Source organism: Pleuronectes platessa, chromosome 23, assembly GCF_947347685.1.
Source record: "Pleuronectes platessa chromosome 23, fPlePla1.1, whole genome shotgun sequence".
NCBI lineage: Eukaryota > Metazoa > Chordata > Actinopteri > Pleuronectiformes > Pleuronectidae > Pleuronectes > Pleuronectes platessa.
The window spans coordinates 14,058,848-14,190,900 of record NC_070648.1 but is presented as its reverse complement, the minus strand read 5'-3'; the positions used below and the strand labels follow the sequence as shown (position 1 = coordinate 14,190,900).

Below are 132,053 nucleotides of genomic sequence, written 5' to 3'. Positions count from 1 at the left end.
GTGAATAGGGACCGGGTGAAACGGCTCTATGTTGCATGCGTTTTGTGCATCGATGGAAGGATAAACATGTCACTTCCTGCATCCGTCACGCGACATTGGACTAAAATCACTAATCACACATTATGGTCCCGCCATAAAGTGTAGACCACTTGATGAAAATTGAATGTAAATCGAATTAAAGTTGAAAAACAATGCTTACCTCCTTTGGCAGTGGGTGGTGCTATTGTATAAACAATGCAAAGTTAGAGACACTATACTATAACTACATACAGACTTATAGATATGTTCAGGTCAAAACACTCTTGTCTCTCTTCAGATCATAGATCTTTATGACCACTGACACTGCGACATTAAAGCCAACTGACATCAGTTGTGTTGTATGTTACAGTTCTGATCATGTTCTTATAGCTTCTCTGAGCTCATTGGAGCTATATATTGTAAAGCAGCCAGGAGCAGTACATGCATCAAAGGATAAAACATTTCACTTCCTGTCACCAGCAGGTGGTGTTGTGACGTTGCGTCAGTATCGACATATGGATCTGATGAGTGCGGGACTGTGAACTTGTGAAAGAGGTTTGAGGCCGATTGGATAATCGCAGAGGAGTTATAATAAATCCCAATTTTTTGGGCAATAATCAAACTTTGATGCCACGCTTTGACGTACGATAGAAAATATGACGTACAATAAAAAATGTTATATTTTTGAAACTCCATGGAGTTGACATGACCCTCACTGAATTTAAAGTTGATCTGATGAAAGCTCTGATATTATTGTTTTTACATTTGATGTGTTAGTGCTCTGCTATACAAACAGGATGTAGGTTCTCAAACACAATTTGCACTTATTGTTTTACATTTGTTGCTTTGCAAATCATGAGCTTTTAAATGTGATTATTACAGACAATTTGAGGACTTTGAGACTGAGAGCTATGTTTTGTCCCTTTATTGGATTCTCACTGCATATGCCCATGTTCATATACAATTATTCTGACTATGAATAAATAATAATGGCTGCAGCACACAATGTTGACACTTTGTGATTCAGTATGCAGGAACCTCATTACAAACCATGCTAACAGTACTCTAGTAATCAAAGCTCAAACTCTCCTTCCTATTATGGGCTTGACAGGTGTATCATTACCAGAAAAACGAAAAAGGCTTTAGGTGCAATTGGAAAAAACGACTTTATCGTTAAATTAACAATTTGAAAATAAAGTCACTAAATACATCAAATATATATGATTTAATGAAAATCTAATGTATTTATAGTTAGACCACCACATCCATACTGTAATATAATTTATATAATTAATTTACAAATTGATTATATAAATTAAATCATTTTACATTGACTTCTGTGCCATGAACATGTCTTCTGATCTGATATTGACCTCAACCATAAATAAATTGAAATAAATGTGTATATATACAGTAAATATATAAATGATAATGACTTGTGTCTGTGTGTGTGCGTGCTTGTGTGTATGCGTGTGTGTGTGTGTGTGTGTGTGTGTGTGTGTGTGTGCATGTGTGTGTGTGCGTGAGTGTGTGTGCGTGTCAGATGGGCGTGGTCAGTGTGATGGGTGGGCCCTCAGATGAGATGATAGTATTATTATTGTATTGTTGTCATAATTAATATATAGATTTGACCAAATGTAAAAAAGTTAAGAAACATTGTTTGTCTATGCTCTGCTGTGTTCGTATGAATAGTAGCAAACTAAATGAATCACACTGATTTGTTTCACTCCAACACTGTGTTAATTGATCAATGAATCCTGTATCTATATTCAGAAAGACAGAGGTAGATGTTACTGTACTAGTTATTTTTATTCAAAAAGTTTAACATATTTACAACACATCATTAGATCATTTCAAATATGTACAAAGGGGGACAGGGGAGGGGTTTGTTTTGAGGAGTAGAAAAAGGGTGAGGGCGGGGGCTTCTCCACCTCTTCTCTCTCCTCCAGCTCAACTCGGCCTCCTCCTTTCTGTAGCTCAGTCCCATAGTTGGAGTTGTCTCCTGCTGCAGTTTCGTCTCCTCTCGGCCCTGAAGCAAGCACCTTCTCCTTCTCTTTCTCCTTCTCCTTCTCTTTCTCTTTCTCGTTCTCGTTCTCGTTCTCGTTCTCCTTCTCCTTCTCCTTCTCCTTCTCTTTCTCTTTCTCCTTCTCCTTCTCCTTCTCCTTCTCCACCTCCATCTCACTGCTACATCCTGTATCAGGCTGGGGTGGCTCCTGGTGCAGCCTTGCTTCCATAAGCTTAACCTTGGCCTGACAGTCAGTGAGCTCAGCCAAGCAGTCAAGATAGGCCCTGAGGCGAGTGCGCCGTTTCTTGACCTCCTTTGTTATGACATCATCTTTTTCTTTCAGCTGGTTTTCCAGATGCTCCACCTTCTCCTTCGGAGCCTGGATCTCCTTCTCCTTCTCCTTCTCCTTCTCCTTCTCCGTCTCCGTCTCCGTCTCCGTCTCCGTCTCCTTCTCGGTCTCCTTCTCCTTCTCCTTCTCCTTCTCCTTCTCCACCGCCATCTTTCTGACATCATCTCTGTCTTGAAGCTGGTTTTCCAGCTGCCACACCTCATCCTTAAGAGCATTAATCTTCCTGAGGGCTGTGAGGAGTTCGTCATTGAGGATCTTCAGAATATCTGGTTTCTCCATGGTTTACAGCAGAGAGTAGATCTATCTTTTGATGAAGCTGTTGGAACAGTTGATGCACTATTTTCAGAAGAAGTTTCCGCTCTTGTCTGGATCTTGAAGTCAAATGGCTTTTGTCTGCAGGTGACAGGATGAAATAGTGTGTAAGATTTAGGTGAATTTGATCTATCAAACATTCAATATAAAACAATTGACACAGATAGACACACGCAGAGAGAAGGAGAGAGAGGGAGAGAGACAGACTGGCTGGTTTAAGCGAGCGAGCGAGAGAGAGAGAGAGAGAGAGAGAGAGAGAGAGAGAGAGAGAGAGAGAGAGAGAGAGAGAGAGAGAGAGAGAGAGAGAGAGAGAGAGAGAGAGAGAGAGAGAGAGAGAGAGAGAGAGAGAGAGAGAGAGAGAGAGAGAGAGAGAGACTCCCCTCCTGCTACGTGTGTATCTGGTTGCCATGGAAACTCAACTGAATGCACCTGTTCTCTCCTCACTGGGAAGAGAGAAATCTAAACTCTGAGTGCACCACTCAAACAACTATAATTCAGAAACTATAAGTCCTATCTGTGAAATAAAGACATCGTGAGAATTCCAAGACTTTGCCGGACACACAGATATATTTGAAATTTGTGAGAGTAAAAAAATGGGACCGTGTGAGCAAGTTATGCAAGTTGATGCTCCTTCCAGAAAAGTTTTCTCTGAAATAACATTAGACCCAATAGAGAGGTATTGTTTTTTTCCTTAAAGGAGCTACACACCTCAGGTAATGTGCTCCTAGCATTAACTTAAGCTTCCGTCAACTTGTTCTTCAACACATTCAAACTACACATTAACCCAAAAATCTTTTTGAAATAAAACTTCCCTCATCAATCACCATGGCACCAAGCCATTGTTAAACACCAAAGTTAATCTTCCCAATGTTACAAAAATCACATTCTTTGGTAGAATAAGATGTGAAATGTGAAAATATCCTGGTGCTACAGGTGTTTTGTCCACAATGCCTCGCTCTGCCTTGCCTCGGCGACCTAACGCTACTTAGCATTACGTTAACACATATCACTCATTAAGATAAGCAGCAGAAAACACAAAAGAAGCCAGCAACAATATTTTCACATTTGTCATAAAAGCAACAGAAAACAGCACATTATCAACATGTAACAGCAGAAGCTTCATATTATACAGTGGTTTAATTTCAAACTTGAATAATGAGCCTGAATTGTATTGGTTAGCCTGCTGGGTAAATACAGAGAGAGAGTGAGACATGACTTACCTCAGTCAATGTCAGAGTGCAATAGCAACTGTCTTAAACTTTAACAGTGTTTAAAGCAACCAACAGCCAATCAGAGGTCTCCTATCAAAATACCAACTTTGATGCTGTTCATCAAAGCATCAAAGGAGGTATTGAGAGAGTGTCCCTGTCAATCAAAAATAATCTTCTATTTCAAATCTTAGCATCTGGTTGCTATGGTGATAGAACCACCTACTGATGAGGAAGTCTTGCGATCATTTATTTCGGTAAATAAAAACAGGACGTTTCATTTTGGTTTCATTTTGGTGGACATTTAAATGCAAATTGCGTCATTCTTGCAGCATCTAATCTTTAATTTTTTAATGGCTCCTGTCTTATCACCTTCTTGTCTTAGTATTAATATATATATAATATATATATATATATATATTATATATATATATATATATTATATTATATTATATATTATATATATATACAATATACACTTACATATATGTTTATATACATATACATATGCATGTATACATACATACACAAACACATTGTGTGATGGTAGAAAATGTATTTTGTTTCATTTCATTCTCTATTGTTCATTTTGTCTTGTAACTCTTAGCCGCAGTATTTCATCACAAACGAACACGTGAACATTATACAACCCAGGATATTTCCAAACAAAATTCAGACTTAAATAGTTTAAATTTATTTTATCAAGAGGTTCATGTCACACTGTATGGAGAACATTTAAGAAAAGACGATTTTCTACAACCACAAATTCCATTGCACAAGTGTTTTGCAGCAGAAAATACCTTCATAGGTGTCTATGGATGAGAGTAATACAGCTCAGAGCTCAAACAAAACCTAAAGAATAACGGAGACGGATGACCAATTACAATACATATGACTAACTGGATATGAAATTACTTCTACAAGAGGATATGAGATTTTGATCATTTTGCGCAGCCCTAGTTTTCATTGAAATGCTTGTTCTCTCACATGAAAATACTTTGTTCTTTAAAATGCACAACAATGTTTGTCAGTAGGACTTCCTGATATCTTCCTCAACGATGAATGGACACACATTCTGTTCATCCACCGACTGCCCTACCTTACACACGGCATGAGAGTATGATTTTGAAGGTCAGAGTTCAAAAACATCTCAGAGTTAATTTTTACTGTTTTAGATTCTTACTACTGGAGATCCTTAACATCTTTCTGTCTAAAGTATATTTTAGGTCTATTTAAGAAGACGTGTACTGTTTGTAGTGATCTATTAATGCTATCAATGAGGCCTAACTGGTTTGACCGCTATAGGAATATAGCGAACCGCTTTTGGAATATTTGAACTTTATATGAACGGCATATCAACGACAATAAAGAACCAATGTCTGCTGCAGATGTTCTTTAGAAATTTGTATTATTGTACAAAGATAACAAGAACTGTAGGAGCAACCTTTTGTACTTCATTTCTTTGTCAACATAACACACCATTCATTATGTAAGATAACTTTTTTATGAGATCAAATTATGACCTGATGTTTTGACAGATTATTCTTCAGCGTGTCTTACAGTGCAGGGCTGTAATATTAATGTTGCTCTCGGTCCTGCACCTCACGTCACCTCTCTGTTCCTCTGGTAACTCAGACCAAATGCTTTCCTGAAAATCCATGTCATATTTATACTGTATTTTGGCAAACTGTGTGCACACAGCAGCACTGGATGATCTTGAGTCTTTACTTTGTTGCTCATACTGTGAGTTATATCAGTCATTATAAGAGTGAAGTCCTCGCAAAGAGATGTAATCCCTGACACAGCCAATATTTTCAACATTATTAGAAATAGCTCCGTTTGTTTAAACCCCCGCTTATCAAACAAAGTGGAAAAAACTATTCTTCTCCGCGGAGGTACTGCAGGGGGGTCGCGAAATGTTTGGTTGACTAGAATTTTTTTAATGTAAAAAAAAAAATAAAAAGATTTATTTTCTAACCAATTTTTTTTCACAAATTTAAATGTCTTTAAATACACATTAACATGCATCCGACATATTGAGAGGCTGATTTGACCCTCTGCCTGACAGCCTCTATCCGTCCAAGATTAGATAAGTTGTGCGCTACCCATCAGGGTCAGACATCTCACTGATGTGGGAGTATGTGTGTCATCCAGAGATGGCTTGAGGATTCACTATCTCTTCTACATGTATGTTTAAAATTAAAACATGAATCTGTGAATTACTTTAATAACTCAGTGTTGTATACAAGATGTATGTTTATAAATGGCAGTGGCATGGCCACCCTGTACCTAGCACATGTTTAAATTAAAAACATGACTATATGAGCCTGTGTTATATTTGAATAGCTTAGTATTGATTGCACAATAACAGGGTAGCTATGTTTATATATGGCACTAGGCCCAGCTTAATATAAAAGACAATTTTATACAATTTATATAGTAGGGGGTCCCTGCTCCATCTCTCCACCAGTTTTGGGGTCCTTGGCCTGAAAAACGTTGAAGACCCCTGCTCTAATGCAATAAAGAGAAGAACTGAAAATAAAATCGACTGGATTAAATTACTACCAAAGTAGCGGCTTCTAAAGGCATGCATATGTATTTATTTTACAGTAATGGTAAATGGTTCTGTATTTATATAGCGCTTTTCTAGTCTTGATGACCACTGAAAGCACTTTACATTACAGTGAACAGCCTACTTCAGTTAAATTGTTGTTTTCAATAAATTGCCTGCTCACAACTTTTGGTCTCTTGTTCCCATTTCTTCTTTTTGCATTTTAATGCTCTACTTAGAACCTTCCTAAGATCCAACAGTGCAAAATGCAAATTCATGCAATTTTTTAACTGGTCTTAAGATTTTGATCAGGAGTGTATATATGTAGAGTATTTCTTTCTTTTTCTCTCTTTCTACATTTCTTGTCTGTTTGTAGTACTTTTGTGTGTCTCTCTGTAGCCATTTTGTGCCACTTCAGACTTGTGTTGTGTCTCTTAGTCTTTTTTTTGTCTGTTTGCAGTGGATTTGTGTCAAATTGTATTTGTTTGGTTAATCTTTATAGTTAATTTAATTTTATTGGTAGTTGTTTGTTCTGCCTTAAAAGATATAAAACAAACACGACGATTTCCATGAATTTTATAACTTCAGACGACAAGAAATAGCAAATAATGATTCAAAGAGAGCAAACAACATGGAACCTCGAACAAACACAGGAGAAATGATACATGTAAAATGATTTAGAACAGTCAATTATATTAATGATTAGATAATAAGATATAACAAATACGATTCTTAGTTTCAAAATGTACTCAAAGGAGAGACGTTTAAATGTGCAATAGTATTGACATTGACAAATGTGACAACTGAAACAATAACATTCGTATTGGAAGCTATCAAATCTGCACCATCAGCAAATGTAGTCATCCTTAGAAATCCTAAACATCTCATTTAATTCAATTTAAAAAATATATCAGGCAAAACTATTTTGACATGTGACCATCAAAGCACATTGCAGCACTGACTGAGCTTTCTCATAGGTTTGACCCAATAGTTAATACTTTCTCTGGGCTTCAGAAGAGAGTTTCCCTTTAAGGGCCACAATAAGAATCCTTTTCCAACAGGTTGGACATCTCCATCCAGGACAGGTCCCACTGCACCTCCATCACATCCAACTTGGTGGCAGGAAGCACCACTGCTGGAACTTCCTGTTTGGAAACTGGCCAGAAGCTCCAAGTGCAGAACTTCTGGTACCTTCAAGAAAATACAGCAGGCAGTGAATCATTTACTCATGCAGTAGGAAGTCAAGACGGATGAAGATTTTATAAATACTAACCTGTAGTGACAAACGAGCCAAACAGTCAAAGGAATGACGATCAGAAGTAGAACCCCACATGAAGCAATGATCCATTTCCAGGAACCTGATCAAGACGACATAATACTTGTTTAAATAAATAAAACTGTTATAATAACAACAACAATTGGATTTCCAATCGACTTGGCGGACAGATGTAGTAAGTTTCAGGAAAGGGCCCACTGTATTTTGGTATTAAGCTGATCCAGTAATTTTTTATCTTTTTCTTTAACATTGTGCTTTTAAAACGTTTTCCCAGGGAATAATTCTTGGACCTTAATGAAAAAAATCTGCCGTATGTAGAGGACTGATATCTATGAGTCTGTGAAATTTGGTGCGGCTTGATTGTATTTAAGGGGACTGCTGGGCCTTGGTGAATATGCGCTCTACTGAGTCCCATTCTAGTTTCTTTCATCTCATTAGATCCTGAGGGATCTTCCTGATGAAATTAGACCTTGATGAAAAGACAGAGCAGGAGGAGAACCAGACAACCAAAAGGCTTCACTCAATAATGGAAAATGTGTGGATTAATATTGAGTATTTCCTCCAAAACAAGTAGATGTATATAAATAAGAAAAATACCAGTGGAGGCTGGAGTCTCCTCTGATGTGAATTTTCCTAAAAGAAACAACAGTTGATATGTGACACTGATCCACTTCTATAGAACACACAGCAGAGTGATGATGTTCAGCTGACCTCTGTCCGGTCTCACTGATAACCAGCTCTCTGGACTCTGCAGCTGTCTGTCGTGGGACGCACACCTGTAGAAGCCTTCATCTTCCCGTGTCACATTCTTAAGAGTCATCTTTATGACTCGGTCTGAAGCGGACGAACTGTTAGAGTCAATCAATGCTCCGTTTTTAAAGAGGCTGGTTTGTTTGTGTTTGCCGCTCTGATACTGACAACACAAGGTGACATCGTCAGCCGTAAACACAGGGGAGGCTTGGGTCTTCAGAATGATGTCGCCATCTGTGGGAGAAAAATAGAAGGCAAGATTGAACTCCTACTTCTTTTATGCTACCTTTGTATTCAATACAGTCCTATTTAATCATCAGTGCTACACAGAAGTCGGTGGTTTCTTCCTGAGTTTGTCCTGAAACTTCTCTGTTACACAAGACTCACAGCTTACTGTAATGTTGACTGCGTTGCTGCGGCCCCTGGCGCCCTCACACCAGTACACTCCACTGGTCCCACTGGCAGCAGTGAACACAAATGCTTCAGAATTGTAAGGGCTCATGCTGCTCCTGGCGGTGAATAGTGAATGGTGAGGTTTGAGGTCCCTGCTTTTAGGTCAGGAGTGAAATGCACCAGCTTCCACCCTGAGGAGTTAATCTGAGATGTGAGGCACTGCAGAGTGAAACACTCCCCACTGAACATCTGTCTGGTGTCAGGAGTCAGAGAGAGCGAGGGAGGGGGCAACTCTAGGACAGAGGTTGATAGAGAGAGAAAGAAAAGGGGAGAGAAGATGAGAGAAGCAACAGAAACAGTCTGAGTTGAGGCTTTTCAGACGTATCCTGGTTTGACGATTGGTCAATCTGTAATGGACATAACTGAAATAGCCACATATCTTGACAAAATGTCAGAAACAACACAAAAACAGAGATGTGTTTGGCATAGTCAGAAAGTTTGGACAACCAATCAGGGATGAGTAAAGTCATTTGAAAGCAATCCATCGATGTGTCTGCCATTGTTACCTCTGCCGAGGTCAAAGGTCATGTTTTCACCCCTGTCTGTTTGTTTGTAAGGAAAATAACACAAGAACAACCCAACAGACTTGCAGGGAACTTGGTGGAACAATTTGGTTTGAGTCATAGAAGAAACCATAATATTTGGATCTTCCTGTAACATTTTGAGATTCTACGTTTTTCAACACTTTCACCATTTTCCAAGTGAGCAATCTTGAAGAAAAAAGATCTGGCACATTTATGGAACTAATATCTATGAATGAGTGTAGCAGCTTGATTGAAATTAAGGGGACTGATGGGCCTTGGCGGAGGTGCGCTCCACCGAATGCCCTTCTAGTTTTAACAGTAAATCTCCTCTGTCTGTGAAACTTGTGCTCTCACTTAATGTGATTTGCCTTCAGCTGTGCCTACACTTCACTAACAATTATACATTTAGGAAACACCCTTCTCATGTGATAATCTGTCAAACCCAGTCAACAACTTTTAAAGGTAATGGTAGATGGCTCTCTGATTGGTTTATTGCATGTTATGCCCAAAACACACCTCTGAATAGTAAAGAAACTAAACAAATCTTGTGTCGAGTGCAGCAACATTTTGTAATAAATCAAGTAATACAGTGAGAGTTGTGTCTGTTTTTGGATTCAATGTTTGGCAAAAAAAATGTATGATTGATGAAGATATCCTATTGATAATTAATATACATTCTTTTTGACAGTTTTACATTTTAAGATTGACCTGTCCGGGGTGTACCCTCTCACCTAATGTCAGCTAGGGTTCGCTCCAGGGACCCTCAAAGGGGTTTTCAACATTTTATTGTTGCTAAACACAGTCAGTCATGAAGCCAAAATAAGCTTAAATGAATAAACACATTTAAAAAAAATCTTCTTACAGTTTTCTGATTAATTAGAAATAGTATAAACCATGTTTTTACCCATGATAGGGAGGAGTGACAGAGGCTGTTTTGAGGAAAATAAGAGCCTCTATGTGTCTCTGCATTAGTCAGTTTGAGAATACACAACCTCTGTACTCATCTGATTCGTCCTGTGCAAGGCAGAAACCTGATGCCGCGCTGCAGTGGCTGCAGTCGTAGCTGCTGCTCTCCTGACACTCCAAGCGAGACCGGCCGGGCCTTTAGCTCAACCTCAGTCCGGTTCTCCCGACACTCGGCTTGGCACCAGTACCTGTCGGCCTCCTCCCGTGTTACCGCGGTGATGAAGTAGCTGTCACCGGAGACCAGGTGCCTGGGGGTGAGAGCCCTGTGTGGTTTGGGGGGCTGAAGCCCCCCTAAAATGTTCTTCAGCCCCCCAAAATAATTATTGTGATTTTTTTTTCTTTTTTTTTTTTCTTTTTTAAAAAAAATTAAACTATTGTTTTACACATAGATAAGGTATTTATAACTCTAACATGCTACATATGTGAGTGCGTTTCTGTTTTTTTATGTTTTCTCCCCCTTCAAATTACAATCCAATAGCCTCTCATCATACTTAACGATAAAAGACCGGGCACTAGGACCTTGGGGAGTCTGCATCGCTGCTGCGCTGGCTTTCTCACTCTGCCATGGAGTTTAGCTCATAGTAAATGATGCACGGAGTGAAATTGTAAGTACAGGTAGTTACAGAATGTGGCTCTCTGTAGTTGTTAACGATTGTTACCTGCTTAAATTTAGGTTTACTTGAGGCAAATGAAAGGGAATATTGTAATGAGCTATGTTAACACTAAGCTAGCTAGCTAGCTATTTTGTTAGAAAATGTCTTCAGTGAGCAAGAGTGTGAACGAGCAAATTTGAAATGTAAGAAATAACTATCGACAGCTCTCTATTCTTTGCATTAATATCTATCTCTAGTATTTTAAACAATAATATCAGTGCCTATAGAATGTTGTTGTTTATAATCAGTTCATATTTGTGTTGTCAAATTTCACAACGACCCTGAAATTCTGTCTCTTCTGTTATCTTATACTGATGGAATGCAAGTAAAGATACAGAGAAAAATCACACACTTTCTGATTGAACCAATCTATGAACTGTATGAAACATGGATATCCGCAGCCCCAAATGAGCCCCCAAAAAATTGGCGTGCACTGTGCGCACAAACATTCAGCATCCTTAGGGGCTAAGCCCCCCCTTTCTTTCAATCCTAGAAACGCCCCTGGGCTTTTGCAAACCAGAAACAACAGTGACTAAGGGAAAGAGGAGATAGAAAGTGGAGCAGCTTGAGACAGATAGTCCATCTTCATTGCTTGCTACCTTAAGCTTAATTGTTTTACTTAGCAGGATTGAGGTTGTGTGTAGCGATGTTGCTTTAAACCTCTCCACTGTAATTATGTGTACGAGCACTGCTTTGGCAGCAAAGTTGATTTACTGTGTCCCAATGTTGGATCAAGCACAATCTGTGTTGTAGAAAGTACACCAATATTAAAGATCTAGTTATTCATGATACATAGTGTTAAAAAATTTGACAGGTGATACAACAACACAAGTGACCTTTAATTATCTAATTTCTAGAGACAGGGAGGTTGTTAATGCCAGAAACACTGGTAGGATGTCTAAATATTCTGAGGATTAACTGGATAGCCTTCATATTGGGTCAGTGTTATTTAAATACCTTCAAGATTAAACGTTCTGCTCAATATTAGGTTTCATTGAACGGTGTGCCCATGGCTTGACCAGAAAGATTGAAGTTTTAACTTCAGACAGGTAGTTGTTCCAAATTGTTATGCTGTCCAATCTTCACCAAACTTCACAAAACCGGATCCAGCGGATTTTGGTCCAAAGACCCTCAAGAGTGTGAGGAACAGATTCTGAATCAGATGCTCAATACAAACATAAGAAACGCCAAGAATGATTTATTTCTGGATTTAATTCTGTCATGTCTAAAAAAACAAATCTCTACAGGACTTCAACCATATCATGATTATATTATGAGATATTTTGTACTGAACCATGATATTATTTTATGATATCACTCTAAAGTAGGTCCAAGTGACCGAGTTAATCAGGGTAGGGGTGTGCTTGGTACAGTACCAGTAAGGGTTCACTCAGAGAGCCTCTATTCAGACAGTACAGACTCTGTGTCAGAGCCTCATGAAGGACCAGACTCCCACTCTCATCTGTATAACGCAGCTGAAAACCCACCACCTCCACTGGTTTCACTGTCAGGACAGCTGACACGTCAAACACATCAAATCCAGACAAGGGTCGCTGATCCAGGGTCAGTAGCCTCTCGCCCAGAGCGGGACTCTCCTGCAGGGCTCCTTGTGAGGCAGTGACACTGTGCAGGGTGACAGTCACGCTGACGGGACGGGGATGGAGGGTTTTTCTGAACAGAACTAGTTCTGCCCCGAGCATGGAAGGGCTCACACTGCTGACGTTGAACCAGATCCAGCCTGGAGGAGCCTCGTCTGGACCTGGGTGAGAAACGAGATTTCAAGAAAAGAGGAAAGGATAAGTTAAAGCTGATACAAAATTTCTGATAAATTCCACATGTTTTAGAAATTAATATCAGTTTACTTGTCATTAGGAGTATTGCTTAGCCTTGAAAATAGTTTTATAGAGTATTTTCTATGGCTTCTGCTCTGTTTAGTTTAACCTTCTAATTTTTACATCACAACTTATAACCTATAATCAGCTAACTAAACTATACTAAAATAGCCAGTGGGAGAGTTAATGTTAAACACATACACCGCTCCAAATGAAAGCTCATGCTGCTCTGTCTGCAGGCCATGTCACATGTTAGCAATATCAACTTTAACAGGTGAATAGTCAGTTTGTTAGAGGTTTTTACAAAGGCACTAAATGGGAAGAAACATAATAAAGTCACATTCACTTCTTGTAGGTCTATACTATACGACAACCGTGTGTTAAACTGGTGTGTATATAACCAGAGTGTCTAGAGTCAGTACACTGTTTGTTTCCATGTCCGACAGTGCAAGTGCATCTTGGATCTTGTGGCCAAACAGCAAATGCATCATTAGATAGGTTTCATAGTAGCAGTACTAATAGTAGTATTATGTTAAATTGATTTAGTTAGTTAGTAAATTTACTAAAATGAATTGAATTTTAAGTCCTTACCAGGAACATTCCGAAAGCTCTGTACCAGCATTCCGTCTGATCTCCCGAAGTCTTGAGCCTCCAGTGAGTCCAGATGCTGATAGACCCTCCTCATGTAGGGATGTGGTTTGGCCTGGTGGCTCGCAGACACTTTATTGATATGTAGCATTTCCAAAATGGCTTTGTTGAGCTCCTGATCATCCTCTGCCTCTCTGCGGAGACCCGTCAGCGACAAGCCTGTGGCCGGGCCCAGCAGGACGAAGACCAGTGTCACATGACAAAATCCCAGACCGACCTCTCGAAGCATTCTGGATGAATTTTGAGGTATTTCTAACCAGTCTGATGTGATCCTGTATCTGTGCCTCTCCTCTTGTCAGAGTGCTTGGAGGCTTCCAGCTTGTAGTGTAACCGTCTGTGCGCTAATCGGTGTGCAGGAACCACAGGGGCTGGCAGGACTTAGTGAAGCAGTCCCGTTCTGGAGCTGAGGAATGTTGCTTCTTTTTCACAAACACTCTGCCATGGACTCTAATGAGACACAGTCCTGCACAGCTCTGTACAGACAATCTGACTGGAGTAAAACATTTGACGCGAGTACATGTCTTAGGTACTAATAATTATTGGCAATGGTGGGAAAGTTATCAAAACGAAAAAAGTTACTATTATAAGAAAACTAGACTCATTCAGTAGTGCTCATACCTCCACCAAGGCCCAACAGTCTCCTCATGAAACTACATTAAAATTCACTAGATCGGGATTTTTTATTTGGATCCAATCAAATTAGACATCTAAATATCAGTCCCCTAACCATATCAGATTTTTTTATTTCACAATGAGATTGGTTCAAGATTTTGGATCCAGAAGGAATTGAACTCCGGCAACTTTCTCGTAAAAGTGCGACTTTATTCTTTTAAAATTCTAACTTATATCAAATAATATTACATGTTTCTTCTATACTGCAACTTTATTCTTGTGATATGACAACTTTACTCTTGAAATCTCAGAATGTATTATTTTCTCAGGCCTAACTTTAACGTTTGCTGGAAGGTCATTACCACTGATTTCACATCTAGAGATATTTTTTTACATTTGCACAAGTCCTACTCACACCGTGGACGTGCTGCTTTTGTTTCATTTTCAGAGGGTGAAAAATAACACAATGTCCATTTTCCCTGCTTGGGTCTTTTCCTTACATCGCTGCACTGTTAAGCCTTTTATCTCTTCCACTTTTGTACAATAATGACAAACCACTGAGGCGCTTTGGACAAGACTTTGATCTCAGAGCCTGGTGTTGTCTTTGGGTTTTTCTGCTCCGATTACTGATCCCAGCGCAGCTACAAGAGAGGGAAGGCGTCACCAGTGGGAAGGTTCTTCCTGCCCTCAGCCTTAGCCCTCCTTTTCTCCCTCTCCTTCCCCCCTCTACTCATCTCACCCTCTTTAGAGGTGGGGTTTGTCACTGAGGAGTGTGCTGCAGTCTGTCAGAGAGCTACTTGCTGTCGAAAGCAGAGCAGAGCAAGACACATAGTGGAGAAGAAGAAGTGCCAGATGTCAGCAGATCAGGTAAGGACATGTCTAAATCTATGTGGGGATCTATGCTGGGGAGCTTTGTTCTGCAGGAGCAGAATGTATGACTGCATTTGTCTTACTCCTAAGTATTTGTCTTTTACCAGGATCCAGACTGCACGTCTCACATTATGCAAACAAAGCCACATTTACAATGGGTTCAAAATTTGTCATCCAACTTATCCAGTATCATCAGTGATGGTTTATTTACGACTTAAAGAATTTAAAAACTGGAAAACATGCAGCTCTGTCTGTAACACTTCAGCACTGTCGCATGCAGGGACACTAGCAACTGCACTCTCACCCATTTATCACACACTCAGCTCTCACCTCTAACAGTTTGGCAGCTTTTTACCACTTTAAGACAAGATATCAAATCATATCGAATAGACTTTTTTGTCCCATGGGGAGATTTGTCTTGGGCCAAAGTGCTACAGCAGCTTCAGAGCAGTAGATTGTACAACAACAACAACAAAAAAACAATACACAATGATAGATCACGTAAGACCCAGAATAATAATGTAGAATAAATGTGAGTTCAATATTGCACCTGCCCTAAAAACACTTAAAATGATCAAACACGAAAAGGAGATGACGAGGTAAACAGGACGACAAACAAAAACAGGCATTAAAGGAACAAATGTGCCAGACAAAGTCCGAAGGATTTTGAGATACATGACAGAATCAACACGTCTCCTCCTTGAGTAGTGTGATGGACGTTGGGATGAATGAGAGCTTAAGGCGGTTGGTTTTGAAGTCAGTAGACTCTGTTGTACACTCTCTGGACTGGGCCACTGGACAGCGGCCAAATGTATTCAGCAGAGGGCCTTTCCCCCCGATGGCTTGTTTTTCTTTGAAAATTGCTGGCTGCTCAGGACCCTGTCATTATTAAGATTAGAAGAAGAAGCCGCTGCTGTGAATGACTGTGCGAGGCATTCCCAGCTGTGGAGCCAAGCCACTTGTTACATGACACATCCCTTTCCTCACAGCTGTGTGTTTTGTGACCATCACTAGTTGGTGGTTTGGGAGGGATTATTTATTGTGAGCATCGAACTATGAAATGCCGTTTTACCTAACAAGCTTTTATTCTTAACATATGCTTGTATCATCTTTTTCTCAGGGATAGTTCGGCTAAACCAGTACACGGACAAAAAGCACATGGTTTTTACTAGTATCCGAGCTGTACTGTATCCAAACGAATTCTGACATTGTACATTAAAAACGTTTAGGACTTTCATGACTCGTTTCCACATAGTTTTGTTTTAAGTTTGTATTCCATATAATATTTGCAATATCCCCCTGGTTTTCAATTATCCGCTGTCCAGTCTAATATAATATGAATCTGTCTTATGGACTATGGTCAGACAGAAAACAGTCGGTCACTGTAGGGAGAGAATGAGGCGGTGTGTAGATAGTCGTATGAAATATTTAGCTAAAAGGGGGGTTAGGGTTAGGGTTAAAGGGTATGAATGGGCTGGAGTGAGTTGGTAGCATTCCATCCAACACTGATGTTTGTTTAGGTTTGGATTAGGGAGTGCATGTACCACATGCTTATGGGAATGTAAATCTAGTCTGTCATTAGACCTGCCGGCGATGACACTCAGCAGATGCTGATCCCCCTCCTCAATGACATGTCAGTAGAGAAAACAGCTTTGTCCAGACATGTGGGCTTCATTCAACGTAATAGTGGTTGGTGGTCTTTGCTTGTAACCCACAGTAAACTTTACTTCCCTGGATGTATCTTGTCGACATAATATTGTGAAGTGACTGTAACATGAAGCTCAGCCCAAACAGGAAAAGGATCAGCTGCAAACAGAGACAGGACCCTCAGAGTGCTCCATGCAGCTTAACATTAGGACCTTTCCCAGCACTCCCACATCCCATCTGCAGCTTCCCCACTGGGACTCACATCAGTCAGAGGGCCATCTATAATCTTTCACAGGACTGATTACCGAGGCCTTTGGGCTGTTTCACTGAGAGTAAATATCAGTGTCATGCAGTGTGACACAATGTTGGATGGGATGTTATCTGCTAAAATGCGATCTACTCTCAGCTCTGGCATGCAGTGGGACTTTGCTCTACATCTCGACTCTCACAAAGCTGTGTGGGAATAGTATGTATGCCCTTGTGAAAGTGTTAATTCAGCAGAAATTCACACATTTATTGCATTGCCACTATACAAATGTCACGGTTTGTTGATTTTATTTTTTAGTCCTTTGTTTTGAACCATGGTCCAAGGAACCTTTCTAACCAAAATATAAAGTCTGCAGGTTAACTCAGTTAAAGCAAATACAGTTGTATCGGAATATGCAACTAACATGTCAGCTTTAACATCCTAATGAGGACGTAATTTGTCAGTTTTGTGATAACAGCTTGTTGCAAATAATTTCAGCCTTTCATGGACTATGACCTTCAACAGTCTCCCCTCCAGCTCGACCCATCAGATTGTACAGCGTTAATCCTGATCCTAAAATGTGAAAATTACCTAATTTAGATATTTGCTCGGACATACGAAAGCAGTACATTGCCAGCACTAGGTGAAGGGGGCTGTGGCCATTTGGAATCCTGTTTTTTACATTCAGCTCCTTGAACATGATCTTTTCAGCGCCCTCAACACAAGCATTGTTCATGGATGCAAGCTGTGACATGTTCCCCCCATGCAGAGGCTGATTATAAGGTGCTTTTCTGTTCAAGGTGCTTTCTGTGTGAGGTCTGAGGGTAGGTGTCCTAGACGAGTGTTGAAGGAATGTGGCAGGAGGACATCTGAGGCCTATTTTTAAAAACACAAAAAACAGCTCGAACCCACATCCTCGGTGAGGTCTCGGGCGAGAGAGGATGACATTGATCGCTGCTGATAAAGGAGTAATTGGTTCTTTGAGCCAAGGGGGAAGCAGAAAACTGAATTGAAAACAAATTGGTTGGGAAGTAAGGAAGATTGGGGCACTGTTATTGTTGTTATTCAGAAATGTAAGGTGCCCCTAGGTTATTTTAAAGAATGTTTGAAAGATGTTTTGATAGGAAGTTAGTCCCCAACTGCTCTGAATAATCGCGGTAAGACCACTCGTCCATGTTGGGGGTGACTTTAAATTCTAAGAAAATAAATGATTGTCACTACTCAAAGGACAGATAATAATGCACATACTTCCTGACAAGCTGTTGAACAAGTCATAAAGTTTATTAGAGATCTGGAACATGCGGGAGCTGGTTAAAAGTCTCAAATAGTCATGTTATTACAAAAACCATACACCTTCGGGTAGTTATCATAAACCAGCAGTGTTCTATTCCTTATTTTCTTAATTTTTCTACTGGTAGACATAATAGTCTTGTCTAATCATATCATTTCCTGTGGTGCCGGGTGTTTATATTATTACTATTATTAATATTATTATTTGGTAATATGATAGATAATTAATTTATGGAGGTTTGTTTTGAGACTTGTGGCTAATCTCGTTCTGATAAAAATCTCATGCCTGTGTGTTTTAACTACAGTTGTGACATGGTTAACCTGACTTAGCATAAAGACTGCACACAGGGGGAAACCGCCTGTCTGCCTCTGTCCAAAGTTAAAGGTCCAGTGTGTAAGATTTAGGTGAAATTTAGCAAATTAAATTAAATTGAACATAAAATAATCCTAGTGATGTTTTAATTAGTGTGTAATTATCTAAATTGTGCAAATTGTTATTTCTTTACCTTAAAATGAACCCTTTCCATTTAAATACTTCATATCTACATCGGGAGCGGGTCCCCTCTACGAAAGGTCGCCATGTTTTTTACTAAACACCTTTTTAGTTTTTATGACAACTGAAGGTTTCCACAGGTTGTCTGTCATGTTTGGAAGGGGCGGGTGTGGTGAGAGGAACCAGAATCCTTAATTCTACACACTGGACCTTTAATGTTGCCAATACAATCAACACATGCAGCTATAATTGCTTTTATAAAACAATGCTTTTGCTCCACTTTATAGTTTTTATTGTGTTACAGAAACCAGTGAGCAACACTACTAAAAATGTACCGTAATAGATATATATTTATGAAATGTAATGAACTGAAACCTTTTTCATTCCCTTACAGATCCTGACGGTTTATGTGGAAAAGTGAAAAAGCTGAATCATCATTCAATCAGAGGAAAATGTAGCTTCTTCTCGAGAGGAATAACTCACTTGTTCAACTTAAGTCTGTTTCTGAAAGCGATCCTGCTTTTGTTGGGAGTCGTTGAGGACCCCGCAGTGACTGACAGTGATGGCTTCACAGGGTCAAATACAGGCCTGGACGTTGCTCGCAGTGCTTCTGCTGGGAATGACCTCCTCTTCGCAGGGTTCCCTCGTGAAAGTCAACAAGCGTCTAAAGGTGAAACGGGGTCAGTCGGCCTACCTTGACGAGGGCGACCTGCAGTTCCATATTCCCCGTCGGAAGGATGCGTGCAAGGTGGAGCTGGTGTTCAACGAGCCCATAACTCAGCGAGTGGGAGAACTCATGCCTCAGGTAATGGAAAATCCTCTTCCAGATACAACCCCCTGTATGTTCCAGGCGATTTACTTGGTGTTGTAAAACAAGGTTGTGTAGCTTGAAGCCATGAATTACACTTCCACAGCACTGTTTGACAGCTAACATGTAGCCAACCATTTCATATATTATTGTGTTGTAATGATGACAAGGTCTCAGGCCTTTTTACACACTGCTTCAGAAAAGTTCCTTCCAAATCTATACTTTGCCATTTGGTTGTATTTTAAAAAATAATAAATAAATAAATTATTAATTAGAAAAACTGTTATTTTGATACAGTTTAAAAAAATAAATGTCTGGCTGATAGAGTTCCTTTTCAGTTATTTTGAGTCTTTTTGCAGTTTGTTTTTAGGATGTTGTAATGATCAGTTGTACCAGGAGACAGCAGCAGAATAAAACATGACTTTAGAGTTATAGAGACGTTGTCATAGTGAGACATAGTAACAGAGGTCTTTAATTAAGTTTTGTTGGATGAACAAAAATAGCTGTTTTTGTCAGAGATTTATTGAAAGGACCACTAGATTATAACGGTTCAAGTTAGCCGGTGTTAGCACACTTTATCTCGATATTAGTGTTTCACTACTTTTACTGAATGAACCCTACACCCCGTCCAGGAGTCTGTGATCCTTCGACCGGAATCTGGTCACTGTCCCCAACACCAGATCTTTTCAGCATAGTGTCCCTTACCCTCTGCAATGCCACATCCCTCTGGACATTCAGAAAATGACTAAAAACTCGTTTTTTTAGAACTGCATATGACTTGACGTAACACAATAAGTCCAAAAGGCCCATCTCACTTCTGTGCACGACCTTGTATTTGTCCTCTAACACGTCCTTGTCCTTTAAATGTGTAAAGTGTCCTTGGGCTTCTTGAAAGGTTCCATAAGAATTTAAGTTCTTATTATACAGTATGTAATATTCAGGGCAGATCTCGTACATACAATAGGCCTGACTCACTCTTTATAGTGGATCGTTAACATTTCTCCTTTTCTTTCCTCAGGTTTTTGATTGCCATTATCTGGCTGATGAGGTGAAGTATGTCCACAATGGATGCCCACTGTTAAAAGAGGACACTGTCAAGCTTCGACTGTACAGGTACGAAACCTGATGTTATTCCACTAGAGACACCGGCTGGGACACCTGACAACTCTTATTTATTCCAACCCATGGGTATTCAATACTCGGGTGTTCATCGTCTCAACTACACACCTGTTAACACACACACACAAAGATGAAAAGCCATGTGATGGTAAATATACTCTTTCCTTCTTCTTCTTCTTGATCACCCTGTATCTTTATGACCAGGTTCACAGAGACAGAGACACACATGGAGGTGTTTACTCTTCATGTGGACATTGTGGAACCTGAATGCAGCATTATAAAGCTTGGGCCTCATTCCTTGAAGGTGCCTGAATTCTACAGCCTCTCTGAAGAACTCGATGGCAACGCGCTGTCTTTCCACTACGAGCGGAGGTCTAGCCTGGAGTGTAGCATCCATCTGACCAGCCATGACACCCACCTGCCAGCCCATGGCCAGCTGGTCACTGGAGAGCCAGAGAAAGCCACCAAGAGAGGGGACGAGCCAGAGAGTTTCATCCCCTTACGTCAGCAACTAGGTAATCAATGAAAATGCATGATGGTAAATCCACGATCCCCAGTTTATGCACGAGTGAAAAGGAAACATTCCACCAATACAAAATATGTTTGTATTAAACTGCCAGCAGCTTGTAGAGACGAGACTAAAAAACTCTCTATTTAAATACAGACCATAGTTAAAGCTTGAACAGATTGATGTCTGACCTTATCTCTGTATGTTTTTTTTATTATTCAGATAATAAAGCCAGAGCGACGTGTAAAACCGAGGACTGCCTAAAGGGTCTGAAGCTAGTTAAGATGACCAAAATTCCCTGTGATGACTTCCTGTTAATGGGACTTCGGTATCAGCACAGAGATCCTCCATCTCCAGATATAGATTATATTACTATTCGACTGGACCTCAAGGACTCCAGGAGTGGCAGCATATACAAGGTAATTTGGCTCCTCTACTGCCTGGCGCCAACTCAGTGACTTGAAATGTATAAAGTTTCAAGTTGGGAAACAAACAAAGGGTCATTTGATGTACTGCTAATGAGTACAAGTAGCTTTGGCATGAAAAATATATCGAATGACTGCACAGAGTATAAGATTTCACATGTCAGTAAGTGCAAGAAAGTTTAAGACAGGCTACATTAGTAAACTTGCTATGACAGTCTTTTGATTTTTTTTGGTTATTATTTTTTGTGATTTTTTTGTGGCATTACATAAATTCCACATGGTCAATGTGTTGAAAAACAGAATATATAGTTTGAAGTATCATGTTTTGTGGTTTATTTCTCTTTACACGCTGGAGTAGTCTGAACAGATCTGGATTCCAGTGCGGATAGTTGGTGCAATGCCCAATCAGCCTCCGAAACCATCCTTCATGTCCATGTTCATCCTGGAAGTGGACCAGTTCATCCTCACTCCACTTTCCACTGCTACACTAGATGCTGAAGATGAGGAAACTGTCAAACAGCTCTTGGTTTTCAACATCACCAAACCCCCTGTGGACGGCTTCCTCACTCATCTGTCCGATCACACCCGCCCAATCTCCTCCTTCACATGGCTGGATCTCAATGACATGCTCATTGGGTATCAACCTCCGAACTCTTCTCATACTCAACGAAGGAATTACGAGGTAGCGTTTCCCTTTCAATGATATTTTGATTGCAGTGTATAGACAATCATTTTTGGTATAGTCTATAGCCTGAAAAGTTCTGTCACCGTCCCTACAGATTGAATTTGAGGTGCACGATTTTTTCTTTGAGAAGAGCCCATCAATGACTGTGCACGTGTCTGTAAGGAATGCAGACACGAATGCACCCAGAGTTTCCTGGAACATGGGTATGTTGACATTGTCAAATTGCAAATGAAATAAAAAAATTCAGATTGCATTTACATTTACAGTTTATGAGATGACTATGTGTAATGCAAAAGGGGTCACTAATAGTGACCAAGCAAGGACCTTACTTTGCAGCTTTATTTGAACTTTTAGCCCCTTTTAGCTGATTGTTTTGATGTCATGACAAATTTGCAGTTTTGTTCATCCTCAAACCTTTCAGAATTGATATACCAAAATAGCAAAAATCTAAAAATTGTGCCACACACAATTAATATCTTTGTAAACAAAAGCTAAGTCAATTATATCCTGAGAAGCAGAGAGCAGCAGAAAGTTAGTTCTCTGAACTTTAAACTATTTCTCTTTTTTAGGCGTCCTTCAATATTAGGTTTGGCACATGTTGTATCCTATATTCCACTAAATCTTGTTGTTTATGATTAATCATTGCATAGGTCTAAGCCTATTAGAGGGTCAGTCTCGTCCTATAACGTGGGATCAGGTCCAGATTGTGGACAACGACAACCTGAAAGCTGTCCGTGTCATCACTGTGGACGGTCTGCAGCACGGAAGGCTCACTGTTAGAGGTACAACATCACACCTCTCCACTTTTATTGTTTTACCTTGGTTGGAATGGCAGTTCACTTTAAGAGCTGCTGTGACTCTGTTTTTAACACTTTGGTTTTTGTGGAGAATAAAGGGATAGGTCACAGAAAAATGTTAATTCAATATCTACTCACCACTATGCCAGTGGACGGAGTCCACGCAGCACCTCTGGAGTTTCAGTGGTAAACAGCACTGCAGCCTAATCCAAATAAAATTGAAGTCAATCATGACTACAATCGTGCCTCCATACTGCTCGTGTGGTGTCCTCAAAGTGTTCGCAACCCCCCGACATTCATATAAAAGCCCTCCCCTTCCAAGACTAAAAGTCCACCGGAAGTGGCTAAGCTAACGCTGTTTACCCCTGAGACTCCAGAAGTGCTCTGTGGACTCAAACACTCCAGCCAACCCCTCCATTTGCATAGGGGTGAGTGGATAATAAGTGAATTTTCTTGTTTCGGTTAACTATCCCTTTAATGCTTTCAAATATATGTACAATTCCAAAATGTATATTTTTGAAGTTCTGCTTTTATGATGTAATCTCCAGGTGGAAAAGGCTTCATGTTCACTGTTAACGACATCAGAGCAGGCGAGGTTTGCTATCACCATGACGACAGTGACTCAACCAAAGACTTCATTATCTTCCGTATCACTGACGGTCGCCATCAGACACGGCACAAGTTCCCCATCAACATCCTGCCGAAGGATGACAGCCCTCCTTTCTTCATCACCAACATGCTGCTGGAGGTGTCTGAGGGCCAAACAGCTCTGCTCATGGGCTCCACCCTACAGGCTTCAGACATGGACTCAAGTGACGACTACATCCTATTTAACATCACCCGCCCGCCGCGGTCAGGAGAAGTCATGAAAATCCCAGGACCGGGGCTCACAGGTCAGGAAAATGGGTTTTATTTTTTTGTTGTGTTTGTTTTCTCTTTAACAATATCGTGTTATGTTTGTGTTGCTTGTAATTCAGGTTACCCTGTCAGCCACTTTCTGCAGAGGGACCTGTCACAGTCCTTGGTTTACTATCGACACCTTGGAAACGAGGTGTTTGATGATTCTTTTGAGGTGGTGCTGTCGGATTTCCATGACCCCCCAAACCTGTCAGAGCCGCAGGTGGGTAACAGAATCACGACATTCTACATGAGGAGAGTATTGTGGAATTGATCGATGTCAAATATCTTGTGTAAACTCTAAACTCTCCCTTATTTAATATTACCTCCTAACCCAACTATTTTACCTCACTATCGTCTATCGACTTTTACACTTTGACTCACCCTTCATGGCAAAGACTGACTATGTGGAAATCTTACATTCAAATGTTCATACTCTTCCATTCAAGAAATTATCACCTGTGAATTATAGCTATTGTCACACCTTTTAAAAAAAACGTCAGTCATCACAGTTTAAGAATTAAACTTTTTACTATAACTATTAATTGATACTGCAGCTCAAGGCTAGGTTAGGCTTAGGTTATTTTCTACTTCATTTGCTGAAAGTTACCTGAAAATTGATTCTCTTAAATTAGATCCAATGAATGTGCTACACAGTGTGTTGAAGGCAGTCCCACTCTAGATACTATACCATACCTTCAGCTTTGGGTTTGAGAAACAGTTTAACAATTGATGGACGGATGGACAACTCTTAAGTCTTTCTTCAACTTGCGTAACCTTCTCTTCACTATCAACAATTTCCACCAGCATTAAAAACACACAAGCAGCTGAAACTGAGCAGTTGCCATTCCTGCCATCTCTCTGGGGTATTTCTGTTTTGAGTATTTTATAAAGCTATCGTTAACCTCGGCAGCTGCTTGCGTCTGAAGCTGTATGTATCTATGTATGTACAGTATGTACAATTTCAGCATTAGCAGGAACAGCCTTGCTAGCTGCTCTGTACATACAGTATAGACGCAGTGAAGCTTTGAGCTAAACACATGTTGGCTTTTTACTTTCTGTGTTCCACCGGGAAGTCAGGGATCTACAAATTCATCCTCTGGGAACCAAATATGTAGCATCCAAAACCCAAACTGTTCGTGATTCATCTTCTTGGGCCCATTATTGTTGATGCCAAATTTCATGGCAATCAATCCAATAGTTGCTCAGATACCAACCAAAAGTCAATGTCAGCTCTTGAGCCCCACTCCTTGCGTCTCTAAAAAACGAGAACTACTTTCTAACTCATTGTCTAGTGCAGTGGAATTCTGTCACAGAGTTGTATTGTGGTGTCTTCAGATGGTGCTGGTGCACATAGAAGCTGTTCCAGACCAACCACCTAAAGAGGTTCCTGGGGCCAGCCGGTATCTTGTGAACAAAGAAACAGAAGTGGTCCATATAACACGAGAACAGCTTCACTTTGTAGACCTGGAGTCCCCTGACAGTGAGCTGACATACACAGTTACTACTCCGCCTTTCCACATTGGTCCTCACAGGTCTGTATGCTCTAAAAACTAAATCTATACACCTGACTGCAGAGGAGTATTCTGTCTGAACACTGTGCTCCTGATTTGATGTGCAGCACTCCTGATGCAGGGAGATTGTTCCTGGTGGACAGTATACCCAAATTCACCAAAGACTCCAATGCACCTGTTCTGAGGCTCTTCACGCAAGTAACGCTTTGAGTTTTTACTACATTAAATGAACATGTGTTGACAGATTTATCAAAAACTCAGTGATTTATGTTTTGTCTTGTGTCCAGCATGCAGTGAACTTCATGAAAGTGGCCTACATGCCTCCAATCATGGACATCGGGCCTTACCCCCAGCACATCCAGTTTGTTCTCTCTGTCACAAACCGCCTGGGCAAAACAGTCACTGGGATCTGCTTTAACATCACTGTGACACCAGAAGACAACCAGCCACCACAGGTGGAGGAGATAATTGTATCATTCTTGTCTCATTCATTGCATGTGGATGTGTAGAAAAGTGCAGATATATTCTGTTCCAGGTCATCACCAATGCTCTGACTGTAGATGAGGGAGGGGAGTGCTGGCTTGGCCCTGAACACTTGCTGCTCTCAGATATGGACTCTATGGAGGAAGCCCTGCGGGTGGTGCTGCAAAAGGAACCACAGCATGGAGCCTTGCAACTCGGTGGCCTCCTGCTCCAACCGGGCCAGGCGTTCACCGTGCAAGACGTGAAAAGCTTTAAAGTTAGGTCAGAAATCCTGGTTTATTCATTTCTTTATGTCATATGGGATTTAGAGGTTGGGTCATCTTAATAGCACTAACTGCATTTCCCCCTTATTACCATTGCAAGTTGATTAAGACAGAAGCAGTACCTGTTTATATTTACATCAGGAGGGTCCTGGAGGCCTCCATGTTTTTCACAATAGTCCAGACTGGACAGACTAAACACCTTTTGAGTTTGTATGACAACTGAAGGCTGCCACAGATTCTCTTTCAAGTTGTGATAAAAACTCAAACTATGTTTAGTTTGTCTAGTCTCAACTACTGTAAATTACATGGTGGCCTCTGTTGATTCTAGGGTAAGGAAACAACAATTAATACAATTTAAATGCCAATAGATCCCTTTCACCTACATCTTACACACTGGACCTTTTTTAAAGAGACAATCTCAAGCTCATATTGATCATAACATTATTCCCCCTTACAACATAAGTGATGTCATATCAGAAAATGACATAATGGACTTTATTTAAAATAATATATGGCCACATGATAGGAATGAGGCCATCATGATGTCTTGTCTAAGAATGTCTATGTTGCTATAAGAATGAATTCTTTATTTGAACACAGACTGTTTCTTTCTTTTGTCAGAATGTCTGACCTAACTTGAACTTATTTTTATGCACAGTTACAATCATGACAACTCAGAAACTCTAGAGGACAACATTGAACTCTCTGCAACGGATGGAAGCAATTCAGTCAGTTTCATCCTGCAAGTGAAGGTAATTGTTCCCATGTAAGGGGGTTCCGTAAGAAAATAGCAATCTAAATGGCTTCACACTATAGGACCCTTTTTTGTTTCACTTGAGTGTCTTGCATGTGTTCTCCAGGTGAAGCCCATTAATGATGAGGTCCCGGTGTTGGTTGCTGGTTTGAAACCAGTTCTCAACTGCGCTGAGGGTCAGGAGATCACCATCACAGCAGAGTACATCTTTGCTTCTGATGCAGACAGCGACAACGGCAGCCTGGGCTTCTTGATTGCGCGGCAGCCGTATCATGGCGTGGTGCTACGAAATGGTGTCGTGATCGATCACTTCCTCCAGGCAGATATCACAGCTGGGATCATCACCTACAAACACACAGGTAGACTGCAGCGGTCACACTAAGATCACCACTTTTATAAGGGTTACAGCCGTCCACTTTAGCAAAGGGTTTACGATGCTTTTACATTTCATTACATATCATGCAGCTGACGCTTTTATCCAAAGCGACTTCCAATAAGTGCATTCAACCAAGAGGCCACAAACCCAGAACAGCAAGAATCATGTAGGTACATTAGCTTCAAAAAAGCCAAACAACGAGGTGCTAGATGTAATACAATATTTGTGCATCTTAACATTATTTGTTTTGATTATTAGACCATCATCTTCTTAGCCAAGGTGTAGTCAGAAGAGATAATGGTGTTGGAGTAAACATAATAATCTATAATCCTCCATAAACTAGAAACTATAAGTTGTCCCTCCCTGAACTGAACAGAGAAAGCATAATATGCTGAAAAGCTTGGTAATACAGTTAAAGCGTTCTTTGATCAGATTCATTTTAACAACCCTAACACAGCCATGTTCTTTTCCCCTGTTTCAAGTCCTCATGTTAGGCTAAGCTATGTTATTCTCTCTCTCGCTCTCTCTCTCTGTATATGTTGTCTGTCATGAAGTTACTGTTTTTGCACCTTTGGGTCCAGCACTCTGCACCAGGAGTGTTTGATACATCTTGTACCCATTTAATGGAGTGTATGGATTGGGAACTATCAGTCAGTGTTTTGATCTATATAGCCGGATGGGCCCAGAATGTTAGAAACCCTCCCCTGAATCTTTTAGAAAGGGGGAAAGTTCACATTCAGAAATCTCATTTTAATCTCTCAGAGCTGCACAGTTAACGTAAACAGGAGCTATATTGGAGAGAGAAACACACTGTCTCTAAAAGTGCTCCGGTTGTTGTTTCAGGATTGGAGATTGGTCTCACTCCTCGCCATGACACCATCACATTTGTCATTTCGGATGGAGAAACTGAAAACTCTGCTCTGTGCTGCGGGGGAGGAAATCCCACCAGGACCAGAGGTACAGCGCAGCTCCGGGACAGCCTCCCTGTGTACGACCTCCAGATCATGGTGTTTCCAGTCAACAGCCAAGCCCCTTCATTGGAAACAGGTGGGTCATTTCTTTCCCTCACTAAAATGATATACATGACTTATAAATGTAAAGAAGTCTAAAAATGTCAGTGACACAGTAACACTGCTACACCATTTTCAACTATTTCCCTGCAGGTGTTTATTTGGACCAATGACCACATTACACTGACCTGCTGTATGTCTAAGTACAAAGATAGGGATACTGGTATGATGTTTTAGAACTTTCCCATTTGTTCATAGGAGACATCTTTATGGTGGATGAAGGTGGAACTGCCCCGATAACTTCTTCTCATTTGAAGGCCTCTGACGTGGATACCGTCCTGGATGACCTGGTGGTCAGTCTGATTTCTCCACCCCAGTTTGGTTACATTGAAAATGTCCTGCCAAGTCCTGGCTTTGAGAAAAGTAACACAGGCATAAGCATAGGTAAGCATTAGGATATACCATGCCCATATGGTTTTATCACATGTATGAAACAAAAACCTTTTCAAGTTTCAAGTGTTTTTCTGTTCTCTTTTCCACAGCCTCAGTTTCATTCAAAGACATCATTGACGGTAAGGTGAACTATGTACAGTCCAGACACCAGAGGATGGAGCCCACAGTCGACCAGTTCATGCTCTGTGTGTCGGATGGGAAACACAGTTCTGCGCATGTGCCCTTCTACATTATTATCAAACCAACAAACGATGAGATCCCAGACTTTGTGGCTCGCAATATCACAGTAAGTTTTCCTAGTACTTCTGAGGACGATAACAAACAGGAGACATTCCAATATTGATCGATGTGCTTCTTTGATAAGGTACGAGAAGGAGAAACGAAGCAGCTGGACTCGTCTGTGCTGCACGCAGCGGATCTGGACGTCCCGAGGAACGTCCTGCTGTTCAGCATCGTTAAAGCCCCTCAGCATGGCAGCATCATTGACCACAACAGTGAAAGGCCCATCAGCAAGAGACAAGAGGCTAGTCCCCACTCACCTGTGGTGGACTTTACGATGACAGATCTGGCTAATGGTACTTTTTACAAATCTGTGTTTCATTTCAGTTTCGTACATAATTTGACCCTGTTTTGAGTCACAGTTTGAACTTAGACCAAATCACAACCAACACCGAGACAGAGTTGTGCCCTCTCCCAATCAACCCATTTGTCCTACCACTTGGCGCTACCTCTTCGTTTTGCGCGTGATCGTGTAGGGGTATCATTGTTCCATTTCTATATGTTGTGTAGGGGTAGTGACCAACCAGCCCTTCAAACACCCCTTCAACATAATGTATTCAGGACCCCCCCTAATAACGAATGATAGACTGAAATACCAGAATGATTGACGATTGGATGAAGTGAATCAACGTTGCGACCGCTGCGCGTAAAATGTTTAGAAATGTAAGAATTTAATCTTGCAAAATAACCATGAAATTGTTTTTAAATCCAGCAGAATATCTTATTTTAATCAGGAAGCAAATGCAAACGTGATTGAATCACTGTGACAATAATGTAAGCAGTCTGGGAGTAACGAGTAACATTCGGTGCACCCGTGTCTCGAACATGAAGTAAAAAAAAATATTCCCCCTTCGTATCTAATGTTTTCAGAACAGGGCAGAAGTTTTTTTATTGACAAGACTACTTAACACTGAACTAACCGTAAACATGCTGACTGAATGTGTATCAAAATCAATATCACAATCTGTCCTGTCTTTCCTGCAGTATCAGATGTGTTCCTGTAATGAAGTTGGTTGGCTGTTTGCACTAGCGATTGGGGTCCCAATTCCTATGGGGAGGATATTCTAGCCCTCTCTTGGAGGGGGACACTCCCAGCGAAGGGCAGTCACTTCATATCTAGAGTAAGGCCAAGGGAGAGGAATTGGTACAGGGCCTTGGTCTTGCAGTAATTAGTGCTCCCACTGCTTGCCTGTAAGGAAGATGATACAAGTTTCACACAGGAAACTGCCACATATGAAAGAAGCACCCACTGATCTTCACGCTACACCATCAGTGGGTCATTAGACATGGAGTGGTACTCAGCTGGTGAGAACAGTTGCTCATTGTCCTCTCACTGGAGCAGCTTTCTAATCATCAGGGTGGATGGGGCTGCTCTATGTAGCGGGTTATCAACTGTCTCAGTTAAGTCTGGGTTTTCTTATCCAGCTAAGATAAGTTCTTGATATGATGTGTAACGAAACAATCATATCTGCCTGTAGAGTTGGTAAAAGTGACAAACAAAAGTGGAATTTAACGGTGAAATGTAAGCTTTGATCACAGATCTGAAAAAATATAATCACTAGATATAACTTTGGATCTTTATAGTTTAAGGGCCACAAATAAACAGAGGAAGTTTATTGAGGTTACTGAGTATTTTGTTTGTTTGTCTGATAACAAGCAAATGATGTTGAACATTGGTTGCAGATAAAAACTTAAAAGGATGTCATACTATATCTAATTCCAAAGCAGAGAGAAAAGATGTAGATGATCAACTCAGTCTGACTGAAATGTTCATTTGTACTTGAAATATTACAGTGTGTAGATCTTTTAAATTAGAAGACATCAGAGGCCTTCATTTTTTATTTCTGCTCCTGTTGTTCTGATCTGCAGTGATAGAATAAAAAAGTAAAAGCATCAACACTGTCAGGTTTTAAGTTTGGTGTCAAAAGAATCTTAACACAAAAAAGTGATATATATTAAAATAATACATGTTGTTATCATATCTCCCTCTGTTTGCTAGAAGCTCCATTTTAAAACCATCCCACTCATCTATAAAAAGTATCTGCTGATACTTATTACTTCTTACTGTTGATCAGTGACTCTGGTTTTCCAGTGATCTGATGGTCAGTAGCTGGGCTGTTGACAGGTTTTATTACCTTATCTTGTAGTATTTCAGCATAAGTTACTGTGTACTCTCTGAGTTTTTTCCACAGATATTATGTGTTACGGATTCTTGTCAGTATTGACACACTGATTGAGCCTTTCATGTAAAAATGGTTTTCATCATTTACACCTTTTATTGAACCATTCCACCTCAGTATTACATCATTCAGAAAAGTCAAATAAATCTGTCATCACTGGCTTGCAGGTATGGATCTGATGTATATGCATGATGACTCTGAGAATATGGAGGACACTTTTACCATCCAGTTGACAGATGGCCGGCACCAGCTCCACAGACAAGTGATGGTTAAAGTTCTGCCAGTCAATGATGAAGAGCCTCGGACTATAAGGTTGGACTAACACCTTCAGTTCCTATTCAAAGTCAGTCATCATGTAATTGCTAGTAGAAAAACAACACAATTGTTACCTCCATCTTGTGTCCATTAGGAACAATGGGCTGGAAGTGGAGCCAGGTGAGACAAGGCTCATATCCAGTGCAACACTGTTTGCACATGATGGTGATAGTCCCTCTTCTCAGGTCATCTACACATTTGAGAGTGTTCCTACCCAAGGACTACTTCAACTTAAGGTTAGTGCAATGCCATGTTTTAAAAGCGATACTGAGTGATGAGAATATATAGAATCCTCTGTAAACCATGGGGTGACAATTCTTAATAGGTTTGTCCCTCTAAGTAACTATTGTCTCATTGTTTTTAGACTGCAATTTTCTACATTTTAATTATAAAAACATACATTTGTTTGCCTCTGTGCTGGTGACAGCCAGTGGCCTGAAGTATTGTGTTTTCTGATTGGAACACAATATCTCAAGAATGCCTTGAGTGAATTTCTTCACATTTTGACCAGTTGACACTCAAAGATGAAGTGATAATGAAAGGTTACGCAAAATGCAAGGTCATGGTTACCTTAAAATATGATTTTGTCCTCTTGAACATGATGTCTCAGCTTTGCCTTGAGGGAATTTGTTCAAATGCTGACTAGTTTTCACTTTGACTCTGAAAAAAACTGATTAGATGTCGGTGGGAAAAGGTCAAAAGTCTGGAAAATGTATTTAGAATCAAACTGCACTGGTTAGTAGAGGCATCGCGCCTCAATGCATTAAAAAAAATAATATTGATCTTTTTGTGTCATAGAACAGGTATAGGATACAATAAAAAGTTACTAGACAAAGTTTTACAAATGTGGTCATATCCAAAAATGTGATGCACGTCACCAATCGGTTAAAAGATTTAATTTACTTCAGTCATCTTAGGTTTACTAACCTTAGAAGCCTTTAAGAAAGTAGAAAATCCATTGCAGCTTGGACTTGAATACATTGACTGATTTTTTTCCAACTGTGTTAAACTGTTGAATCTAATTTGACATAGAAAAGTGCAGAAGACACTTACTTAAAGCAAACGAATAGCAGTGGTGTTCCTGTAAAGAATAATTCCACTATTCAAAGAACCCAGCCCTGATTCCCATGACATTGCTATGCGCTACTTTATTATGCAGTAACCTTCCAATGTAAACCTTAGTGAGAACCAGGGAGGCTCCTAACTGTGACTGATCCCTTCTCAGGAGGGTCAGGACTGGGTGACGCTGACAGCCGGAAAGAATTGCGCCCAGGAAATGGTGGACATGAACCTTCTGCGCTATGTGCACACAGGCCTGCACGCCGCCAAAACACAGGACTTCTTTGTCTTCCACTTGCTGGACGGAACGAATCAATCACCACCACAGCACTTCCACATCTCTGTCAGAGATCTTGAGAAAGGTACTAGATGCCAGTTTTCATAGCCACAAGTCCAATGTGTTTGTCCTTCCTGGTGTATATTTATACTGATGTGATCATAGTTTCAATGCAACCTATTAATGTTTCCACTACTTTCAGGAAATATCGCCATCTTTGTAAAACCAGTGAACGTCAGTCGGGGTGACCGCGTGGTTCTCACCACAGACGTACTGTTGGCCACAGACGGCACAGAAAAGCCAGAGGAGCTTATGTATGTCATCACCAACCCTCCTGCTCAGGGACACATAGAGTACATCCATCATCCTGGACTGGCCATCTCCACCTTCAGCCAGATGGACATAGCAGCAAACCTCGTAGCTTATGTGCACGACAATCGAGCAAACGCACACAAAGAAACCTTCCAGTGAGTTTAGAAGCCAAAACTTCCCATATTTGCTTTACACCAGTGCCTAGTACAAAAAAGTTTGATCAATTCAGATTTTGTTATTTCCTTCCAACCATTACACCATGCCAGCTTGACTGAGGTCACATTTACTTGAAGAATAACAACACGATGTGAAATAAGACAATTTTATTTGGACTATTTCAATATTTCATTGAAATCTGTCAAAATAAGGAATTTATGAACACCCAGACTGTTGAATGTTTTGACAGGTTTGTTGTGAGTAATGGGAAGACCAGCCGAAATGGAAGCTTTGAGGTCACAGTGGAAATGGTGGATCGAGTTCTACCATCTCTGTCCTCCAACAAAGGCATTACGGTCCCCCAGGGTTCCTCCATCATCCTGGGTCCTGACTGCCTTGCCCTTTCCGACCCAGACACTCCACCCAGCGTCCTGACCTTCACCCTCCTCCAGCCTCCACAGTATGGCAGGCTGCTTTTAGTGGACACCACCCTGACTGCGGGGTCAAACTTCACACTCAGACACATACAAGAGATGGAGGTATCATATAAACATGATGGAGGGCCGTCACAGATCGACCGGTTTGCCTTCACGGCCTCTGACAGCACCAATCGAGGCTTCCTCCTGGATGGGCGGTTACATTTGGAACCAGTGTTCTTCACCATTCAGGTGGGCGATAAAGGCATTATCACATTATCATATTATGAGATCTTTTGTGGATTTAGAGGCTCTGTAATTGTAACACAACTCTCAAAGCAACATTAGCTGTTCTTTACCACCATGTGACAGATGATGTGTTCCAAGTTCAAAAAACAGTCCCACTCTGATTGCACACCTCACATTTATTTATATAAATATATATAAATATATATATATAAATGTGAAGTGTACAATCTGTAAGACAATGGGAAGATGTGATAAATATTTTCTTTTGATTCAATTTCATTTAATTTGTATAGCAAATCATAACTAATGTTAGCTCAAGGCACTTCACATAGTAAGGTTGAGACCTTACAAATTATAGAGAAACACTGTTGAGAGAAAACACTGACTTCAATGTGGGCAGGTCATTTGCCTGGACTGTTTGAGGTGAATGGAGTAGAATAATAAAGATATACAGTATAATAATAATAATTATTATAATCGTTGAGTAGTGTCTGACCTGGATCCTACAACTCTGGAGTCAGAGATACTACCCGGAGAGAGAGAGAGAGGGAGAGAGAGGATGCTTCCCAGCTCACCTGAGCCAGAACTTACTATAAGCTTTATATATTTACGGATTATGTATTATCTCCAACAAGATAATTTTTTTAATTTTCTGATGGCATAAATCAGGATCCTAGTCCACACATCGGTAATGGTCAAATACTCGCAGTTACTTTATCAACTTCCTTTGCTATGATATTCATCGTAGTCAATATCTATTTTATTTAAAAATAAACATGCATCATTGCAGATCAAGCCTTTGGATAAGTCTGCTCCGGAGGTTGTGAAGCTACTCCCTCTTTGGAAGGCAGAGGTTCTGGGCGATGGACGATATGGGATCTATCTGTCATCGCGGGAGCTGAAGGCCCACGATATCGACAGCAGAGAAGATGAGCTGATATTATCCATTGTTCGCCCGCCCTACTTTGGTTACCTAGAAAACATGACAACAGGTAGGAAAATACATTTGCTTTTTCCATTTATACTCAAGCTAAACTTAAAAAAAAGCCAAGTCTTCTCTTTGCCGTTGACAGGTGGCTTTGTGACACAGAGCTTCTCTCAGGCGGAGCTGAACAAGAGAACCATCATCTACATCATCAATCCAGACAGGGAGTCTCTCTCAGACAGTCTGGAGTTTACAGTGTCTGACCCTCTAGGGAACACAGGGCCCTCTCACATGTAAGGAATGAAGGAAACTATGTGACTCTTAATTCGATGATATATTAAATTACCTGTGTCATCCTCACCGTGCTTGATCTTATCTTTGCAGCCTGGAATTCAGCTGGTCCAGCGTGGAGCTGTCTCTGTCTCAGCTCTCTGTATGTGAGGAGCAAGGGGGTGTCTCGCTGGACATCATCCGCAAGGGAAACTTGGCAGAGTCATCATATATCACTGTCAAGGTCTGGGGGCACTTGTTGTTGAAACTGACCAACTGTTGTGTTATTTCTCCTGATAAGTATATTCAATTTGAGCACTGATCAATCAAGCTATAGGAGCAGGATTTGGATTTATTATTGCTACCTGATGACATATTTTTTAAATGATGTGTCTTTATTTAGGTGAAGGCTGTGACTGCAACAGCTGGTAAAGACTTCCTTATAAGTCCTTCTTCCCTCATTCAGTTGGATCCAGGTACGTACTGCTCAATATAGAAAGCTTACACCTTGCATTCTAAAGTATGCAGTCACCATCTTTTTTAAAGGTGGGAGCACAACTCTTGTAAAACAAAGCTGTGATGTTTCTGTCTCTGTAGGAGTGTCAAAGAGGAGCTGGCAAATCGAGATTATTCAGGATTACCTTGAGGAGGTCGAGGAAATGTTTGAAGTGTTACTCATCTCCCCTGAAGCCACAACAATAGGCATCATCAACATGGCTCAAGTCACCATCAGGGATTCTGGAAGAGGTACAACTAAACCCCAGTTATTTATTTTCACCATTCTGGAGCAACCCACCAGTTTATATTGAGGCTGAATACTTACTGTATCGCCAATGGGTCAAATCTACAAATGCAACAGAGCTAGTGAATCTAAAAGCTCCGGTAATTGATATCTTTCTTACTATCTGGAAACTGTATCACCACAGGGCAGTGCAGGCTGAACCAGGATCAGGAGGCTCCTCTCCTTGGAGGAAAAGAGATTAGGTCAGACACCTACCCCCGGCATGGATCCATTAAACTGGAAAAACTTCCCTTAGGCACCGAATCAGTCCTCTGGGCCCGCGGAGAGAGCATCTCCACACCTGCACGTCTCCCAAAAAAGAAACTCAGAGTTATGGACAATCCAAAGTCTGTAAGTACCTTCTCTCAACAGTAAGTGATGGATGAGATTTTATTTATTGTTGTAGCTTTATTCCAGTTTTTTTGTCAAAATTAGCTCGAACCTTTATCTCTTGTTTTTTCTTTCAGATTAGACCTTCCTCAGTTTTTCACAATGGAACAGAGATTGTTTACACGGTGAGCAGCAACAACAGCTTACTAAAACGGTCAAGTTTTGAAAAACAAAAATTCATTCTGTCGTGAACAAAATGTGCCTTTATTCCAGTATCATGGCATCATGCAAGTGCAAGTAGAGGATGACACCTCCCCATCAAGGAAGGGCAGAAAAGCAAACATTCGGGTTGTTAGCAGAGGCTCACAGCAGCACGCGGCAGCCGCGCTAACTGAATCTAAACAGGGTCCTCAAAGAAAGATCTCAGAACATCAGAAAACGGAACTGGTTAAAGGACATGTGAGTAAAAACATTGCTGCTTCTTGGAAAATTAGCTCAGTTTCACTTTTGCCCAAATCTCTTCATGGCCTCTTCAAGTGCTTCAGCTCGACAGTCTGTCTGTCTTTCCCTCAACTCCTTCAGCTATACATTCTATTCATCGTTTTGCCAATTTCTGTTTCAAATGACGGTTATATTCAGTTTAATTTTGTCCTCACCAACCAGAATCCAGTTATGTGTCATTACCCTAATTAGTTTTTAGACGAAACGCACGGTTTTGCTTGTGGTTGCTGGGACCAGTTGGGTTTTTATAATGATTTAAGACATTTGAGACTAAGATAGCTGCATTGACGTCTCAGTTTTCTGGCCATTTTTCCATTAATATAGCTCAGTTACATGGCTAGCAAGCCAGGAAGATGGAGACCTTATTCATAACTTCACCTTCAAATATGTGATTGGTCGTTGTTTTCCCCCAAACAGCAGTCAATGTCTAGCCACTCAAATGCATATTGGTTACTCCGCACTGAATTTTGTTATGCATAGGCTTCAGCTGATAACTTCATCCCCAAGCCCTGTGTGCCAGCACTGATGGGACTCCTCCATATCAACCAAACCACTAATCAGCTCTTTCACTGCAACGGTGTGTCCTGGAAACCCTGGGCACCAACCGATCAGGTATTCCAGCTTCACAACACGAAGAAAAAAAAATATATGCAAATGAATATCCATCAGTGGAATAAAGCACAGTACTCACTGTTCTACTTATGTTACTTATACAGTATGGGAAGTTAACACCCGTATGTCTTGTCCATTGTGGAATTTGAATTTGAACTGTAAATTGTGGGCATTTTCTCTATTTGAAATTGTTGACCAGATCATTAAGATCAACAGCTATATAGATTTGTGTCAGTGCATTCATCGCAGATTAAAGGCAGTACTGTCCTTATGAAGGAGTTTGTTAACATATAAAGACCGAAAAGTATTGTGGATCAAGAATAGAACCTTGCGGCGCTCCAGAGAGATTCATCTGTCACTCTGTCTATTTCCTCTGCTGCCTTAAGTTGATGAAACTAAAGTTATATCTAAGCATTGTCATTTTAATGAATGATTCAGATTTTCTCTGTACTTTCTCTGTGTGACACAGATGGTGGGAGCTCAGAAGTGTCCTCAGGGCTGGACCTTTCATAGTGGCCAGTGCTACACCCTCAGCACTGAGCACAAAGCCACCTGGAGCACAGCTAACAGAGCCTGCAGGGAGAGGTACATTTCCACACAAAGCTCAAACACAGGCTGTGTGTTCCCACAACCACACACGATATGTTTGTTAAAGGATGAGTAGACCTAGAGAGAAATTGTCAGAGAGAAAGCATGGCCATGGAGTACACGCTTCTGATTAGTGCCCTGTCACATGCAAAGACTGTATAATCCCCTGCCTGACTGTATAAATGCCTCTTCAAAAAGAAAACACAGCTGTCCTTTTCCTTTTTTATCTCAGATATAAAGGAAGTCTAGCAAGTGTTCTCTCTAAGGATGACATGGACTGGTTGTGGGACTTCAGTGGAAGAAAACCATTTTGGATTGGTATGTATTTCTCTATGATTTATTTATAAAGGGACTCCTCCAATTTTAGACATCACGTCCCATTTGTGACACCAATGCTCTTCATAAAGGTTTGTTAAACATGTACATTTAGAATCTCGTAAATTAACACGATTAAGTGTTTTTTTCACCCAAATTACTTCAGATTAAAAAGCTTTGATAATCTTAGCCGGCTGCCAACAGCATATGAACCCCTCCTGTTTGACAGTCAAGGACATTACAATTGAAATTTGCATTTACATTGGATCACCACAGCAGATAAATGGAGCAGAGCATCACTGAGTCAGATACTGATCCTTATCACACCTCTCAGCTGAGACTTCCACTGTCACTAGCTGCTAGTCCTTCTTTTGCTGCTTGTACTACTGCAGTATTTTAGAATCAGCCGTCTGGAGCACTTTTGGTTCAGTTTCTGGCCCAAGGGAACTTCGGTCCTGCGGAACATGGGAGACCAGGACCACTGACCCTCTGGTTAGTGGACAAACCTCACTCTCACTGAGCCACAGCCGCCCTAATGGTGGATAGAACTTAGTATGATCCTGCTTTTAAAACAGAGATAAGCAAGGTTGTATTCAGTATTTGGCTCTTGCAGTGTGATGGAAGGACTACAGTGTTATTCATGAAACTTTTAGAAAAGTCAATATCAAGTCTACATACTGCATCTGATTTTTCTTTTTGCTCTTACTTTATAAGGTCTGAATGACAGAGAAGGCCGAGGACGCTGGGAGTGGGTCGGCGGCGAGCCGGTCACCTACACCAACTGGAGAAAAACGCCCCCAAGGTCAAAGAGGAAGGGAGGCAAAAAGTGCATCCTGGTGTGGAGAAAAGCCAAGTGGCAGATACGGGACTGTAAAACCAGCAGGGGTCATCGCTTCGTGTGTTCAGTCAAGACTTGAATGTGAGAGTGTCACAGCCATGAACCGCTCAGTGTGGTGTTTCAGAGGAGTTGCAGGAAGGACTCATTCTCAGGACATTGACATGACGATCAGTGGGATCATTGCAGGAACTGATTTATTATGAACTTTGTGACAATTGTTGTGTCTAAAAAGTAACCTGCTACACTGTGTGACATTGTTTACACAGCATTTATTCACATTAGCCACTGAAAGTATTGTCATATGCTATATGTAAATCTCACAAGATAATTTTAAAAACGTATTTAGCATCTTTGAACTATTTTAGACCCAACGAAGTCTGGATTAACAACAGGGGCCCCAGGTTCACAGATTTGTCAACTAGTTTGTGGTGTAGCCACATTGTTGCACATGAGTTTGTTGAAATTGTACCTGAAGTGTCCAAAACCTAGTTATAAAACTTGTATACTTTCAATTTATGTTGTGCTTACACTGTACATAATGAGGTTGCGTTTAATCATATTACCGACTGTAACAGTATTTAAACAGACTAATGAAAATACCATTTCTGCTCAGTATACACGTTACTAGTGGTGTTAGGAAGGGGAGGGAGGGGAGGGAACAATCTTGGAACCCAATCATCTAAAGACTAACAATGAATTAGTCTCTAGGATCAACTGCCAATATTTTTGGGCCTTGGGTGTAGAGGGCTGAGATTCTTTCTTTTTATTCATTGTACACTGTTTACAGGCCGACTACTTTCTTTAATCACACGGGTGAAACGTTTCTCCTCAAAAAACACAAACAGCGTGTTGGTGTTTAAGATCCAAAGCCTGCTAATTAAATCCTTCCATGTCAACAGGAAAATAACATAATAATAGCTGAGATTGCATCATCTGTGTAAATGAAGCACTAATCTAATATTTTGCAAAATCAGCTCTTGAATTATTGAGTTGAAGTAAATTATTCTTACAGAACTGGCATGAAGAATCAGTCACAGAGTTTGATTTCAGTCAACAGACACAAATCTGTGATGACTCCGAGAAGCAACTTGCTGATAGCAAGTGATCATAAGAAAATGTCTTTATGAACATCAGCGACAAATATAAGGTCTGAGGAGAGAGATTATGTCATATCCAAATCTAATTAGCCATTGCCTATGAACCCTAAAACAACTTTTGTCTGGTACAGTAAAGCTACACTCCATGTTGATATATCTTCATTAGTTTCAAAGCCCCACTTGGACCCTGCTGCTGCTTTGGTTTTCCCCCTTTCTTTTGAGAATTCCACACCATCAGTGTTATTTGGATTTTTGCCAGTGGGTCCTGCAAACCACAAGGTTAGGCAGAAATGTGATTATCCCCATCATGTGATCTACAGCGTGGGTATGAAAGGAGGCCTTTTATGTGAGCTGTGAGCAGTTCTCAGAGGTTTGGATGCACTCGGGACACCGTTCTCAGCTCCTCGGCTCGGTGAGTTCGACTAAAACTCAGATATACATGTGTATATGTTTATAGATAAAAGTGAACTTGTTGTTATTGATCACCAGGCTGCTTTAAATAATAATAATAAAAAGTCACCAGCTTGTTATTGTGTTGGAGGGAGTATTTTTTAACTTTGGGAAAGAGCTTTCCTCTTTTCCTATTCTTTGTGCTGAGCGTGGTTCATCCCTTTAAGACTTAAGTTTGTATTTGTTGCCCAGGGTTTCTGCAGGTTTCAATAAGTTGCATTTATCAAGAGTCCCAGAATTGCTTACACTTCTAAGTAGCCTAGTCGAGAATAACCCTGCACACAATGTTATCTTTCAAACTACTGACAGAGACGGTATCCAAAGTCTTTTCCACAGACAAACCGATTGTGTCAGTTATCAGTTTCATGCTGGTCTTGTTTGTAGTTTTATTACAACGCGTCAATATCTGTATCACTGAGAAAGAACTGCAACATACAAATTATACATGCCACCGAAATGTTTCTCTTAAAATAAAGCTAACTTAGGTTCGATGGAAGTAGCCTTAAATGAGTTAATATAATCAAGACCTACCTGAACATATTGTATTCAAGACTGAGTACAGCAGATGCTGTGCAGAGCTGTATTAATATTCAACGGTTATTATCATTATTACTACTAATAATAATAATCATCATTTTAGGTAATAATAATTTCGGTCCGCCCCTCAAAGCAATGAAGAAGCTCATTTCCCCTGCTATATATCACAACACTCAAAGTCTCAGTTGAGTTTTGGTCTAATATCTGAATATTTCAATAGTTTGTAGTTATTGTGTATCATTACATCTTGGATAGTTTTTGAGAAAGGACTATCAGACTTTTTCCTCGCATCAACCTGTAAGATTGTACTTATTAGGGTTACAAATATGTAAGTGACAGCTGTTTTGCAGCTATTGTGTACTACTGTATTCAACTGAAGTTCTGATCATAATGCTGTACAGGCATATCTTGCATGTAGTATACAGTGTTTTGTTTATAGTCTAGAAGTTTATAGATGAACATTTCTTTACGAGCTGATAGGGTAATCGTAAAATAAATGAAACGCCCATTGCTTCTAGACTCATCAAGACTCTCCTCTGTGTTTGTTGTTGTGAATTCAAGGTTTTGATCATGGCATAATCATCTGACTTCTCTCCTAATCTTCATCACTGCGGGTGCAGAGGGACTGTAGAGAATGGATCATCATACTACAGGCCATCCCAGTCAGTCCAGCCACGCCTCCAGCTTCCACTGGCTGTCATTTGCGTACCAGGGCCTGACAGAAATCCCTTATGAAACTATCCTCACACAGACAGACGCTCTGGAGGTGCTGGACCTGAGCTACAATCTGCTGGATGAGTATCCTTTTCTTAGTAATCAGAAGCTAAAGGACTAAAAGTCTTCAACTGCTGTTGTAGCCTGCAAAGCTTAGGTTGTTAGAAAGAGAGGCACAAATGAAAGCTGCACTTTTCAATATTCTTAGATTACAACTGACGGAAGAACTATACGTAATGTCAAAGAGGATCATCACCAATGCTGCAGTTCTCTTCAGATTGCTTTGATCCACAAACATCCAGCTTTCTGTAATTCTCGTTTACCTCGGCTTGAAGTCTCCTGAGAAACATGTTTAAATTCAATTCGATTTCATTGTAATGTGCCAAATTATAACTTACATTACCCAAAAGCACTTTACGAAGTAAGGTCGAGACATTCAAAATTATAGAAAATAGAGTGTAGAGGAAAAACTCGTCATCGTTTACTGAAACCTGACCCAATGTGAGCGGCCGTCTGCCTCGGCCGATTTTGGGTGAGCGAAGAAAAAGGCTGAAGAGAGGAGAGGGGTGCTAAAGAGGGGAGAGAAGAGAGGGAGTGGAGAAGGGGAAGAGAGGAGGAGATAGAGACCAGGAATCAGAATCAGAATCAGAAGTATTTTATTGCCAAGTAGGTTTACACCTACAAGGAATTTGCTCTGGTAATTGGTGCTTACTATTAACATAGAAACATAAAAACGCAATAAATACAACATACATAGGAAAGCAATGAAAAATAGAAAACCAGTATATATTTACTCACTGTTTACTTCTTATTTACTCACTTTTTTCCAATATCTATACAAAGTAACATTTATTTCGACATAAACATTTCTGAATAAAAATATATAAAAGATAAAAGATGTAAAAAGTGATATGCAAAGTGCAAAACAGTAAACAGTGTCCGATTGCAATATGCAATGTAATGCAGTATAGTATAATATGATGTAATGTGTTAATTTAACACATCCTCAAGGTGTGGGGGCGGAATAAAAGTCTGAGTCAGGTGGGGGTCCCGGGCCTTGTTTATGAGGCCAACTGCGGCCGGGAAGAAGCTGGTCTTGTGGCAGGAGGTTTTGGTCCTGATGGCCCGCAGCCTCCTGCCCGAGGGAAGAACCTCAAATAGTTTGTGACCCGGGTGGGAAGGATCAGCCACAATCTCACCTGCACGCCTCAGGGTCCTAGAGGCAAACAGGTCCTGAAGAGATGGCGGATTGCAGCCGATCACCTTCTCAGCAGAACGGATGATCCGCTGTTGCCTCCTTTTGTCGTTGGCGGTGGCAGCAGCGAACCAGATGGAGATGGAGGAGGTGAGGATGGACTCGATGATGCAGGTGTAGAAGTGAACCATCATTGACTTTGGCAGGTTGAATTTCTTCAGCTGCCGCAGGAAGTACATCCTCTGTTGTCCTCTTTTGGTGATGGAACTGATGTTCAGCTCCCATTTGAGGTCCTGGGAGATGATGGTGCCCAGGAAGCGGAAGGACTCCGCAGTGACGACTGGGGTGTCTCTCAGGGGGATGGGGGTGGGTGGGGCTGAGTTCCTTCTGAAGTCCACTACCATCTCCACTGTTTTCAGAGCGTTGAGCTCCAGGTTGTTCCGGTCACTCCAGGTCACCAGATGGTCAATCTCCCACCTGTAGGCGGACTAATCCCCATCAGAGATGAGCCCAATGAGGGTGGTGTCATCCGCGAACTTAAGGAGTTTGACGGACTGGTGACTGGAGGTGCAGCTGTTGGTATACAGGGAGAAGAGAAGAGGGGAAAGAACACAGCCTTGGGGGGAACCGGTGCTGATGGATCTGAGTTCAGAGACATGCTTCCCCAGCCTCACGCGTTGCCTTCTGTCAGACAGGAAGTCAGTGATCCACCTGCAGGTGGAGTCAGGCACACTCAGCTGGGAGAGCTTCTCCTGTAGCAGATTCGGGATGATAGTGTTGAAGGCAGAGCTGAAGTCCACAAACAGGATCCTGGCGTAGGTTCCTGAGGAGTCCAGGTGCTGGAGGATGAAGTGGATGAAATGAACAGTTGTGTAAGCCTCATAATAATAATAATAATAATAATAATATTGATGATAATGATTATGAAGGTAATAACGATAATTATGATGATGATAATAATAATGATTAATGATGATAATGACGATGATGATACTACATATATGTTCATATGTATTTTCATTTCTAAACTCTTTCAGACTGGTGGTAATTAGGAAAAATATTAAATGTGCTATTAATAGATTATAGATGTTATTATTGACACCAGCAACAGTTAATACCTTATATCTGTCTCTCTAGTTGTTAAATGTCTGCGCGCAGTTTGCTGCAGAGCACGTGTGGGTTTAACATTTCGAACAGCTGCTGCAGCTGAAATTGAGGTTAATAAGAAAAAGGAGTGAGGCAAAAACCAGCTGACGGGGGAGCTGAAACACACTGTACTCCATCAAGCTGAGGGAACCTGCAGTGTTGGATGGAAATCTTCTACATGTTTGTCGCTACCTATCACCCCTTTTATATTTTATATAATCGCGTGATACGTTGCTAATGTAAAAAGATTGATTTGTGCAGCTTTAAGTCTGTGGCCTCGTTTACCAGATTCACTTAGAAGCAGGTCAAAGTGAACCATGTCATCAGGGAATAATTTGCAGTGTATGAATTTCCCACACATAAATCAACCTTTACGGTACAGGTGGATATTCCATCGATCACACAGTTAAACACACATTTTGAAGCATATTTCCTCAGAGAAAGACGAGCCTGAGCAGCTGGAGTCGCAGCGTGTTCTCCTTCATTCAGTCATTATTGGAACCCGGTTCTGCTCGGTCAGCTGGAGAAGCTCAGCACTCTGATTCTGGACTGCAACAAGTACACATCTCACGTGAAGTTCCCCTACATGCCCAGAGTGACCACAGTGTGCATCAACAAGAACAAAATCAACAACCTGCCCGTGTTCGTGGAGGAAATACGACGCAAGTTCCCCAACATCAAGTGAGCCTCAGATTGTATGTTGTATTTGTGCAGGGGATCTGTTGTGGCTTCACCGCTTATGCTTCTCTGCTCCTGCAGACTTCGACAAAATAACTTTTTCATTGTTGCATTTACTAGAAGGACATTTGTCTTTCAAACAACTGAAAAAGAAAAAGAAGGGGTAATGTCCAGCACTAAGATTTAAAACACTGGCCAGACAATCAAAAGAAAAAAAAAAAAACACAACAGCCTAACGATCACAAAAATAAATCTGGTCCTAGTGCACAATATGCTCAGGTGATTGGAATCAAATCCCTCTATCGAGCTTTTAAGAAATAGAGCCTGTTCTTCATCCCAGGTCCTCTAATGTAGCTAAGATCGACTAAAACCATGATTTAACAGAGTCTGGTAGAAGTCCCAAGAGACACAACACAGTGCACTCAAAGCAGGTGCACCCTGTCCCTTTGTTGGTTTGTTGGTTTGTTAATGGATTTCCACTAAACTTGGTGAAAGGTTGCAATTTGGGTCAGAGAAGAACCCAATCACATTTGGTGTGGATCCAGGATTTTAATGTGGATTTTATAATGTCATGCGTCCTATGTTTTGAAATGGAGCTGACCTGTGTGAGAAAGGCCTTCAGAGGAAAAAAGCGTACAAACTCCTCCTCATGTTGGAATCATTGTAGGGTGTATAGATGTCTTAGCCTCCCGAGTAAGAGACACTGACAGATGTTAACATTCACAGTGAAAATGATAACCCTCCCTTTTCTCTTCTTATAACTTCTTCTCTGTTCCTTTGAAATAACAGGATCCTCAGTATGATGAATAACGAGGCAGCACCAAGCTACTTCAATGGAGGAAGCCTGACCCAGTTCAAAGACTACAGGTGAGCACTGTCAGCTTGTTTCCATTCTCTCATTATGAAAGTCACTATTAAATACAAAAATATTGTAAATAAAGGATATATCATTTCACAACCAGAATCGGCCAGTGGGAAACAGCATTTACTGTAGGTCTTCATGTTGGAAATTAAAAAGTAAACAAAATAACTAGGAATATGGATAAATCAGAAAGTATAGGATAATGGTCTTCCCTTCTATGTACACTGTTTAGAGTGCAACTACACGGTCCAAAACACAGACAGTGATACTTTTTGTAAGTGTTTTAGGTCCAGACGACACTTTGGCTCATCTCTAACAGCTGACTGCTAATGTTTTTCAGTCAATGTGTTCAGCGTCTTTCTCTCCACATGCAGGCAACCAAAGCCTGCTTGAATGTGATTGGTCAAACTAGAAACACGAACCAGAAGGCTTCAGTCTGGAAAATCTTCACCTAAATAAAGGATTTATTATTTCAACTCCAGAATCAGGCAGTTTTAAGGTTTTGAGACGAATTGATGGATTATTGTCGGTAATGGTCAAGTATCTGAGGAGAAATACTATGTATCAAGCAGTCCTGCTGCAATCATAGTCTACGGTCAGCAGCCAGCAAGATCATGATCCACCATCAAGATCGGATGCCAACACGATAAAGGATCCTCCATTAGTATTACGATCAACCAGCCCGATACAGAATCCGCCATAGTGGATCCACCATTACGATCTCTGATACGCGATCCACAGATCGTAGTCCATGATGTGGCCAAAGCTGCGGCCCTGGATCTGCGGACGATAAGGCAAAGGGTCTCCGGGGAAGGGGTCAAGTCAGTAACATGTATTGATGAGATATGAATTTCTTTGATGTGATAACGATTGAGAAGAGGAAGGAGATGCTGGAAAGAGAAGCTCCGTTTGTCATGTGTCCCCCGACCTTTTAGACTTATAGCTGCGTAACTAAGAGCATGTCTTAGACAGAGGTGTGACTCTCTGTTAGCCTGGTTACAGTGCTGGAGAGAAACCTGGGTTTATGTTTATTCTCTTCTATAGGCTATGCTTTAACATTATTCTTCCAGTCTAGAAAATGAGTTTTTATTAGTGGCATATATTCCGATAATGAAAAATAAAAAGTTATTAAATTATGGTCTGATAGAATTGGATCGCGCGGAAGTACTGTTAGAAGTTCAATTCCGACACCGTATGATAATACAAGGTTAAGTGTGTGGTTAAAACAATTACTAGGTTGGTGTACATACTGACTGAAACCAATTGAGTCTAGTATCGAAATAAATGCTACGCTAAGGCTATCATTATTATTGTCAAAATGAATATTAAAGTCACCAACAATAATAATTTTATCGGTCTTTAGGATCAGGTTTGATAGAAACTCAGGGAATTCCATTAAAAATTCAGAATATTCTCTGGGAACGTGTGAATTTATATGACAAAGCATTGTAAAATAAAGAAGAAAGTGCTGTAGACAGTCAGATATTTGCTGATATATGAATTGGTAACGCAGTTACAATTTCTGAAATTTAAATGAGCTCGTTACTCACGTTGCTCTCTTTTGTGAAAACTGAACACTTGCAGACAAGAAGACAAGTGAAGCAGATCCCGAAAGATGGTCGAGACTTAAACTGATGTTCTGGTCGTTTATTTGAGCCGTCCTTGTAACACCGTACACCTTAATACAACTTTGAACAACTTAGAAACACCTTAAAACAACCGTGGACACCGTAAGACATTGTGCCTCTTCGGAGGGTCGCTAAAAAAATTAACCTTTTCCGTAGCGCCGTTGTAGTCATCACAAGATGTCCGCGACTCTACCGGAATCGTTTCAAAATAAAGTCTTGTAACATTTTCACAGTAAAATAACAGAAAGTTACTTAAAAGTTACTTTCCCTAATAACTAAAAAGTGACTTTCCCTAGTAACTAATTACTTTTGATATACAGTAACTGGTGAAGTATTTAAATTACTTTTAAAATAAGTAACTAGTAACTGTAACTAAGTACTAATTTTCAGTAACTTGCCCAACTCTGATCTTCAGACAGTACGTCATCAGTCAGATCCCAGGTCTGGAGATTCTGGATGACACAGAGGTCCTGGAGAAGGAGAGAGCCCAGGCTCGGAAAACCTACAGGCTGCAGCAGAGCAGCCAGGGCAGCAGGAAGAGGAAGGAGGACTCCTCCAGGAAACACACACACATGCAGAAAAAGTCTAATACGATCATAAGACAATAGCACAGACTAGTAGGATTATGATCCCTTCACTACTAACAGACACAGCTCGAGTGTAACACTGACAACCCTATCATACACTGTACACTGTGAGCTCTCTAGCTGCTTGTAGTCATGGGAACACAATGTTCACACTTTATATTCAGATGTAAAGGCCATGTTTAATAAAGTTATCAAATAAAAATGGAAATATTCCTCTGTATGTGAATAATTTTTACCATAATTCCTCCTTACATATTTTGTGTTTGTGTGTGTGTGTGTGTGTGTGTGTGTGTGTGTGTGTGTGTGTGTGTGTGTGTTTGTGTGTGTGTGTGCGCGCGTGTGTGTTGTACATGCAGTGTGCGTGTAAACTCCTGTTTTGTGAATTTTGGGGCAGCAACTGCATACATTGCAACTGCAGTGTGTGGTTTTACCCCTAGGAATCAGCAGAGTCAAAAGAGAAAGCTGGAAGACACTGTTTCCTAAAGCATTGAACGTAATCAGTGTCAATTCATGGGATTTACGTGATGAATGTGAGTCTAATTCTTTGGACATTATTCAGAAACATAAAAAAAACTGTGGTTATTTGTTTCCCCTTTGCAAACCTGTGAGTGAGAAAACAAAGGATGTGTTTATAAAGTGTAAATATGTAATATATCTACAGGTAATTGTATGAGATAAAACGTCTAATACTGGACCAGATGCTGAGTCTACACTTCTTTTCCAAATCGTATATTACTGGAGTCTCAATAGTTGGTCAAAAGAATTCACTGGAGATGGTCAGAGTTCAATGCAGTAGATTTTATTCATTTACAAGAAGTAAACCAGAGATGGTTCCAGGACCCAAATGAAGACTGAGCTTCAAACCCTCTGGTTATATGCTCATCCTTGTCTCACTGTTGCCTGTTCAACCAATCAGGAGGTGGATCTCTTCATCTCCTGATTGGTTCAAAACTTCTGATTCGTCCCGAACCTAAAGGTGTTAAACTTTCCCAAGTTGACTTTGTCCCCCCTTACAGTTAAGACAGGGGTAGATTCTCCAGATCAGATTCGGGCGATTTCTATCTGCATTTTTTATTTTAGGATTACATTTCAACACACTTAAAATAGGTTAAAAAAACAATCATTAAAGTAAGGGGGCATACATGATTACATTTCTTTATGCTGGATATATGGTGCTGTCTGGTGAAAGCGTACAGTTGCGACCAGAAATCAGTTTTACATGGGCTTGACCTGTGCTGTGGGTCTTTGTCATTCCCTTAGTATAAGACATGATCAGCTGTAACATTATTAACCTGCCTAGCAACTAATTACATTTTCCTTCCGATGGACACTCTCCCTGTATCTGGTGTAAATTAGACATTCTTCCCAGGCTGCATACAGTTCCTAATGCTCTTTATACACAGACGCACAGTTTAAGCATATAATCACACAAAGCCTAGTTTTTCTACAACATCATTCATTGGTATGGTCTAACTGCGTACAGTGATAGAGGTGTGTATACGTGCAGACATGAAACATTAGCGCATGCAAAAAAAGTTGAATTCAAATCTTTAAAGCTCAGTTTTTTTTTTCTTGTCAGAACCTTTCTCCTCCTTGTGGAAAACTTTCCCATCAGCCTGTTCTTTCCACTTCAAGGTGATGCCACTCAGTCCGTTCTCCTTCAATCTGTCCTGGAGCTGAAAAACAGAAATGGAGACTATTTGAAATACTTTTAACAGATTCCTTTGCTCTCTAGGAAAAATAGTTATGTGTTTTTAGTCAATTCAATTCTCTTTATCTAGCTTATATATCATAATAAACATCATCTCAAGGAACTTTGCATAGAAGGTCAAGACTTTAAAATGTATAGAGAAAACCAACAGTTCCTACAATTAGAAGCACTTTGGAGACTATGGAGAAAAAACTCCCGCATTAACTGGAAGAAACCTCTAGAACCAGAGTCAATGTGGGCAAGAAGGAGAGGGGGGTTGAAAATAGGGAAGAGAAGAGAGACAAACAGTGACGGCTCTAATAATTCATAACAGAATATTAATAATAATAATATTAAAAGGAGATTTGGAATTATAATTGTTGTTTGTCTGACTCCTGCAGCTCTGGACACATAAACAGCATCAGGTCCCAAAGTAACATTTTCTTTTGAGTCATCTTTGGTTTTTATTGGAAAGATAATATTTACATGGACACTGAGCTTTCGTGGCAGGAGCTGTAACTGCTCAGCTACCAAGATATTTGTCTGCTGGAATGTTTGTATTTTGTGATCGTCACATTGCAATCATGCCAGAATAAGGATTCATGTTTCCTGGTCTCAAATAAAAAACTGCAGATCTACATTATCAATACCTCGAAGAATAATCTGTCATAAATAATTAAAGGAGTCAACATGATTATAAATCTTCTTTCCATTGTGGTGGCTGCTTTGTATTGTAGAAAATCTGTGACTGGAGTTATATTACATTCACTCGTCTCCTTCGTGGTTATTTGATGGTGTCAAACTCTGCAATACATCTGTCCAGGGTCTATGAATGAGTTAATGTTTCAGGGTGGATTTTGCTGACTTGCCTGTTTCAGAATCTGTTGTTTCACAGCAGGATCTTTCAGGTCCAAAGAGGAGTCCTCTAGCTTCACCCTCATCTTCACCAATGTCTTCACTGCTGCTCAGACAAAGAACGAGGAGAGAAACATAACACACATTTAATGTGGTGTATAGTTTGTGAAACCTACAGTTAATCCTGTGGAGATAGAACTACTCAAATCTTTGATTTAAAACACAGAGTGAGGAACCTCTGGTTTCTGGGCTGCATGTTGCCCACAAGACAGTTTCATCAGGCCTGTCAGATAACTCACAAATAAATAATAAGCAACACTAAAATTCAAAAAGGATTCTCACTTGGGACGCTGTAGCAGACAAATGGTTTTCTTTCTTCACAGGAAAATAACCTCCAGTTTCCTCCCTGCTCAAAGTCTGCAACACCACATACGACTTTCATCGAGCCAAGTAGGTGTTGACCCTGATACCAGGAGCTGAATGAGTAGCTACTCCCGTCGGACCAGTAAATCTGAGGATCTCTGTACAAACCGATCGATGCCCATGCAAGAGGTATTATCATTTGTTGTATCTTGTTGTTGTCAGTGTCGTTCGTCACAGTGGCCAGATCTGTGAAGTGTTCTCTGCAGTGCCTCTGAGCCTCAGACCAAGTCTTTGCTTGATTCACTAGCACAAAGTCAGAATCCTCTAATGTTCCTGCAGTTAAGTTTGAGAACAAAAGAGGGATTGTTGGGGTCACACAATGGTTTTCATAATCATATCTTAGACATTATGTTGTATTGTAAAGATCAATATAAAGCACAACATTACCATTGTAGCAGACAAATGGACTCGTTCTATGGCATTCAAGATCATACCATTTTGCATCATTTGTCAGGACCACACAGAACTGATTGGCTCCTTCATTGGTAGGGTCATTCAAATGCCACTTCCTATATTCAGCTCCACTCTGGTTGAACCCATCTGACCACTTCCAATCAATGTGACTGTACAGTCCAATCCAAACCTTAGAGCTGTGACCAGCGGCAGAAACTGTGTCTTTAAGTTTCTTCATTTCTTCAGTGTTTTCAATAGTGACCAGGTCTGTGTACTTCTCTCTGCAGTAGCTCTGAGCTTCAGTCCAATTCATTGCATCAGACACAAAGTGGTACTGATGGAGGAGGCATGTGGAGAAGGTGAGGCACCCTGAGGATGAAACCAGTTATATTTGTTATGTATGAGGACTCAAATTAATCTCTATATTCAGATTTCCTGTTAGACATCATACAAACAGTGAAATTCACTGACCTGAGAGACACAAGACACCAATGAAGATCCCTTCCATCCTGATGCTGCTCTGTGGACTGTCTGTGCCAGTGTTCACCTCTAACACCTAACTTAACTAGTTCTAGTGCAGCTTTAGGGAAATGTAACAGCAGCTCCTCCTCTTCTACTGAAAATAGACAGTGTTCTGTGGAACTCTTTATGCAAAAAAGTCAAGGATGCAAACAACAACATTGTTCTCGTTTACCTCTGGATGCATCTCACTATGCAGATAGTTCTGATCGTATCTGACCCAGACTGGTCTCTGCCTCCACCCCTGTGCAGGTGGTGAGTGAATGAATGTCTGTTTGTCTTGCTCACAACGTGGATCCAATGATACCTCTGTGACAGGGATGTTTGAAATGTTTATCTATTAATGTTGTGATCACCTCTAATTCCATCCAATATGTAGATCAGATAAAAACAAGGATGAGAAGAGAAGAAAATAAATGAGTATTTTAATAATTAAAATATTATTATTATTATTATTATACTGCTATCATCCCAAATGATAACTTAAAACTCTGTCTGGCTTTCTCTATAATTTTACAAGGTGTCAACTTAACTACGTAAAGTGCATTGAGATAATCTATTTTAAGATTTTGGGCTAAACAAATTAAATTGAATTAACTAATTACCCAATTTCCAAACCTCAGGCTGTAACCCTTCTGGATATTGAAGCCTGCCTTCAGGTATCCAGTGTTCATCTTTACAACATGGATGTGTTCATGAAGACACAATTTGCACCACATGTCTCAGATCCAGTCCTTGTAGGCCCGAGCACCAACTCAGCCCCAGCATGTTGTGTGTTTCCTGATCTCAACCAAAAACAGCAGCTCTACAGCAGCAATACCTGGGAGAATTATTAAAATAATTCAAAGGAGTCAACATGATAACTCTTCTTTCCAGTGTTCTGGCTGCTTTGCATTGTAAATCCTCTCTGGCAGGAGTTATTTGTATTCACTCATCTCCCTCAGGGTTATTTGATGTCATCAAACTCTGTATTATATCTGTCCTGGGTCAATGAATGTGTTTCAGGGTGGATTTTGAAAATTTGCTGATTTCAGAATGTCTGCTTTCAAAGCAGGGTCATTCAGGTCCAGAGGAGTCCTTCAGCTTAACTTCAAGAACAAGGAGAGAAAGTTTACAGTGGTACTAGCTTTGTGAAGAAGTACTTGGACCTTTTATTCACAACACAGTGAGGAACCTCTGGTCTCCAGGCTGCTTGTTGCCCCCAAGATCAGGCCTGTCAGACATTTAACAAAAACCAGCAACTCAGATTTTTTTTTTCACCCTGTGGTTTTTGCCTGTGGAGTTTATTTCTTCATACATTTTCTGGACCCATATGAGGACACTCTGAGCTTTGACCTCTGAGATCTCTTCTTTTCACGAGATGAAAGTGTTTGATAACAATATTGATGATTTATCAGAAAATTATTTATGTATCTTCACTGAAAGAGAAATCGAGCAGGATAGTTGCAACTTGGTTGAATATAGTGGGAGTGTTGGGCCTTGTTTGAGTTATGAGTTTTTACTAAGTGCCATTGTAGTTTGATTATAGGGCCTAAAACTCACACGAATATTATATTTTAAACATGCACATTCAGAAACATGTTATCCTTTTTTTTTGGGGGGGGGGGGGAGTGAGATCATGCCCATGGCCCTTCGTGAAGAACAAATAATACAAAATTTGCTATAAATAAAATGACCAATTAGGGGTTGCTGCAACAGAGTGCAAGTTATTTGGTGTATTTGTACATCAACGCAGTGAACAATAAACAAAAAAGAAAACGGCAATGATGGCCATTTTTGTTTCTCTACGTCTTTCTTTTGAACTTCTGTCCATCGATTTAAAGAAAGTTACAGGGATTTTCACAGGTTTGTGGTGTGTGTGTGTGTGTGTGTGTGTGTGTGTGTGTGTGTGTGTGTGTGTGTGTGTGTGTGTGTGTGTGTGTATGTGTGTGTGTGTGTGTGTGTGTGTGTATGTGTGTGTGTGTGTGTGTCTGTGTGTGTGTAAAGATTATAAGTCTTATAGTGAATGGATTTGAACTGGGATTTTCACATCCTCCCAGTTATCAATACTATTGAATTCAGAACAGGATTAGATTTGTAATACGACCAAATATTATTTCAACAGCAGCAACAGTAATATTTACAACAGCACAATCACAATAAACACAATACCTCACTGGAGAGAACGTTTCAGTTGAATAAATAATGTACATGACGTCAGAATGCTATGGACAGTAAAAAGAAATACCACTGTGTGTGTATGTGTTTTCAGTGTATCATATTTCCTCATGATATTTCATTCTGCAGTGCGAACATGCCTCGTAAAGAGAAGAAGTCCCCCTCACAGCAAATTGTAGCTTTAAGTCATGTCGGCATACAAGCCTTCTTCCATGTGCCCCTTTTGAAATTTGAGCACCTGCCCCCCAAAATCCACGAGTGCTTCTGCAGGACTGTTTACTCCCTTTGTCTGTGTCTCTGTTTGTCATTTTTAGATCTTCTCTTGTCTCAAACTCTGAGGCTGTGTTAGAGCTGTGCTGAACCGGGATGGAGGAAAACAACATGTTCCTCTGAACTACCCCCTGACCCCAACCATCCTGAGACTGAGACAGACTCCTGCAGTACACCAGCCAATCAACTGCTCAGTTACACTTTCTGAAAAGTGAAAGTAAAATTCATTAGATAACCTGAAATCAATGAAATTATTTTTAATTGAAAAAGGTACTTCCTGTCAGTGGCTACAATGAAAAAAATAACTCATCGGGTGAACTCAATTAAATTTTTGGCAGGTTTTCCATCCAATAAATATATGTAGCTCCAACTAAATTTTATAAAACCCCTGCAATATAATATCTTCTGATTAGTCCACCTAATTTCTCTCACATAAAGCTAAAATAACATTATTACTTTAACTAGGCGATTAGTTAAGTTGATTTACATAACACCAACTTATCATTTTTAAAGGCAGCTAAAGTAAAATATCTACATAGATGATTTGAAATTAATGCAAGTTAGTCCAACACAAAATTATATATTTGGAAATTAATAATGCGTTTCATCAGATCCTCCGTTTTTTTTACCCCTCAGAAACTGGCATCGTAAAAATCAACCAACATTGAAAACTTTTTTGTTTGTTTTACATACAACAAATATCAAGAAACAAACTGATCAGGAAATAAAACACAATCCTGATAGTTATCCTGAATTCAGCATCAATACAAATACATATAGTTTTATACTTATAATATATTAACTTTTACTTGAATACATTTTATGCTAAACACTTTGAAGTGCATTTGAAACAAATGGTAATCTTAACAACTCTGTAGCAGAGTGATTATCAGCATTAAGAGGCCAAGAAATCTACAGTGTTCTCCTAATATTCAACATGACATCCATACAGCCATAAAGAAGCCAATTTACAAAGAAATTTCTCACCTTGGGTCCATGCATCTAGCATTATTGATCACAATTTTTCAGAAATAGCCATTCACCAGTTTGACTCTCATGCCTAGCTCTCTAGCTGGTGACAAATAAATGCCTAGCAATCCCTCAGTCCCTTAACCAACAAGGCAATACACTTGTTGGTCTGTAAATGTTTTCTTTTACAGACCAACAGACTCCGGTTTTAACTCATTATAACTCATTAGAGCAGTAATTGAAATGTAGCTTCTGATCTGTAACAGAGTGACTGGCAGCATTAAGAGGTCATTCACAACCAATGAAAACTACAGTATAATCCTGTTTATGTCCATTTGGCCTGAGTTGAGAGTCATGAAGGTGACAAGGCAGAGGTACACAAGAGGTGTAGAGCAGAGTCAAAGTCACATAGATGGAAAGGGGAAGTTACGTGGACAGAATTTCCATATGTGAACAGACTTCTCCCAGCTCATGGAAATCCAGTCTTTAAAAATATCAGACCGTGGGAAACATCACTGAGGTCACAGAACTCTGTCGGCTGTGTTTCCCACTCATGCAAACAACTTTATTTTCAGCTGCTGTATCTTTGCATTGAGCTTGTGCCAATTCAAATTCATTACTGAATAAACTTGGAGGTCTACTTGATGTTGTCTGGAAAGCTCCGATCAAGGGCATTAATGATCCCAAACAGCATGATGAACCCCATTATCACCCTCCCTAAGTTTTCCGGGACTTTGATGCCTTCAATCACGATTCCCACGTCCTCTGGCTCCAAATCTCCATCTCTTCAGAAAGTGTATGTCCTCATGATTGTGAGTGCAATGTCCCTCTCTGCACCCTCAGTGGTGGAGGCCTAAATACAAAACACCTTTTAATGGCAATGCTGAACAGCACAATAGAAAATTACAATCAAAAATATAAAGTAGAATTCTTACATGAACTGCAGTTTCATAGAAGGAAGTTGTCAGGTCAAAATCTATGGAAGCCCATTTCAACGTGATGAAGAAAATACAAATCCTGTATCTCAACCTTATGACTTAGTATCGTACCTAATATGTACCCTATTGTTTACAAAAGAATAGCATCAACATTTTAGCAAGTTGTGTCCCATCTCCTCTCTCATCTCCTCCTGTTGCGAGGCGGAATGCACACTCACATACACATACACTCCTGATCAAAATCTTAAGACCAGTTAAAAAATTGCATGAATTAGCATTTTGCACTGTTGGATCTTAGGAAGGTTCTAAGTAGAGCTTCAAAATGCAAAAAGAAGAAATGGGAACAAGAGACCGAAAGTTGTGAGCAGGCAATTTATTGAAAACAACAATTTAACTCAAATAGGCTGTTCATCAGCTGATCAAAAGTTTAAGACCACAGCCTTTAAAAGCCAAAATCTGTGCAAAAATGTGGATTCCATGTCATTTCCTGTCAAGTAATCACACTGTGAAGATCTCTTGATGGCAAAGGCAAAAAAGCTCACCGTCTTTGAACGTGGTAGGATTGTTGAACTGCATAAACAAGGCCTCTCACAACGTGCCATCGCTACTGAGGTTGGACGCAGTAAGACAGTCATTTTGCATTTCTTAAAAGATCCTCAGGGTTAAGGAACCAAAAAAATCAAGTGGTAGACCCAAAAAAATCTCACCGGCGCTGAGCTGGAGGATCCGAATTGCTGTCCGTCAAGACACGGGACGATCCTCATCCCAAATTAAGGCCATTACTGGTGCTGACTGCAGCCCATTAACCATCAGATGGCATCTGCAAAGGAAGGGCTTCAAAAACAAGAAACGTCTTCAAAGGCCACGTCTCCTTCAACGCCACAAAATTGCCTGTTTAGACTTTGCAAGGGAGCACCAAACATGGGACATTCAAAGGTGGAAGAAAGTTTTATTCTCTGACGAGAACAAATTTAACCTTGATGGTCCTGATGGCTTCCAACGTTACTGGCATGACAAGGAGATGCCACCTGAGATGTTTTCTACGCGGCACAGTGGAGGGGGCGCCATCATGATCTGGGGTGCTTTTTCCTTCAATGGAACAATGGAGCTCCAGGTTGTGCAGGGGCGTCAAACAGCAGCTGGCTATGTGGAGATGTTGCAGCGGGCATCCCTCATGACTGAGGGCCCTCGTCTGTGTGGTAACAACTGGGTTTTTCAGCAGGACAACGCTCCAATTCACAATGCCCGTCTGACCAAGACTTTTTACCAGGAGAATAACATCACTCTTTTGGACCATCCTGCGTGTTCCCCTGATCTTGATCCAATTGAGAACATTTGGGGATGGATGGCAAGGGAAGTTCCAGACAGTGGATGCCCTTCGTGAAGCCATCTTCACCACTTGGCGCAACATTCGCACTAGCCTTTTGGAAACACTTGCATCAAGCATGCCAAAACGAATTTTTGAAGTGATCAACAATAATGGTGGAGCTACTCATTACTGAGTCAGTTTTTGACACTTTAATTTCTGTTTTAGGAGTTTTTTTTTTTTTTTTGAGCTGTGGTCCTAAACTTTTGATCAGCTGATGAACAGCCTACTTCAGTTAAATTGTTGTTTTCAATAAATTGCCTGCTCACAACTTTTGGTCTCTTGTTCCCATTTCTTCTTTTTGCATTTTGAAGATCAGTGGAACAGTGCAAAATGCAAATTCATGCAATTTTTGAACTGGTCTTAAGATTTTGATCAGGAGTGTGCGTACACACACACTCACATGAGTCCCAAGGGGTAAATACGTTTGGGTTTTTTTTGCGCTGCCTTCAGCTGCTGTCAGAAAACCAAAACACTGACCTAGCCAAAGTCACTGTGTGAAAAGGTGTCCACCCCAAATTTCTATTCACAGACAAATCTGAGCTGTCTAGATCCGGGCCTTTCCTCTACTCCAGTGGTTTTCAAAGTGGGAAGCGTGCCCCCCTGGGGGGTCCCGAACACTCTCTGAGTCTGATGTCACAGACGGAGAAAGAAAAGAAAAACAATTTATATTTTGTATGTACGCTTCCGAGTATAAAAGTAACTGCAGGCATGGTCAGCGCTCACCCTCACTGAGACGACACCCTGCAGAGTTTGTGTGATTGCTCTTGTTTTCTCTATCATTCAGATGTTCATTGCTTTTTAAACAGTCTTTTTAAAGACTCACTCCTTTCTTAGTAATACCTTCCTGCACTTGCAGCAGGCCTATTCGTAGCCTAATCTAAGGAGAAATTTGCTCCACAGTCGTTTTTAGAAAGCTCATAGCCCCAAGAGCTAGCCTTCTAGCTAGCTAACTTCTTCGGAGGGGGTCTCGCCCCGGGGCGCAATTCCATGTAGAACCGCCACTGGCCGAGGTGCTGGCAAATGACATCATGAAGCAATGCAAATTAAAAAGGCACCTCGACACCAAACACCCTGACTTGAAAGAGAAGCCTGTGGACTTATTTAAACGTAAATGTGATGGCCTCCAGCAAAAACAAACCACCATCTCCAAGCATAGCACTGTCTCCAAGCAGTGTCTGGAGGCATCGTATATAGTTGCTCATAGAATTGCTAAGCTTGGCAAACACCATACAATTGCAGAAAAACACTGATTTTGCCGGCCGCGCAAGACAGAATAATAATAATAAATAGTAAAATAGTAATAATAATTATCTGTATGGGCCTAACAATAACAATAGCCTAACCTTGACATGTCAGGCCTATCAATAACAATATGCTATCTATCTATCTATATATGGTGGTGTAGTTGAGGGCGGCAGTGGAGGGCGGCGGAGGGTCGGGGGGGCCCCAACTACCCCTAACCAGCTTTTTGGGGGCCCAACTTGCAAAAGTTTGAGAACCCCTGCTCTACTCCACAATCATCTTAGACTTTACCTGGTTCACTTCACTCCACCGCTGCACCGCTTCCTCTGTCCATGCTGTCAGCTGACTCTGATCTGTGTGTGTCTGTGCGTGTGTGTATAAGGGAGGTGCAGAGTGTTTTTAAAAGTACATCCAAAATGTTAAAATGTAGGGTTACAAGAACCGATAGGGTAGAATTTATCCTCTTATGGTCAGTTTTATTACGGGTTCGTTATCCGTTCCTCACTAGCCTGGATGCCAGACGAACTTAGCCCCGCCCACCACATTTAAGGTTGGGAACTTCGGTCTGGAGTTGCTCCGTTGGGGAGAAATTATGCCCGAACAGAAACTGTTCGGACCAATCAGATTGTCAGGGCGGGCTTTATACGATGATGGACAGATGATCAACAGTAACGTAATCAACAACGTCATCAAAGTGCGCTTGGGTTGTATTCGTTTTCAACAAACATGCCTGCCGCTGGAGAGCTGAGATGTGTAGATGCTGCCATTGAGTCTGTTTTAGAAGACCTCGACAGCGCATTCATTTTGAAAGAGGAACAGAGAATGCGGAAGCGACTCCAAAGAGCCGCCCTGCGCTAATCCCCATCGCGCCTAGCGCTTGGCTGTTCACAACGGACGCTGAAGCGACACTGAACCGCCGGGCAGCGCTAATAATATCACCCGTTGATCCAGTAGTATTCAAGCATATACTTACTTGTTGCTCCAACATTAAGCAACAGCGTCCCAACATTTGTCTTTCTTGGTGTTGTCTTTATACAACATGTTCTGAGGATCATACAACTCACTGCACTTCTCCACTTCAATTATTAATTTAATGTCATCCATGTTGAAGAACTTCGCTGTTTGCTCCGTTAAATGTCTGGTGTCGAGGGTAAATTACTTATTCCCCCCCCCCCCTCTCTCTTTTTATCTTTATGACTGCTTGTGTGGCTGTAGTGGATGGGCAGAGGGCGACATTTAATAATGTCATTGGTAAAATTAAAACTCCAGGACAACAGAAGGGGAATTCAATGTATGGGATGCATATTTGATAATTTATATCATATAAAATATTTCATCAATATCGTTTAAAATCATTTTTCAGTGTGTTTCCTGGCGCGATACGCTCGCGTCAAGCGCAAAAAATAGACTCGACGCAAAAACGATCGAAACGAGCGCTTCAGCAACCCGCACAAAGGTTTAACATGGGAGTGGATGGGAGCCAGCTGTTATTTAAGGCTTGGCGCTGTGCTTAAGAGTCGCTTCGGCGTCGCTTCAGCATCCGATGTGAACCCGGCGTTAGTAAATAACTCACAATGCGTCGCTTAACATACGTCACATACTACGTTGCTCTGATTGGTTGTAGGTCTATCCAATTGAGACAAGAGGCATTTTTTTTTCTGGTTCGGTTGAAACACGCCCCATAATCACATCCCAATGGAGCGGTATCAGACTCACATTCTGACTAGAATTGTGAGTATGACAACGTCAGGCTAGTTCCTCACTGCACATGGAGCAAGTGGAGCTACTTTGAGCTGCTGGTTAGGGTTAACCTCAGGAAGGCTGTAGTTGCCTTAAAGGTTTATTTTGCTTTCATGACTGTGAGTGAAACAATTAAAATATGTGTTTAATTAATGTAAACTATTTAAAAGGATAAATATTAATAAAGCCAACGATATTTAAATGTTTCACCTCTAAGAAGGGCTTGAATACATTTTGTTGGTGTATAGAAATAAAATAAAATAAATAAATCATAATATATTAGATGAACAAACATCATATAAGAAAAACACAACCCTTCTAAATGATTGTCTCCTTGTGTATTTGCAGTTTATACTCAAACACACAAACAAAAGCTTGTGTGTAAAAACCCTGGTGATCAGGGCCTGGAAGCTCTCTGATGGAGAAAGGGCTCGAGCCTGCAGCCTGCACTGGGCCTCCAACATGCTACTGTAAGATCTGTAAGAGACGCTCCTTCCCCACGAGGCTTCAGGGAAGGTAAGAAAGGGAGGGGTTAACTGTCCTACATATAAACTCTGCTTTTAGGAGAGTACATTCATAAAGACGTGTGGAAGAAGCAACCAACATATCTAGATCATGAGTACATACTAATACTCCCGATAACATGTAGAAAGTCTTTCTGTTGATATACTGCAAATAAAAACAAGATTTTATGTGTTAGTGATAATCAGTAAAACTATCCCAGGGATATTCCAGCAACTGAATGTTGTACTTCCATTAAGTTAAGAGCTTAGTGTGAGAGTTCAATGTTTCCTAATCTCTATCAACAGAATATGTGTGTGAAGTTGTTTAACTTCCTGTTTCATTATAAAGTTCTAGTTTCATGGGTTTGACTGTTGATGTCAGAGACAATTATTTAAAAAACTAACATGGAAGCAGAGGCCAAGGGAGGACTGTCTGTGACCTACATTTCCTATAATGCTACTTTAAAGCATTTTTCTTTGCACCTGATAACTTCCACCTCTTTTTCAACTTTACTCCCTCCGTTTTATATTTCAGGGTTTCAGTTATAAATCCGTGGTTTTCAAGCTCAAACCAAAGTAACCGGTTTACAGATCTTCTCACATCCACAGAATGAAAAGAGTCTTGACTGCCTCCTGGTGGCTGACTGAAATACAGGCCATGCACATTGCCCCCTACATATATATTGAGTGACATGAAAAAAACTAAAATGACTTGATTGACATAAAGGAACTTCGAGTGGAGATGTGTCGTAAAACTTGTTATGGTGTGTAAACTGTGTTAACTAACACTTACTATGTTAAATGTCAAAATTCGTTAAAATAATTGAATTGCACAGCTTTCTTTAAACTTTAAGCTTTCAGCCATAAATTATAGATCTCTTCCATTGTGGCTTTGCTGTATGTGCACTGTCAGCCTGTCCAAAACAGTTTTCTAGTTTTGTGATGCTAATAAGCGCTTACTTTGTAGAGGAGCAACGTGGTCTCATGAAGCGGTTCGTAAGATATCGTACTAAAAGTTATGTCCAAATTTTCGTAAAGAATCATATGGATTTTTAGCACTAAATTTTCGTAGAGAATCCTATGAAATGCGCCTGCGCAGACCTCCGCAGCGCTCTGATAAAGCAAGATGGCGGACATTGCTGTATTCTTGTTGGAAAATGCTATATTTTAGCAATATTTCTTATAGAAATCTGTTTTGATGATATCTATGTCAAGATATGTGTGTTTCAGTTTCAATATTTTCATTCAAGATTAAAAAAAACCCCCGCTAATATGTTTTCTAAACCCTATTTTCACAACCCTAATCTAAACCAGGAAGAACCATACAGAGAACTACAAATTGAATGGCGTTCCTGTACCTGTGTGTGTGTGTGTGTTATTCCAATCTTTTGTAGTTCTGATGTGTTTTCACTATTATGTGAGATTGCGACCGGGAACCTTGCATGCTTCTTTATTGTTTTTTGGTGTGAGAAAAACACCTGTTTAGTCAGATTTAGTTTTTTTTAATAATCAAACGTTCAAATCTACTTTTTTCAAGGTTTTGGCCCTACTCAGTGGCGCCCCCCATAATTTTGCATTGGACTATGGTAGTGGAGTTCAAGACCTTTCCAAAACAGTTCATACCATGTCTGTTGCATATTTAGTTTCCATCCTGTAAGCCCTCAAAACTGACTCAGGTGCAAGGTTCAAAGGTCATCCCTGAGGAGCAAGAGCCATCCACAATTTTCCCACTGACATAATGTTACTCCCGAGGTCAAGACCTTTACGATGATGTCTTTGCTTTTGTTCTATGACAAAGTCTACATTTCATCTTGCTCCAAGCACAAGCCCTCTGGGGTTTACTTTCTCAGACCCCATTGAGGTCCAAGCTGGTTCAAATCCTTCAAATCTGTTTTAAGTGGTATTTAATGGCCAGATATGGTCAAAATATGTATTTTTACTTTATAAACAATCATATGTTTCACTTTGGACCAAGTTAGAGACACCTTTGTTTATTAACAACCCAATTTCTCACACCCAAGCCTCTGACTGTTTGCACTCCTCCCCTCTGGGAGGCGCCACAGGTTCCTCCGTTCCCGGACCAGCAGGTTCAGGAACAACTTATTCCTGTGGCTGTCACTCTGCTGAATCACCGTGGTGCAGACTTCATATTTTTTTTTCATATTAGGGTAAGGGTTAGATGAATGTCCGCCATGTTTTTTGTTTTCACGGAGAGAGAGAAGCGCATAGGTCACGTGTCCCCAGCCTCCTGACTCACAATTTAGTGGAATTCCTACGAATTCTAATGCATTAGTTTTAGTAGCATTTCCTACGAAATTGTAATGAGACCAGCCTGCACACCTACTGACACATGATAGTGTCTTAACACAAACTTTAGTCTATTAGTTTCTCCATCTTGACTCTGTTTCTATATCAATTGACTGTTTGTTATCTTATCTCAAATCCCTCCTCTGCTTGTGCTCGATTCCCTTCTCTGGTACTGGATGTTCTCTCTGTGCCCTTCTGTCTCTCCTCAGCTCCCAGTGCAAGGCAGCCTCTGACTGGGAGAACAAGTGTTTCTTATCACCTGCTGTGCCAGACTGGCCAGTTGCATAGACAATGAGGTCCAGCTGGTAGACCTGTAGCTATGCTCACAGGTAAGATAAGATGCATTTATTCGTCCCAAACACATGCACAGTCATGCAAAGGCACACTCATGCAGGTAGGGAAATTTAATCTCTGCTTTTGACCCATCTGGTGCAGTACACACAGAGCAGTGAGCAGCCATGTACGGCGCTCGGGGAGCAGATGTTGGGGGAGTAAGGTGCCTTGCTCAGGGGCACTAGACAGGGTAGGGAGACTCTTGGATTTTTGGACAGATCAATCCAGGTTCGTCTTTTGTTGTCTCTCCGTGGAGTCGAACCAGAGACGAACCAGAGACCTTCTCTGCCCATAGTCCAAGTTTCTGCCACACATACATCTAGATAATAATGTCAACAACAGGATTTCCTTTAGCTGTATTAAAATAAGATCCATATGTCAGGTCATAGTGTAGTATGCAAATTCATTATTCTGATATTTCATCCACTAACTGCCCGAAATTAATTCAATCCACGACATGATAATGTTAATAATAATGTCCATTGGTTCTCTCAGCATTGTGTCATGTATATGTTAAGCCATTTCACACAATCAGCAAGTTGTTGTGATCACTTTTAAAGCCCAGACAGTCTTTTATTTGTGAACTGATATAGAGAAAATATTCTTTCTTTCAGACTGTGTGCCAGTGTTGCATGGTTTGCTACAAGACACGTTAGTCTCCTTGATACTGTTTTAATACTGCTGAGGCTCACTCTTTGTGTGTGAGTGGATGCGTGTGTGTGTGTGTTTGTGTGTGTGTGGTCAGACACTTGTGCATGAATTGCATTCAAGGGAATGCAGCCTACTTGCATAACACATTTCATACAGAGGGTAAAGTTGACAGAGCAGAGGAATGTGGTGTCACCTTGTGTATTGTTTACAATGCAGATTATTGACATTAGGTTTGGCAAAACCAGTGATTGAGTTTAATTTTACCAGAGAACTTAACAGTCCCATGAGCCTTTGGATACGGTGTGACCAGCCGTGGACTTGTCCATAGGAGACGACTGACTTGCTCGATGTCAGTTGATGACAGATAAGCAGATACACACACAAAGCCTACCTGGGTAGCAGGGAACATAATATTGATCAAACTCAGAAGGAAGCAAATACTGCACTTTTAAAGGACAATCTTAATCTTTATTTCTCTCTTTTATTTGGTACTTTAACAGAGCTCTATCATTGCATTTTTAATGTGTGTTCATACAACAAATCCAGAAGTGTGAATGTATGTTGATTGTTGTTATGCAATAAATTTGTCATCTGTTCAACACAGTTAAACTCCTCTCTTGAGCTATTATTAAGGCAACCGTTCACGGACCTATATAGCTGTTAGCACCTCAGCTTCAACCATTGGCTTAGAACTTAAAGGGGTGCTACATATGTCTTTTTCTTTCTTATTCTGCCACCTCATTAATCTATTCAACTCATTTTTGGAAATAGAAGTATTCCTCTAAAGGTCTCAGACTCTTTGGTCTAACCCCAGATATTTTATCTGCATTAGTATATTTGTGGTGAATTTCATCTTTAAATAAGCTAACACTAAATTAGAAGTATGACTATCTCGCTTAACAACTATGGACATGATCCGAACATGAATTGCTCTAACTGACAGGATGCCTGCTGCTACCTCCTCTGTCTCCATAACAGTTTCAGAGGGCTCCAGCCTTCTTCTGAGACCAATGATGTGAGATGCAAGGTGATGAACAAGCCCACAGGTATGGGGTGCCGTTTGTAAAGCAGCTCACGCTGAAAATAACAGCAACATTTTGTCACATTTAGCTTCAAACCATGTTTAAAAAACTGGTGTGAATTTTTGAGAGTCACTTTTTTGCACATTTACAACAATATTTGTCAACTTAGAGATATTTTAAATATTTAAATCCAAATGTTAAATGTTACACTTAAATGTTAAATGTTAAATCTAAATGCTAAATCTAAATCTAAATGTTAAATTCAAATCTAAATCTAAATGTGAAATCTAAATCTAAATATAAATGTTAAATCTAAATGTTAAATCTAAATCTAAATTTAAATTTAAATTTAAATCTAAATGTTAAATCTAAATGTTAAATCTAAATCTAAATGTTAAATCTGAATCTAAATCTAAATGTTAAATTTAAATGTTAAATCTAAATCTAAATCTAAATTTTTCGGGTGAAACTAAATATTTAACTAATATGCAAATTCAAATGCCGGTAACAGGAAGTAACAAAATAAAAGCTTGAGGAGGTCAGAGTTGCCTCTTCAAGAGCCTCATCTTCTTCCAGATAAACAGGGCTGAGCAAACATAGATAAACAGGGACAACAGAAAATTATGCAGAAAGCCCAGAGAGAGTGAGAGATCGAGAGAGACTTATATCAGAGGTTCATATCGTATTTCTATGAAGCCCAAACAATATCTTACACAAATTCTGCCACATTATAAGGAAACAATTGTCTCGGGTCCCCTGCCTGGCCAGTTGACAAATATTGTTGTAAATGTGCAAAAAAGTGACTCTTAAAAATTCACACCAGTTTTTTAAACATGGTTTGAAGCTAAATGTGACAAAATGTTGCTGTTATTTTCAGCGTGAGCTGCTTTACAAACGGCACCCCATACACAGGGGGCACTGTTTCACCACCAACGATAAAGCCCATTGCCTTCCCAATGCACATTAATGGAGGAGCCAGCAAGCTGCCACAACAAAGTTTATATATTATCTTGATACCACGGTTAGTGTCTTGGAAATATACAGAAAAACAGGAAGCTATTGCCACAACATATAATAAATTGTCTGTGAAGATTCTAAGTCATCCAGGTCATGGTTGTCCAAGAAAACTTGGTTCCATGGCAACTGGACTTGGATGCAGATACTTGTGTAGAGGAGTGGGGGGGCACTAGGACCCAGGCACAATTTGGCAAATCAAGGGAGAGCATCTCAGCAGTTAAAAGGCCGATTGAGCACTGGTGTGTGTCAGCATTCATTACTGCTCTTGTGATCATGCCTGTGCACATGTCCTCGGTAAGCCAAACAAACTTTTGTTTTAAATAGAAAAGTGTGATTGTTGGGGTAATGTAGGGGTGCAGTGCACCCTGAAGTATTAACATTTTAATATAAATATAGATTGTGTTGAGGTTTTACTATTTTAACTATTGTTTATTTTGTAAAGGGTCATAACGGTCCAGAATTAGTTGCAGTGCAGGTATGAAACTGCATTTTCAACTGAGAAATACCATTCACAGGACATTGTATGCATGCTATTGTGGGATGTCATGAAGTACAGGTACATGTATTGCATTACAGTACTACATTTTTTATGTATTGAACTTTAATTAAGTAGATTTATTTACAATTTGTCTCCACTTCGTATATCAGCAAATCTGACTGTCTACACCACTGCATATTTTTTTTTTTGCATTACATGTTTACGTTATGTTTTTTTAATATTTCAATAATCGAACTGGTCCACTGTTCCAATTGGAACAGGCCGGTATGATTCAACCACGCCTCCTGCAGCAGTAGCACTTGTGGAGGAAGTTTCATGTCAAATGGATTTGGAAGAGGCCACCACCAAGACTCAGTCTTGAAATAAACCTTGTCCAATACTGCATTTAAAAGAGACATATGACAGTGTGGACGAGCATTGTGTTAAGTTAAACAATATACAATAGACAGAAAGTAAATCTACTTAATGTTTTATAGGTAAATTGCAGCCCATTCTCTTCTGTCTGTCTGCTGCAGGAGGCGTGGTCTAATCTTACCTGCCTGGTTGGATTTCTGTGATTAAATGTGAGTCTAATTCTTTGGACATTATTCAGAAATCCTTTAAAACCTGTGGTTATTTGTTTCACCTTTACAAACCTGTGAGAAATAAAACAAAGGATTTGTTTGTGAAATGTAAATAATGATGAGGGTCAGACTCTTCTACAGGATGCATTGTTGGAGATAAAAGGTCTAACACTGGACCAGATGCTGAGTCTAGACTTCTTTTCCAACACGTATACTTTGCTATTAGTGGAGTCTCAATAGTTGGTCAAAAGAATTCACTGGAGATGGTCAGAGTTCAATGCAGTAGAGTTTATTCTTTTCCAAGTTGTAAACCAGAGTTGTAAAACTTCTGATTCGTCACGAAACCTAATGGTGTCATACATTCCCAAGTTGACTTTGTCTCCCCCTATAGTTACGACAGGGGTCGAATCTAATGGTGTATTAAAGTTGTGGTTGTTGGTCTAACTTTGACATCATTATAAATCTTGGAGTTCTGGAGGCCTCTGTTTCAGGCCTTACTCGATTTAGAAGGTCCTGTCTCCAGACTCCATTAGATTCGGGCGATGTCTATCTGCATTTTTTTTTATGATTACCTTTCCACACACTTAATATAGGCTAAAAAAAAAACAATTACAGTAGGGGCGCATACATTTATGCTGGATATATGGTGCTGTCTGGTGAAAGCGTACAGTTGCAACCAGAAATCTGTTTTGCATGGGCTTGACCTGTGCTGTGGGTCTTTGTCATTCCCTTAGTATAAGACATAATCAGCTGTAACATTATTAACCTGCCTAGCAACTAATTACATTTTCCTTCCGATGGAGACTCTCCCTGTGTCTGGTGTTAATTAGACATTCTTGTTACGGTTTGTGGAAGGAGATGGACCCAGGATGCAGAGGTAACAAACAAAAAGGTATTTAATATACAAAAGAGTCTTTAAACAAGACAAAAACAAACAGGAACACTAACACAAGTAACTCTGGCGTCAAGGCGCAGGGAGAACAAGGAACGAGGAAGCTGGTCGAGACAGCAGGAACGAACAAACAAACCTTATCTGACCCGTGTGGAAACGGGTAGAAAACAACGAGTACAAACCGACAGGGGACAAAGGGAAACACAGAGGCTTAAATACAGAGGAAAGGAAGGGGCAATTACGCACAGGTGAAACACATGAGGATTGGGCACGACAATCAACCACAGGAAGTAATGACCGAAACCACACCAAAGGGACAGATACTACAAAATAAAACAGGAAACAGAAAATACACTGAGACTGAAACTTAACAAACTAAAATGACAGGACATCACAATTCTTCCTGGGCTGCATACAGTTCCTGATGCTCTTTATACACAGACGCACAGTTTAAGCATATAAGCACACAAAGGCTAGTTTTACTACAACATCATTCATTGGTATGGTCTAACTGCGTACAGTGATAGAGGTGTGTATACGTGCCGACCTGAAACAAAAGCACATGCAAAAAAGTTGAATTCAGATATTAAAGTTCAGTCTTCTTTCTCTTGTGAGAACCTTTTTCCTCCTTTTGGAAAACTTTCCCATCAGCCTGTTCTTTCCACTTCAAGGTGACACCACTCAGTCCGTTCTCCTTCAATCTGTCCTGGAACTGAAAAACAGAAATGGAGAATATTTGAAATACTTTCAACAGATTCCTTTGCTCTCTCAGACAAAGACTTTTGTGGTTTTAGTGTTTTAGTTCAAAAGGGCAGGTGCTTGAGCACCACTAGGGGTCTATCTGTGCATGTGCCTGATTATAACTCTTCTTTCCATCATTGTGGCTGCTTTGCATTGTAGAACATCTGTGACTGGAGTTGTTTTTACATTCACACGTCTCCTTCATAGTTATTTGATGAGGTTAAACTCTGTAATACATCTGTCCAGGGTCTATGAATGAGTTAATGTTTCAGGGTGGATTTTGGAGACTTGCCTGTTTCAGAATCTGTTCTTTCACAGCAGGGTCATTCAGGTCCACAGAGGAGTCCTCTAGCTTCACCCTCATCTTCACCAACGTCTTCACTGCTGCTCAGACAAAGAACGAGGAGAGAAACAAAACACACCTTTAATCTGGTCTATAGTTTAGTGAAACCTACAGTTATTCCTGTGGAGATACAACTATTCAAATCTTCGATTTAAAACACAGAATGATGAAACTCTGGTTTCTGGGCTGCATGTTGCCTACAAGACAGTTTGATCAGGCCTGTCAGAAAACTCACAAATAAATAATAAGCAACACTAAAATAAAAAAAGGATTCTCACTTGGGACGCTGTAGCAGACAAATGGTTTTCTGCCATCACAGGAAAATAACCTCCAGTTTCCTCCCAAATCTGCAACACCACATATGACTTTCAAGGAGTAAAGTCTGTGGTAATCCTGAGCCCAGGAGCTGAATGAGTAGTTACTCCCGTCGGACCAGTAAATCTGAGGATCTCTGTACAAACCGATCCATGCCCAATTGCCATGGGGTATCAAGTCCAGTATCTTGCCGTTGTCAGCGTTGTTCCTCACAGTGGCCAGATCTGTGTAGTGTTCTCTGCAGTGCCTCTGAGCCTCAGACCAAGTCTTTGCTGTAGTCACTGGCACAAAGTCAGAATCCTCTAATGTTCCTGCAGTTAAGTTTGAGAACAAAAGAGGGATTGTTGAGATCACACAATGGTTTTCAAAATCAAATATTATATTTTATGTTGTATAGTAAAGATCAACATAAAGCACATAATTACCTCTGTAGCAGACAAATGGAATCTGTTCAGGGCAGTCAATATCAGACCATCTTCCATCGTTCCTCATGTTCACACATAACTGATTGGCCTCCCAATTGTTTGGTTCACCAGAATACCACCTCCTATATTCAGCTCCACTCTGGTTGAACCCATCTGACCACTTCCAGTCAATATGACTGTACAGGCCAATCCAAACCTCAGAGCTGTGACCAGCGTTAAAAACTGTGTCTTTAAGTTTCTTCATTTCTTCAGTGTTTTCAATAGTGGCCAGGTCTGTGTACTTCTCTCTGCAGTAGCTCTGAGCTTCAGTCCAAGTCATTACATCAGACACAAAGTGGTACTGATGGAGGAGGCATGTGGAGAAGGTGAGGCACCCTGAGGATGAAACCAGTTATTTTTGTTATGTATGAAGACTCAAATTAATCTCTATATTCAGATTTCCTGTTAGACATCATACAAACAGTTAGATTCACTGACCTGAGAGACACAAGACACCAATGACGATCCCTTCCATCCTGATGCTGCTCTGTGGACTGTCTGTGCCAGTGTTCACCACTAACACCAAAGTTAACTAGTTCTGGTGTAGATTTAGGGAAATGTAACAGCAGCTCCTCCTCTTCTACTGAAAATAGTTAGTGTTCTGTGGAACTCTTTATGCAAAAAGGCAAAGATGCAAACAACAGACTTTTTTTCTCATTTACCTCTGGAGGCATCTCACTATGCAGATAGTTCTGATCGTATCTGAACCAGACTGGTCTCTGCCTCCACCCCTGTGCAGGTGGTGAGTGAATGAATGTCTGTTTGTCTTGCTCACACCGTGGATCCAATGATACCTCTGTGACAGGGATGTTTGAAATGTTTATTTATTAATGTTGTGGAAACTGTTGGGTTTCTCTATCATTTTACAATGTCTCAACTTTACTATCTAAAGTGCCTTGAGATAATGTATTTTATGATTTGGTGCTAAACAAATTAAATTTACTCATTACCCAATTAAAGATCCTTAGGCTGTAACCCCACTGGATATTGAAGCCTGCCTTCAGGTATCCAGTATTCATCTTTACAACATGGATGTGTTCATGGAGACACAATTTGCACCACATGTCTCAGATCAAGTCCTTCTAGGCCCGAGCACCAACTCAGCCCCAGCATGTTGTGTGTTTCCTGATCTCAACCAAAAACGGCAGCTCTACAGCAGCAACGCCTGGAAGAATTATTAATAACAAAATTCCCTGAAGGTGTTCGTGATGTATCACATTCAATAGAACATGAGGTCACCGTGACCTTGACATTTTACCTTAATCACCAACATCGTTTCAGTTCATCTCTGAGTCCAAATGAAGCTTCGTACAGAATTTGACATGTGTTCATAAAAATGGGGCAGACAAACAACCTGAAAACCTCCACCTAGGTTTTCCTGCATCAAAGGAAAAATACACATTAAACATTAGAGCAACATTTCATTCAGTGTGGTCACTTCTGGCTGAATATGTCTGTCAGGTCACAGTCAAGACCTGTCAGACTGAATTTACACAGAGGGGACAATGATATATCAAACATCCATGTCCAATTCCTGATTCAGTAAGATGCAAATTTAAAGATTCAGTGTGTAGAATTTGGGGACATCTTGTGGTGAAGTTGCATATTGCAGCTGAGTACCCCTCACATATCTCTCCCCATCCAAACCAGCTCCTGAGGTAAATATAACGTTTTGAAAAAATAAATGGCTCATTCTAGGGTACAGACCACAAATTGTACAATTTATATGAAACACAGTAGTGAAAACATCACTAGGATTATTTCATATCCAATTTCTGCCAAACGATTCTTTCTCCTAAATCTTACTGTAGCTCTATAGCCTTGAAGACACACCATTAAATATATTTAGAATATGTTTTCTCGCTCAAGCACATTTTGATCTTCCAACAAACCTTGAATATAAAAAGTTATTAGTTAATTTAGACAACTGACAGGACCTTACCTCAGGAAATATGCAGCTGAACTGGGTGAGTTGTGTGATGCAACAATATGATTGATATTTAAATTGCCATATATGCTACTATAATGGGGGAAGGTTACAGATGCTCACAGAGGAATCAGGGCTCCTCCTTGGTTTTCACAGCTTGTCAATGTCAATTTTATTCATATAGCACATTTAAAACAACTTTGTTGACCAAAGTGCCTCACTGGTATAAGATACAACAAGAAGACAAGTCACACGTAATGCATCAGACTACATGTAGTAAAATAAAATAAGATAGAAGGTACAATCATTTAAATTAAAATTCAATAAAATAAGATATACAATAATAAAATTAAATAAAAGCTGCTGGGATAAGAATGTTCTCAACTCGAGGAGAAGGCCAAGAAGAGCAGATGTGTTTTTAGTCATGATTTGAAGTGTGCTAGTGGGGGGCAGTTTTTATGTGGAGTGTTAAGTTGTCTCCTCTGGTTATGAGCTTCCTTTTAGGATATATTCATTATATAGCCCCTATATGTTGATACATAGGAGCTAGAGTGTATCCAGATATTTCCTACTCCGGTTCAGTTGTTGGTATTTAGTATTGTCTGAGATAATATGATAATGATCATCGTGGTGGCAGACAATCGTGGATGATTATTATTATTATTACTAATAATCTAGATTGCTTAGATATACAATTTCCCTACTTGCATAGCGTTATTGTCAATTCCGCCTTCATTACCTACAATTGTCATCACTGCTCCCTTCATCTCAGTCAGACTTTTTCTTTCTTTTTATTTTTCTTTAACCATTGATACACCTCTCCATTTATATTAGACACTATCTTTTCTCATCAATGTTGTAAATATTGTAATTTTGTTGATGGGCTCTGCTTCACTTGTTACTGTCCTGGAAAAGGATACCCTCTCATGGAGTAATTAAATAATAAAAATCTGTTAATTCTAACTGTGGCTGAATGGCAACATCTTACATGTAGTCCCTCTAAAAAAAAAAAAGAGAGAGAGAGGAGCCAGACTCTTTTATTGCTGGAGGACATATTTAAATTGCATATTCGTTTAGGCTCTGACAAGTCTGTGTCCTGTATACAAACTAAAGCCCCTGCACCTCAGAGAAATAACTACTCACAGACATGTTTGAGAATCAAAGAGTTTAGGATGGAGCCAAAGGTCAACATGGACCCAAGGGTGCTCGGATAGGCTGTTCCCTACAGAAATTGTCATAAGTTCTTGAATGACTCTGTGTTTTCAGGAGGTAACTTGGAAATTAATACATATTTTGCTAATAAACTTTTTCAATTGAAATGTTCCCAGTTTGGAACAGATTGTACAGCATTAACAAGTATTGTTAGGACGTCCAAGTGCAAATGGGAGTCTTCCACTGGGTGTGTAATGTAAATCTATTAGCACAAGACATTCATGACCACGTTGACGACCTGAGGCATGTGCTGTGTCGCCTGCAAGATTTTGGTGATAAACTACGCCCCAAAAAATTTGAGCTGTTAAAAGGTCAGGTCAGGTATGTAGGGCGCATGGTGACCAGTGAAGGTATCAAGACAGACCCTAAAGCAGGGGTCTTCAACGTTTGTCAGGCCAAGGACCCCCAAATTGATGGAGAGATGGAGCAGGGACCCCCTACTATATATATTGTATAAAAATGTGTTTTATATAAAACTGGGCCTAGTGCCATGTATAAGCATAGGTACCCTGCTATTGTGCATTCAATACTAAGCTATACAAAGTGTGGTTTAATGTGGGCTGAATGGGGACAGTGCAGTGAATCTCATTGGCTTCCTTGTAAATGAGCCGGTGACCTTGTGTCAACACCAGTTCGAACAAAGTCCTTTCACCTCCTGAAAGAATGACATCACATCTCAGTTGACATGTACAGTTTTATTGTTCTGCCACGTACACACTGCAGCTGCTAGGCCTTGTTTAGCGTTTCAGGTTTATTTTTTTGTAATAATGTGTCACACATGCCCGCGTAGATATTTGCACTGTTAATACGTTTATATTGTCATCACAATGGAAACAAGATGCTCATTTATCGAATCAATGGTCTCTTTTTGGACACCGTTCCTTTATTCTTCCAATGGATCACACTCAAATTACATGGCAACATGAGGATCGTATCTTTGCACGGTTCAATTCCCGACTGTAGATCAACACCAAACATGCTTTGTCAGTCTCAAAGCAACTTTCAATTCATCAAATCTGTTTATCAATGATTGGGGAGGGGGGGGGGGTATCTTTGTTTGTCTTTACCGTAAGCTTTAGAATACATTCAAACACACACACACACACACACACACACACAGAATTGTCTGTTTCCTCAGGTTTTGGGACCATCAGTCGATTCCTTCGAGAGCAGTGATAACAAGAAAAGTCCAATCCACATCAGCAGTCAATGCAAAGCATTTATACGTAAAATGTGATGACTACATCTAAAAGGACATGTCTGGTCTCCGTCTATGGTTTATTAGTGTCAACAAATCTGTTCACAAAATCAGAAGCAACAATTGTACAGGGTCTGGAATTTTCATATTTATAGTTCCTTTAGGAATATATTAGTCCAGTAATTAAAATATATGTCATAGAATAGTCAAGTATTAAATGTTTTAAAATATTTAGGCATTAAAATGTCAGTATAATAAGGCATTTAATGTAATAGTATAGTGAGGCTTTAAAGGTCCAGTGTGTCATATTTAGTTGAAAGGGATCTATTGGCAGAAATTGAATATAAAATATTCCTAATGATTTTACATTAGCCCAGACTGGACAAACTTAGCACCTTTTGAGTTTTATGACCAATGAAGGTTTACTCAGGTTCTCTTTGATATTTGGAAGGGGACGGTGAGGTGAGGGGTATTCAGCTGCAAAATGCAACTGCACCACTAGAGGTCCCTAAATTCTACCCACCGAAACTTTAAATGTCACAGTGAAGTAAGGCATTGAATGTCACCATGGTAAGGTGTTAACTTGAATAATACATTAATACAGGGGTCTTCAATGTTTTTCAGGCAAAGGAACCCCAGACCGATGGAGAGATGGAGCAGGGACCCCCTACTATATATATTGTTTATAATTGTGTTTTAAATTGAACTTGGCCTAGTGCCATGTATAAACATAGCCACCCTGTTATTGTGCATTCAATACAAGCTATTCAAATAATACACAGGTTCATATATTCATGTTGTTATTTTAAACATGTGAAAGGTATAGGATGTACAGTTGCATTGCTGACTGAAATATTTCCAAAATGAACAAGCACTATGGCTTCAGTAAAACAAGTAAATCTACTTAAATTAAAGGTAAAGTGCAGCCCATTCTCTGCTCTGTCTTCTGTTTATTCTCTTTTAAATACAGTCATGGACGAGGTTTATTTCACAACTGAGTCTTGGTTGAGGCCTCTTCCAAATCCATTTTACATGAATCTTCCCCCATAAGTGCTACTGCTGCAGGAGGCGTGGTCTAACCTTACCAGCCTGGTTGGATTTCTGGATTTAAATGTGAGTCTAATTCTTTAGAGATTATTCTGAAATAATTTAAAACCTGTGGTTATTTGTTGCCTCTTTGCAAACCTGTGAGTGAGAAAACAAAGGATTTGTTCATAAAGTGTAAATAACAGTTCTAATGATGAGGCTCAGACTCTTCTACAGGATGCATTGTTGGAAATAAAAAAGTCTAATACTGGACCAGATGCTAAGTCTACATTTTTTGTAAATTAGTACATTTCTACATACTTAATATAGGTTCAAAAAACAATCATTACAAATAAGGTGGCAATCATTATTACATTGCTTTATTCTGGATATATGGTGCTGTCTGGTGAAAGCGTACAGTTGCAACCAGAAATCTGTTTTACATGGGCTTGACCTGTGCTGTGGGTCTTTGTCATTCCCTCAGTATAAGTAATAATCACCTGTAACATTATTTACCTGCCTAGCAACTAATTACATTTTCATTCCGATGGAGACTCTCCCTGTGTCTGGTGTTAATTAGACATTCTTCCCAGCCTGCATAAAGTTCCTAATGCTCTTTATACACAGACGCACAGTTTAAGCATATGATCACACAAAGGCTAGTTTTTCTACAACATCATTCATTGGTATGGTTTAACTGTGTACAATGATAGTGGTGTGTATACGTGCAGACATGAAAAATTAGCATATGCAATAAAAGTTCAATTCAAATATTTAAAGTTCAATCTTTTTTTTCTTGTCGAAACCTTTTTCCTCCTTGTGGAAAACTTTCCCATCAGCCTGTTCTTTCAACTTCAAGGTGACGCCACTCAGTCCTTTCTCCTTCAATCTGTCCTGGAGCTGAAAAACAGAAATGGAGACTATTTGAAATACTTTTAACAGATTCCTTTGCTCTCTAGGACAAAGAGTTATTTGTTTTTAGTCAAGTCAATTATATTTATATAACTTATATATCATAATAACCATCATCTCAAGGCACTTTACATAGAAGGTCAAGACTTTTAAAATGTTTAGAGAAACCCAACAGTTCCAACAATGAGCAGTACCTTGGAGACTGTGGAGAAAAAAACTCCCTCATTAACTGAAAGAAACCTCTAGAACCAGACTCAATGTGGGCAAGAAGGAGAGGGGGGTGTAAAAGAGAGAAGAGAAGAGAGAGAGATAGTGGGAGAAGAGGAGGGTGGAAGGGGGAGATAGAAAAGAGAGATAGGATAAGAAAATAGATAATAATGCATGATAGAACAAATAATTCATATAATAATAATAATAATAATTATAAGGACACGAAATAATTAAAAGTAGAAGATTTAGAATTGTTATTTGTCTGAATCCTGCAGCTCTGGACACATAAACAGCATCAGGTCCCAAACTAGCATTTTCAATTAGCATTAGCAATTGGAAAGATGATATTTACATGGACACTTTCGTGGCAGGAGCTGTAACTGCTCAGCTACCAAGATATTTTTCTACTGGAAGTTTGTATTTTGTGATTGTCACATAGCAATCATGCAAAAATCAGGATTTATGTTTCCTGGTCTCAAATAAGAACCTGTAGATATACATAAGCAATACCTGGAAGAATAATCTGTCAAAAATAATCATGGGAGTCAACACGAGTATAATTCTTGTGGCTGCTTTGCATTGTAGAACATCTGTGACTGGAGTTTTTTTTTAATTCACTCGTCTCCTTCATGGTTATTTGATGCCATGCAGGTGAGGGGGCTCTCCAAGCCCCCTCACCTGCACCACAGAGGATCAATCAGCGCAGGTTAGAGCTGTTGGCTGATTGGTCCTCCTGCTCAAAAGGCAGCTTGTGCTGCCTCACAGGGCGACTCAGCGCCTCAGAGACTAGAAACCTGAGAGAAGCTGGAAACCTTGTTACTCTGTGTGTGTTAATGTTTATGTTTTGATCACGTTTGTGTGGTGACAAATTAATAATGTTAAAAATGACTAATTCCGTGTCTGAGGCGCTGAGTCGCCCTGTGAGGCAGCACACGCTGCCTTCTGAGCAGGAGGACCAATCAGCAAACAGCTCTGAACTGAGCTGATTGGTCCTCTGTGGTGCAGGTGATGGTGCTCTCCCAGCCCCCTCACCTCCACAGATGTCAAACTCTGTAATACATCTGTCCAGGGTCTATGAATGAGTTAATGTTTCAGGGTGGATTTTGGAGACTTGCCTGTTTCAGAATCTGTTCTTTCACAGCAGGGTCACTCAGGTCCACAGAGGAGTCCTCTAGCTTCACCCTCATCTTCACCAACGTCTTCACTGCTGTTTAGACAAAGAACGAGGAGAGAAAGAAAACACACGTTTAATGTACTAAAAACATACCTCTTCCTAAAATACCTTTTATTAAAAAAAAATAATTCTTGTTGTCCTGGGTCTGTGCCCTCAGGGTTGAATGCACTTAATGTAAGTCGCTTGGATAAAACTGCAGCTAAATAAAATGTAATGTATAGTTTTGTTAAACTTCAGTTATTCCTGTGGAGATAGAACTACTCAGATCTTTGATTAAAACACAGAGTGAGGAACCTCTGGTCTCTGGGCTGCATGTTGCCCACTAGACGGATTGGCCAGGCCTGTAGGAAAACTCACGAATACAAACACAAGCAACTCAGAAATACTAAAGAGATTCTCACTTGGGACGCTGTAGCAGACAAATGGTTTTCTTTCTTCACAGGAAAATAACCTCCAGTTTCCTCCCTGCTCCAAATCTGCAACACCACATAAGACTTTCTTCGAGCCAGGTGGGTTTACACCCTGATACCAGGAGCTGAATGAGTAGTTACTCCCGTCGGACCAGTAAATCTGAGGATCTCTGTACAAACCGATCCATGCCAAATTGATAGGTGTTATCAAGGTCTGTATCTTGATGTTCTCAGCGTCGTTCGTCACAGTGGCCAGATCTGTGTAGTGTTCTCTGCAGTGCCTCTGAGCCTCAGACCAAGTCTTTACTGTACTCACTGACACAAAGTCAGAATCCTCTAATGTTCCTGCAGTTAAGTTTGAGAACAAAAGAGGGGTTGTTGAGATCACACAATGGTTTTCAAAATCATATCTTATACATTACGTTGTATAGTAAAGATCAATATAAAGCACATCATTACCATTGTAGCAGACAAAATCAAGAGCACGATCGCACTTTTCATCATAAAATTTTCCATCGTTTTTCTGGAACACACAGTGCTCAATGGTTGCCCAATTGTTTGGTTCAGTATAATACCACTTCCTATATTCAGCTCCACTCTGGTTGAACCCATCTGACCACTTCCAGTCAATATGACTGTACAGGCCAATCCAAACCCTAGAGGTGTATCCAGAGGCAAGAACTGTGTCTTTAAGCTTCTTAATTTCTTCAGTGTTTTCAATAGTGGCCAGGTCTGTGTACTTCTCTCTGCAGTAGCTCTGAGCTTCAGTCCAATTCATTATATCAGACACAAAGTGGTACTGATGGAGGAGGCATGTGGAGAACGTGAGGCACCCTGAGGATGAAACCAGTTATCTTTGTTATGTATGAGGACTCAAATTAATCTCTATATTCAGATTTCCTGTTAGACATCATACAAACAGTTAAATTCACTGACCTGAGAGACACAAGACACCAATGAAGATCCCTTCCATCCTGATGCTGCTCTGTGGACTGTCTGTGCCAGTGTTCACCTCTAACACCTAACTTAACTAGTTCTAGTGCAGCTTTAGGGAAATGTAACACCAGCACTTCCTCTTCTACTGTTAATAGTCAGTGTTCTGTGGAACTCTTTATGCAAAAAGGCAAAGATGCAAACAACAACATTGTTCTCATTTACCTCTGGAGGTATCTCACTATGCAGATAGTTCTGATCGTATCTGAACCAGACTGGTCTCTGCCTCCACCCCTGTGCAGCTGGTGAGTGAATGAATGTCTGTTTGTCTTGCTCACACCGTGGATCTAATGATACCTCTGTGACAGGGATGTTTGAAATGTTTATTTATTAATGTTGTGATCACCTCTAATTCCATCCATTTTTTTCTCTCCACAGTCGTCAGTGCTGCTCGTTGTGGAAACTGTTGGGTTTCTCTATAATTTTACAAGGTCTCAACTTTATTATGTAAAGGGCCTTGAGATAATGTATTTTATGATTTGCTGCTGAACAAATTAAATTGACTCATTACCCAATTCCATATCCTCAGGCTGTAACCCCACTGGATATTGAAGCCTGCCTTCAGGTATCCAGTGTTCATCTTTACAACATGGACGTGTTCATGGAGACACAATCTGCACCACATGTCTCAGATCCAGTCCTTCTAGGCCCGAGCACCAACTCAGCCCCAGCATGTTGTGTGTTTCCTGATCTCAACCAAAAATAACAGCTCTACAGCAGCAATGCCTGGAAGAATTATTCAAATAATTCAGAGGAGTCAACATGTAAACTCTTCTTTCCAGTGTTATGGCTGCTTTGCATTGCAAATCGTCTCTGGCAGCAGTTCTTTGTATTCATTCATCTCCCTCATGGTTATTTGATGTCATCAAACTCTGTATTACATCTGTCCTGGGTCTATGAATGTGTTTCAGGGTGGATTTTGGAAACTTGCTGATTTCAGAATGTCTGCTTTCACAGCAGGGTCATTCAGGTCCAGAGGAGTCCTGCAGCTTCACTTCAAGAACGAGGAGAGAAAGAAAACACAGGTTTACAGTGGTACTAGCTTTGTGAAGAAGTACTTGAATGTCTTTTTTGAATGTTGCCCAAAAGAAAGTTTGATCGGCCTTTCAGACAATTCACAAAAACAAGCAACTCAGAAATAAACTTTCAACTTGTGCAGTTTATTTCTGCATGCATTTTTTTTTCTGGACTCATATGAGGTCAACCTTTGACCACTGAAATCTAATCTGTTCACTATAGTGCACTATATGCTGTGTTCACCATTTTTTAGTAGCGTCCAAATGTTTACACATTTTTTGGTACCATATGTAATTGACTCATTGTTTCCCACAATGCATCATGAAAAGTAGTGTACAACCAATGGTCACTAACCAAACAATATATACCATCATGCATTGCATCCGTGGTGAAGAGACGAGAGTAGCGAGGGCAGCAGGAACAGCCCGACCTGTCGTTCTAATGTAAATAGAAGCAGAGCGGTGCATCACGGGAAGCAAGATCATTTCCAGATTTAAAGATGATCATCCAACATTTTTTTACAATAAAACTGCTAAATAAACACTTAAAATTACTTTGGGATTCTCCACGTCATTGTTTTACATCTTTTTATGCTGGAAAAATGCGATGAATAGTGTCTGAAAGCTTTTTTGTTCTTTTCCGATGAGCTCATTATAGTGCTCTCTATAGCAGTCACTTTTTGGACTTTTCATTTCAGTTATGATCTTGTGTTTGGAATTTGTTTTTGTATATTCATGTTTTTGGATGTGTCCTCTGTATTTTAATCTCCCCCTTCCTTGTGTGTCCCTCTCCTCAGTTAAGTTACGTCCATGTTGTGCCATTTCCTGTTTTATTGTGACCTTCACTTCCTAATCCCCCATTTGTCATTGTTGGTCACTTCAATCTTGTGATTGTGTGCACCTGACCTCATGCGTTTCACCTGGGTTCAGTTATTCTGTCTGTGTCAGGTCGTCTCTTCACTTTGGTTCTGTTCAGTCCAGCTCCTGTGTCTCTGTTTTGAGTTTCAGCTCTTGGATCACCTGAGTTCTGTAACCAGCCTTCTGAGTGTGAGCAATCTAATATGTTGTTTAAGTATTTTTCCCGGCACAGAATTTGACATGTGTTCACTAAAATGGGGCAGACAAACAACCTGAAAACCTCCACCTCTGTTTTTCTGCATCAAAGGAAAAATACACATTAAACATTAGAGCAACATGTCTTTCAGTGTGGTCACTTCTGGCTGAATATGTCTGTCAGGTCATGGTCAAGACCTGTCAGACTGTCCTGAAGAGAAAAGTAATGAGTTAAATATTAAGGACAAGCTATCCATGTCCAATTCCTGATTCAGTAAGATGCACATTTAAAGATTCAGTGTGTAGAATTTGGGGACATCTCGTGGTAAAGCTGCATATTGCAGCTGAGCTCCCCTCTCAGCTCGCTCCCCGACCAAACCCGTTCCCTATGTTCATATAAAGTTTTGAAAAATAAATGGCTCATTCTAGGGTAAAGACCACAATTTGTACATTTTAGATGAAACAGAGTAGTGAAAACATCGGTAGGATTATTTTATTTTCAATTTCTGCCAATAGATCCTTTCACTTACTTTAGCTCTATAGCTTTGAACACACACCATTAAATATAATAAGAATTTTGTTTTCTCGTTCAAGCACATTGTGTTCATCCAAAAGACCTGGAAAATAAAAAGTTATTAGTTTATTTAGACGACTGACAGGACCTTACCTCAGGAAACATGCAGCTGAACTGGGTGAGTTGTGTGACGCAACAATATGATTGATGGTTAAATTCCCATATATTAGTCTTCACTATACCTGACATTCATGGTCTCTATAGCTGCCTGTGATGGAAATTCATCTTGAGATTTGAAATAATGAAATCAGACTGGAGTTGCCATTGAGTCTTTATAATAGTAATCTCTGCAGAGATACACAACAAGCACGGGTGCTCAGGATGGAACAACTGGCTGCGAAGGTGAAAAAGCCAGGACTTATACAAAGAGGCGTTTCACAAGACAGCATGAGAAAAAGAAGACATGCCAGAATTAATACAAAGAGGTGCTTCATAAAACTTAATATGAAAAAGATATGAAATCCTCCTCAGTGCTCATCTGCTGTGTCCGTCCGCTGTAGCAAACTCCCAGTTTGCCAAGGCCACAGTAGTGAGACACCTGGTCTGTTGAATTTTCCCTCACACTCCCCCATTTGATCATCAATAAAAATATGATCACTAAAGAAAATAATCAAGAAACATCATAATCATTATCAATAACAAACATCAAATCATAGAAGAAAAATCGACGAGTCTGCAACCCTGGTACCTTGCATACATACAGAATCACTGGCGATGAGGCCACAATAGGTAGCCACTGCTGTTTTTGTGGAAAGGAAACAAAAAAAAAGTTCTTTCCCTGTAATGGAGCAAGCGTCCAAAATGAAAAAAAAATATGGAAGGAAACCAGGTCAAACAAAATCATTTTCTCATTAACCATTATCAAAATGTAACACACTGTATTGATTGGCAAAAGTAACTCATATTAAAATGTAATAAAACGTTAAATGTTAACATAAAGTATATCTAAGGTGGAAAATATCATAGGCCTTTAACATGGTGTGACATCTTCTGCCCTTAACCCTCATAAAGCGTAAGGAAGAAAACTACTCAAAAAACCCTTTTCACAGGGTGAAAAATAAGTAGAAACCTTAGAGAGAGAGCCACATGTGAGGGATTCCTCACCCAGGACGGACAGAAGTGGTATGTATATATTATTAAGTATGTACAAACTTCATAAAGTAACACATCAACCTTAAAAATTCAGAGATTTAAATTAAGGCATCAGAAAATATGAAGTTGAAAGGATAATTGCAGTAGCTGTTTTTTGTCTAGTGAAATCACTAAGAAACACATAAGCAAGCTGGAGGGAGAAAATAACATAAAAATGAAAATGAAAATGAAAAATAAAAAGAGTAAAATAAAACTAAATTTGAGTATCGTCATCAGAATCATCTGTGCTGTCAGTGTCCAGGTAAGTAGTGATGTGGAATAGGTTACAGATCAAGGGGACCTGAATCACTTTTCTCGTGTCTAGTAAATTTGCATGTGCTGGACGGGTCTGAGAGGACACTGTAGGTAAAGAGGAGTTTGTTAGATCATCAGAAGCTTTTCTAGGAGGGTGTCTCGACAAAATAATTGGAAAAACAATAATTAAGGAGATCATGGATAACACGAATTAGTGAGCCTCTGAGGCTTTTGTCTCTGATCTTCTTAACTGGGAACAGTGGAGTGTGGACCGGTGCATCAGGGAAGGGGACATTTACACCAGCCTGCAAAAAAGATTCAGAAACAGGACGTATACCCTCCACTGCTTCTTGTCTGAGTGGATATTGTTGTTTACATGGTGTAGGAGCCATTTTTTATGTTGTGTAGGTATTTACTTTTCCACAAGGGTGCAGTATTGTTTCTGTTCCTTTCTTTTACCCCAGAATCTGCCCCAGCTGTTAGAGATCAGGAGAGCTGATTAGTTTGAGTTGAGTGGTGGTGGGAGAGACACAGTTTTTACACGACAGCCAGAGAATCAATAGAAGCTTTTTGTTTGTCAACTTGCCTTATTCTTTTTGTTGAAATAAACGGGAACCTCACCCAAAGACATCATAACCTTCGCAACCTTTCTTTTTTATTCACTCTGGAATCGAGTTAAGAACCATCCCAAACCACCATCAGGTGACAAGTTTTGTTTTTTGAATAGTCACCACACAAGTAAAAACTGTTTGCCCTGGATGGAGGACAAGTAAGGAGCTTTGCCTTGGATGGAAAGAGGCTGCTGTGTGGATCAAGAGGAGGCCATGGAGCTTGCAACCCCTTCCCCCTCTTCACCAGACAGAGCCAGATGAGAAAGGTAAAGGAAACAGCAGACAATAAAACTGCACGAACAAAGAAACTGAGCCTGTTTGAGTGATTTAATGGAACTGGACTGTGTTGATGCATTGGATTTTGGAACTGGATGTCATGAATGTTGATGAATGGAAAAGGTAATGAAAATGGAAAGCTAATTGGAAAATGGAGGAAAATGATCATCACCTGTGAATGACTGCTATTGTCTGCTGACGTCACATGTTGACATATTGACAGTGTGGAAATGGAGAAAAATGCTGATGTTGAAAATGTTATTCTTGAGGAGCGTGTTGCAAAAAGTGATGTTGCAACTGCAAACAGTGATGTTGCAAAACTTGAAGAACGTGCTGTAAAAAGTGATGTTGCAAAAAGAGAGAGAAAATTAACTGCAAAAGGTGTTTCATTACTAATCGAAAACCTACAAAAGAACCGGAAGTTAACCTTGAATCAAGCATCCAAAATCAAGTTGCAGATCGATGATCTGTTATCTGTCAAAATAACAACTGATTCTTTGAGCAATGTTGAAAATCTTATAAAGGAGTTTAATAAACTGTGTGATGCTGCTGCTGAAACTCATGATGCATTGATGGAAATGCCACTGCCTGAAGAAGAATGGAAAAGGCAGCAAACATGGTTTGAACAGAAATTTAAAGCAAATGAAAAGTTCATGTGTGATGTGTATAAATGGTTGAAGGATGCTCAAACACATTGTGACAAAGAGTCTGTACTTCAGGAGGATGAGATTCAACCCAATGATAGTATTTCAAATGTTTCCCCCCTTGGAAAAACACGGGTCTCATCTAAGTCTAAATCTTCGTCTAAATCTTCCATCACAAGCTCTGCATGCTTACGAGCAAAAGCTGAAAAGGCAGCACTAATCCAACACATGGCTGCTCTGGAGAGGAAACATGCACTGGAGGCTCAAGAGGAAAGATTGAAAAGACAAAAGGAACAACTGGAAATGGAAACCCAACTAGCTGCTGCTACAGCTAAAATAGCCATACTGGAAAGCAGTGTGGTGGGAAGTGGTTCTACACCATCCGATGGAATGGACTCATATTTCAATAAAGCCACAAAATCAAAAATGGAAATGTCACAAAGGTCAAAGTCAGAACCAGTGCAACAACCACCCTCACAGCAACCACCCTCACACCGGCATGATGCACGCCCTAAGGAAAGAAAATCTGCCCAAACACAACCATGGGAAACCCTCACTTCAATACAACCCATGCAATCCCTACAAAGACCACCAGGAGGCCATACAACTGTCTTCAATTCACTGCAAGGTCACAGGTCAAGCAATGTTTGTACCACACCACAAATTAACACAAATGAAAATAAAATACAGGACATTGGCAACATTATGCAGCGACAAACAGAAATCACTGCTCAGCTGGTTCAACAACAACACTCAGCATCTCTTCCACCTCGAGCAATACCCATATTTGATGGTGACCCTCTACAGTATGGATCTTTTATCATGGCCTTTGAGCAGGGGGTTGAAAGAAAAGTCAATAATCTCCAGGACTGCTTGTACTACCTAGAACAGCACACCAGGGGGCAGCCTAGAGAACTGGTCAGAAGCTGCTATCACATGCCAAATGATCAAGGCTATCACAGAGCCAAGTATTTGTTAAAGGAACACTTCGGCAATGAAATGAAGATTGGGGCAGCTTACATGGAAAAAGCTTTAAGTTGGCCACCAATAAAAGCTGAAGATGTTGCCGCTCTTCAAACATACATGTTGTTCTTGAGAGGATGTTGCAACATGATGGAAAGTCTACAATATATGGCAGAAATGAATGTACCATCAAACCTGAAACGGCTTGTGATGAAACTGCCCTACAAATTAAAAGAAAGATGGAGAGCAGCTGTTTGTGACCTACAGGAGAGACGAGGAAGTAGAGTTTTGTTCTCTGATTTGGTCAACTTTCTGGAACATCAGATCAAAATTCTCTCTGATCCTGTTTTTGGTAACCTACAAGACACACAAACTGCTACACTTAAAGGAAAAGCTCCCCCAAGATTTCCACCCAGGAATAAAAATCCAGCAACTGTGGCAGCTGTAAACACTTCAGCAGGTATAAGGTCTGCACCGCTCTACCATGCCTTTTCTTTATCAAAAAGCAAGACTACATCATGTTGCATATGTAAAGAGGATCACGCAATAGAAGATTGTGTACATCTTAAGAACAAAGTGCATCGTGAGAAACTTGATCTTTTAAGGCAAAGTGGTGTTTGTTTTGGTTGTCTAAAACCAGGTCATATCAGCAAGAGCTGCAAAAAACGTCTAACATGTGATGTATGTAACTTCAGACATCCTACAATGCTTCACAATCCAGCTAAATTCAGAACATTTGAACAGTCAAACAACACTGTTGTCCCTCAGCAGACCTGTGCTCACACTGGGGCCGGTACACAGAAATGTGTTCTCTCAATTGTACCTGTACAAGTAAAGGTTAAGAATGGAAACAAAATTTTGACCACTTACGCTTTCCTTGATCCAGGAAGCTCAGCTACCTTTTGTACAGAACGCCTGATGAGACAGCTGAACATGGACAGTATCCAAACACACATCTTCCTGCGAACTATGGGACAAGCACACACTGTAAAGACTCATGTTCTGACTGGACTGGAAGTAGCTGGTTATGATGACAACAGGTTTCTAGACCTACCTGAGGTTTACACTCAACAAACCATGCCAGTTACAAGAAACAATATTGCGACAGAAAAGGATCTCAGAAGATGGCCTTACCTGCGAAAGATTAAAGTTCCCGAGCTTGAAGTTGGAGTGGATTTGTTGATTGGCACAAATGCCTCAAAGCTTTTGGAGCCTTGGGAAATCATTAACAGCTGTAATGATGGACCCTATGCTGTTCGGACCCTATTGGGGTGGGTGGTGAACGGCCCACTTAAAGGAAGTGGAAGTGATACAGGGAAGAATGGCTGCCCTACTGTCACTGTCAATAGGATCTCCATTGATAAAGTGGAACAGTTGTTAATCACACAATACAACCAAGACTTCAATGAAAGGTCATGTGATGACACTTTAATGTCAAGAGAAGATATGAGGTTTCACCCCATTATGGAAAAAACAATTCGTCTTGAAAACAACCATTATTGTGTTGATTTACCTTTTAAGGATGATGATGTCATAATGCCAAACAATCGATGCATTGCTGAACAACGAGTCATGAGTTTGAAAAGAAAGTTTCAGAGGAACAAAGAGTATCATCAGGAGTATGTGCACTTCCTTAATGATGTTATTAAAAGTGGCTATGCGGAGCAGGTGCCTCAACAGCAACTGAACGGAACTGAAGGTAAAATCTGGTACATACCACATCATGGGGTGTATCATCCCAAGAAGAAAACCCTGAGAGTTGTATTCGACTGTGGAGCAAGTTTCAAAGGCACATCTTTGAACAGCCAGCTGTTACAAGGTCCTGACCTCACAAATTCCCTCTTTGGTGTTCTTCTGAGATTTAGGCAAGAAGCAGTTGCCATCATGACTGATGTTCAAGCTATGTTTCACCAAGTCCAAGTTTCTCAGAAACATGTTGATTTTCTCCGATTTTTGTGGTGGCATAATGGAAATGTAATGCAACCGTTGGTGGACTTCAGAATGAAAGTTCATATATTTGGAGCAACTTCATCACCGAGCTGCGCCAATTATGCGTTAAAGAGAGTTGCTGATGACAACACGGCTCATTACAGTGACAAAGTGTTACAGACCATCAAACAAAATTTTTACGTGGACGATTGTTTAAAGTCTGTGTCTTCAGAAGAGGAAGCTTTGCAAATGGTACAAGATCTCACTGCTGCATGTGCCAAAGGAGGCTTTCGGCTCTCAAAGTGGATGAGCAACAGTCGAGCAGTTCTTGCCAGCATCCCTGAAGAAAATCGTTCCAAAGCAACCAAAGAGCTCAATTTGGATAAAGACAACTTACCTGTTGAAAGAGCTCTTGGATTGCACTGGTGTGCAGAAACAGACATGTTCATGTTCAAGATTGCACGGGAAAATCGTCCATGTACCCGCCGTGGAATCTTGTCAGTGGTTAATTCTATCTATGACCCTCTTGGTTTCTTGTCACCATTCACACTGCCTCCTAAGCTGATGCTACAAGAGCTGTGCAAAAGAAAAATTGGTTGGGATGACACAATACCACAAACCTTTCTGCAGAAGTGGACACAGTGGCTGACAAATCTGCATAAATTGTCACTGTTAAAGGTGGAACGGTGTATCAAGCCGAAGAACTTTGGAAAGGTAAGCAATGCACAGCTGCATCACTTCTCAGATGCTAGTGAGTGTGGATACGGCGCTGTTTCTTATCTGAGATTGAAAGGCATCTCTGATGAAGTTAACATTGCTTTCATGGTTGGAAAGTCCAGAGTCGCCCCCATGAAACAAACCACAATACCAAGGCTTGAACTCACAGCTGCTGTATTAGCTGTCAGACTAGACAAGATGATTACAAAGGAGCTTCAACTGGAATTGGACCAGTCAGTGTTCTGGACCGACAGCACGACGGTGCTTAATTACATTTCAAGTGAAACAAAGAGATTCCACACATTTGTAGCGAACAGAGTGGCTGTCATAAGAGAAGCTACAGAGGTGGCCCAGTGGAGGTACATAGGCTCTAAACAGAACCCCGCTGATGAGGCTTCAAGAGGACTGTCAGCTGATGATTTTCTGAAATGTGAACGTTGGCTCAAAGGACCAGAGTTTCTGCTGACTGAGGAAAGGACCTGGCCAAAACAGGAGGTAAACAAACCTGCCGTCAGCTTGGATGACCCCGAGGTCAAACAAGACCTCACAGTTAATGCTTGTGTTGTTGATGATGCATCCAATACTATGAACAAGCTTCTAACCTATTTTTCAGACTGGGAAAAACTCAAAACTTCAGTCGCCTGGTTTTTGAAGTTTAAAGACCTACTTCAACAGCTAAGGAAAAAAGGTAAAACATGCAACAAAGGACATCAACACAAAGCAAAGATAAATGTTCAACCATTGACACGGGATGACTTACATAATGCAGAACTGGAAATTGCACGCCTCTGCCAACAGCAAAGATTTCACAGGGAAATCTCCCTCTTGGAGAAAGGAGCATCATCTGTGCCAACCAACAGTGACATCTACAGGTTGGATCCCACACTCCAAGATGGGCTGTTGAGAGTAGGAGGCCGCCTGAGAAAAGCATCCATGCCTGAAACAGTAAAACATCCAATAATTCTGTCTAAAGATCAATACATATCCAAACTTATCTTACAACATATTCACAAGCAAGTGGGTCACGCTGGACGTAATCATATGATATCTACACTTCGAAAAACCTACTGGATAACAAATGCAAACTCAGCCTGCAGGAAAATCATTGCTGATTGTGTTACCTGTCGTCGTCTTCAAGGGAGAGTTGGAGAACAGAAAATGTCTGACCTTCCAGCTGAAAGACTCCTGCCAGACTTGCCACCGTTTACTAATACAGGCGTGGATTATTTCGGCCCTATTGACATCAAAAGAGGTCGCAGCATGGTCAAAAGGTATGGCGTAATCTTCACATGCATGACCAGCCGGGCAGTACACCTTGAAGCAGCCCACTCACTGACAACAGATTCATGCATAAATGCCATCCGACGGTTCATGTGTCGACGTGGGCAAATCTCCAACCTCAGGTCAGACAACGGCACCAATTTTGTTGGAGCTGAAAGAGAGCTAAGGGAAGCTCTTAGAGCCCTGGATCACAACAAAATTCAAAGTGCTTTGGCAAAAAGAGGAATAGCATGGACATTCAACCCTCCTGCTGGATCTCACTACGGCGGAACATGGGAGCGGATCATTCGCCTCATAAGAAAGGTGCTGTATTCCATTGTCAAACAGCAAACCATGGATGATGAGAGCTTTTGCACTATTCTTTGTGAAATTGAAGCCATTCTCAACAGTCGCCCAATAACCAAACTATCCGATGACCCTAATGACCTGGAAACACTAACACCCAACCACATTCTTCTGTTGAAGGCCAAACCCCTTCTTCCTCCTGGACTTTTTGATGATAGTGATATATACATCAAACGAAGATGGAGACAGGTACAGTATCTGTCAGATTTATTTTGGAAGCGGTGGGTAAGGGAGTATCTTCCACTGCTCCAAGAAAGACAAAAGTGGACAAAGCCACGAAGGAATTTTTCTGTGGACGACATTGTTGTTATCATGGACCCTTCTGCTCCAAGAAGTTCATGGCTGATGGGTAAAGTGACCAAAACCTTTCCAGACAGGAGAGGTGTTGTCCGGTCAGTTCAGCTGAAGACCAAGACAGGCTTTCTGGAGAGGCCTGTCACCAAGCTCTGCATGCTATTGGAGACATAAAGATTGTTATTAAAGACTGATTTATGGATTGACTTATGAAAGAAAGAAGATTTGATTTATGGACACCGACTTCTGAAAGAAGAAGAAGATTTGCACACACACACACTCTTTTTGGCTCCTTTTTGAAATATGTTTATATAATTGTAGTGCACACCAACACAATTATGGGGCCGGTGTGTAGGAGCCATTTTTTATGTTGTGTAGGTATTTACTTTTCCACAAGGGTGCAGTATTGTTTCTGTTCCTTTCTTTTACCCCAGAATCTGCCCCAGCTGTTAGAGATCAGGAGAGCTGATTAGTTTGAGTTGAGTGGTGGTGGGAGAGACACAGTTTTTACACGACAGCCAGAGAATCAATAGAAGCTTTTTGTTTGTCAACTTGCCTTATTCTTTTTGTTGAAATAAACGGGAACCTCACCCAAAGACATCATAACCTTCGCAACCTTTCTTTTTTATTCACTCTGGAATCGAGTTAAGAACCATCCCAAACCACCATCAGGTGACAAGTTTTGTTTTTTGAATAGTCACCACACATGGTCTATAATCAGATTTTGGAGTGATTTTGACTGGATCACAGTTTCTGATGAGGCCCACATCAGATTTGTCCTTTACCTACAATGTTTCAGGCAGATCTGAAAGTAGAGGAGAAACATCAGAGTCAACATCGCATAAGAATGAAGGTGATTTTCAGTCACAACAAATGAGCATGTGTCTGTCACATGTGAAGTGCAGTGCAATGAATCCGTGTGCATAACATCAGAAAAAAGGGTGATAAGAGAGTGTGACGTGGAGAGCAGATCAGTGGAGGCATTTATAGGAAGTTGCAACTGATATGCAAACAGCTGCTCATGTGTGGTCTGTGACATTGTGAAGGTGGGTGAAGAAGAATTGTGTGTAACCGTCACTCCATCAGGGGAGGATACTAAATTGAGGCCTAACACAATCATCAAATCTCTTCCTAATAGATTAACTGGCCAACAGGTAGACAACAGAAAATCATGTTCAAACCTTATGGGATGTTTGTCTAACTGAGCGGCGCATTTGAAAGAATATAAAGCGACCATTCAGCTCAGGAGATGTGGGCAAATCTGACATCCTAACCACAGAATAACCTGCACCAGAGTCGACCATTACATTAAGTTTGTGACCGTTAACTTGGAGTTAAGGCATTTTCTTAAAGGCATTACTATTGTACTTAACATAAGAACCACAAAGTTGTGTGTAATCTGGTGTGTGTGTGTGTGTGTGTGTGTGTGTGCGGTTAGTAATGCAAGCTGATACTTCTTTGCAGTGGCATGTATTTGTGTGTGTGCTGGAGCTTCTGTGTGTGTGTTTCCCTTCCCTTCTCTGATCCTCGGTGGGTAGGCTGGACGTCTCCTCCCCGTCTGCCCCCCCCTCACTTTCTGCAAAGTTCAGTCGGCAGTGAAAGTTCTTGTCTCCCCGTCCCTTCGCCGTTGGGGGCATTTCGTTGCCCAGTGTCCTTTTCCTCTGCAGATGAAACACTCATCTTTGGGAATTTTGGGTCGTCGAGAGAAGCTTCTCCCACGGCCACGCCCCCCTCTTCCTGGTTCAGTGAAGATGGCTCTGCTATCAGTGCTATCTTGTCTGCTTAGCCTTGACAGGGTGGACACAGCCTGCATCATAACGCTGTGTTGATTAAACAGGACAGTCAGACTTGTGAGGAAATCTCCTACGATTTCGTCTGGTTGTTGTTTGCACCCCGTTATTTTGGACATGTCACTTTTATTGGGGAAGGCGGTCCTCAGGGCGTTGAGGAGTGTGTTGAGAGCGTTGACGTATGTTGCATTACCCGCATCATCCCAGTCTGGTGGAGTCAGACAGAGATCTCCCCCACAGTGCGGACACATCTTTGCAAAGTCAGTGGGGCCTAAGGATGAGGAAGAGGTGGCGTCATGATTCAGTCCTCCCGCTGCCCCGTCTCCATAGACTGGGAGAGCGGTGGGTGGCGTCTGAGATGGGCCTGAGCGTTGATTGGTGGAGTCTGGTCTCTGCATCATGTGGAGGAGGGTTTTGTCGTTGGTGAGGAGAAGGCAGGCGTTGAGAAGAGGACTGCCACACCCTTTCAAAAGGAGAATACAGAGATCTATATGATTACTTTTCAACATTCTTTCCAACATTATCACTTTCCTTCTTGTCAACCTTAGACAGAAAACGACCTTTAAATTATCGTTTTCTGTCCCTACACTCTTTATTTATGTTATTTTTTGTTGCCCTTTTTTTTTTTTTTTGATTCTTCCTCTTTCTCGAGGAGTTTCTCTCTTAAAAGTAAAAAAATTTAATGTCGACACTGAATGACCCGTTATGAGGAAAAGCAAAGTCTCTGGACCATACTGGAAGAAATGTCACACTATCCCATCCGTGCCTTGCAACCACAGAGTCCACAATAGGACCCTCTGGGCTTTGGGGTCCTTGACTTCCCTTGTTACCCATCCTATCTGGTCTATGAAATTGGTTTATCAACAATTTTCATAACCTTATTAATTAGCTGTGTGAAAAAGGACTCATCAACTATTTTCACAACACTCTAATTTAAGACGTGGACGTCTCCACGAATCCTTGTTTCTTTCTCCGGCAAAACAGGAAAAATGCCTTCAACTAGGATGATTGCCACAAGATGGGTCAGATTAACATTAATAATCCACAGTAATCCAGAGAGAATGACTAATACACCTGTTCCAAATAAAACCCTTTAAATGTATTATTTCTTATGTTTGATTTCGTATTTGAGAAATCATCTAAACAGTCGTGAAAATCAGAATTTCAACATCTCACCAGATTTAAGATGACCAAAGAGAGGTCTCTGGATCCCTGTGAAGAAGGTCCAGAACCCCACTTTTTTCGGTCCTCTCTTCTCTTCAGTGTTGGAGGTAGAGGCAGAAGATTTTCTCTCCTGGGTGATCAGCCACCGAAGACTTCTCGGGTCCAGACGATCTTTCAAGGGATCCTGTTCGTGACGCCAAAATTGTGATGGAAATTCATCTTGAGATTTGAAATAATGAAATCAGACTGGAGTTGCCATTGAGTCTTTATAATAGTAATCTCTGCAGAGATACACAACAAGCACGGGTGCTCAGGATGGAACAACTGGCTGCGAAGGTGAAAAAGCCAGGACTTATACAAAGAGGCGTTTCACAAGACAGCATGAGAAAAAGAAGACATGCCAGAATTAATACAAAGAGGTGCTTCATAAAACTTAATATGAAAAAGATATGAAATCCTCCTCTTCCCTCACATGCCTCTTTCTGATATCTCTCTCCCAGCTACTATAATGGGGGAAGGTTACAGATGCTCACAGAGGAATCAGGGCTCCTCCTTGGTTTTCACATCTTGTCAATGTCAATTTCATTGATATAGCACATTTAAAACAACTTAGTTGACCAAAGTGCTTCTCTGGTATAAGGTACAACAAGAAGACAGCCACAAATACATAGAATTGCAGTCGTCAAGACGAGAGGTTATGAAGGCATGGATCACCCTCTCTAGATCTTTTTGTGGGAGATAGGCTTTTACCGTGGCTATAAGTCTCACCTGAAAGAAACTACACCGAACAACGCAGCAAATTTGCATGTCGAATTAAAAAACCCTTTCAAAATGAGCCCCAAGACTCTCCACAGAGGAGTGGATATGGATATATTCAATATATAGCTCTTATATAGTGATGTATAGGAGCTGGAGGGCCAATTGTGCCCACATCCAGCAGTTCAGGATGTCCAAACACATTAACCTCAGTCCTATTTTCGATTTATTTGAGGAAGTTTAGGTTCATCCATGATTTGATGTCATTCAGGCTGTTACCGCTTTGTTTTAAGGTCCATGGGCAAGTCTATTATAATATCATCATATATCTCCCTGGCTGATCGTGATAATAATGGTGGATCCTATATTGTTTTGGCATCTGATAGTGGTGGTGGACCATGATCGAGGGGGCAGATGATGGTGGCAGTGGATGTTTGTGGACTGTTAGATTAGATTCAACTTTATTGTCATTGCACGTACATATACAACGAAATGCAGTTTAGCATCTAACCAGAAGTGCAAAAAAAAGTGTCAGCTGCAGGGATGAAGCTGTTCCTGAACCTGCTGGTCCGGGAAAGGAGGACCCTGTAGCGCCTCCCAGAGGGGAGGAGGCCAAACAGTCTGTGGCTGGGGTGGGAGCTTTCCTTGACAATGCTGCGCGCTCTCCGAGTCCGCAGACATCTCTTGCTTTGGACAGCCGCAATGGTGGGGAGTGAGGAGCCGGTGATGTGTTGGGCAGTTTTCACCACCCTCTGCAGTGACTTCCGGTCCGCAACAGAGCAGCTGCCGTACCACACTGAGATGCAGTTGGTGAGGATGCTCTCGTTAGGGCTGAACGATTAATTGCATTTGCGATAAAATCGCGATATGATAAAACGCGATTTTCTAATCGCAACGTGCGCGATTATAACGTGCGAAAGAGAGTAGGGCATTGGGCTGCTGTCCTCACCCGCAGCAAGAATGCCGCGGGACCACAAAACTCCTCTGATCAAGAAGATAGCGAAGCAAGCCTGCATCACCTACAGGGTCCTAAAGTCTTCGGCTGACGTGGCGGACTCACAGAGCGAGCTAATCCCGCTGCTGACCGCGTTGCGGGCGTCGGACCTGAAAATCGCTCCCCGGAGCCGTGCTCCGGGCCGACGGGGCTCCAGAGCCCCCCGGTCACCTACATGTACATCTGCGAGACGGTGGTGTTCAGCATGGGGGTGTTCCTGCTGAGGCCCGGCGCCTCCATACCGCTGCACGACCACCCGGACATGAACGGGAATCTAAGGAGCTGCTGATCCGCAAGCTGCCCTTCCAGCGCATCCAGCTGGCCCGCCGCATCCGCGGACACAGAGCTTAAACTGCTCCACTGACTATAACAACGCCGCATTCCAACACTTATAAAATACAATTCAATGTGGAAGTAATCCAAGTATTCAGAATACGTATAAAGAATATAGTATCCTTCCCAACACTGGAAATGTTACTGACTTGGGAGCAGTAAGACTATAATTTAAAAAATGTTTTTCTCAAGACGGTAAATTTTGCACACAGGTGCATGCCTTGTGTTTATACTTACAATGACTTTGATTAAATTACTTAAATGCACACTGATTTGTTGTTCTTGTTTCTGTAATGAGCCGTTAAATTAAAATGTGGGAAAGAATATTGTACAGTAAATGTATCTAATATTGTGTTGGTCATATTTAAATCATTCATTATGGTTTTTTTCAGGGGGAAAAGAAGATAAAAAAAAAAATCGCATATTAAATCGCAATCGCAATATTTGGGGAAAAAATCGCAATTAGATTATTTCCCCAAATCGTTCAGCCCTACTCTCGATGGTGCAGCGGTAGAAATTCACCAGAATCTTGGAAATGAATACATATTTTGCTAATAAACTTCTTCCATTGAAATGTTCCCAGTTGGGAACAGAATGTGTAGCATTAACAAGTATTGTTAGGACGTCCCAGTTCAAATGGGAATCTTTCTGTGGGTCTGTAATGTAAATCTATTAACATACACGTCCATTATGTCATGACAAGTAGCTTTCAGCGTGGCTCCACTTCCATTAAATCATTACTGTCAATCATTAATTAATAATAAAGACATGCTGTGGGTCTCTCTCTCTCTCTCTCTCTCTCTCTCTCTCTCTCTCTCTCTCTCTCTGTCTGCTGTGCTCTGAAGTGTGGCCTGCTTCTAATTCTTCTCCTTTCAAAACAAGCTGTCTTTCTGACTTGAATATGTCATTTCTACGTTGGCAATACTTCTGTAGTTCAATTTAAGACCTTTTAAGAACATATTGAATCGGAGTACAACAGATATTAAGGAGTCCCATATCTCAATATATAAAACCCAAATCCACAAAACCTTAGACTAAGCTAAAGAAGAGGACAACACAAGTCAAAAGACAAAACAAAGGTCAAAGTTTTATTATTTGTTTTGTTGAGAGAGAACTACAACACAGACATTACAAACGCTTCATGCCGCCAACAGAGTTTTTAAGGCGTATTATTTTAGGATATTTAAAGAATTGTTTAAGGCATACAATTCCGATAGTTGAGGTTTTTACTTTTAAAGTCTTTAAGACCCTTCAAAAGAAAAACCTGTTCATTAGAAATGTGTTATATTACCAATACAAATTATAAGATGGGTTAGAAAAAAGCCGCCATATATTTTACAGTACATTAAATGTAACGAATATTTATTGAACTAAAGCTTGCTCAATACATTCCTAAACACTGCCTCATAATACATGGAGCCAAAGCACTTTATAATAAACAGAGGTTACTACTGAGCAGGGACGTTCACAGACATTTTTAGGAGCCAGGCTATAACCAGGAAAAAAGTAGTAGTAGCCTAGTAATAATAATAATAAAATGTAAAATACTGCAAAAGATGAACCTAAACATTCCTGATGATTGGTTGATGTAGCTTAATCCTTATAGTAAACCAAGTAGCTACACACATACACACACACACACACACATACACACTGGTTCTCTAACAGGATTACTCAACAGGGACAGGCTGTGTTTAAAGCGGACAACGGGGAGAGACGTTAGCGCGGCACGGCTCGGGTTCACTCCTGTCCTTCTTCACTTTGATCTGTCCTGCTTGTGTCTGTATCGCGCCCGAGTCTCAGAAACTTGATGAGGTTAAAACCGAGATCGCTCAGAGGCTCAGATCGGAGACTTCAGTTTTACTGTTAAAGAGCCTCAAGGCACGCAGTGAGCCACAGCCGGACCGGAAACTGAGGGCATTTGCCTTCAGAATAAAAGGATCAAACTCATGAGCACAGTGTTGCCCAAAAGTGTAGTTCCTGCAGCGTAATGCTGTTGTGAGTATATTATACAAGAAATTCATTATGCAGAAGAGTACACATTTTAAGATGAGATATCTAATGCGATCAAATGGTCGAATAGGAAAGGTTGATTTTAAGAAGCTCATACATTTTTCATTGGTTTTCTTGTTGTTTTTTGGGCTGCTGTTACCACTAAACGACAAAATCAAAAACTTGCTGCAAACTTTATTATTAAACCCTAATTTTTTTTTCAGATCATGTGTACAACAAGAGCAGTGTTTCTCTGTTCAGTTCCATGACCTTGTTTATAGTTCCTTAAATTACCTCTTTCATATCACAAATTAACATATAGATATATTTTTATTGGTCCATGTATATGGAGCTGCGCACATTGTTAAATCAAGATGATTTATGGTATATTCATTTATTAGCCTACTTAAGACCTCTGCTGTGACATAAGAGTCACAAATACAATGATAATTTGTTATCAATGTATTTTTATTATATTTATTTGTATTCTTACATGCACAAATATTGGTTGGCAACATTTGTTTATCCTTTCATTTGCTTTTCAGCGTAATATATATTATGTTGTAATAAAAATGTTCCCCCTTACATTCCAAATATTTTAAACTTGAACATGATCTGCTTGGACAATATTGTGTAATGACAATGTCAATTCAGCTAATTTAAATTTCACATGGCACAATTATGTCTGATTAATTGTTGTGGATTGATCAGCATTGGGTTCACTGTTGGGAGATTATCTGAATGTATCTACCCGCTAATTCCTCAAATGTCTGTGTGTGTGTAAACCCTTCATCTAATCGTTTTCACACTTGGCTTGTGTATTACTAGTGGTCATGGGAAATACAATGCCGAGTGGGGTGCGATACGTTCAGCATGAACAAAAAGTTAATTAACAAGTGACCAGCTTTCTGTAGTCAGCAGAACCAGTTGAATTTTCCTCTACATCCTTGGTTAAACTACAACAATTGTTGTCTACTCTGCTGAGTCAAACCAGGGGTCAAAATCACAGTTTGTCAAACTGATGTGGCACTAAGGACAAGGAAGAATTTTGAATCCAGCGCGTTAAAACAAGATAAGACAACAGAACATTTCAAACATGCAGGTTTTTAACTTGCACTGCTCTCGTGGAATAAAATTTGATCAAGTGTCCGGTTTTAGTCACTGATGTTAAGGATGCCAGAAAATACTTACTTCCCCCACTTCCAACTTATAGTTTTTTTTTGGGTAGTATGTCCTTACTCTTGTTGAGGGTTAAGGACAGAGGACGTCACACCTTGTTAAAACCCCTATGAGAAATGGGATTTGTGAATATGGGATAACAAATAATATGTGATTGATTGATTGACCTACTACAAAATGTATTTTGCTAGCTCTACAACAGCGTTGTCATGGAAAATTAAGTCAAATCTGCAAATGACCTCTAAAAGAAGGGGTCATAGCAAGTCCTCTGCGTTTTATTTTGAAACCCAGGAGCGGAAGCTGCGTATTAATGCGCGTGTAACTTGACGCTGGAACCTGTCCGTGTCCTCAGTGAAATGCGGCTCCATGGACTCTGCTCTGCTGCGCGCTCGCCTCACGCATGCTGAAGACCCCGGTTACGTAATGCAGTTTTTTATTTTTTATGAATGACCCTGCATTAAGAGACCGGCTCACACAACGGTTCCCGACGTCCTACCCCCCAACCCGGTGGATTTGACTTGATCTCCGCAGCGCCATTCAATGCAACGGAATGGGAGTCGGATGATGTGGAAGCCGGATCCATCCTTGAGGGAGAAGGGATGACAGGAGGGACCGGAGCCCGATGCGGGACTCGGGGCCAGCATGACCTACATACCTCAGAGCTGAAGAGACGCGTCTCCAGGACCGAGCTGCTGGTGCGCTGCTCGCCCTTTGCACCACAAGGATAAGTGACCTTCACTTGCGTTTACCGGACGCAGAACTATGCACAAGCCAAGGGAATATGCATCAGACCGAACCGACTGAATCACCCGTGCGGGACATGTCCTAAGGCAAAATAAGTGCCATGTCCTAATATATGCGGAGACAGACGCAATAAGCTTTTCGCGTGTTTTTTTTTTTTTCTTCCGTGACACTCTGGGGTCAAAGAGGAAACTATAAGGTAAATCAATTATGCAGGTGTCCCGAGGCTTCTGGACACCCGTCTCAAATTCTGCTGCGAGAATACACAGCGGCTCGGCTCTTTAACCTTTGGCCTACAACTGACGAGGTCGGCCAGGAGCAAAGGTCCCCGAGAAGAGCAGGGCTGACAGGGAGGAAGCTAGATTTCCAAACATGCTGTGAACTGTGGTCGGCAATAAAGTCGAGAGCCAAGCAATAAAGACTGAAATACTGTGCCAGAAAGTCAGAAGCTGATTTTTTTTCGGGGGCTGTTAACAACACAAACGTTCGCAATCATGCTTCTGAACTGTGGTCAGCCATTACCTCTCCTGAGGCACACCGATGTGCCGCCTCGGGTCATCGAGAACTTCATCCTGACCGGCTACCGCTTCCCAAACTACAGCCTGAGGGATTGCTTACTCTCAGCATTCAGGCCGACTAATGAAACGGGCAACTTCTGGACCCACTTCCTGCCAGTCTTTGTCTTTTCTTACTATTTTGTGGATGTTTTTGGCTGGGAAGGCGCACCACCCCCTGATGCTCCGTTCTTCTATCCCCTGTGGAACTACTTTATCGGCGTGTTCTGTCTCCTGATCGCTAGCAGCATGGCCCACCTGCTCAACTCCATGTCTCTGGTGGTCAGAGAAGTCTGCTTCTTTGTGGATTACGGCACAATCAGTGCGTACACAGTGGGCTCATCGCTGGCGTACTACTACTACATCCACCCTCGGGCAGGGATAGTGGAGACGGGAGGCCATAATAGTTCCCACATGGACCTGATTCATGAACCAGCAGGGACCTTTTTTTCCTCCTATGCAATCCCAGATTTCAGTGTATTCTTTGACACCCTCTACATCCCCTGCGCATGTGTCGTAGCAATCTTTTGTGTCTTGTCGTGCTGCAACACTCGCCATAGGTGGCGAAAGCATCGATATGTCATCCGGACCTTTGTCTTCCTCCTCCCATTCCTTGTCTCTTCTACACCGATCTTCTATCGCCTCCTCACCCGCTCGCCTTATTCCGCCGCCTCCTCCTCGTTCGCTGCCTCCACTTCCATGCCCAGCTTATTCTATCGCCACTGCCTCTGGCTGCTGGTGTCGGCCATCTTCAACATTAGCAAGTTCCCGGAGCGGCTGGCCCCGGGTCGCTTTGATATCTGGGGGCACAGCCACCAGTGGTTCCACTGCTGCACGTTTCTGTCCATCCTGGACGAGCTGCACATGATCAAGACGGAGGTGAGGGCCATCCTGCTCAGCCCCTCCCTGCTGCTGCCCCCTGCCACCCTCTCCCCCCTACCTGGCCCAACCATAGCTAGCACTTACGGGGTGATGCTCCTCCTGCAGACCACCATCATCTCCATCATCGTGTGGTTCTCCTGGTGCGCCAACAGCATCTACGGACCTGAGAGGGACCAGCTAGCTGAGGAGCAGGTCAAGAAACGCCTGAAATGCCACTGATCTCACAGATGTCTTTTAAATCATGTCGGATGAGGTCGAATATTTGCACATGAATACAGAGCCATGCCACTAGCAGATACGCACAAGTCAAACAATTTCCCCCCCTCTCTTGAGAAATGTTTGAGCTTTCATGAGGGGAAACTGGGGAGATGAGAGGATTATATTCTGAGCCCATCACAAGGGAGGCTGTCTGGTTGAGTGCATATTGAAGGAAGTTGCCAGCTCTCTCCCCTGATCTGCTCCAGCATGTTCCAACAGGATGTCTAAGCAGTGGATATAATAACTACCTCTCAGGGCTGCATACTCGAGGACAGAGGAAAGGTGGTGGTACCCAGGAGGACGTCCCACATAACATTTGGGTAATGTGGCGTCAAAGTCGGCACGTGCATTCGCGGAAGTTGTCCGTGAGTGTCCTGTCACGTCCTTCCTCCTGTTGCACTTCCCCCCTCCCTCTGACCTAAAATGGTATCTTTTTGAAAATCCTCTGAGCCCATTGTTTCCCATTGAATGAATCATTTTGTCAGAGCATTGTTAAACGGAACCTTCCCTTCCTCTGATCTAATTACACAGTCTCACTTCCTCCCTCTTTTCCCTTGTGACCCTTGCAGCAGGAAGTGCGGCAGCCTTGCAGACGTAACAGAAATAGCAGAGAGCTCGTATCAGCGGTAGAGTTAAGCACTTTTCAGGGTTCTGCCCTGTCATTAAGAAGCCATGCTCAGTTTCTGCCCTTAAGGGATGCTTTCAACTTGCTCAAGCATAGGGGGATGTTGTGCTGACATGTCGGACCTGCTGTTCAGATTAAATGTGATATGAATCTGCTGTTTTCTAAATGGTAGGAGAAGCCTATTGACTTCACTGGAGCACATGTAGGGGAAATCGATCATTGATAAATGGTTTGAAGCAGCAGTTCCAGTGTGAATGCCTTCATTGTGTACATCACATGGGGACTTTTCATGTCATGTGACGTACAGCAGCCTCTCAGAGCATAAGCCATACTCTAGAATAAAATAATGGCAATACTGTAGTTGTATAATGTCCCCAGGAACTTCCCTGGATAGAGATTTGCACTCAACAGATGGTTCACTTTGCGGTTTGTACCTCTTGTGTATCAGCATCAGTTTAAAAAAAAAAGATAAAAATACTGTCCCAGGCAACCTGTGAGGGTCATTTAACTGTAAGGCGCTTCTTAAGCATCCCCCCCCCATTCCAACCACGAAAGATGGTCTCATGTTGTCTAAAATTGTATAAGCACATGATAAAGCAATTCAAACCTGTTTCTCAAGCTACGCTCTTATTTCCCTCATTAATCTAAACAAAGAGAAGAGTTATAGAGTTGCACGTAAAGAGTTGCGTAACTTTGAACAATAAATACAAATGTCTATCAATTTAAATCAGCATTACTTTTTATGTCTATACTTTATCCCCACCCAAAACAGTTTTTTTTATTGTGACATGTTGGACTATTTTTAGATGCACATGCACATAGAAGTGCTGTAGTTGAATGACCTCCTGGATGATTCGGTGATTGTTGCATATTTAGGATTTCACTGATGCTAGTGTGATACACAGGAGTCACAATCGTGGGCTTTGATTTGACCATGCAAATTGGAATGCCTCTCGCACGCTCTATTATCCAACCTTTAAACGCATGAAGCAAGGTTTGCCTTATTATAAGCAACGATCTCGGTGCTGCTGACTCACACCCTGCTTGCACCAAGGTTAGAAACCAACACTTGTTGAAACACCCGTGCTGACGTCTGCTTTTCTTTTCCTTCCTCTTTGATTCTTCAATTCTGCTGCTTGACCTAAACTGTGCAGGCCCATTATTTGGGTGGCTAGCTATTAATCCAATATATTGAGATATTCTCTTTTACGCTCTGTGACCGCTCCAATGGTCTGAGTCAATATTTGTGTTTTAGGTAGATTTGTAATTTTATGAAAAAAGGGCAAATGTGTCATGTTTGCCAAGTAGACTAATGGTCAGTCATTTCCAGATGAGAAGAAAACAAGGTATATTATGTATGTAGTGCAGACTTATGTGAGTTATGGGCATTATGAGGTCCCCAGCATTCACTGATTAATTTACTGTAGTTTGATTTAACAGTTTGTGCTCACTGCCACTTTTTGGCATTTTCATTTCTGCTGTGTCACATTTAAGCTGTTTTCAGACGTGAACTCCGGAGACAGTCAAATTGTCGTGACTCTGCTTAAGTGGTTTATTCCGGGGCCTTTCCTGACATTTGTGGGCCCCAGACATTGTATTTCACTATCTTTTAACTGTCTTGCATGTACTTCATAGTCGTCCTCAGACACCTCGTACCTCGTACTCCCTCCTCGATCAGGGAATCCTGCGGAAGATCTACTGCTGTGTTCTGACATGGGCTGAGTTTTCACCTGGGGGGGCTGGTTGGAGATAATTCCAGAGAAAGTCTAAACGCCCCAACTCAGACATCTGCACTCTCATATACCCCCCCCCCCCCCCCCCCCCGGTAGAGATTCTCCGGAGTTCACTGAATGTCTGAAAGCAGCTTTACCTGCCGTATTAAGTTTATTCTTTCAACTCAACCATAATTCAATTTGACAAACGACCTCGCCTGTTGAGGTTAGTGAAGCTACGTGAAGAGGGGACAGGATTTCAGTTGACGATTCTAGAACTGGTTTTCCTTTGTTCAGCATTTATGTGGGCACTGTGTAAATGGAGAATGACCTTCAGTGCTCACATGAAGATAAATCTTTCTCTTAGAACTTCAATCGGAAGGGATTGCTTCTACGTCACACTTTAACTTGAACCGTTGTCGATAAGTCATGTTTGTCGATGTCTAATTTCAGAAACATCACGATTGTTCGTTCTGCTCATATCTGCCCACCCACTGGTGTTTCATACACGTACACTTGCACAAGAGACAGTGGTGAGAAGTGGAAGCTGAGTTGTGTGGTATGCACGACACTGGAATGAGAACACGGGGGCCGTATCGAGCGGTTGTAATAATCATGCTGTTATGATGCACTTTAAAGATTCTTCTATGTCCTCAACATGTTCCTTTTAAGGGAGTACTGTATTATTTCAGAGGTTCACCAGATACAGACGCATCCGGTGTGAACGCGATGTTTCTACCTCAATACAATATTTGTTTTGTCACTGAGAAGAACCATCATTGAAACAGACTGTGGCGGCCAGACTTGAACTGTCGTTGTTGAAGAGTGTTCAGTATGTGACTGTTAGACTTACAGGCTGCTGTATCTTTCCAAGGGAAGCACTCAGGTGTGACTGAAGAACGACACTTATACATTAATTACATGCACTGGAATTATGAATTACTAGAGGTGGAGGTACATGTACTGTGTCTGTTCATTCAGAAAAAAAGAGAAAACCCTCCTCTATTAGCTTAATAAATGTAAATGTCACTAATATATGGATTGTTAGAGTTCTATTGAATAAATTATGCAGATAACTGTTACCCTTGTGGCTCGTTATTCATTTCATTGTGTGGAAGTTTATTGGTTGCACCAATGCAAGCCCACCGACCAGCAGGGGCACAGTCGCAGGATCCTGGGTGTAGCCCTGTCCGGGTTGACTGGGATTGGTTACAGAAATGCAAGTGTGGTTTGCAAACACAAAACACCATTAACAGACTAATGCATATTGTTTTAGCAAATACAAAATGCACCTGACCAGCAAAAGCACTATATATTTCTTATAAATGATGCTTTAGAGACAAATATAGCCTTCCGCATTTCATACAAGTGCAAAATATAAATATTCTTTGTCCATTAAAATGTAATGCACTGCACAGAAGTGAAAACATTGAATGATTTCCTAGTATTAAAATGTTGCTATGCTAACTAAACGCTACAATCTGCTGTGATAACAATGTCAGTATGGTAGCCTGCTATCTTAGTATTAGCATTTAACTCTGAATACCTAACCTGCTACCATTAATCAGTTCAGTTCAGGTAATTCAAGTAAAGTCAGCCATTTTACAATAACCCATGTTTTGTTTACTAGTGTGCAATGAGCAGCACCGCTCACAGTGGTGGATCTAGGATTTGTTTTACATCAGGGGCCAAAGGGGGCCACAATTCACACAGTGGGGCCAATTGTATGCCCAACATCCGTGTACACTTCATGATTCAATGAAGGTGCACATTTAAATCATTCTTCTTTTTTTTTATTGTTGGGTCCAGAGCTTTGAGAAAATGTACACATTGTTGCATATATTTTGAAAACTGTTCCTTGTGCAAGCACATTGTGTCCTAAAAGAAAAAAAAAGGAAAGAAAATTGTTGACGAATTCAAATGAGCTTCAGTCCAGGAGCTGATTTGCATGTCAAGCGCTCCCTCAGCTTTTTGCACATACATACATTACTGCTAACTCAGTGGAGGCCTCAAACAGATGAGTCATTTCTCAAAGCAGAAGCTGATGAACGACGGCAAACCTTGACATAAGTATGAAGAACAAACACGAAGAACGTATCCTACAATGTGTGCTCAGAATTCAACGGCCTCCATCTCTGTATTCACTGTGGCAGCCAGGCCGAGTTCATCCTGCCCCCATTCACCAGGATCACTTTCCGTGTTTACTCTGCTCTCCGGCTGTTCCATCCGATTCTGAGCTGGATACTATGTCAGGAAAGTGTAAAGCGTGACACCCGATACATCTGCATTGTTTCCATTCAAATAAGCAAAACAGAGACGTACTCATGGGAACACCCAGGCTTTGTTTTATAGGTATTTTCCTTGATCTGGAATCTTTTATTAAGCTGCTGACAAAAGCATTTTACAATAAAAAAAATAGCATTTATATTATAATTGTACCTTTTATCCTCTTTATATTCCCATGGGGCTTCACACAATGAAATTTGCTATTGTCGGAGAAAACACTGCAGTTTCAGGAACATCAATGCAAAACGTCTGAGATGTTATATGTCACATGGACTTTTATTATCTGTAACAACCTACAGGGAAAGGTAAAGGCAAACCAGGATGTCCAGGCTTCCTCCAGTTTCACATATTGTAAATGTACAAACAGTTTGTGTCTAGGCATATTTAAACTCTTTATGAGGTATGTCTGAAATATCTAAATAGTGGCAAAGTTGACAGTATTTCATCAGATTTTTCATTTGTCAAATGTATGGTGTCATGAATCCTGCTCACAGCGCCCTCCAGTGGCCTATAATGACCACTTGGACTACACGGAAACTGTGCACACTATTGGTAGAAAGTTTAATCTGAGACACATCAGCTGATCAGAGAGCTCTCACTTCCCCTACTCAAGTCAAGCTTTTAAAATAGTTCAGTGGAAAGTGAAACACAACGATTGGCAATCTTTAGACAGAAATCCATGATCAGTGAGAGCAGTGTAGTGTCAGTCGACTATTTATGGAACCACGGGGCTTTCAGGGACTGTTTTAAGGCTCTTACTCTCCAGTGTATTTTAAAAAAGGAAGAAAAGCATTCCAATATAGCCTCATCAGTGTGTTATAGTTTGAAGTTTAGATGACATGAGCTTCAAACTGATCACTGTAACTGCTTATTATGGCCCCTTCTAAAAATAAATTTCTTAAAAATAGACAAAGTTCAACAACAATGACAGGAAAATGGTTGCAAAACAAGTCTTTTTATTCTGTTCATCAGTGTGCTGTGCTTACACACTTTTACATTGTAGAGCACATGGAACAGTTAGCAAAATAAAGTTTGTCAGTCGATTAAAATTAAAGTGATCAAAGAACATGATCGGACATATTAAGTTATTAAGGCAGTTTATATGTTGACAAAAAGCAGCTTTACACTGGAATGTCTGGAGAACAAACAGGCATGTTTGCACTTACTACATCAAAGACAACGAGAAGAGGAAAGTTAATAAAAACCAGACCACCACAGGGGAAGATCCAATGAAAACAGCTCGCATGGGCTGAAACAACAATTAAATAAGAACTTTTACTATAACACACCACGTCGCCACGGTGTCTTTAGCTGGAGGAGTAACCAGAAGAATAACGTGCTCTCACACTTGAGCTGCGTCTGAATCCTCCCCCTGTGACTTTACAGGTCCATCACCACCAAAAAGTACTGTCTGCAACACAGACCTCAAATCCCAAACCCTGATTACCCCCCAACCCTGAGAAACTAAAATCTATATAAAGATAAATTCTTATTATGAGGAAGCATTACATTTAAATCTCTGTGTTAAAGAATATTTCAGATTATTAAACTTGGCTCTTATTTGACTCATTTGCTACTCTAGTTTTTTATCGGAAACATAGCCTGAGATCATCATCATCATCGTCATCATCGTCATCATCATCATCATCATCGTCATCGTCGTCATCGTCGCCCCTTCCTCTAGGTCAGAGGAATGGTGTGAAACCATCAGCTGGAATGTGTATCACATCACCTGCCTACACTCATACATGTTCGAATAGAGAGAAGCTAACGAAACGGGGACCCACTTGTAAATAGTTAGCAGTCCTTGGTGGGACTGCAACGCCCACATTACAGAAGTGTGAGGTGAGGTGGCCCTGAAGCTTGACCTTTGTACCATAGACGTATAAATCCCAGCTCCAGATCTTATAATTATTACAGGAGACAATATAAGAGCCGAGCTGTAATAAACTGGAGTAACTGGTAACTGCTGCCTCTGAAGGTGCAGGTTGGAATTTCGTTCTTATGACAGTGAAATACAGGAGGACATGAGGCGACTGTTTACTCATGGCATTTTTAAATCAAGTATCACCCTACCTTGCATATCTCTACTTACAATTCACATTTCACATGTAGTTAATTCCTTCCAGGTCTCCTGTGTGATTCAGACATGACTCGTAGCAGCGTTCTCAACAATGAGAAGATAGTGTCTCTGTGAATGGCTCATTGCACTGAACGTTTTGACTCATTGAACTATTCCTGGACGGTATGGTTTTGTATTAGATTATTACCATGTTGGACTTGAGCTCAGAGTTGCAACAGATTTCTGCAGGTTAATTCTCAGACATCTTGCGGATCATGTAGTTGAGGATTCCTCCGTGGTGGAAATACGCCAGCTCCACGTCGGTGTCAAATCTCATCCGCACTTGGAATGTTTTCCCGGTGTCGAGCTGTGAGAGGCGGAAAGAGACATGAAGCGTCACGTGACACAGGAAAAGTCATTCGGACCCCGATCCCCGACAAACTGCCCTCCACTAACCTGGACGTCGACGAGCATCCTGGGAGTGAGCTGCTTGGGCATGGTGATGGTGTAGCGCTCTCTGCCGGTGAGCCCCAGACTGTCAGCTGTGACTCCCGGTAGGTACTCCAGGGGAATCACTCCCATCCCCACCAGGTTGCTGCGGTGGATCCGTTCATAGCTCTCGGCTATAACTGCCTTAATACCCTAAAAGAACAAAGAGAAAAGATTCATTCTTTAACACTTTACCAGCGTTTCTCTATTTTTCGGTCAAATCACCGTCTCAGCCACTGTAAAACATAAAGTTGGCAAACTAAAATGACAGAAACCATCATTATTTAAGTATATTTTTGGGGGGTAATTTGATAGGAAGGAGAGCAAGCCATGAAGGAGAGGGGGGGGGAACAGCTGATTGATGACATTTGTGAATAAATATGATAATTTCTTCAGAATCCAATTAAATTGTATTATCAACTATGTATAAGAGACTGAAACAACACCATTGTCAAACAGTTCAGTCTTGATCTAAGTTTTTTTAAAATTATTTAATTTTTTTATCCAAATCATTGAAAACTGGTTTAACGGTCCAGTGTCAGCTACAAATTGTGAATGTGTGATCCTCACCAGTAGGAAGGGTCCTTTAGCTGCCCAGTCTCTGGAGCTGCCGGAGCCGTACTCCTTCCCGGCCAGAATGAGCAGGGGGACACCGGACTGCTGATACCTCTCTGCAGCATCAAACACATCCAACTGCATAGAGAGGAATACAAATAAAACTCAGTGTATCCATGTGAAGCAGTACTGAGGTCTTTGCTCCGAGCTCACTCACAAGTGTCAATCTAAGGCCCCTCTACACTGTGTAATGTCGATGATCCTGCCGGTCAGCTTTTGGTGCAATATTATGTACCATGTGTAATTTTTTGCAAAGTCATGGCGCCTGGTTCCACCGCAGGAGCTGTGGTTCCTCATTCACAGTTACTGGTGGTAAGAACTTGGTGTGAATCCAGTTAAAAATCTGGATCTAGTGAATTGATTTCATCCTAGTTGCATTTGTAATGGAGATTTTTGCAAAGTAAAAGGATCACTGTCTTTCTTAAGTTTGTCAATTTTTACCCTTAAGTTTATTCAAGTCCCTCATTTTGGGACAAGATGGCCCACACACTTCCTTTCACTTATTTCTGACATGGACAGAATTTGGACGCATGCCATCTATGTTCTCCAGAGCAGTGAACTATGAATCTCACAATGTGATCAAGGAGATGAAGATTTCATTATGTTTTTCTCCAAGTCACCCTGTGTATTGGGGCTTTTACAAAATCGCATAGACTGATCTTAACATCAGGAAGAATATATAAGATAATTTCATCAAGTGTTAATCACAGTGTCCAGTCATAAAGTGAGGAAAAATGTAAATCTATACTCATTACTCTGAAAAGAGATCGACAGCAGAGAGGAAAGCAACTCTCTGGTGAGTTCAGAGAATGAGGCGCTATATGCTCACCGTTTCTCCTGTGGGCAGGTGAATGGTTTGAGGTGCCTGCTTGTTGAGGAACTTGTTGAAGAGGCGGATGTTTGCGAACGTCCCTCTGGCCATCACCGCGTCGTTCCCTCGACGGGAGCCGTACGAGTTGTAGTCACGAGGAGTCAGACTGGTCAGAACACAAACGGAGTGGGGCCCAAGGTGTTTACACGCAGTTCAGATAAAAGGTTTACATTCAGCCTAGTCTCAGGGTTGATTGTGCTAAGTTTGAATGCTGAACACAAGCTGCAATTTCTCACTGGTTTTCTGGATGTGCCACAACATAACTCTGATATCAGGTAGGAGATGAAGGACAACGACAGACTAGTTGTTCCAATGTTCCCTGTGCAGTGCATCATAAGTCAAGGTTTCTTGATGAAATCAGGGTTTAAGGATCTCAAGACAGAGATTTGTCTCATTGTTGTTGCCTCTTAGTTTGACATGTTCATGTGACTCATGAGCAAAGCAAGGTAACCTGCACAGACTGCTGCCACAGCCTGAAACAGTGAGGTCTCTCACCCCCTGCTGGTCAGGTAGCGTGCTGCAGAGCTGTTCCTGGCAATGTTCCCTGCAGGAGAGATGTGGTCTGTGGTGACTGAGTCTCCCAGGTTCAGCAGCACGCAGGCATCAATTATGGATCCAGGAGAAGGCAGCGTCATGGTCTGAATAACAGAAACGATAATTAGACATAGCTGGGACAAAGAGATCATGATGATGATATTACCAATAATTATACCACTGTCTGTTTAAATACTGTAAATTGCAGCGATGTGGACATGAAACAGTAGATGAACAGAGGTGATACTACTCAGACTGATGAACAGAAAAGAAGCTTCATTAATATGATCACCAACACCAGTAAGAACATATTCACACGGCCGCCAGTCAGGGTGTGAAGCTGGAATGCTTTAACAGAATCATGTTGTACTATTGACACTATTAGACAACAGGTAATGTTAACATCAACCACCTCCTTGCCATGAGAGATGTGTTTTTTTTAAGATCATATCTTGGTCTAATTTATTTGAGACAAAGTAAAATGAACTGGATGAAATCAATCTCGCAAACTATCATTAGATGTTTTCACCTCAGAAATATTCTGTAATGTTATTCTGCCCGCTGGAACATATTTGTGTGTAATGTTCACACAATTAAAAACATCCACCAAAGTTTGTTTCAAGCGCTTTAGCATATGATTGAGCATTTTAGCATTTAGAGCTTGATTCCAGTGCAAAGTGCATTTTCAAACTCTGCTTCGCATTTATGAGTGTGTCACTGAAAAACTTTGGGGAAATTATGATGTCACAGTTTGTCACATATGCCCACCGTTGTTTCGTGCAATGAGCATGAACCAAAAACAACAAAAATGGCAGCTGTATAACCGTTTCTCTACATTTGGTTAGCGCTGCTAGGTCTAATTACAAATTAGAGGCAAAATTTCTGGCAAAAAATGACATTTTATTCTTAACACTAGGCAGCCATGAACTTTCACGTATTTAACAGAGGTGGGAACTGAATTTTTTTTTCATAACTTAGGGAAGATTTGTATTATTTACCAAACCATCGAAGAACGGTGGCGGCTTGATGTAGGTTGACTCGGGATCCCAGGTATACAGCTTGTCGGAGGGAGCAACCAGGGCGTTCCAGCGTTCATTCACTTTCTGTAACAACACAATCAGTAAAAGTCATGTCAGTAATGTCTTTATCAAGTTGCCTACATGCTGTACCTTAAAAAAACTCAAGATAACATTACCTCAATCTTCTCATAGATTTCTTTAAACATTGATGGAATGACGTAAACTCTCTCCACAGCCTGGATCTCCGCTCGCGTGGGCCAGATGTCCCTCAGGAAGATCTCTTTCCCTTCAGAGTTTGTGGCTGCAGACGACAAGAGAACAAAGTTTAAAGAGTCTGGTGCCTCAAGCACAGTAACTGGTTTGGCCGTGAAGTGGTTATCACCTGAAATGTTCAAGTCAAATGTCATTTCTGTGACTGTGGCTTACGTGATGACATTAGAGTCAAGAGTCAAGACAGACTATTCAGATGTAAAAATAGATCTTAAAAGACCATTTCAAGAGTTTATTCACAATCCAGTTAATAAATGAAAGTGGTGCTATAATTCTAATGAGTTTCGTTTAGCGCTTCCAGTGTAGACAGCATGACCAGGACCTCATCTACTGCTCGTTTACATTCCGACTAATTTCTTTTATCAAAAGATTATTCACACAAAACAGACAAAGTGAGAGTTTTAGGTTTTTACTCTCCACACAGACTGTTTACCTGCAGGCAATCAAAGCCTGCTCAAACGTGATTGGTCAAACTAGAAACTGAAACCAGAGGGCTTCCTGCCCCAACATCTTTCTGTAAACTCACACGAGGAATCGTTTTATAAAAAGTGTTTAAATAGTGCGATCAAATGGAAAGATCGGTGAATCCTTCATGGTGGTGCATTCATAAGCTGAAGTGAAGGTCTGACAACACAGTTTTTCTATTCAAACTGTGATGTGAGGAAATTCCATGGAGTACTCAGAAGAAATGAGGGGGGGGGGGGGGGGGGGTGAAAAGTCCAGTCAGTGTGAAGGTGTTGAACCGTTTGCCTGCTGAAAACTGGAGAAACTTAATGGATATTCTGACACCAAACCGACACCAAACACTAAGTTAGAGATCTTTTATGTTTACCTATATCTTTTATGGCAAGCTGCCACATTCTAGGTAATTATTGGGTAGCGGTCGCCATTCTGTCGATCGCAATTTACTAGTTGATCTCAACAGTTTTAGCGGTCGATCCCCTTAACTATCTGGACTCACTGGCTGTGGTTTTGCTGATGATCAGCTGTGTGTTGGATGTCTGTTGTTCATACTGACAATGTGTCCACTACTGGTGGAGGAGCTGCTGGTTTATCTAGTGTATTTCCTTCGATGCAAGTTGGATTACGTACTGAACTAAAGATCTAAATGAAACTCGTGCAGCTGTAAAGAAAGATTTTACCAATTTAATGAAAGTATTGATCATTATTTGGTGATCATTGTTGATATTACGGTGGTGGCTAAGAACAAATCTTAGAGAAAAGAAAAAGTCAGATTGATTCGTAGAGAAACTGCAGCGGCTCAGAGGACGTCAGCTGAGTAGGCCGTCCTTCATGTGTGGCCGAAGACACAGTTTGGCATTTACACTGCTAAAAGACTGCTCTACATCCATGACTCAGTCTTCCATTTAGGCTAACACTGTTAATTAAAAAGAAATACTGTAAAAACTAAAACAATCCAAACACAATCTAACAGCACTGCTTGTGAGAACAACTTGGCCTTTAGATTCTACATGGGACTAAGTAATAATAATATCTCTAACAGGCCCAAAGTTTCACTGGATTTTCTTACAACTGTGCACCACCACTGAATTGGCCCTGAGCTGCTGTATCGGCCTTCAAAAGCCTGTGTTCTCTAAAAATACATCCTCAGTTTTCCGATGAGTCCCTGTAGTGTGTATGATTCACTGATGGGCCATAACCAATCTGTGTAACTAGCATGCACAGTGACGTGTATGCCTGAGGAGGTTGTTAGTCACAACTAACCAACCATGAGCAGCTACTGATGGGTTCTTCGAGTGGCTAATGGAAAAGCACAGAACCTGGCTGTGTTTTTGTTTTTAAGATGAGTACAATGCTGCTTAAGGACACGCACTGTACTCTGGATACCCTCCTGAAATGATTCACTATTGAGTTAACAAGTGAGAACAAAGGAGGGGGTTGTTTTAGCTGTCTAAAAACTCACCAATGGGCTCCTTATCAAAGTCGATCCTCACGGTGCCTGCGATAGCATAAGCGAGGACGAGTGGTGGAGAAGCCAGGTAGTTCGCTCTGGTGTTGGGGTGCACTCGCCCTTCAAAGTTTCTGTTTCCTGACAGGATGCCTGCAGCAACCAGATCTCCCTGAAACACAAATGTATGTGTTATAAGAGTGTTATATCAAATATTATATGTATTCATGACTTCAAATGTTTATCTCTTTATTTACAGGCAGCAGTTATCTTAAGGAGAAACAGTAGGGAACACTAGAAAGAGCTACAGACTCTGCAGAGGTGACGTGAGACAGTAGAGATGGAAACCAAAGGTACCTGTGTGATGGCTTCCACCACTGGCTCTGGGAGCGGCCCACTGTTGCCTATACACGTCATGCAACCATAGCCAACAACCTCAAAGCTGTGAGGAAAGACAAGGGAATGAATGAGTTTCACGTTCACCTGCCTGCAGTGTGGTGATCTATGCATGTTTACACCTACACAAGAGTTTACTACAGTGATTATACTCTACTGAAAAAGGCAAAATCAGGCTCTGTTGAAAAAACTTAGCTGATACAGAGAGCTTGTTTCTAGATTCCATTTTTAATTTCTCTACTGGAATTTTTTCTTCCTGACGTACACTGATACAAAATGTTGTCAATGTGTGGGACTATTTTTGAATTTCAAGTTCATTGACTATCACGACAAAATACTAAGGTCTCAACAAAGGCAGATGCAGTCATCCATTCCTGATAGCTTTCAAAAAAGAAAGTTTAAAACTTAGTCTATGTACGTTTAGCAGGGATTCAGGGTTTTGAATCCACCTATAGAAATCCAAATCGTTTATTGAATCTAAGTTATTAATAATTAAAACATACCGTCTGTACCTTAAATGAAATGACCAACAAATACCAACCAGTGTAATATATAGATTTCTGATTTAACACTTACATAACAGTAGTGTTGAGATAATTGATCCATACTAACAATCCCTAATGTGCACTTATGTTAATTACAATATTCAAAAGCTACAGTATCATTGCATTAAAACAACACAATTATTTATTTGGATGACACACAAAAAAATTATGTGGGATCACTGTAACAACAAAAGGAGCTGAGGGAGTGAGAGCAGCCTACCCCAGCTGAGAGAGGTAGTCCATAACACCGCTCTCCTTCAGGTAGTAGGTGACCACTCCACTGCCAGGTGACAGGCTGGTCTTAATGTACGGCTTCACACTCAGACCACACTCTATCGCCTTTTTAGCAAGAAGTCCTGAAAACAAAAACAGTACTGATACTCATTAACTCTGTCAAGTGAAAAATAACAAGTTAAAAAAACAAAACATAATAAATTCCATGAAGAGAGGTCTACCCACCGGCTCCCAGCATGACAGATGGGTTGCTGGTGTTGGTGCAGCTGGTGATGGCAGCGATAACCACTGAGCCGTGGCTCAGCGTGTACTCGTTTCCATTGAACTGGAAGGGCACTGCAGTGTTGTGATGCTCAGGGGCCACTTGGAAACCCTTGAAACCTTGCTACACACATTCAAAACACAAAGTAGAAATCTTTTTAAAGTACTGAAAGTAGCAGCACTTCAGCCACAGGCATCAAGGAATAGGTGGGAACATTTACTTAAGATTGGATGCAAGGCCAAAATGGAGAAAAGCTTGTGTATATATATATATATATAGGCAGATTAGTGTTGATGTACTGTAAACATGAGACTGTACAGGTATATCTACCTTTGCTCCCAGACACGATTCAAAGTCTGTTTTCATGTCAGAAACAGCTATTCTGTCTTGGGGTCTTTTGGGACCACTGCAGCATGGGACCACTGTACTGAGATCCAACTCCACCACCTGAAAGAGAAAGAGACCTCATCCATAACAGTTGTGTACGCATCTTTCGGCTTTTGTGCACACATGCACTTTTAGTTTGAATCACACGCACTGTTTTATAACTTGCTCTGTCAGTGTGTCAAATAAACACAACTCAAAATAATAAGCTACCTTTCCAGCGTGCTTACTGGCTGAACAAAACTTAATATGTTCTTACGATAACGATATTTCAGTGCTGTCTATGTCCTGTACACATGGCAGAGTTGACAATAAAGCTGACTTTGACACAGACCTGAGTGAAATCGGGATCCTGAGAGACGTCAGTGTAGTCCCTGAACATGCCCACAGCCTTCAGGTACCTTGTAATGTAGTCCAGCTTTTCGGCATCTCGCCCTGAATCAAGACAAGAGAGACAAAATAATGAACATCATCACCTGTGAAGAAGGGTCTTAAAATATCTTATATTTATATATTTACTAGAGGAGCAGCAATGTGTGAAAAAATGTCACTGGGCTTTGGGCAAATACTGAAATCATCAACAAAGCCGATGATAAAAGTTTCCATTGATAAAAGTTATTTCTCACATCAATACTTGAAAAAAGGTGAGGACCTTTGCAGCAACACTGCTTGGTCATAACTGCAAGTTGGTCTCAGAGAAAGAAAAAATATCAGAAAATCAAACTGACATCACAATTTTACGATATCCCTTTAGGATTAATAATCGTGATTAATAACCGTGACACATCTTATCGTGGTTTCTCACCACTGCCGATTACCTGTAGAGGCGTGGCTTCAGCCTGTGAAACACAGCCTGTAAAAGGATGCTGCGCATACTCCATTCAGTGTCACTGATCTATATGATCCCAACAGTCACGACTGTGTAACTTCATCCACTACACCCTTGTTCTTTGCAGTGGTTTACCTGTTAAACATTTGCTGTGGCTCTTGACTCCCATCTCTGGAAATAAGTTACCTAACACAGCTCCACAACACGATGTGGGTATTTAATAGAGCTAAAGTTGCTAAAAGCCAAAAAGGCCTCATTTTCATTTGCCACATTAAGGGAACCCAAATTACCAGTAGGGTGTGTTGCTGTAACCATGGTTTAGTTTAACATCACAAGCACCAGAGAGTTATAACTGGGTACCTTGTATCTATCATTTATACAGGAATATGAATAACGAGATTTCTCAATGTTCCATGTACACACAACATCCCCAATATGATCATAACTGAGTCCTGAGTGAACCAAGTATTCAGGACGACTTCAATTCTCACCTGTTTGTTCAAGGTACTGAATGCTGACGTGGTCCACGGGGAAGAAAGCTGCGGTGGCTCCGTACTCTGGACACATGTTGGCGATGGTGGCTCTGTCAGCGATGGACAGCTGAGCCACACCCGGGCCGAAAAACTCCACAAACTTCCCCACTACGCCCACCTGGCGGAGGTGCTGAGGGCACAGGGGGTGTGGAGGTTTACGGTGAGAGCGAGACTACATGTGTTGCATTGCTGGGGCTGCTTGGAAACTGACTGTAATTACCTTTGTAACCGTGAGGACTATGTCAGTTGAGGTGATGAGTTTTTCTGGGGTCCCGTGCAGCTTGTATCCCACCACTTCAGGCAGAACCATGCTTATTGGCTGACCCAGCATCACAGCCTCCGCCTCAATTCCACCCACACCTGAAGGTTTGAAAATGAAGATTTAATAATCACACCACAGTTCTAGCAACTGTCACATTATCATTAGCCAACAGCTTATCCATGGCACTGTATCATTAAATGAGAGTGTTTATGCTTAGGAAAATGGAAATGATTTATTCATGTCTATAAACTTCAGAGGCGAAGAAATGGAAGCTTTTGTAATGTTTTGACTCAGCTTTACAGAAAAACCTCAGGTTTTGTGTGGTGGTTTTTATTCTTAGCATTGGGTCTTAATGAGTTACAGTTTTAAATTCTTTGAAGTCTTGTGTTTTCAAATAATCCCAATAACCGCCTATATCTGCTTATAGAGAGTAATGCCAGCTCTGTGGCTCATTACAATTAAGTGTAAATACTGTAGAGCAGTTCATGACAAATTTTTGTTGAACCCCTGATTGTCTCACCCCAGCCGAGGACACCCAGGCCATCAATCATGGTGGTGTGGGAGTCTGTGCCCACCAGGCTGTCCGGGTAGAAGAACCCATCGTACTTAAAGACCACTCGGGCCAGGTACTCCAGGTTGACTTGGTGAACGATCCCTGAACCAGGAGGTATGATTCGCATGTTCCTGAAAGCTTTAGAGCCCCACTGGGAAGAACAGGGAATATATTTTAGGTGTTCAAGGAAGAGCCATAAGAGATATGAATACCTTGTATTGGGTTTGTTAATTGTTTATACCTTTAGAAACTGAAATCGTTCTCTGTTGCGGTCAAACTCCAAATCCTGGTTTTTCTGAACGCTGTCAGACCTTAGGGAGAAAAAGAGAGGAGATGATCACTGCTTAGCTACCTGCAGAATAACCCAGCTTCTATGACCTGATGGTAGAAAGAGTCTGATGAGCCTGGCCTTACTTCCTGTTGAAGTCCACTTGAATGGAATGATCGATGACGAGGTCAGCGGGGCAAACTGGATTTATCTTCTCTGGGTCACCGCCAAGCTTCATCACCGCATCACGCATGGCGGCAAAGTCCACCACAGCAGGAACACCACTGTGAGGAGGGTGAAGGCAGGTCAGAGTGAGTCTCCATTTTCATCATTCAGATATATTTCATCATCAGTCAACTAAGGATAATGTAACAAGCGAGTCAGAACTGGGTGATATCACCTGAAATCAGTCACATAATCTCGAAAACAATGATATATGGAGCTTTATCGTTTTCATTACACCAGAGCAAGTCCTTTCTTCTTATTAGTGAGTCACCTGTAGATGACAAACCGTATCTTCACGGCTACACCATTTTCTACATATCTTTAAGGATTACCGACTTTTAAACGTAAACAATCTTTATTTCGTCACTGTCAACAAACCGTGTGAAAGTTAACAATACCCCTCTCAGTATATCCTCAGCTGTGGATGTAAGCCCCAAATTCACTGGATCCTACTGATAATCTAAGTTTTTATAACTAGGTCCCATACAATAGCTTAATTAGAAACTTCATAAATAAGCTGATCACAGAATTTTTAACAAACATTACTCCAATAGGAGTTAAACTGGGGACTATTTATAGCAGTGGATTAATTTGTTTCAGTGGGTACTTCTGTCAGCAGGGCAGTGTGTGGTGAGAGAGAGTAACATGTCACCCAGTACAACAGAGGGGTGATAGTTTTTTGGACAACCACAGAGCTCTATAGCCCAGAGATACACATGCACATACTTGGTAGACAGATCAGTTCATTTTTGCTCTCAGCTAAAGCAGCGTCCGTAAGAGCACTGGATCCTACATTTCCCATAATACATCTCAATATCCTCTGTAGATCCTCTGTGCCTAATAAAAGACCCCATATTTACAAAGGCCACACATTCATTCACATTACAGTATGGTGATACAACTATGACATGGGCAGCATGACATCGCGTGACAAAGCTCCTCTTAAACCGCCCCTTACATATGAAACTATGAGAGTTCCCAAAGTTCTGTGCCTTCACAAAACTCACAACAGTACTTTCACAGACAACTCACTGACATCCTGATACAGAGGAGGAGCGTAGACATACGTGAAGTCCTGGAGGATGACACGGGCCGGTCTGAATGGAACCTCCACAGTTTGAGTCTGGGTCTGCTTCCAGTTGAGGATACTTTCCACATCCGAGGTCTTCACCAGAAACCCATCACAGTTGCGGACAGCGGACTCCAGGAGTACCCGGATGGAGAACGGCAGCCGTTCTGAGCAACAGAGGGGACAGTGAACCTCTCTGAAATATCTGCTGTTATAACTATACAATTACAACGACAAGAAGTTTGGATGTTGTTACCATATCTGCTGTCTTGAAGTTTGGAGAGATTGAAAAACTGCTGCTTTGGGTCGTCCGGGTCCAGGGGCTCAACAATATGTTGAAAAGGATTCTTCGCAGTCGTAGCCATCCTCCTCTATGTCTCAGTATGATTCTAAAAGAGGAAATACAGGCCTTTTTTAACACTGAACAATAAATACACCAGATGGTAACGACGCGTTACACCATATAAACACAAGCAGGGATGTAGATAATTTTCTTTTACAGATTATATAGAAGGTTTGTCACAAGGTTCAATCTAGAATCCTTCATATTCAGTGTGGAAATGGATTAGCCTTGTAACAGTGGAGTCCACGCAGGAAGGTGGAGCTGAGGGTCAGTGAACTTTTTGTCCCTGGTTCTCGAAGCTTACATAACTAAATCCCCTTTTTGCGGTCTGACGAAACCTTATACGGTGAAACGTGCGGCGGCTTGTCGAAGTAGCTGAGCCTCATAAATCTGGTTGTACCACTGGGGAAAGAGCGAGAGGGTGACCTTAACTGTCAGCACTATGGCTCGGGATTTCCTGAAAGTCCACATAGTTTACAGGTTATCTCGGAATACAGGCTATTGTTGCTGGGCTGCAGAGTGCAAGGTCTGGTTATGATACTGACGTTAACTGTGTGATATATAACGTGGCCGCGGCAACAACCATCCCTGTGTTACTTTGAGGACATGAGTTCAATAGCAATAACAATGTTGTAGTAACAGTAAAGTGTAAGTAGATGTACTGATAATGGCCCAAAAGTGTCTATAGTACTGAATATTAAAAAAGCTATTATAATGTCACGTCAGACATGTTCATGAAGTCACTGGCCAGATGGCTCCTGATATATAAAGGACATTTATTCGATTGTAAGACTGACTGTGTTTGGAGCCTTAATTTTTTAGTATTGCATTCCTTTAAGTTAAGTATCAAACAGTTACTAGACTATTACAGAAACACCTTTGACCCAGCACATGTGGAACATTTGAATTTGAATCGTCACTGAGGTTGCATAAACAACTTGTGTGGAGAAAGCCAACTGCAGTTCATCCTTAAGCTCCCATCATGTTTTCTTCATGCCTCCCTGATCCCAGTTTCTCCTCCCTCGGTCATTTTGACGTAAGTTAGCATTAGCTTCTTTGGCAGAGTTCTATACCTGAAAACGCACTGGGTTTGAAGGGCCGCGCGGGGAATGGAGAAACTAACCTTCCTAAGCGTGTGTAAGCGTTTAACTCCCGTACAGTATATTCACATGAATTGGAATAAAGGTATACATGTTTAAAATGCCACAGTGACAGTTAGCTAGCTTACAGCTCAATTAATCTGCATGACAGCACGAGCCGGATGCTACTACGTTATCTGCGTAAGACTGTAGGAGACCGTAAATAAAGGAATGAACTCAGATCAGATTTAATAACTTACATATATGTGTGTGTGCAGCTCCAGAGACACGACAGAGGACCACCGCGTATTACCTGCTGCTACCATAGACTGTATATGGCTGCTGCTGCTGCTGTGAGTTGTGTGACTCCCACCCGAGGTGGAAGAGGAGCCATCCATATCCTGCCTCTGATTGGTCTATCATGCTAATGTTTCCTACTCCAAGCCATTCACCTGTCTTCATTCCTAAGGCTAAGCCAATCAGAGGCAGGCTGTGGGCGGGTCTTCTTCCACGTCGGGTGGGACAAAATAATACTGTTACTTCCTTCTTCTTCTTCTTCTTCTTCTTCTTCTTCTTCTTTTTCTTCTTCTTCTTCTTCTTCTTCTTCTTCTTCTTCTTCTTCTTCATTTTCTTCTTCTTCTTCACGGTCGTTTTAAAACCGGTTTACACTTGTTGTAGCGCTACAGAGTGGATTTGGGTGTTTAACATGATATAAATATATACATATATTTATATTATTTTCCAGCATTTTATTTTAAACAGAATAAGAAACAAGTATTCTTAGGGTTGTATACAATGACATACAGAAATATACAAGCATGATAAATCATGTAAATAGCCTGTAGAATTTAAGGATATTCAATGTTTTAACATCCTTTTTGTGATTATTATCTGGAATATGGGTTAACATATTGTTTTCAAATCACAAAAATGTGCAAGAATGTTTCTGGATGAAAAAGAGACAATTATCTTTTAGAAAAAGGGCCCTTATGCTCTTTAACTATTTTTCTGATGTGGTGCAAGCGAATTTTCTTACAGTGGAGTCAGTCAGGATTTGTAAAGATACGGAACCAGGAGTAGGTGTAACTATGTTCCTTAAAGGTATTAAAGTGCCTGAAGGAATTTGGCATCAAAAACTACTGTGACTTCACCAGCAGAATCACATTCTGAACCCAACTCTGTAAGAGAAATTGGATACGATAATGCTTTTTACCAATAACAACATTTACATAAATTTGATTTTAATTTTTTTTAAAGTTCAGTGCAATCAAAGGCAAATAACATACCAGCCATTAACAACAAATTGATTTCAATAGCAATTCAAATAACATTAAATAAAAATGCAAAAATGTGCAAATAAGGGTAAAAAACATTTTACAAAAATACCATTCATGTCCCGATAGCATCGATAAATAAAGTCATCTGGGGGAGAAAATGAAACAAATGCCCTGTGGCCTTTGCAGGAAAATAATAAACACAACCAATTATTTGACTGACTCCAAGAAATAATTTTTTGGGGGCGTAGGTTTGCTGAGAGGGCCAATGGGAGCGGGTGGGATGTCTAAGTTGCATATTTTCAAAGTGTAGCCTGCTCTAGGATTACTAACCTGAGCTTTAAAGATTTAATTTATTGCATACCTTCCCTCATTTTGAGCCTTTGCATTCATTCCCTTTCCACAAGCTTTAAGAACAGGACATAGTAAAAAATCGAATTGGACGGTGTGAATTACTCTGCTCTTGCAATATGTCAACATTAACTCAACCCTGCTATTCCTCAGGATCATTTCAGCTTGCATTGCAGACACTGGAGATGTTTTAAATAAATTCAAATGGCCAGGGACTGTTCGAGATCCAGCTTTTCTTCTTATCTATACATTCCAATAATGTACAACTGTTACAGCCATGACCTCGACATACAGGTCTTGAGCCAGGACTCATAAAACAAAGTTGCATAAACTCCATATAAAACATTTAGGACAGAAATGTATTACCTGTTTTCACCTATATCTGTTACTTTGTTGATTGGTTTGTATGTTTGTGTGTTTTTTTGTAAGCAAGATTCCACAAAAAAGTTTTGGATGGATTTCCAGTAAACTTGGTGGAAGGATGCAGTATGGGTCAGGGAAGATCTCGTTACATTTTCGTTTGGATCCAGATCAGGGAGCAGATCCAGAAATTATTTTTTACTTTCTCTAACATTTCATTTAACCGATTTTTCAACATTTTCACCAATTTGTCATGAGAATCATTTAAGGACCTTGATGAAAAAAATTAGGGCATATTTAGAAGACTGATATGTATGAGTGTATGGAATCTGGTGCAGCTTGATTGTATTCAAGGGGCCTGCTGGGCTTTGGTGGAAGTAGGACTTTAATTAGGCCCGAGCACCTCTGGTGTGAGGCCCTATTGAAATTGAAAGGATTATTCTGAGAATTTTGAATTTCGGTTAATGTTGTTTCTGTTTGTACTGTACTGAAAGCATGCTGCTGTTCATCACAAGTCCCACTAGGTGGTGCTGCTGTTGCATGGCTACAGCTGTTACTGTTGTTTGTGGTGCAAACCTCCCGAGTGTTCCTCTGCCACACACCATAGGCTTTGGATCATCACCGGTGTCCAGATATTGCATGAATGAAATCAGATATATGTCTTTCAACTTTACCGCTAACATGATGGTGTTAAACTGAATGTCATTTAGTTATATTGTCTCGTCATTGTAAGACTTACACACATTTCATCAGAATGAATGTTAATATTTAATGCAGCCTCATTGAAAAATCAATTCCAAAATATATTATGCACATATATATGCACATAAAAGGATATGTGTGTGTGTGTGTGTGTGTGTGTGTGTGTGGGTGGGTGGGTGTGTGTGTCAGGTGTCCTTTTTGTCAATGTCAGAGCCACTTTAGGCAGGAAGGTGATCGTGATTGACATCTCAGTCTGTTCAAATTTTTCCATTCAGAAAGGCAGCATCGACTGCCAAGTATACACACACACACACACACACACACTCACACACACACACACACACACCCCACACACCCACATGCACACACGGGGCTTTGCCTTCAGAGGAGGCTCGGTTTTGACATCAGGTTGTCATTGGCTAACTGAGGATGGAGGGAGTGGTTTAAGGAATACAATTGATTTCTGATTTGATTAGATCGACTTTATTGTCGACCCCAGTGGAAATTTGTCTTTGGCTTCTCTGGCTTATTGCAGCCAGTGATATTTAGGCGACTGCCACAATATGTCCAGATGAATCCAACTGACTATAATAACAATATAGGTTTATGGTCTATCACACACACACACAAACACACACGCACACACACTCAGGTCTCTCCATAAAACACTAATACACATAAACACAGCAGTGAACTCTCGTTTCTGCTTCAGGACCACTGCAGTCTTTGTTCAGTAACACTGGTGATTTTCACCCAGCCGTGATATTGTTTGACAGGTGAGCTGAGTCGTGCCTGCACAATGCTAAAGCAACCTCTCTGCCTATTCTCAGCTGCATCCATATAAAACAGAGAACCCTGCCTGAACAGACACAGACAGATAGGCCTCCACAGAAATCCATGATGGATTGCATCGTTTTTACGGAGCTGTCCAGAAGATGTTTTAATGCCGTCAATCTGTCTCTGATTATCAAAATTTGCGACTTTTTTGCTCCCAGCGCTTCCTTCACTCATGATAATACATCATCCATCTTTGTTTCAGCTACCACAAACAGCTGCCTCCTGTCTACTGTTGCTCACTATAGGTCAGTAAATGACCCCACACACCAATATGTGTTTATGTACATACAGGGGTGAAAGGTGCTCTAACCTGCTTCAGGGTCCAATTTGCTTGAGAGCTCTAATGGTCTCATTGATCTTGTATAGTATTGATTCTTAACAGTGTAATACACAATAAATCCTGTTCCCACCGAAGACTGTTCCATGAATAATTCTGGAGTAGACAATAGTCATTCATAATATTAAAGTACGTCTTTATTATTCACAATATTTAAGGGTAGATAATACTGATAGTCAAAAGAATCTCAACTGTCTAATAACTCAAAAATCTCTATCTGTGTCTCTTTATCTGTCTGCACCAGAGCAAGAACAATCCGAGGGACAGATGTATATTGTGTAACAGATAATGATCCTTTTATTTTGTAATTCAGGTGAACTTCACTTTGAAAGGAAAGCTCTGAGATCAGCTCCACAGTCACACACTGTGTCCATTGCATCATCATCACTGTGTGTTCCCAGGGGATGTGGCTGAGCATCATCAGTGCATCTGGACTGCTCTGCTGCTGCTCTGTCTGTCTACACAGTGTTTGCAGACACAGACATACACGTCCTCCACAGAAATACCCCAGCCGAATGGGGATCCAAACCGGCAACCTTCTTGCTGTGGGGCAACATCTGTTGCCCCACAGCAAGAAGGATGAAACTAATATTAAAATCTGCATCAGTAGCCCTCAGTAGCCCTCAACCCCACCAACATCAACACCATTTACGATCGTCTTATAATGAATTCGCCACTGGGGGCAACAACCAATATTTTGTAGCTATAGGTATAGACAGCAGCTATGTGGGTCAAGACTCCATCTTCTGTTTATAGTCTGATACGTTTCTTTAGTCACACAAATCAAACATTTCTCCAAACAAGACACAAACAGACATACTTTTTGTAGGTGTTTTAGATCCAGTATATCTTCTCATGTATACAACCACAGTATGTGCATCTGTTTGTTTATTTGCTTGAAGTGACGGGACTCATATTGCAAATTTATTTTTCGAAAACACAAAGTTAAATGCGATTTTAAATCACTTCATTGCCTCTCAGTGCAAGAACTTCGGAGTCTGAGTTTAAAATCTAATTCAAGGTCATGTCAGCATGCATCAGATGCAGAGCAGTGGTGGCTTTTCTACCTTTTGACCTACAGATGGTGCTGTAGTACAACACAGAGAATCAGGACGGAGAGCATCCCTGTCATATATGGATCATTTGTTCTGTGGCATTAATGCACAACCTATCGTCCAATCCATTAATTCAAGAAATCGGTTTGTCTGTGTCTCACGTCTCGAGAACTGTTCATCTTATCTGCTTAACGTGTGTATTGTTAATGGCCCCAAACCTGGCAGTCAGCAATAATATCTGTCTTTCCAGATCATTTGGATAATTGGACCCTTTTTATTTCACTGTATCGAGACTGAGACAGACATTCACAGGTGTCCAGGGTCATAGCAGCAGCATTCATAGAATCAGAGACACCAGGATGGAAGCTACAAGCCAGAGGCAAATGGACAGTGATTTGGATTCCACTGCCGGTACACATGCCACCATACAGGGTAACCAGAGAAAGAAGTGGTCATCAGCTGATCCAGAACTATCATTTGAATTGAACCCATCAGCTAAGGGCAACACAACGTCAGTGAAACAGCAATGATCCTGGACAATAGGCTGAATGAACAGCAAAAACAGACATCAGCTTTCTTTAAACACCAGACTGAAACCACTCCCAGCATCCACTGGGTAAAAAGTCAATGGACATCGACATGGAGTCAGTGGACGGCCAGTGAGAGATCAAGGCGGACATGCACATCTTCTCAGCAACTCTCAGAAACAGCAGTTACCATCTCCATCCATATACAACCTGCTGCACATGTGACAAAGGCCATGTGATGACACCTCAGCCAGCTCCATTTGCTGAATGAAGACTATGAGATGCAATCACAGTAAAATAAACTTTATGTGTTAATTTACACTTCTCCATTATCATTTTTAACCGATGGGTCCAGGAAATTGTTGGTGTTTCCATTGTGATTAAAGACCAGAGGAGTTGCAGCTAATGTTTGAACTCAGTTCCAGTTCAACTCAAGAATTCTCCTCTCACAATCCAGATGAAATCCAGAAATGACAAATAACCTGTGCTTTCAAATTCTGTTCGTCATTCCTGTCATTTTGAAAACATTTGATTAAGTTATCAAGTTAATGAGCTCTGAGGATAATCAGGTTATTATATCCCAGGCCTGGGTAACATCATCCAATATCCATTTGTCTTAGAAATTGTGAAAATACAGAAAATTGGAACTGAATTCCTTTTTATTCGAACTGTGGGTCATGTCTTCTCTGATAATAATAATCTAGAGGCTCACATTGTAAAAGTTTTACATCCGGTTGTTTATAAACTCTTACACAGACACACACTCCATCTCTCCCCCTGGATGTTGGGTGTGACCAAGCTGCCCCCTCCCCTCCTTCTGCTCTGCCTCTGTTTCTGGGGTCACCCAGAGGGGCAGTCGATGTCACTGCCCTTAACCAGTTTAACCAATCAGAACCCTGTTGGGACCCCCCCCCCCCCCCTTTCTCTTTTCCATCTCAGCACCATACACCCCCTCCCCAGACCCATGTGACAAATCAGATGGCTGAGGGTCCCCACTCCCTTTTGGTACCCCAACCCCCATAAGAGCGGCTACCATCCCCCATAACACAAATGCAAAACAAGCAGGTGTGCGAGATATGATATGGATTTTATTTTGAACTTCACAAGCCCCACTTCCCCACCTCCCCACCCCTTGTTTACCATGCACCATTGAGCAGGCAAAGAGTAGAACATCACTTTCTGGTAATATGACAAGTGGACGTACACGACCGAAGCAGGGGGTTAAAGATGCTGAGATGAATTTTACAGCAGGAGTGCAATGTCACAACACTTTTTTTTAAAAACTAAAGATAAGTGAGATCTGAAATTTCGAGGACACAAAGTTGTGTGTGTGTGTGTGTGTGTGTGTGTGTGTGTGTTGGAGGCAGGGATTTCGCTGTCAACTGACACAGTATACTAATGTACGAACACCCTGTGCACAGCTCATGAACTCAATAAGACATCTGCAGTGCATTAAACTCCTGCAGTTATACACCTTGTGTTATTATCTGTGTTCACATTATTGTGTTGGCAACAGGGCGACATTCCTGTCATGCCAATGAGATGTTGCACTGAGCTGAAATTAAATGGGAATGGATACAACCGTCTGTGGTGGAGGAAGTGCAACAAGCCAGATTCACACGCACATGCACGTACACAACACACACACACTTCTCTTTCTACAGTTGTGAAGGCACTCATTGATACACTGTATTCCCTAGGCCCTAACCCTCCTGCAATCGAACCTAACCTGATTTGGTGTAATGTAAACTAGCGCCACGAAACATAAAATGATGTAATGTATCCTTACCTAACCTAACCTAAATTAACAAAACCTACTAACCAAACTTAACGTATCCTAGCCCAATGTAACGCAAAGTAGTGTAACCTATCCTTATCACGTAATTTTTTTTTTTTTTCAATATTTTATTTATAAATTTTCAATATATAAAACAGGCAATAAGCATATTGTGACAGAAAAAAGACACATTGAACAAGTGTTCATGGACAAACACATATTGTACAGACAGCAAAAAAAACAAAAAAAACAACAGAGAGTACAAAGAGAGAGAGAGACAGAGAAAAATAAATAAATAAATAAATTAAAAAAAAAATAAATAAAGGGGACCTGCTCTGAAACAGTACATACAATTATCTACAGAACATACCTGTCATTATATAGAAGTCAAAAACATGAAGTTACGTTGATAGAAAGGAATGTGAGTGGAGCATGACTATCACTGTTGGGTCATTCTTGACAAATATAAAAAGAAAGGTTGCCAAATCTTATCAAAGGCTGCAGAGCTGAGAGAGACATTGTGTCGGATCCTTTCCATATGCAGCAGACTGGTAGTTTCTGAAAGCCAGGCCTTAAAGGAAGGCGCCTCACCACTCTTCCATAAAGTTAGTATGTTCCTTTTTGCTATGACCATGCCGTATTGTATAGTCCTACGGTGTTCGTTGGTGAGCATAGAAAGGTGCTGGGAGCCACCTAAAATTGCAGTGAATGGATCTGGAGAAATATTACACTCATATACCTCAGAAAAGCATTTGAAAATATCAGACCAAAACTGGTTCAATTTGGGACAAAACCAAAAGAGATGGCCTAAGGTTCCCTCAGCTGACTGGCATTTCGAGCAGATTGGGGATACAGAGGGGTAGAAAGAATGGAGTTTGGTACAGGAATAATGTAATCTGTGGACAACCTTAAATTGAATAAGTTGGTGCCTTGAATTTATTGAACATTTATGAATATCACCGAGGTAGGATTCCCAGTCATTGTCGCTTATCGACAAGGCTAAGTCTTTCTCCCAAGCCTCCTTTAAGTGCTGGGATGAGGTCGGGTTAAGTGAGGTGAAAAGATCAACAAATCGCGAAGTGAGTTTCTTAGAATCAGGAGGTCGAGTCAAAAGAGTGTATAATTCAATGGGAGCTGGCAACGATTGAAAGTAAGGAATATTTTTGCGGGTGAAATCTCTAATCTGCAGGTAGCGGAAGAAGTGCGTGTCTGACAGTGTATATTTCCCCTTCAGCTGAGCAAAGGTGGCAAAAGTCTTGTTAAGATAAAGGTCCCCAATGGTGGCAATACCTTTATCCCTCCAGAAAAGGAAAGTGTTATCAGACAATGAAGGTGGGAAAGCGTGGTTTCGGTAGAGAGGGGTGTAAGAGGAGATCTCAGGCAGGTTAAATGATTTCCTTATTTGATACCAAATTTTTAAAGAGCTTGTAACTATGAAATTATTTCCAGCAATGGATTTTAAGGGTTGAGCTGAGGAGAAGAGGAGGGCTGGCATAGAACTGACGGGGAGACTTTGTTCAATTGCGAGCCAAGATGGGGTGTGGGCAGTAACATTACCCTGATGTGCGTTTTGCCAATACATTAACGCTCTGCAATTCGCTGCCCAGTAGTAGTGGCAGAAGTCTGGTAAACTGAGGCCACCAGCTGATCTGGGTTTGGTTAAATGTTTTTTAGCAATACGATGCGTTTTGAAACCCCACACGAAAGGTAGAATGAGTGAGTCTAATAATTTAAAAAAGGATTTGGGCAAGAAAACAGGTAGATTCTGGAAGAGATAGAGGAATCTGGGAAGAGTTACCATTTTGATTGCATTGACACGACCTATCAGAGATAATGGTAGCAGTCTCCAGGATTCGATATTCGATTTTAATTTATCAATCATGTCCAGGAAATTCAGTTTATAAATTAACTTGGGGTCTTTAGGGATTGTGGTTCCTAAGTATTTGATTTTGTCTGTTACAATTTTAAATGGCAGGTTTTTAAGGAAAATTGGGTCCAGATCACCTGTAAGGGGCATGAATTCACTTTTATCCAGATTTACAGTGTAGCCAGATATTTCACCAAATTTTTCAATGAGTCTTAATAAAGGGGGGAGGGAGACTTCTGGGCGGGATAAAAACAAAACTACATCATCCGCGTACAGCGAGATACGGTGGTCGACCCCCCCAAGGATTACTGGGGCAATAGAAGGGTGGTTCCTGATACTGACAGCGAGGGGCTCCATTGCAATAGCGAATAATAATGGGCTGAGGGGGCAGCCCTGCCGGCAAGATCGTTGTAATTTGAAGGTAGGAGATCTGTTGTTGTTAGTGATAACTGAAGCGGTAGGACGAGCGTATAGCATTTTGACCCAGGAGGCAAAGCTCTCCCCCAGACCGAACTCCCTTATTGCAGCCAATATATACGACCACTCAACTTGATCAAACGCCTTTTGGGCATCAAGAGCGAGGACAGCTATTTTAGAATCTTTACCAAAACTAGTGTACATAATATTCAACAGACGCCTTACATTAAAAAAAGAAAATCTGCCTGGAATAAATCCAGTCTGATCTTCATGGATTATATCTGCAATGCATTTATTCAGTCTGTTTGCAAGAATTTTAGTGAACACCTTAAGGTCACAGCCCAGGAGGGCAATAGGTCGGTATGAGGAGGGGTCTGTCTGGGTCTTGTCTTTTTTCAAGATCAGAGAGATGTTGGCAGAGTAAAGCGTCTCCGGGAGCAGACCAATTGACATAGAATGATTAAACATTCTTAACATGAAAGGAGCTATAATGTCTAAATATGCTTTATAGAATTCGATGCCAAATCCGTCCGGGCCGGACGCCTTTCCACTAGGAAAAGAGCGGATTGCCTGTTGAACTTCCTCAAATGTTATGTCAGCATTTAAATCTGTTTGTGCAGAGGGACTCAATTTAGGCAGGTGGAGAGTGCGGAGAAATTCAGAGGTATGAGTTGCAGTAGTGGTAGACTTTGAGGTGTAAAGATCTTCATAGAATTCACGGAAACATTCATTAATTTTCTCAGGGTCTGTAGTAGTGGTTCCCGATTTGGTCTTAATTTCATGAATCATTCTGCTAGCCTGGATGTTCCTAAGCTGGCGAGCCAGTAGTTTATCCGGCTTGTCGGCTAGCTCGAAGTGTTTTTGTTTAACTTTTAGTAACATTAAGCTGACTTGGTCAGAAAGGATAGCATTATATTTAGACTTTAATTTGGTTATTTCAACAAGCTTAGAAGGTGAGGCGGTCAATCTGTAGTCTCTTTCTAATAGTTTGAGTTGAGTTGTGACATCAATTAATTCTTTCTTCTTGTCTTTTTTTATTTTAGCCTCATGAGCTATGATATGTCCTCGTATAACAGCTTTAAAAGCCTCCCATAGAGTGGAGTCATTTACCTCGGGTGTATCATTTTCATGAAAATATTCTGTTATTCTGCTGGCTGTTTGCTGGCGAAATTGTATGTTGTTAAGTAGTAAAGGATTGAACCGCCAGTTAAATGCGGTCTTGGTCCCACCAATATTTATTTTTAGTTCAACAGGGCTGTGATCAGAAATTATGATATCATGATATTTGGAGGAAATTATATCTGAGGTCAAAGTGGCGTCAGTCAAAAAGTAGTCAATTCTCGTATACGACTTATGTACGCTTGAGAAGAAGGAAAAGTCCCTATCGTTTGGGTGTTGCAGCCTCCAAATGTCAAGAAGGTTCATTGACTTAATTATATTATTCAGCGCAATACTGGCATTAGAGAGACTGGTGGGGCGAGAGGAGAGTCTATCAAGAGAGCAGTCCAATACCGTATTAAAATCACCACCCGCGATTAAATGAGTGGATGATAAATCTGGAATAAGGTTGAAGACTTTCCTAAAAAAACCAGGGTCGTCAAAGTTAGGTGCGTAAATATTCAGAAAGGTTACATGCCGTGACAGAATGCGGCCTGTTACTATTAAATAGCGGCCGTTAGGGTCAGAGACAGTGGAAATATGTTCAAATGGAACGGTCCGTCTGATTAATATGGCTACACCTCTGGCCTTAGAGGAGAAAGTTGACTGATATATCTGAGATATCCAAGCACATCTCAACCTCCATTGCTCATTATGTTTAATATGCGATTCTTGCATAAAAATAATATCTCCTGACAAAGACTTTAAATGGGAGAAGACCTTGCCTCTCTTCAAGTTACTCTGCAAACCCCTGACATTCCAGCTACGTAGTGTTAAACTGCCACCTTGTGGCGGAGCAGGAGAGTTGTCAATGATCACAGAAGGATAGTAGATGTATGACGACGTAACATATCGAAAGGCATAATAGGTATGGTACATTTAAGAAGAGCAGGCGAAAAAAGGGAAAACGAGAAG

At 40.9% G+C, this 132,053-nt stretch overlaps 8 protein-coding genes and 2 long non-coding RNA genes across 13 annotated transcripts; 5 read left to right on the top strand and 5 right to left on the bottom strand.

The window, feature by feature from the left end:
• Positions 1 to 7,618: 7,618 nt before the first annotated feature.
• On the bottom strand, positions 7,619 to 8,549 carry LOC128429774 (uncharacterized). The gene is made up of 3 exons (XR_008333902.1): positions 8,431 to 8,549; positions 7,717 to 7,801; positions 7,619 to 7,634 (listed from the first exon to the last, which is right to left on the bottom strand). It is a non-coding gene; the product is annotated as an uncharacterized LOC128429774 (long non-coding RNA).
• Positions 8,550 to 12,408: 3,859 nt separating this feature from the next.
• LOC128430642 (uncharacterized) lies at positions 12,409 to 13,774 on the bottom strand. The gene is made up of 2 exons (XM_053416747.1): positions 13,489 to 13,774; positions 12,409 to 12,824 (listed from the first exon to the last, which is right to left on the bottom strand). Exons 1-2 carry the CDS (start codon positions 13,772 to 13,774, stop codon positions 12,409 to 12,411), a joined length of 702 nt encoding a protein of 233 aa, XP_053272722.1.
• Positions 13,775 to 14,890: 1,116 nt separating this feature from the next.
• Positions 14,891 to 39,801, top strand: frem1a (Fras1 related extracellular matrix 1a). Of its 3 annotated transcripts, XM_053416351.1 has the most exons (37): positions 14,891 to 15,024; positions 19,099 to 19,509; positions 20,531 to 20,625; positions 20,836 to 21,146; positions 21,362 to 21,558; positions 21,923 to 22,246; positions 22,344 to 22,452; positions 22,900 to 23,031; positions 23,595 to 23,939; positions 24,024 to 24,166; positions 25,282 to 25,478; positions 25,565 to 25,655; positions 25,745 to 25,912; positions 25,993 to 26,201; positions 26,862 to 26,955; positions 27,064 to 27,316; positions 28,177 to 28,380; positions 28,602 to 28,787; positions 28,886 to 29,082; positions 29,161 to 29,371; positions 31,423 to 31,567; positions 31,665 to 31,806; positions 32,796 to 32,991; positions 33,109 to 33,373; positions 33,625 to 34,042; positions 34,830 to 35,031; positions 35,113 to 35,257; positions 35,349 to 35,478; positions 35,638 to 35,710; positions 35,832 to 35,981; positions 36,161 to 36,366; positions 36,483 to 36,530; positions 36,619 to 36,804; positions 37,327 to 37,458; positions 37,928 to 38,043; positions 38,279 to 38,364; positions 39,076 to 39,801. In XM_053416351.1, the coding sequence occupies exons 2-37, from the start codon at positions 19,267 to 19,269 to the stop codon at positions 39,276 to 39,278; spliced, it is 6,552 nt and encodes a 2,183-aa protein (XP_053272326.1). In that variant the 5' UTR covers positions 14,891 to 15,024; positions 19,099 to 19,266; the 3' UTR covers positions 39,279 to 39,801. The 3 variants fall into 3 exon arrangements, 2 of the variants coding, with proteins under 2 accessions (XP_053272326.1, XP_053272327.1); XM_053416352.1 differs by lacking the exons at positions 14,891 to 15,024; positions 19,099 to 19,509; positions 20,531 to 20,625; positions 20,836 to 21,146 and having other exon boundaries at positions 21,478 to 21,558; positions 21,920 to 22,246; XR_008333994.1 differs by lacking the exons at positions 28,177 to 28,380; positions 28,602 to 28,787; positions 28,886 to 29,082; ... (16 more) ...; positions 38,279 to 38,364; positions 39,076 to 39,801 and having other exon boundaries at positions 26,018 to 26,201; positions 27,064 to 27,108.
• An 818-nt stretch (positions 39,802 to 40,619) lies between these two features.
• On the top strand, positions 40,620 to 48,453 carry LOC128430312 (leucine-rich melanocyte differentiation-associated protein). Its single transcript, XM_053416353.1, has 5 exons — positions 40,620 to 40,708; positions 41,904 to 42,081; positions 44,828 to 45,019; positions 45,806 to 45,883; positions 47,922 to 48,453. Exons 2-5 carry the CDS (start codon positions 41,918 to 41,920, stop codon positions 48,112 to 48,114), a joined length of 627 nt encoding a protein of 208 aa, XP_053272328.1. The 5' UTR covers positions 40,620 to 40,708; positions 41,904 to 41,917; the 3' UTR covers positions 48,115 to 48,453.
• Positions 48,454 to 48,870: 417 nt separating this feature from the next.
• Positions 48,871 to 71,041, bottom strand: LOC128430515 (macrophage mannose receptor 1). 2 transcript variants are annotated; one of them, XM_053416606.1, is made up of 5 exons: positions 70,747 to 71,041; positions 70,270 to 70,644; positions 69,808 to 70,155; positions 69,479 to 69,570; positions 48,871 to 49,769 (listed from the first exon to the last, which is right to left on the bottom strand). In XM_053416606.1, exons 1-5 carry the CDS (start codon positions 70,781 to 70,783, stop codon positions 49,644 to 49,646), a joined length of 978 nt encoding a protein of 325 aa, XP_053272581.1. In that variant the 5' UTR covers positions 70,784 to 71,041; the 3' UTR covers positions 48,871 to 49,643. The 2 variants fall into 2 exon arrangements, with proteins under 2 accessions (XP_053272581.1, XP_053272580.1); XM_053416605.1 differs by lacking the exons at positions 69,479 to 69,570; positions 69,808 to 70,155; positions 70,270 to 70,644; positions 70,747 to 71,041 and adding exons at positions 50,653 to 50,744; positions 50,981 to 51,334; positions 51,449 to 51,823; positions 51,926 to 52,029.
• Positions 71,042 to 76,029: 4,988 nt separating this feature from the next.
• Positions 76,030 to 79,453, bottom strand: LOC128430513 (macrophage mannose receptor 1). The gene is made up of 5 exons (XM_053416604.1): positions 79,314 to 79,453; positions 78,837 to 79,211; positions 78,369 to 78,722; positions 77,909 to 78,000; positions 76,030 to 76,571 (listed from the first exon to the last, which is right to left on the bottom strand). Exons 1-5 carry the CDS (start codon positions 79,348 to 79,350, stop codon positions 76,446 to 76,448), a joined length of 984 nt encoding a protein of 327 aa, XP_053272579.1. The 5' UTR covers positions 79,351 to 79,453; the 3' UTR covers positions 76,030 to 76,445.
• A 4-nt stretch (positions 79,454 to 79,457) lies between these two features.
• Positions 79,458 to 80,084, top strand: LOC128430514 (uncharacterized). The gene is made up of 3 exons (XR_008334030.1): positions 79,458 to 79,615; positions 79,749 to 79,801; positions 79,900 to 80,084. It is a non-coding gene; the product is annotated as an uncharacterized LOC128430514 (long non-coding RNA).
• A 7,292-nt stretch (positions 80,085 to 87,376) lies between these two features.
• Positions 87,377 to 90,633, top strand: LOC128430640 (uncharacterized). Its single transcript, XM_053416746.1, has one exon. It carries the CDS (start codon positions 87,430 to 87,432, stop codon positions 90,631 to 90,633), a length of 3,204 nt encoding a protein of 1,067 aa, XP_053272721.1. The 5' UTR covers positions 87,377 to 87,429.
• Positions 90,634 to 99,022: 8,389 nt separating this feature from the next.
• On the top strand, positions 99,023 to 104,521 carry paqr9 (progestin and adipoQ receptor family member 9). Its single transcript, XM_053416619.1, has one exon. The coding sequence runs from the start codon at positions 99,903 to 99,905 to the stop codon at positions 101,061 to 101,063; it is 1,161 nt and encodes a 386-aa protein (XP_053272594.1). The 5' UTR covers positions 99,023 to 99,902; the 3' UTR covers positions 101,064 to 104,521.
• Positions 104,522 to 106,661: 2,140 nt separating this feature from the next.
• On the bottom strand, positions 106,662 to 121,065 carry aco1 (aconitase 1, soluble). The gene is made up of 21 exons (XM_053416294.1): positions 120,737 to 121,065; positions 119,311 to 119,443; positions 119,053 to 119,221; positions 117,907 to 118,044; positions 117,734 to 117,803; positions 117,460 to 117,643; positions 116,898 to 117,037; positions 116,636 to 116,807; positions 115,650 to 115,750; positions 115,262 to 115,378; positions 114,895 to 115,054; positions 114,656 to 114,791; positions 113,852 to 113,936; positions 113,510 to 113,666; positions 111,492 to 111,616; positions 111,295 to 111,399; positions 110,258 to 110,400; positions 109,721 to 109,868; positions 108,847 to 108,969; positions 108,244 to 108,429; positions 106,662 to 108,154 (listed from the first exon to the last, which is right to left on the bottom strand). The coding sequence occupies exons 2-21, from the start codon at positions 119,417 to 119,419 to the stop codon at positions 108,038 to 108,040; spliced, it is 2,685 nt and encodes an 894-aa protein (XP_053272269.1). The 5' UTR covers positions 119,420 to 119,443; positions 120,737 to 121,065; the 3' UTR covers positions 106,662 to 108,037.
• Between the last annotated feature and the right edge of the window lie 10,988 nt (positions 121,066 to 132,053).

Excerpts from the sequence above, each read along its gene's own strand:
- LOC128430642 (XM_053416747.1), bottom strand. The coding sequence starts at position 13,774 with ATGCTTCGAGAGGTCGGTCTGGGATTTTGTCATGTGACACTGGTCTTC. Across the intron at positions 12,825-13,488 it reads GAGCTTTCGGAATGTTCCTG|GTCCAGACGAGGCTCCTCCA; the intron begins GTAAGGACTTAA and ends TTTCTCACCCAG.
- frem1a (XM_053416351.1), top strand. The coding sequence starts at position 19,267 with ATGGCTTCACAGGGTCAAATACAGGCCTGGACGTTGCTCGCAGTGCTT. Across the intron at positions 26,956-27,063 it reads GTTTCATCCTGCAAGTGAAG|GTGAAGCCCATTAATGATGA; the intron begins GTAATTGTTCCC and ends TGTGTTCTCCAG. Across the intron at positions 34,043-34,829 it reads CAGTGTTCTTCACCATTCAG|ATCAAGCCTTTGGATAAGTC; the intron begins GTGGGCGATAAA and ends GCATCATTGCAG.
- LOC128430312 (XM_053416353.1), top strand. The coding sequence starts at position 41,918 with ATGGATCATCATACTACAGGCCATCCCAGTCAGTCCAGCCACGCCTCC. Across the intron at positions 45,020-45,805 it reads CGCAAGTTCCCCAACATCAA|GATCCTCAGTATGATGAATA; the intron begins GTGAGCCTCAGA and ends TTGAAATAACAG. Across the intron at positions 45,884-47,921 it reads ACCCAGTTCAAAGACTACAG|ACAGTACGTCATCAGTCAGA; the intron begins GTGAGCACTGTC and ends TCTGATCTTCAG.
- LOC128430515 (XM_053416605.1), bottom strand. The coding sequence starts at position 51,962 with ATGGAAGGGATCTTCATTGGTGTCTTGTGTCTCTCAG. Across the intron at positions 51,824-51,925 it reads TGGTGTCTTGTGTCTCTCAG|GGTGCCTCACCTTCTCCACA; the intron begins GTCAGTGAATTT and ends TTTCATCCTCAG. Across the intron at positions 50,745-50,980 it reads TGTCTGCTACAGCGTCCCAA|CAGTGAAGACATTGGTGAAG; the intron begins GTGAGAATCCTT and ends TTGTCTGAGCAG.
- LOC128430513 (XM_053416604.1), bottom strand. The coding sequence starts at position 79,350 with ATGGAAGGGATCTTCATTGGTGTCTTGTGTCTCTCAG. Across the intron at positions 79,212-79,313 it reads TGGTGTCTTGTGTCTCTCAG|GGTGCCTCACGTTCTCCACA; the intron begins GTCAGTGAATTT and ends TTTCATCCTCAG. Across the intron at positions 78,723-78,836 it reads TGATTTTGTCTGCTACAATG|GAACATTAGAGGATTCTGAC; the intron begins GTAATGATGTGC and ends ACTTAACTGCAG.
- LOC128430640 (XM_053416746.1), top strand. The coding sequence starts at position 87,430 with ATGCCAAACAATCGATGCATTGCTGAACAACGAGTCATGAGTTTGAAA.
- paqr9 (XM_053416619.1), top strand. The coding sequence starts at position 99,903 with ATGCTTCTGAACTGTGGTCAGCCATTACCTCTCCTGAGGCACACCGAT.
- aco1 (XM_053416294.1), bottom strand. The coding sequence starts at position 119,419 with ATGGCTACGACTGCGAAGAATCCTTTTCAACATATTGTTGAGCCCCTG. Across the intron at positions 115,751-116,635 it reads TCAGTACCTTGAACAAACAG|GGCGAGATGCCGAAAAGCTG; the intron begins GTGAGAATTGAA and ends GTCTTGATTCAG. Across the intron at positions 108,155-108,243 it reads GGATGCTCGTCGACGTCCAG|CTCGACACCGGGAAAACATT; the intron begins GTTAGTGGAGGG and ends CGCCTCTCACAG.